General features: G+C 40.8%; 7 protein-coding genes across 20 annotated transcripts in view; 5 read left to right on the top strand and 2 right to left on the bottom strand.

Moving 5' to 3' along the window:
- Nucleotides 1-5616: 5616 nt before the first annotated feature.
- LOC124267719 (zinc finger protein GLIS3-like) lies at nucleotides 5617-18820 on the top strand. The gene is made up of 5 exons (XM_046702707.1): nucleotides 5617-5772; nucleotides 9950-10082; nucleotides 15601-15758; nucleotides 16967-17158; nucleotides 17418-18820. Exons 1-5 carry the CDS (start codon nucleotides 5631-5633, stop codon nucleotides 17567-17569), a joined length of 777 nt encoding a protein of 258 aa, XP_046558663.1. The 5' UTR covers nucleotides 5617-5630; the 3' UTR covers nucleotides 17570-18820.
- Nucleotides 18821-26138: 7318 nt separating this feature from the next.
- On the bottom strand, nucleotides 26139-34485 carry LOC124267711 (tax1-binding protein 3 homolog). The gene is made up of 4 exons (XM_046702697.1): nucleotides 34372-34485; nucleotides 34074-34226; nucleotides 32494-32571; nucleotides 26139-31937 (listed from the first exon to the last, which is right to left on the bottom strand). The coding sequence occupies exons 1-4, from the start codon at nucleotides 34468-34470 to the stop codon at nucleotides 31719-31721; spliced, it is 549 nt and encodes a 182-aa protein (XP_046558653.1). The 5' UTR covers nucleotides 34471-34485; the 3' UTR covers nucleotides 26139-31718.
- Nucleotides 34486-36168: 1683 nt separating this feature from the next.
- On the top strand, nucleotides 36169-60207 carry LOC124267701 (nucleoporin NDC1-like). The gene is made up of 17 exons (XM_046702686.1): nucleotides 36169-36248; nucleotides 37157-37277; nucleotides 37830-37931; nucleotides 38604-38776; nucleotides 39569-39692; nucleotides 39868-39976; nucleotides 41262-41310; nucleotides 42754-42889; nucleotides 44159-44251; nucleotides 45442-45523; nucleotides 45679-45816; nucleotides 46549-46605; nucleotides 47360-47427; nucleotides 48447-48561; nucleotides 49008-49108; nucleotides 57050-57204; nucleotides 58815-60207. The coding sequence occupies exons 3-17, from the start codon at nucleotides 37893-37895 to the stop codon at nucleotides 58876-58878; spliced, it is 1503 nt and encodes a 500-aa protein (XP_046558642.1). The 5' UTR covers nucleotides 36169-36248; nucleotides 37157-37277; nucleotides 37830-37892; the 3' UTR covers nucleotides 58879-60207.
- A 7138-nt stretch (nucleotides 60208-67345) lies between these two features.
- LOC124267645 (DNA-binding protein RFX2-like) lies at nucleotides 67346-90085 on the top strand. 10 transcript variants are annotated; one of them, XM_046702663.1, is made up of 18 exons: nucleotides 67346-67472; nucleotides 70656-70733; nucleotides 72438-72467; nucleotides 73881-74007; nucleotides 74711-74786; nucleotides 75561-75642; nucleotides 76139-76291; nucleotides 77242-77262; nucleotides 77817-77998; nucleotides 78104-78220; nucleotides 78420-78654; nucleotides 82964-83055; nucleotides 83908-84062; nucleotides 84230-84327; nucleotides 85452-85601; nucleotides 86731-86939; nucleotides 87615-87777; nucleotides 87963-90085. In XM_046702663.1, exons 2-18 carry the CDS (start codon nucleotides 70668-70670, stop codon nucleotides 88428-88430), a joined length of 2424 nt encoding a protein of 807 aa, XP_046558619.1. In that variant the 5' UTR covers nucleotides 67346-67472; nucleotides 70656-70667; the 3' UTR covers nucleotides 88431-90085. The 10 variants fall into 10 exon arrangements, with proteins under 10 accessions (XP_046558619.1, XP_046558582.1, XP_046558609.1 ...); XM_046702626.1 differs by having other exon boundaries at nucleotides 74711-74837; XM_046702653.1 differs by having other exon boundaries at nucleotides 74705-74786.
- A 4448-nt stretch (nucleotides 90086-94533) lies between these two features.
- On the top strand, nucleotides 94534-105746 carry LOC124267618 (high affinity copper uptake protein 1-like). Of its 4 annotated transcripts, XM_046702602.1 has the most exons (6): nucleotides 97975-98060; nucleotides 98233-98462; nucleotides 98493-98591; nucleotides 99718-99784; nucleotides 101522-101627; nucleotides 102558-105746. In XM_046702602.1, exons 2-6 carry the CDS (start codon nucleotides 98292-98294, stop codon nucleotides 102904-102906), a joined length of 792 nt encoding a protein of 263 aa, XP_046558558.1. In that variant the 5' UTR covers nucleotides 97975-98060; nucleotides 98233-98291; the 3' UTR covers nucleotides 102907-105746. The 4 variants fall into 4 exon arrangements, with proteins under 4 accessions (XP_046558539.1, XP_046558554.1, XP_046558558.1 ...); XM_046702583.1 differs by lacking the exon at nucleotides 97975-98060 and adding an exon at nucleotides 94534-94631 and having other exon boundaries at nucleotides 98233-98591; XM_046702598.1 differs by lacking the exon at nucleotides 97975-98060 and adding an exon at nucleotides 96675-96757 and having other exon boundaries at nucleotides 98233-98591.
- Nucleotides 105747-110860: 5114 nt separating this feature from the next.
- On the top strand, nucleotides 110861-114564 carry LOC124267606 (copper transporter 3-like). The gene is made up of 5 exons (XM_046702574.1): nucleotides 110861-111062; nucleotides 112408-112539; nucleotides 113257-113323; nucleotides 114005-114101; nucleotides 114225-114564. Exons 2-5 carry the CDS (start codon nucleotides 112462-112464, stop codon nucleotides 114547-114549), a joined length of 567 nt encoding a protein of 188 aa, XP_046558530.1. The 5' UTR covers nucleotides 110861-111062; nucleotides 112408-112461; the 3' UTR covers nucleotides 114550-114564.
- A 5832-nt stretch (nucleotides 114565-120396) lies between these two features.
- LOC124267594 overlaps nucleotides 120397-126920 on the bottom strand; it is a 9231-nt gene continuing 2707 nt past the window's right edge. For both annotated transcript variants that reach the window (XM_046702555.1, XM_046702564.1), the window contains exons 3-5: nucleotides 123396-123462; nucleotides 122577-122685; nucleotides 120397-121705 (exon numbers count right to left, since the gene is read on the bottom strand). In XM_046702555.1, coding sequence (XP_046558511.1) covers nucleotides 121327-121705; nucleotides 122577-122685; nucleotides 123396-123462 — 555 coding nt within the window. In that variant the 3' untranslated portion in view covers nucleotides 120397-121326. The remainder of the gene's footprint in view (nucleotides 121706-122576; nucleotides 122686-123395; nucleotides 123463-126920) is intronic.

Below are 126920 nucleotides of genomic sequence, written 5' to 3'. Positions count from 1 at the left end.
CCAAAGCAGGCATGAATGGAAAATTCAGTAATTGTTTAATGAGGAAGCGAGCAAATTGTTTCACTAAGTGAGAGTGTATGCTGCTTCGTTTGCTTGAATGTCATGATGGATGCCTGTGTGGGAGTTCAGTAATACACGCAGCAGACAACCAGCATTGGTGATACATAGGAGGGGTTGGATCAGGTTCATGCTTGTACCCTGAATCAAAGACTGCAATATTCAATAGGAGAGAATTATAGAATTAATGAAGTTGTTTTGGGTAACCTTAGTGCCACCTACCCACCATGGAGCCTTTCTCCATGTTTTCTACACTTATACATGTTTCACCTGTACAGGGTGTTTTCTCATCAAACAATGAATAGATACTGAATGAAAGGTCTAACAGGCTGGTAGCTGCGTAACATTATTCAAAGTGGCTTTGATGTTAAATCATCAATTTTATTGTGGTATGTGTTCTTAATACTTCAGTTTTTATTTATGTCCTTTTCTACCATTATATACCTTTGTAATATTGATAAATTCAGTGTTTGCATTGAATTTTTTCTTCAGAATCTAATTGTTATGTTGGAATGTTTTCAGTACTGTTGCACTGGATGACTTATAAAGTGTGTATATAGCATGATATTCTTTCTAGGGCATGACATAACTTATATATGTAACTGATCAGATAAACAATGACTAAGAACCAGTAATGACATATGACTAAAAGTTAAGATTGGATCAGAAAATTTACAAATTGGTAAACGTAAGTCGCAATATTCTTTGGCAAATCTCACTGAAAACTGTCTTCAGTTTGTACCTGCAGATTGGATGAGTCATGCCAATAATTTGGATTGTTTCTGAAATATGACATCATCTCAGATTATTGCAAATAACTGAAAATGCCCTATTACAGAAGATTTATGCGACTTTAATCCAACTATTGATGGACTAAGTAATGTGTAATTGTCTAATGACAATACCAGTCTCAAGGGTTTCACAAGTACATTGTGGATTGCATGGTGTCTATGAACAATAATATTTATACAGTATCACAGAAATACACTGTAGATGTAAAGAATGCAAAAGTAATGGAGTCTCTTGAATAGGTCCAAACTAACCCATTTTTCAGTGGTGGAGTGAGTGAGTTTGGTTTTCAAGACTTTAACATGATTGAAGCCACCATTTCATGTTGTGGAAAACAGATGAATGGGATTATTTGGAAAAATTAAGAGTTGGGATACAAACAGGTAAAATGACACTTGATCTACTTTCAACAATGTTAAGGGAACTCACTAATCCACAACAGAGATTCCAATAACAATCCAGTGTGTCACAGGTCACGAACATCATTTTCTAGAAGTAATTGGACATTGGCATTTACATTCTAAGTTATTGTATGTAATGAGTATTACGCTGATATTAATATCTGTACCTTGTTTGGAGAAAGAGAATTTACTTTCCATGATGCTTGTGAGATCTTCACCATAATATTGAGGAAAGGAATTCCCATTACAGATTTAAATATACATTCAGTAGTCTCTTGACAGAGCTAAGATTTCCAAGTCACGGTCTTGGAAGTTGGGGTTGAATGGGTTCTTCTGGCTGCATAGCCATAAATGGTACATTTGACCCTGTGAGCATGGCTGGAAAAACTGACACTTGGTTGACATTTGTTGGCAGACTTTGTTGAAAATGTTTAAGAGGCATTTGGGGGCTTAGACCAACAGCATTGATATGGTAAGGCTTGGCTTAAAGAGGTGAGTATGTGTTTATGTATATTAAGGTAATGTTGTAGATAATACTCGTACCAAAGTTGTGTAATAATATCTGACATCAACTGCCCCATCAATCTAAATGAGGTCAGCCCAGTTTGCTTTCAGTGTGTGATCACAAAGCCTTGGGTTCAAAAGAATTAGGGTTAATAAGTGTGGATTCAAAATGTCAATCCCCACCGACCATTTATTGTAGGGGAGTGAGTGGAATCGGAGTCAATGCACTAATACACACAGAAAACAATGACCCATTTCAGCTTCTTTAATCTCCTCTGGATTTTTGATGGACACAACACACACACACATGCCTTGTAGCCTTGTATACACACACACACACACAGACAGAGTCTTTATACAGTTGTTTATGAAGCTCACCAAAATATATTATCTTTATTAACTCTCCTCTTGAGACTCAGGCGACTCTCCCAATTTCCTCCAAACTACTTACCCTATCCTCCTATCAAACTAGGGTGGTGGGGTAGCCAAAAAATTAGTCATGTACCTTAGCTCATTATGCCACCAAGACTTAGGTTGATTCCCCCACCAGAAGGGTGAATGTGTAGAAGCCCATTTCTGGAGTGTCCCCGGCTGTGATATTGCTGAAATATTCTGAAAGTAGTTTATGGAATTGTCACACTAATAGTTAGAGTTCACTTTTTGAAAATGTTAGGCAAAAGCGAATAATATGTGATTTTTGTTCTGCATGTGATTCACAGTTAGCAGCACCATAATAGTTGTTGGCTGTGTCATAAATGTTAAAACTTTAAAAAACCAGAAGCTAAAATCTGTGCTTGTCCATAGGAGTATAACGATCTTTGTCAAAAGTAGGTTTCCTCCCAACTGTTGCTACTCATTGACTTAAAGCACACAGTAGTTGGCTGTCAGTGTAACTGAATCTCAACAAGTTATTAGCACCATCCTGTTTTATTCAAATACTTGGAATATCCATCACATCAGAACAGACTGAATGCCATAAGGCAGTTAGGTTGTAGCCGAAATGGGCGAACACATCCATGTCTCTCCCCATTTCAGCTGTCAGGAGTTATTTGTACAAAGCCAAACCCTGGCGTTTATTTCTCTACTAGCTTGACAGGGCCTCCTTAACAAGATCAGCAGGTTGAAATTAGCATACATGATAGAAGGTAACCCAACCTGATGCTCTTTCTGGAACCTTACTGGCATTATTACATGAGTTGTTCATTTTTTACCTGAAGAGGTATATTTTTAGATTCTCTAAGTTAAAGATTTGTCTTGGGTTCTTTCCAGACCAGAAATCACTGTTAATTAGTTTGATGCTGTGGTTTGCTTGATCTTAATAGTTAAACTGTCACTTGAATTGTTTTAGGGAAAATGGGTGTAAGGAAATGCTGAGAGGATTATGTGTTGTTGTACCTCTCTAGCCTGTAGTTACTAATACACAGGTTGTGTCTGAGAATGTTGGAAATATGTTAAAGGGTTTAACTGACAGGTTTTATGGGTGTGAATAAAAACAAGATAATTTACTTTGGGAATGATGATTAATATTTCTGCCAGTATGATTATTTTCCCCATCTCTTTTGAGAATATCACAGTTTGTTGTAGGGAAATGTTAAAGCAGGTATTTTCCGAGATTTCTGTTTGTTTTTAACAGAGTTTTGCTTGGCAGGATCCATCGAAGGCGAGAATGAATATGAAATAAATGTGTCAATCTCAATGGCTTGTTGGTCTGCTGCCTGTCCCAAAGATTGCCTGCTTGATGGATTGGTCAATTAAAGAATGAGGTCTTACCTTCTTGTACACAGGAGTGCTAAGGAGGTGCCAAATGAGAGTTTATGATAAGAGTATTCATTAAAAGCAAAGTCAGGCTTGTCTGTTTTTATTGCCTTAGATATACAGCTTCTTTGTGGCAATGTCTCTGTACAATATATTCATGATAGTGTTCTTGTTCACATATCAAAGTATCAATAACTGAAAATAACTATTATTTGATTCTGTGGACCATATTGTTTGAAGAAATGTCCAATCCCTTTAAGATTTGAGTACAGAAGTAGGTATTTGTCAAGATTAGGTGCTAACGATTGGAGGCTTTATATGCAAGACAACAACCTTACAGCTTTGTGTGTGTGTAGATGCGTGCGTCGCGTGCGTCGTGCGTGCGTGTCGCGTGCGATGCGTGCGCGTCGCGTGCGTCGCGTCGCGTCGCGTCGCGTGCATCGCGTCGCGTCGCGTCGCGTCGCGTCGTATCGTCGCGTCGTCGCGTAAAATGTTGTGAGTGGAATTGTTACCAAAGCATTACAAGATTGTAAAATTATAAAAACCAATATTGTAGCAACTTTGGTCATTACCCATTCTAGCCTTTTCTACTTGCATTCCTAATTTTTTCTTTGCAAAAGTTTTTTTGACTGAAGGCAAGCCTCAAATTACTCTTTGTTTATTCCTACGCAGCGCCCGGTGCACTAATAACAAACAAACCGTTGCTCAGCAACCCGGTTGGCTTCGCACAGATATCTGCCAATGGTAATGCCAATCCGCAAATCATTATCATTTATGTATTATTTTGATATTATTGACAAGTTTCTCAATAATTCTGTTCAATGGTCCGTTGATCTTTTGGTCTTCAGCGAAGGCTGGGGTCGTAATGGTTGGATGCATGTCCTCATGCCATTGGTTTATGTTATTATCTCCGCGTTTAAGCGGCGGGGATATGAAATATTAGGCTCCGTCCGTGCGTGCGGTGAAATATCTTGGGGGCAGGTCGCCAAGATTCTTTTCATATTTGGTACCTAGGTTAATTACGGTATAAGAAAGGTCTCAGTCAGGTTTGGTGACCTTGGCGGCCTTCATTTCAAGGTCACAAGAGAGGACTTTAGCGTGTTAGCTGCCCTTGTCAGCCAGATATCTCAAGAACTGTTCGGATGGATTTTCTTCATATTCAGCACCAAGCTTTACTCTAGGGAAGGCGAGGCCCAGTTGATTTTGGTGACCTTCACTTAATTTTCAAGGTCGCCTTGGCACACTTTGAAAATTTCAGCATGTTAGCCTGCGTAATCCAGAAGCGGCGAGAGATGATACCTCAAGAACCGTTCACTGAATTTTCTTCTCATATTTGACATCAAGCTTCATCTGGGGATGCTGCAAGGTCCAGTCTATTTTGGTGACCTTCACTTAATTTTCAAGGTCACAGCGACACTTTGAAGATTTCAGCATGTTAACCTGCATTTAAAGATTGTCAGCCAGATATCTCAAGAAGAGTTCGCTGGATTTTCTCCATGAACTTCCAAGATTTCACTTCAGATGTTTTTTCAATAGAAAGCGAATTATTACTATTTTTACTTAATTTCATACACTATTTGTCGTTTGAACAACTACAGGGGGCGGTGGAGTAGCCTAGTGGTTAAAGCGTTGGCTCGTCACACCGAAAACCCGGGTTCGAATCCCCACATGGGTATAATGTGTGAAGCCCATTTCTGGTGTCCCCGCCGTGATGTTGCTGGAATATTGCTAAAAGCGGCGTAAAACCAAACTCAGTCAGTTAGTCAGTTGAACAACTACAGAACAAGATATCAAGAGAGGTTGATTGGTCATGTTTTGTTGACATTTAACTTCATCTTAAATTACAACATTCACTTTCATTACTTTTTAAGTTTGATTTCATAATTTACGGCAGGGGATTATGTCACCTTAGTGACAATGCTTGTTGTTGATGCTTTTAGTCACTGGTTTGCCTCATACAGATAGAATTACTCATGGCCACATATGAATAGTTGATTGCATCACTCACTCACTCACTCACTCACCCAATAACATACCCCCCGACCAACCCGACAACCAACCCACTCACTCAATCACTCACTCATATGCATTTTTGTTCCTCTTCAGCTGAAGAAGGAGGCGGAGATGCCACCACCTGACCTCCTCAATGACTGCCTCTCGATCCAGCCACTGAGACCCGAGGGTTCTCCCATGGAGCACACAGACAGTGGACTTGGACGCTCCCCCCACGCATCCATGCCAGGCACCGCATCTGACATGTACCCGAGTAAGTAACTCATGTACACCCTAATAAATCACACATGTAGCCAAATAAGTCGAGTGAGTAGCACATGTACCCAAGTAAGTCACATATATGTACCCAAGTACGTCACACATGTACCCAAGTAAGTAACAAATGTACCCAAGGTCACACATGTACCCAAGGTCACACATATACCCAAGAATGTCACACATGTACCCAAGAATGTCACACATGTACCCAAGAAAGTCACACATGTACCCAAGAAAGTCACACATGTACCCAAGAAAGTCACACATGTACCCAAGAAAGTCACACATGTACCCAAGAAAGTCACACATGTACCCAAGAAAACATGTCAGACATGTACCCAAGAATGTCACACTTGTACCCAATAAAGTCACACATGTACCCAAGAAAGTCGCACATGTACCCAAGAAAGTCACACATGTACCCAAGAAAGTCACACATGTACCCAAGAATGTCACACATGTACCCAAGAATGTCACACATGTACCCAAGAAAGTCACACATGTACCCAAGAATGTCACACATGTACCCAAGAATGTCACACATGTACCCAAGAAAGTCACACATGTACCCAAGAATGTCACACATGTACCCAAGAAAGTCACACATGTACCCAAGAAAGTCACACGATATGTGTCAGTTATGTTAGTCGGAATGTCAGCTGTTAAACAGATGCACCGCATAGGGTAACACAAGAATAGATTAATATCAGGAATATATTGTATATTTCTTTCAATACGAAAGACATAACAGTCTTTAGCAACACACACAGGCAAGTGCTAGTCTTAATGTGAAGATATATATTATCTGTATCTATCTATATGTAACAGGCTGCGGTCTGTAACAACACACACATGTAAGGCTTGAGTGTTAATGTCAGTATATATATTGCCTGTATCTACCTATATGATATTTGTTGTGAAGTGCATTCATGTCTGTTTTCAGTGATTGTATATATATCAGTTGTGTTCAGGATATGTTTGTGAGTTGTAGGTTGATAATACAATTCTGAAAAGTTGTTACTAATGTTGTTAAAATTGTCTTATGTTGTCAGGGAAACCTTAGTATATTAAAAGAGATATGAAAACATGTTTGTTATTTTCTGTCCAGTGAGTGGCAGTTGTAGATTGTTTTAGCAATAATGAAGCAGCTATTAGTAAGTCCATGTGTCCTGATATCGCAAAGACCAGCCAGTAATATATCAAAGAATGTATGGACAAACATGACAATCGCCTCCCTCACATTCCAACCTCAAGATCTTCCAGTGTTGACTCAAACACCGAAAGCTTTGCTAGTTAAGTCAGTCACCCTAAAACCATCTAGCTTGTAATCTAATGTACAAACAACAGTTGGCCGTAGCTAGGATATGCCTGTATTTGGTCGGAGCTGTAGTCCCGGTCTCAATGAGAACAATTGTCGGGTAATGGAGAGGCAGGTACATAATGACCCGCTAAACACCAGCTGAAGTTGGAGCTGTATGCATAGTGTAAGGTCGATGCCATTTGTCGTCAATGTAATATGGCAAATAGACAACTACCTGTCATATGTTAAACCGTTTCTTATCTTTCATAGCTAACGACTCTTCACTTTCCTACCCTCTAAGCTGGAGATTTAGATAATACCCATGTCAGCTTTTGATAATTTGAAAACATTATTATATTTTTGGAAATCTGGTATGAGAATAGCATGCTTAAAAGCAACATTTTATTAGTGAATATTGATTGAAGGCAAAATATTGCATGTTGGGTACAGTTGTTTGACTAAATTGTATTGTTATTGAATGAAGGGTGGCCCAAACTTGATTGATCATGGAATACTATCTCTGCTTCAACAGACATATTGCTATATATTATAGTGTATAGTTGACATTAGTCAGGCCAGGTTTGGTGCTATCTTCCTCACAACCAGTTGTCGATCTTGCCGTTTGTCTGCAGTGTTACAAATTCATACTAGTATGCTAGCCAAAGATTACCAATATTTGCCGAGGATATGTAAGAATTCAGTAATCTAGTCCTCAATGACTAGTTTAATCTGAGTTCTGTTATAATGCTCTAGTTTTGTGACAATCAGTCCAGGACAAGTGAAATAAGCATTCTTATATATCTTCTGTCAACAATTAGTCTAAAAACCTTGACGACTGTATCTGAGTAATTGAAGGCAATTAGTAAGTTAATTTAAAGGTCACATGCAACCAAAATATCAAACATAATTAAAACACAATTATCACTTCTTCATGACATATAATATGCATAGCTGATTATGAAAAAACAAATAAACAAAATTATAAGCGTATAATCGCAAATCAAAAGTGCAATATTTTGTACTTGGGTTTACCTCCCTCGAAACGAAGCAGCCGGGATACCGAACCCAGTCAGAGCGGGTGGGTGTGCACTCAAGTGTAACGGCTGGTTCATTAGCAGATGCCGCCTTCACGGGTCAATGTGTGTGTGTATATATAGAAAGTGCGGTTTTGTAAATACATGCTCATTTTTTGTGTATAACATTTTGCAATCAACAGACATCATAACATGTCATGTGTTCAAGTATCACACCTGCCTGTCATGTGTAATTACATAATGTGACAGAGACCGAACTTCGGGCCATAAATCAATGCGCGTTTTGTTTATGGTGTATAGCCTGATTGAGTGTTAAGATCAAATTGCATGTGGTCAGTGATTGCAGTTGTGTATTGAATATTTTCATTAGCAGACAGGCAGGCAGACACACAGGTGTCAATAAAACAAGACATTGAGTTTTGTCTGTGACAACGACATATCTATATCACAGTTAGAAACTGAGTCAGCTAAATAATGACATTGCTTTTAAGTATCGAACTGAGAAAGCGTCTCGGTAAGAAAGAACATGTGGTGAAATAGACAAATGAAATTATATAAACAGTTAATTTACTGTCATAACATATAAAAGTTCGGCCTGTGAGATATCAACAAAACATTAGAAAATATAGCTCACACCAAGGCCTTCACCGAGGTATTCACCCGACAACCCGGCTTCCAAGCTGCGTGAACCTATTTACTTGCGCACGTGCTATGGGCGCAGCCCAGCTGTTGAAACCCGTTTCCCCAGAAATCTCTGGGGAAAATTAGTGAAACGTTTGAACTCCGATTTCGCGCGTTTTTTTTCATCGCGTTATTTTTCAACTTTATAAGTTGAATTTGCATTTTTGACTATTTGTTTCGGTATGTCCATACCGAAAGGTATCAGAATCTGCAAAGTTGTGTTTTACGTTGCATGTGACCTTTAAGTAAGATAACTGTGAGTGAAACAACTAGTATAATATAACAACCTAGCCCTCAACATGACACAGGGGATGTCACAATACAACTATCCCCTGATACTTTGTCCATGATGCATGCCGATACTATTTCATGGCAGTTTTAAAAATTAACATGTGCCATTACAATCCATCATTTGTTTTGGAGGAAACTGGAGTTAGAAAAAGAACAGAAGCTATTGGTCAGTTTGAAGTTTAGAAATCATGACAGTGTTTAAGTTAAAATATGAATTTTGTTTGCATTAATTACAAAATAACAACCTGATCTTCCTTAAGAAATTTTCACTTTCAACATATTCAGTTCCCTTTTATTGGCCATAGGTCAATTGTTATTGGGGTCACTGCATCATGGCGTTTTGACCTTGACCTTGGTGAGGACACAGTTAAGAAAAGATTCGTGCATTACTGCATGTGGTATTCTCTTGTTTTTCTTGGCATAGAATGATCTCATAAATGATCCTTAGTGTCTTTTCGCTTTTTTATCATTCATTGTTCATGTGATTTATTCAAATTAATATAACTTGCAGAGTTATGCCCCTTTAACAGGTGACTCATAAACACTCTATATAGGGATGCACAGTATAATGACACCAAATTTGTTACATGACAACCAGTGTGTAACATGCGTATTGACATACTGATGTGTTGTGAAGTATTCTGACATACAGCTGTGTCATGAAGTATTTTGAGATACGTTTGTGTTGTGAAGTATTTTGAGACACAGCTACATTGTAAAGTACTTTTAGATAAGCCTGTGTTTTAAAGCATTCTGGGACACACCTGTGTTATGAAGTATTCGTAGACACACCTGTGTTATGAAGTATTCGGAGACACACCTGTGTTACGAAGCATTAGGAGTCACATGTGTGTTTGTTTCTGCAGGTATCAGCTTCTCCAGCACACATTCCAGTCGCTGCGGTACTGCCACAGGTGTCAGCAGCCACCAGTCTCCAGTCAGCATGCAGGGCAGTCCCATGAACACCGGCACTCTCAGTGTGGTCAATGAGGAGGACAGGTGAGGAGAGCCTAAACATGTACCATTGAAGTCTTTCATCACCTCACTCACTACACTCTCAGGTGCTTGCTGGGGCTATTAGTGCAGGTGGTTGTTATGGGTAGTATTACAGGTGGCTGTTGTGGGTAGTATTACAGGTAGTTGTAATAGATACTATTACATGTTGTTGTTATGGGCAGTATTACAGGTGGTTGATATGGGTAGTATTACAGGTGGTTGATGTGGGTAGTATTAAAGGTGGCTGTTGTGGGTAGTATTACAGGTGGTTGTTGTGGGAAGTATTACAGGTGGCTGTTGTGGGTAGTATTAAAGGGGCTGTTGTGGGTAGTATTACAGGTCGTTTGTTATGGGTGGTATTATAGGTGGTTGTTATAGGTGGTTGTTATGGGTGGTATTATAGGTGGTTATGGGTGGCATTATAGGTGGTTGTTATGGGTGGTATTAAAGGGGCTGTTGTGGGTAGTATTACAGGTGGTTTGTAATGGGTTGTATTATAGGTGGTTGTTATGGGTGGTATTATAGGTGCTTGTTATGGGTGGTATTATAGGTGGTTATGGGTGGTATTATAGGTGGTTCTTATGGGTGGTATTATAGGTGGTTCTTATGGGTGGTATTATAGGTGGTTGTTATGGGTGGTATTATAGGTGGTTGTTATGGTTGGTATTATAGGTGGCTGTTGTGGGTAGTATTAAAGGTGGCTGTTATGGGTAGTATTACAGGTTGCTGTTGTGGGTAGTATTACAGGTTGTTGTTGTGGGTAGTATTACAGGTTGTTATGGGTAGTATTACATGTGGTTGATATGGGTAGTATTAAAGGTGGCTGTTGTGGGTAGTATTACAGGTGGCTGTTGTGGGTAGTATTACAGGTGATTTGTTATGGGTTGTATTACAGGTGGTTGTTATGGGTGGTATTATGGGTGGTTGTTACGGATGGTACTATAGGTGGTTGTTATGGGTGGTATTATAGGTGGTTGTTATGGGTGGTATTACAGGTGGTTTGTTATGGGTGGTATTATAGGTGGCTGTTGTGGGTAGTATTACAGGTGGCTGTTGTGGGTAGTATTACAGGTGGTTTGTTATGGGTTGTATTATAGGTGGTTGTTATGGGTGGTATTATAGGTGGTTGTTATGGATGGTACTATAGGTGGTTGTTATGGGAGGTATTATTGGTGGTTGTTATGGGTGGTATTACAGGTGGTTTGTTATGGGTGGTATTATAGGTGGCTGTTGTGGGTAGTATTACAGGTGGCTGTTGTGGGTAGTATTACAGGTGGTTTGTTATGGGTTGTATTATAGGTGGTTGTTATTGGTGGTATTATAGGTGGTTGTTATCGATGGTACTATAGGTGGTTGTTATGGGTGGTATTATAGGTGGTTGTTATGGGTGGTATTGCAGGTGGTTGTTGTGGGTAGTATTACAGGTGGCTGTTGTGGGTAGTATTAAAGGCGGCTGTTGTGGGTAGTATTACAGGTGGTTGTTATGGGTTGTATTATAGGTGTTTGTTATAGGTAGTATTACAGGTGGTTGTCATAGGTGGCTGTTATGGGTAGTATTACAGGTGGTTGTTATAGGTGGCTGTTATGGGTAGTATTACACATCGTTGTTATAGGTGGCTGTTATGGGTAGTATTACAGGTGGTTGTTGTGGGTAGTTTTACAGGTGGCTGTTATGGGTAGTATTACAGGTGGTTGTTGTGGGTAGTATTACAGGTGGTTGTTGTGGGTAGTATTATAGGTGGCTGTTATGGGTAGTATTACAAGTGGTTGTTATAGGTGGCTGTTATGGGTAGTATCACAGGTGGTTGTTATAGGTGGCTGTGATGGGTAGTATTACAGGTGGTTGTTATAGGTGGCTGTTATGGGTAGTGTTGCATGTGGTTGTTATGGGTAGTATTACAGGTGGTTGTTATAGGTGGCTGTTATGGGTAGTGTTGCATGTGGTTGTTATATTAGGTTGTTATGGGTAGTATTACAGGTGGTTGTTAGAGGTGGCTGTTATGGGTAGTATTACAGGTGGTTGTTATAGGTGGCTGTGATGGGTAGTATTACAGGTGGTTGTTATAGGTGGCTGTTATGAGTAGTATTACAGGTTGTTATGGGTGGCTGTCATGAGTAGTATTACAGGTGGTTGTTATAGGTGGCTGTGATGGGTAGTATTACAGGTTGTTGTTATAGGTGGCTGTTATGGGTAGTATTGCATGTGGTTGTTATGGGTAGTATTACAGGTGGTTGTTATAGGTGGCTGTTATTGGTAGTATTGCATGTGGTTGTTATTGGTAGTATTACAGTTGGTTGTTATGGGTGGTATTATAGGTGGCTGTTATGGGTAGTATTGCAGGTGGTTGTTATTGGTGGCTGTTATGGATACTATTGCATGTGGTTGTTATAGGTAGTATTACAGGTGGTTGTTATGGGTAGTATTACAGGTGGCTGTTGTGGGTAGTATTACAGGTGGTTGTTATAGGTGGCTGTTATGGGTGGTAATGCAGGTGGTTGTTATAGGTAGTATTACAGGTGGTTGTTATAGGTGGCTGTTATGGGTAGTATTGCATGTGGTTGTTATTGGTAGTATTACAGGTGGTTGTTATGGGTGGTATTATAGGTGGCTGTTATGGGTAGTATTGCAGGTGGTTGTTATTGGTGGCTGTTATGGGTAGTATTACAGGTGGTTGTTATAGGTGGCTGTTATGGGTAGTATTACAGATCGTTGTTATAGGTGGCTGTTATGGGTAGTATTACAGGTTGTTGTTGTGGGTAGTTTTACAGGTGGCTGTTATGGGTAGTATTACAGGTGGTTGTTGTGGGTAGTATTACAGGTGGTTGTTATAGGTGGCTGTTATGGGTAGTATTACAGGTGGTTGTTGTGGGTAGTATTACAGGTGGTTGTTATAGTTGGCTGTTATGGGTAGTATTACAGGTGGCTGTGATTGGTAGTTTTACAGGTGGTTGTTATAGGTGGCTGTTATGGGTAGTGTTGCATGTGGTTGTTATGGGTAGTATTACAGGTGGTTGTTATAGGTGGCTGTTATGGGTAGTATTACAGGTGGTTGTTATAGGTGGCTGTGATGGGTAGTATTACAGGTGGTTGTTATAGGTGGCTGTTATGGGTAGTATTGCATGTGGTTGTTATGGGTAGTATTACAGGTGGTTGTTATAGTTGGCTGTCATGAGTAGTATTACAGGTGGTTGTTATAGGTGGCTGTGATGGGTAGTATTACAGGTGGTTGTTATAGGTGGCTGTTATGGGTAGTATTGCATGTGGTTGTTATGGGTAGTATTACAGGTGGTTGTTATAGGTGGCTGTGATGGGTAGTATTACAGGTGGTTTGTTATAGGTGGCTGTTATTATAGTAGTAATGCATGTGGTTGTTTATGGGTAGTATTACAGGTGGTTGTTATAGTTGGCTGTCATGAGTAGTATTACAGGTGGTTGTTATAGGTGGCTGTGATGGGTAGTATTACAGGTGGTTGTTATAGGTGGCTGTTATGGGTAGTATTGCATGTGGTTGTTATGGGTAGTATTACAGGTGGTTGTTATAGTTGGCTGTTATGGGTAGTATTGCATGTGGTTGTTATGGGTGGCTGTCATGAGTAGTATTACAGGTGGTTGTTATAGGTGGCTGTGATGGGTAGTATCACAGGTGGTTGTTATAGGTGGCTGTCATGGGTAGTATTGCATGTGGTTGTTATGGGTAGTATTACAGGTGGTTGTTATAGGTGGCTGTTATGGATAGTATTGCATGTGGTTGTTATGGGTAGTATTACAGGTGGTTGTTATGGGTGGTATTATAGGTGGCTGTTATGGGTAGTATTGCAGGTTGTTGTTATTGGTGGCTGTTACGGATACTATTGCATGTGGTTGTTATAATTGGTAGTATTACAGGTGGTTGTTATGGGTAGTATTACAGGTGGCTGTTGTGGGTAGTATTACAGGTGGTTGTTATAGGTGGCTGTTATGGGTGGTATTGCATGTGGTTGTTATGGGTAGTATTACAGGTAGTTGTTATGGATAGTATTACAAGTGGCTGTTGTAGGTAGGATTACAGGTGGTTGTTATGGGTAGTATTATAGGTGGCTGTTGTGGGTGGTATTACATCAGGTTGATATGGATGGTATTACAGGTGGTTGTTATGGGTGGTATTACACATGGATGGTGGGGATGGTTGTTATAGGTAGTATTATACGTAGATACCAGCAGGTGGTTACACAGGTAGTATAACAGGTTTGCTTGGATGAGACAGGTGTGACATGACCCAGGTGAGTGGGATGAGTTTCCCAGTGTGAGGGGGGGAGTGCATCCCTCTGTCAGCAAACGGGAGGACCTTCTCCCTACTTTGAGACAGAAATAGCTTATCAATGGAGACATTGCTTGTGTCAGTGACTGTGGTGTGAAATAGCTAGATCCCCTAGGAAACATGGAGACAGGATGAGCATGTATACGTAGTGTATGTCAATCTACTTGTCCTCCTTGTGCACAAAGATAAAATAATATTCTCTTTCTAGCTTTGAAGTATAAATAGTCAGCATGGCCTTGGGTTTCTATATATAATTTGCTCAGAGAATCAAAGCAAAAAACATGTTTTTGCAAAAAGATTTCATAGCAGCTAATGACTGTTTAGGTATGCGCAGGTACATTGTGACTCAATCAGACTACTGACTCCGGAAGTTTTGTATTGGTGTATTGGGGCCTTGAAAAATCTGGGTCAGAACAGGTACCAGCACTGCGTGATTGTGAAGAAAGTTGACTTAACAAGGACTGAGAAGTCATAATATCTGACCTGGCTGTGCATTATTGAATTATGCAGAGTGAATTGTTGGTGATTGTTTGCCTTTCAGTGTTGTATTATTTACAGGATGTTGTGATACGACTGTCATATTGTTGTTTGCAGCATTAACAGGGGAGGATACAGGGTCATAGTTCAATGATACAAATATGTATCTTTTTGTAGAAGAATGTGTATATATACTACCCATCAAAGTTTAGACTCACTAGTGTAAATGTAGGCACTTACTTCAATCAACTGTTCTAATCTAGATTTTGCCAAATATTCCATACTGTTCAAAGGTACTGTTTACACATGAACTGATGTATTGTAAAACAAATTCGTAATGTTGAAAAGATTATTGTCATGAGTTCAAGAAATGATGAAACTCAGTAAAAATTGGCGAATTCTTAACAAAACTTTACACCAAAATGCAGCTGTTCACATGCGCGATATTTGCACATGCTTTCCAGGATTTGATGCATGATCCTCATGCAATTCATCAGCTAAAGGTTTGCAGTTGTTTTCGCCCTAGTTAGTGGAGAAACATATCTTCGATGTAACTCTATATGCATAACATATAGTGAGTGCTTTAAGTGAGTCTAAACCTTTGATGGGTAGTATATGTATGAACCATTACCATGCACCTGCCTTTGTTGCACATGGGTGGAAACTGTTTGCCGGGTACAGTGTAATGATTATACTCTATATAGTGTGTTTGGAAGATATCTAATCATCTCTGTCTATCATTTCAGCATGGGTGGCTACTCTCCTGGACCCTCCCAGGGCATGTTGAGTCCCCGGCCACTCCCACCCATCAGCCGACATGCCCCCAACATGCTGAACAATATGCAACCCAACCCATACCCTGCCACATCCTACCAGGGCTACCCACCATCCGGGAGCATGCAGGGTAAGTTTGTCATGCCCTACCAGGTGTACCGTGCAGGGAATGCATGCAGGGTAAGTTTGCCATACCCTACCAGGTGTACCATGCAGGGTAAGTTTGTCATGCCCTACCAGGTGTACCATGCAGGGTAAGTTTTCATGCCCTACCAGGTGTACCATGCAGGGTAAGTTTGCCATACCCTACCAGGTGTACCATGCAGGGTAAGTTTGTCATGCCCTACCAGGTGTACCGTGCAGGGAGCATGCAGGGTAAGTTTGTCATGTCCTACCAGGTGTACCATGCAGGGTAAGTTTGCCATGCCCTACCAGGTGTGCCATGCAGGGTAAGTTTGCCATGCCCCACCAGGTGTACCATGCAGGGTAAGTTTGTCATGCCCTACCAGGTGTACCATGCAGGGTAAGTTTGCCATGCCCTACCAGGTGTGCCATGCAGGGTAAGTTTGTCATGTCCTACCAGGTGTACCATGCAGGGTAAGTTTGCCATGCCCTACCAGGTGTACCATGCAGAGAGCATGCAGGGTAAGTTTGTCATGTCCTACCAGGTGTACCATGCAGGGTAAGTTTGTCATGTCCTACCAGGTGTACCATGCAGGGAGCATGTAGGATAAGTTTGCCATGTCCTACCAGGTGTACCGTGCAGGGAACATGCAGGGTAAGTTTGTCATACCCTACCAGGTGTACCGTGCAGGGAACATGCAGGATAAGTTTGTCATACCCTACCAGGTGTACCGTGCAGGGAACATGCAGGGTAAGTTTGTCATACCCTACCAGGTGTACCGTACAGGGTAAGTTTGTCATACCCTACCAGGTGTACCATGCAGGGAGCATGTAGGATAAGTTTGTCATACCCTACCAGGTGTACCATGCAGGGAGCATGTAGGATAAGTTTGTCATACCCTACGAGGTGTACCATGCAGGGAGCATTGTAGGATAAGTTTGTCATACCCTACCAGGTGTACCATGCAGGGAGCATGTAGAACAAGTGAGCTGTCCCCAGTTAGGCTGGGACATCATATCAGAGATGCTCCCCACAGTGGAAGTGAAAATAGGAGCTTGCATGTTTGTAAGTACCATCTTCAGTTCTCAGGAAGTCATCCTTAGAAAGTTTGTTTCTGAAAAGCAGGTTTCATGGTTAGAAAGTGGATTCTTCAAAGGAGAATGTGTGGCTGACATATATACTTAGTGGTATATCTTTGGTTTTCTCATCTGCAGACATGCCAAACCAGGGTGGGTACCCTCAGTACACTCAGCGGTTGCCGTTTGCCGGTTCCAACGCCTTCACCAACATCAACAGCTGTCGTATGGGAGCCATGCAGTCGCAGCGTGTGTCGTTCCAGAACTTTACTGAGGAGCAGTTCGCCAATATGCCTGTGGATATGCAGAAGGCATTTGTCAGCCAACAGGGTGAGTGTCTGGATGCTTTAGTGTGAAGTGTTATATGAAGTGATGGCCTCTAGAAAGAATATCTCCTGTTCCATCTCCTCTTACAGGGGTGGGAATGTTGAGTTTGCTTGTCAAAATGAAGATATGAGTATGATGTATATCACATATTACTGAGTTTCTATGTATGTCACATGTAATATACCCAATGCATTATGTAATGTTTGTATGTGTATTCAACCTTGTCAGGTCATGTGTTGAGATGTTTCATATTGTGTGACAGGATATGGTGACCAACCGATGTCAGCGGGGTTTGAACAGTTCAGCATGACAGGGCAAGACGAGGCCAATATGCAACAGTTCCTGCAGCTATCAGCTGTAGACCGCTGTAACAGTCGACTCTCCGCAGTATATGCAGCAGATGGATCCACCTAGCCTTCTCCTTTTCGTCACCATGACGACATGCAGCATCATTACCTGCTCTACCATTGGTTGGCATGTGACAAGTGGACAGTCTTTTTCGTACTGGATTGAATGGGCAGGGACGTATTGTCATTTTCATGGTGATACGTGTGATGGTCTTTCATGGTGGATGTTTCTAAATGTCCGGTCTCCAGGAGAAGGACGCTGTATTTACATGTCAGATAAATATGGTACTACGCACTAAGGTGCCGTGACTGCCACACTATCAGATTCATACCATGCTGGGAATATGACACGTCTGTCAGCATTTAGAAAACGAACACTACAGAATTGTGATATTCAATGACAGAACGTAGCCGTCCATTTTAATGAAGTCCCAAGATGGCAGCATAGTTTGTGGACATTCTGCTTTATGGCATCCTTTTTTTATCATGAGTTACTGGGAATATAGCGCCCATCATGTATTGTATATATGTGTATATTCCTTGTGTTGTGTTATGGCGTATCACATATCATCAACCCTGTCATGCTGAAAGGGCAGACTGCTCAGTGCAGATGTCATCAGATGTATCCTTTGCTGAAAATGAAGCCAAAATAGGATGTATCTGGTAAGAATCAAAGTGAGACTGTGATGCTATATTCTTACCACTTGTTATGTTTGACTTGGTGAGGACTTAGTCAGGTGATCCCATCACCTTGCTATCCTGACACCATTCTTGTAGAGGCAAGAGCTTGGTCAACTGCCTCGCAGCTGTTACCTTGTATCTTACAATCTTGCATATATATTGGTCAGGAGTTTAATGTTAATAATTCAGGTTTTCAGTTTCCATTTTTTGTTTCATGTCTTTATTCTTTACACACACTTTGAAATGTGTGTTGCTTTTGAAGGGTTATTTGAACATTTGTTATTTCAAGTCTGTGTCAGTTATGATTGTAGGATCTCCGTCCAAAGCCGTCCATATTTTAATAACATATTGTCAGTTTTAGATGTGTTGCATTTTCAAAAGGTCCCAGGTTTTAATCAAATGACAGCTAGGTCTAAAGCTGCATCTTCATATCATCATGTTGATCTCTGAGGAGGCATACATGTCTTGTAACTGCTTTAACTGATTGGTTTGCAAATCAGAATATTTCATCCCTGTTTTCTTTTAACATTTACTTTGTCTTTCAACATGACTGTCAAATATCTTCACCTGTTTCATGAACAACCTGTTTGCTAATAGTGGTAATAGATATAGCATTAATGAGGGTATTAGAAAATGTGTTCTGAGAATTTGGTATCAACAGTAAACCTTTACGAGGGAGGAACTCCGAGTAGATGTCAGATGTTAGTACAAACTGTTAACGCATAGTTGCTAGGGGAGAAGTTGCTGTCAGATGTTAGTACAAACTGTTAATGCATAGTTGCTAGGGGAGAAGTTGTTGTCCGATGTTGATACAAACTGATAACACAGTTTGGGAGAAATAGCAGTCAAGTGTTGGGGCCATGTATCTTGGGAGGTGTCCGAGGGGAATTCTTTGTACCAACTCTCGACATGTTGCTAGAGAAGAAATCTGTGCACCAACTGTTAACATGTTGCTGGGGGAAGCATAAGGGGATAATTCTTTGTACCAGCTGTTAACATGGTGCTAGGGAAGCATTAGGGTAGAAACCGTTGTACCAACTGTTGACATGTTGATAGGGAAATATTTAAGGATAATTCTTTGTACCAGCTGTTAATGTGTTGTTATGGAAGCATTAGAGGAGAAATCTTTGTACAAACTGTTAACGTGTAGCTGGGGAAATGTTTCAGAAGCCTTTGTACCAACTGTTAATATAAAGCTGGGGAAATATTTGAGGATAAGTCTTTGTACTAACTGTTAACATGTAGCTGGGGAAATATTTGAGAAGTTTTTGTACCAAATGTGAACATGTTGCTGGGGAAATATTTGAGAAGTTTTTGTACCAACTGTGAACATGTTGTTCGGGAAATATTTGAGGATAAGTTTTCATTCTAACTGTTAACATGTTGCTGGGGAAATATTTGAGAAGTTTTTGTACCAACTGTGAACATGTTGCTGGGGAAATATTTTTAGAAGTTTTTGTACCAACTGTGAACATGTTGTTCGGGAAATATTTGAGGATAAGTTTTCATACTAACTGTTAACATGTTGCTCGGGAAGTATTTGAGAAGTTTTTGTACCAACTGTTAACATGTTGTTCGGGAAATATTTGAGGATAAGTTTTCATACTAATTGTTAACATGATGCTGGGGAAATATTTGAGAAGTTTTTGTACCAACTGTTAACATGTTGCTGGGGAAATATTTGAGGATAAGATTTTGTACCAACTGTTAACATGTTGCTGGGGAAATATTTAAGGATAAGCTTTTGTACCAACTGTTAACATGTTGCTGGGGAATGATGGTTCAAATTATTATTGTTTTGGGGAAGTAGTATTAGTGATTTGTTCTGAATATGTGGATGACTGCCATGTTTGAGACAATCTGGAAACATTCTTTGTTATGCATGAAAAGGTTAGCTTGTTGGATAAGTGTACAATGTGAGAGTTATCTCTTGACTATACCAAGTAACTAACTCTGGCAGGTTCAGCTGCTAACACCGAACAGATGTAGCATGTTTCCTCACTGTAGTCATGTCCCCAGTGCTCTGTTTGACTGCAAAACAGTTTTCAGGTGCATGGAGATATATTGCTCAGCATTTTGTTAAATTTTAATTTTCAAAGATCGGATATCATTATATCAAAGAGAAAGTCACCTACGCATAATTATGTATGGTATTCAAAGCTTTTTCACATTTTTAATCTGGTGAATAGTGTTTAATTCTGAATTTAATCATCTTTGAAACATTATCAAACCTACGTGGAGGGTACGTGAAGAAGAGACAGTGTTTTCTGCAGTGTCTTCACCCAGCGAATGTCTAGACAGTGTGCTCTGTCCCAACACAAGAAGGGCACCTGCAACAATCAGTTTATTCCTACAGTTTGTGGATGAGAAAAGTGTTGTGAGGGTATAAGTTGAACAACACTCCTTTATGTTACAATATTTGGCTGTGATCTTCTCTAGCATACACTTGCTCAGACTAATATGTACAGATTGTCTCTAGATTGCTTTTAATGCATATCATAGTCATTTTAATTTTTTGCTAACATTTGTTGAAAATGCCACAATATGAATGGTGATACAGATTTTGGTGGCGAAGCCTGTCCTCATTCTGCTGTTGAATTCTGCAGGTCAGAGAAGCATCCTCATCCCTCCAGTGTTAAACCTCCCCCGCTCCCTGCCCCCATCACATATTTGTTAACCCCCACCCTACCCCATGCCAACCCCTCATTCCTTCTTTGGTAAACTTCTCCGTCCTTGTCTGTAAATAAGTGAGAAAAATAAACATATGAGGAATATTATAATTAATTTATAAGCAATTACATAAAAAATGTGCCATAATTCATCCGTTAAAACATTGTTCCAATTCATTGGGTGATTTCGTCATTTGAGAAATCTTCACGGACATGGTGTAGGAGTGTTTCAGTTGTAGAAATGTCATCATTTCATCACAAAGTAACTTGTGTGATTCTGACACTTCTCATTTAATATTGTTTTGTGCGAAAAATAGAAACACTTTTATTACATAGACAGAGTGGGGGTTTATGTTCTCGTAACCAGAAAGCATTATAGAATGACCAGATGGCAATTCCGTCCTCTCACTATGTTATTTTGTTGGCAGGTACATAATATATGCAAATTTATGCATGCTGAAGAGATATTTTTTGGATTTGTTTATTATGTTTTGAGCATAGTATTTTATATCCATGTTATTCATGCTATGTTGTGAGCAACAACAGTAAGCTGAGTACTTGAGCTTGTTTCACTGAAGTCCCATTAGCAGAAAGCATGTAGGCAGTATTGCAAGTCATTTCATGCCAGTGTATATATGGTTGTGATATATATAGAGTGTTTCCCTTGTACCCTTTGTTTTATATTGATTGCAAGTGGTATCCCTCCATCCATGTAACATTTTGCATAGTACATAGATCCAGTGTCACATGGACAGTGTATTCACTTTGTTAACATCTCCAGATATTTCATGGGGATGTATTCACATTGTTGACATATCCATCTATTGCATTGGGTGTATTCACATTTTTAATACATCCATGTATTGTATTGAGGTCTTTTCACATTGTTTATATGCCCTCATATTGCATGGGGTATATTCACATTGTTGGTATGTGTATGTTTAGCATGAGGTATATTCACATTGTTGACAGGTGTATGTTTTGCATGGGGGTGTATTCACATTGTTGACAGGTGTATGTTTTGCATGGGGGTGTATTCACATTGTTGATGTCCATGTATTGCATGGGGGTGTATTCACATTGTTGACATGTCCACGCATTGCATTCGGATGTATTCACATTGTTGACATGGACATCACGTTGTTGACATGTCAACGTATTGCATTGGATGCATTCACATTGTTGACATGTCAGTGTGTTGCATGGGGGTGCATTAACATTGCGTGTATACAACCACATGTTACACATGATATCCACTCATATTCCCATGCCTACATTCATAATCCCATATGTACATGTATCATTCCTAATGCATTGTGTCAATGTTTCAGAAATATATTCATTTGTGAAGAATCAGAGAAATGATGGGTTGAAACTGAGCAATTTGTTTTCAATATTTACAAAGCATTTTATTAGGGATCCCGGTTATTAGAATTTTGAGATTCTTCCATTGTCTTTCTTTAAGGGAAATACTTGAACATTTTGCCTTTCATATTAAGGCACTGCTGAATTATCCATACTTGTAAACATCATTTCTTTGGTTGCTGATGCCGTCCAAGAGTTTTGCAATATTAACCCCGTGATGTTCGTCCTCATAGTCAATGTCCTGTTCCATGTCTTGAGTTTTAGTATTGAATATGAGTGTCCACTTATATATGCTTAACAGTCCACTACTGCAAGAATAATTAACTGTTCATTTTGGTGAATGCAATTTGCAAAATTCTGTTAACAAAAGTTGTTTTGTTAATTACTTTTTTTATAGAATATATGGGTTCTTAGTACTCCTTTATTGACATTTTTAGATTTTTGTCAAGGATCAATTTGTTCATGTTGTCATTTCCATCCTTTTAATCATATTTAGGTATTGAGGTACTTTCTTGTTTCTGTTGCAAATGCTAATGTAATTGGTAGATGAGCAATGTTACTACACAGATGTGAGATGAGGGTAGTGGTTTGTGTGTATCTCCCTAGTAACACACTCATCCCACAATGCAACACACAGGCCGGTCACACATGGGGAGCAGCTCTATACCATATAAAATATATAGAATACACACATTTACTTCAATTGATTTTCTTTTTGAAACAAAGACAGTGAAAGATAAAAGTAATTAGGAGAAATATATTCCATTTTTTATAATGCCCTTGATGTTCCAATAACAAAGCATTCAAATATGAATTATATTATACAAGATTTCCTGGGAGGAAGTTAAAACATTGGCTGTTGTGTGATATAGAAGAGAAAATTGTTGTCAATGGATACGGTCGCTATGGAAGCAGTTACTCAGCATTGCAGATTTCATCTCATGTGTTTTAATCTACGTGCAAGCCTAGATATCATCTTTTACAGAAATATACCCATCAGCTGATGGTCATTGCTTATGTATGTGCTACGGTGTGGTTATACACCATGTAGTATGGGATATATAGCTCTTTGCAGTGAATACGACTCAGTCAAGAACTCCTACCCTTGGATGCCATATCAGGTCTAGCATTGTACTGGCTATTCCCCACCCACAGCGGAAAGTGCTCCTCTGTAACTTCATTACAGTGCTATGTTTAGTATTTCATTTTGTTGTCAGATTTGTTTATTTTATGCTGTACATTCCAAAAGTTAGACATTTTCTTTTTAGAGATTTTTTAGACTTTGGCTATTTGTTTCTAACAGTTGTTTTAGAAACTGGATCTTGTACTGCTGTAAATTTACTTGATTTTAAGACAAAGCATTATTGTACTGTGTCTGTCTAACAGATGGATGCTGTTGTTCCATCGTTTCTTCACTCATATGTTAAGATATGTTGTACATAATAGCCTTGTGAGCTCATCAACATTTGTATACAACTATGCCTATTCCCAAAGTAAGTCATGTTGCTATGGATACCAGATCCCCTCAAAAACAAAACTATTCGGACATACTGATAACTACTTAACAATGCTTTATAGTGTTATAAGACAAGAACCTTACAATGATTTATCCAGTTGATAGAGGCAAGAAATTTGCATGTACCATATCATATGGTATGACATAGGTCATTCATATTTGGGCTGAAGATAATTGGAATGCCCGAAGATTGAAATGTACTTCAACATCAAACAATTATAATACCAAACATCAATGAGTGTTCTCAATAAAATAAACATTGTGATGACTTCGTAGAAAGGATGTGTAGGTAATGAAATAGGTGAGGTAATGATCACAGAATTTGGGCTGATGGAACATGTTGTGCATTTTATGTTCCCCTACAATTTAAGCTAAGGTGAACGTTGCTATTCTAGAGGGAGAAGGCATGGAGTATTTGTTATGCAGTTATACATTCAGTAGTTGTATTCAAGTAGAGCTCTTCAAATGCTGTGATCACTGTTGGAAATCAAAAATAATTCAAGTGATAAATTGTTCCAAAATGTTTATTGTTATGTTTGTTGTTCCAAGATATTTTGAAGTATAGTGCTCAGAAAGTTTCATTACATGTAATCAAAAATAAGATGTGAAAAATAATCCTCAAATGTTTTGTGCTATTACAAATTGTTGTGATTATTTCTGCTCACTGACTGTCCTTGTCTGGGTCATATTGGTGATATTTTTGTACAAATGACTTGTAAATTTAATACGCAAAGTGTAAACTGGTTTTCTGCTGTTGCCATGGTTACGGTGTGTCAAAGGTGATAATTTGGTAGCACAGGACAGACTGGCAGAAAGATGGATGGAGAGAAGGCGAAGCTTGCTTAAAGAAGTGCCTTATTTTCAGACTGGGGTAACCATGGGCACAGCCACCCTAACTAATGGTCACTCTGGGTTTTGCCATGCCTAACACCAAACATAATATTCTTGTGGCATAATACGGCATGGTCAACTCTAGAGTTGGTCCATACAGTGCTTCTAGCATTACAGGGCAACTGTATAGGGCCCTGTTGTGCTTCTAGCATTACAGGGCATGGCTGGTGTTAGGCCCTGTTGTGCTTCTAGCATTACAGGGCATAGCTGGTGTTTGGCCCTGTTGTGCTTCTAGCATTACAGGGCATGATTGACAACTGACTTGGTCTCTGTAGTGCTTGTAGCATTTCAGGGCATTGCTAGTGTTAGGCCCTATTGTGCTTCTAGCATTACAGGGCATGGCTGACACTAGTGTTAGGCCCTGTTATGCTTTTAGCATTACAGGACATGATTTACAACTGTCTTGGTCTCTATAGTGCATGTAGCATTACAGGGAATGGCTGATACTAGAGATAGACCCTATTATGCTTCTAGCATTAGATGGCATGAGTGACACTGGTATTGGGCCCTGTTTTGCTTCTAGCATTACAGGACATGATAGACAATTGTACTGGGCCATAAAGTGCTTCTAGCATTACAAGGCATTGTTAACACTGGTGTTGGGCCCTATGATATGGCCACCAGCAGAGTAGTCCCTTTGGCATCATTGGGCAAGGCCACCATCAACGTTGGTCCCTATTGCATTGTTGGTCATTAAATGTCTGTGATTCAGGTATAAATGTCTTGTTATTTGTCTTCATCTGAAAGTGAATGAACTTTGAAAGGTAATTCAGCTATACCACAGCAAGTGATTGGGAGATTGCCAAAAATACTGTAGACTTGGAAACCAGTGAATTGGGTCTGATGCTGATATAACCAGGGTGAATCTGGACCCTTCATCAGGGAATCTTCAGAGTTCCAGAAACTATGGAGACACCCTTTAGCCTCCAATAAAGTCTCCACATCAGCCTCCAAGTTAAAATGTAAGAAATCATATTTGGCACTACTGATATTGGTCGACTGATAGAGATTATCCATCTGTCAGAGTGAGTTTGTTGTTACATGCCACAATCTGTAAATGATCGAGTCTGGAGCAAACAAAAGAGTGATTGACATCATAAGCACTAATTTTCAGAAATGCTCTGACATGCATCTCCACAGGTCTGTGAGCCTAACCCCCCAATCCAGTTGGTTGCCTCTTACAAGTAGTAACAGTTGCCTCTAACTTGCATCTCCACAGGTCTGTGAGTGAGATGGACTTAGTGAACAACCTCTGTCTCGTCGGGATGCAAGGGGCCCACTGATTAGGGCGTTCGCTCATTGTGCCGGGGACCTGGATTCGATTCTCCACATGGGCGCAGTGTCTATCCACCTGCATAAACGCTGCACTATGCGATTGTCCCTCTAAATATCCGTCTAATTCCTTTTCGAATGTTTAAGTCTGTTGTACATAATCCATATTCATTCTTTGTTGTAAATCTTCATTAATGGAGGAAATAAAGAAGTATATATATACACAGTACAGGAAACAAAGGTCTGTGGTCATGTAAACATATTTATTGCTTAAAAGCAGATTTCAGCAGGCTACATAGCAAGACAATACAATAACACTGTCAGCAAGTCACAACACAGGCACTACAATCACATAGCTAAGAGGCACTTTGTTCTGGGCTCTGACTAGCTAGATATCAATGTACACAAAACGTGTCAAAAAGAAATATTATTTCTCTAATAATAGCACTTTTATCAAGTGTTGACACTCGTACAACATCTGTCACTTATGTTAAGGCCTACCCACAGCACTGCAGATTCACCAGCTACAGTGTTCTTTGCACAGAGGATGTAGACAGCTACAACACAAACTGACAATCCTGTTCTGTGATTGGACAAGTACTGCAGTGTATGCATACAGTACTTCAAGATAAGGCCACAATACACAATTATTAGATTTTCATCCAAATGTCTCAATTGAGATGGTAATTTTGACTGTTTTTTTAATTTACAACACCTGATCAAGCCATCCTTGTAACCAGTTGGATGGATGCGAGTCCTACATAGTCTGATGTGGTTTTATTTTGTAATTCGTCACAAAAACATGACGCTACCTTTCCTTTGTATCTAATATAGACTGACGTGAGATGGGGTGTTTGGTAGGAAGGTGGGTAGGGATGAAAATCTAATAACATGGCCTTTGGAACCATTATTTATCAACAATGGTAGGCTTGAGATAACCATGGCATCAACCAACATGATGGAATCCCCGGTGTTTGCAATCATCCACAATGTCATGGAAGGCTTTAAAAAAGATAATGAAAAGATGTAATGTTAACATATTCACATTACCTGTACAACCTGACAGGCTGCTGCTTTTTTACATGTGGACTTGGAACTCATTATTAGAGTGATGTGTTTCACCTTTCCACGTGATGGTACTATCAACAGCCTACCCATTGTTCCAAGTAACTGGTCACCAAAAACATTCTTAGAAAATAGACATTTAATTATTTCAATATAGTATAACTACCCAATCTAGCTGGGCAATATATTTTCATGTCCACCTAAAACATTTCAGCTGGTTCTACCAAAACAGATTCCTAAGTTGCAGCCTTAGAGTCGAAGATAACCTGACCTCTCTGACCTACAATGCAGAATGTAAAGTGAGTGAGTGAGTGAGCTGGGTTTTATGCCATTTTCAGCAATATCACGGCAGGGGACACCAGATCTGGGCTTCATGTAAATGAGAGCTGAAAATACAGTTTGAATGACTTCATCAATACTGTGAGAATGATCATTTAATATCATAGATACTGATAAGTATGAAGTACCATTTACACATCCAGTAACCGACTGTAGGGGACTACAAGCTAGGATGTCAGTATTTAACCTCTTGCAAGCTTGTTTGTATTTTAAAAAACAAATTTAGGATTAAAAAAAAACTTGAAGCTTTTATATTTAGGTTAACTGAAGTGGTTATTGTTCTTGATATTTTCTGCGTTTGTTGGCGTGAAGATGGTCTTGCCATAAAAGAATCACACAACACAAAAGAGTTTTTGCCATTGTGACCCAAAAGTTTCACTGACCGTTAAACTGACAGAAGTATGATGAGACGTTCCATCAAACCCACACTGTTCAGAGATCTGAGTCAGCTTATAGAACTAACTACACAAATCAGCCATTTTGACCAGCCAATCACCATGTTAGTCATATACCATGATATGGGACACTGGGACCTAACGGCTTGTCCAACATGGTAAAAAAACACATACAGTCTCCGGTATGAGGCCAAAGGCTTATACAATGAGGTATATTTGTAAGATCAAGAAGCACTAGACAATGATGCACATCAATAAATATTGGGAATAATCACAATAATCACAATCTAAATTACAATATGAACATTTACAAACAAAGCTAGAAAGTAAAAAATAGAGCAATAAGATGTAAACTGAAATAGTTTTACAAAAATCATGGACACAGAATTGGTGTGGATAATTAACTCCCACCTTCCCTGAATACTGGCCGAACTTCTAAGCCAAGATCTGCAACGCTGGAGCAGCTTCGTCACTTCTCCATTTTTAAAATTCGGGTTGGAGATCTTCACAGTCCAACATTATGGGTTGTAGCATGACAATCATTCCTAAACTCTTACTTTTGTCAGTTCATTAAAATATTTGGAATGATATTAATACATAAACATATTTGGTCAGCTTTGAAATAAAATTATTCACTCAGACCACTGAAGTAGGAATTCATCTATTCAGACAATTTAGTCTGAACTCCTACAGTAATGCAGGGGCAGACCATTTGACCTTCAACCAAAGGGAGACAACTCTGTGTTATCGTGGCTGTAAGCATGGCACTCAGACTAACAAACAAGCATGTGTGAGATTCAGGTTGAGCTAATCAACCATGAAATGCAACAATCCTATAGCAAAATATGTAAATATATATTTGAGATATACAGTAATAAACGCTAGTCAATCACTCAGCAAGGAAAATAAACATACTCTTCATTATTGTAACTCATAAATATGTCTTTCTGTGTTCCGAGTATGAAGCAGATGACAAGTTTCCTGACAACTAATTGTGTCTATGACCGTTGTTGATCCGTCATGGCAAGACAGATTAACTACAGTAATACAAAAGTTTTGAATGTTCTTTTACTACTTTTGAGTAGTATATATGACTCAAAGTTTGCTTGAGATATATCTGCGAGCAAGATGCGGGTGCAGCTGTGTGTCTGTACTTTGGAATGGTACTTACAGACAATGACAGATATTATCTTCAAACTTTAGGAAATTAGATATTTTATCTTATTTAGACATTGAATGTGTTGCGTTCAAACTTAGAAGCCTTTGTGGCCATCATGGTTAGCCCAGCTCCACTCAGCATACTGCCTCTCGCTACACACTACAACTGTCAGAACATCGCCTGTCTCAGGTGAGCATTACTTGCACCAAAGACATGGAGACCAATATTCCTTGTCAACTGAATAATTTCTAAGCAAACAATGAGCAGTATAGAAAAGCACTGGATACAACTTCCCTACAAACTATTTCCAATACTGAATATCTGATTTTAACAGACAACATGTGCCTCTGGGGAAAGTTAAGTAAATTCAAATACTAGAAATCATATCATGCATTTAAATCCCCAAAGGATATTTTTCTATAAACAGAATAATGGTTATAACATCAATGGGAAGAGGCAGGTCATCAGTAACAGACTACAGCCAGTGCTGTCTATCACATTTATATGCCAGCCCTTTCATTCATAAACAGTTTGATCAATGCCGTATCTCCCACACTGATGACACATGTGATGACACTAGGGACAAGACAGGGTATAATATCCCCTATATCACACCAGAATGGTTCACGCAAGGTGTAATAAGAAAGCTATATTGGTGAACCTGTAAATTTATCAACATGTTATAGAGTGCCCTGTAACAAATTTTAACTCATTATAACAAAGAAGTCATAAAAAGTACATCAAATCTACATACTGTATCGAGTTTTTGTCATATAAGTATATATACTGTAATCACTAAACAGGTGTGGGTGAGCGAAGGTTAAACAATGCTATCAACAGTATTTCAGTTCAGTCACACTGTGACAGTTATGTGATAGAAAAGCCCCAAGTGACCCATAAATGTGTTCGTAGATGGAACCCAAAACACGGCAGATCAAGAATTCTAGGATAAATTTGGTAATTAGAACAACAAGGTATTAATTCTAGTCATATACCATGGTGTTAAACTACCGTTCTACCATAATGTTATAGCAGTTATACCATGTTGTAACACTGTATTTCCAGTACTGACATCACATGTACAATCAGTTCACCTCAGATTAGCACCATATCCTCCTGGATTCCAGACTCTTATGTCTGAAAGCAGTTATGACATCGATGACATTGGTTGAGTATTGCCCATAATCACACAGATCATTCATCCTTCCTGGTGAACATTTCATAACATCAGTATCAAAAAAATTATTATTAATTATCATCTCTTCATTTCAAATAGGAATCATTAATCATCCATTTATTTCATCAATTCTATCTTACTTAACTCTGTTACCTGGATACAAAATACTTTAAATAAGCGATAGAAGCCCTATTAATTCTCAATATTATGACAAAAACACATAGTGCCTGTAAATAAATTGATTCACACACATCTAACTAAAGTCTGTAACACATAACTGTGCATACCAGTATTGCTGCAAGGAATGTTTGTACCAAAATACACCAGGATATTACTGGGTAATGATTAGCAAGTTAAAACTAGAAAATTCTACATTCCACAGATCTATTGAAATCCATTTGACTAAATTTCTAATATTTAGACCGTAAAACCTGTCAAATAGGAAGACATGACATATTATGAATATTGACAAGGCTATCACATTGTGGTGAGCATAAAATTGGTATAGAAGTAAAATATACAAAAACATCCAACAAATCTTTCATATGTGATGTGTAGATTACACCAGTTCATTTAAGTGTCAACAAGGTTTCACAAAGTCACCCTAGGGTAGGGTAATAGAGAAAATATGCACAATTTGAATTATTCTTTATCCCCGTAAATGATATCCCAAAGTAGGTTTCCATGATCAATACCACATACTGCTACACCATGTACTACCTCCCCAACAACTATTCACAAGCACATGGTAGTATTGTTAACAAGAACACCCAAAATTAGGTTATCTAATGAACTCATGTAAGAGCTGAAAAACTTTCACGGACCCATATAATCCCAAACAAATTTGTTTTAAAACAAAGTGGATAGGATAAATTAAAATATGCTTCAATATTTAAACAGATGATATGTTGATGAAATCCTGATATGGAGCACACACTGTGGATCAGATATAGTCCATACATACTGAACCTTAACATCCTTAACACAATCCCTAATTCTCAGCTACTGATGCACAAACTCTACAGAAAAGGTAAGAGTGAATGAATGAGTTTGGTTTTACGCCGTTTTTAGCAATATTCCAGCAATATCACAGCGGGGGACACCAGAAATGGGCTTCACACATTGTACCCATGTGGGGAATCGAACCCGGGTCTTCGGCGTGACAAACGAACGCTTTAACCACTAGGCTACCCCACCCACCCCCAGAGAAGGTAAGATACCAAACAAGCACTTTGTATCACTTGTGCAGATGGCTTGTGTTAGATACAATAATTTATTGGGAAAAAAAGAAAATATTAAGCATGTAGAATTTGATGCATCAGGAAAATAGTATCCACCATGACATTGAGTGTTCGGGCCTTCCAGACCAATACTATAAAATGGTAACATTATAGAAGAATGGATCCCACTTATAAACATGTAAACCATACCATGCTAAACAGAAAGGAAATAGCAGTGTTATATGCATACACTGATACAAACAGTGGAAGGAAACATATTTATCATATTTGCCCGTCATAAAAGGGCCAAAGTAATTAAGAGAAACTTATGTTTCATGGTTTAGTGTAATGGACATGTTAGAGAGTGAAAAGACTGGTGACAAAAGTAATTTAGGACAATAGTATGGACTTGCCATCTTGGATGGTTTCATGAAGTTTGATTACCTCCCCTGTTACCATGGCTACAACTAGTACTGATACTGTGGTTGACCTTGGAACTGTGGCTGCTGCTGCTGTTGTTGTTGCTGTTGTTGTTGATAGGCATGGAACTGAGGTTGTACATGTCCAGGGGACTTCTGTAGGGGTGGGACTCCTTTACGGTACACAAGCATTTTGAGGAAGGCTTTTTTGCGAATACACTCCACGGCTTCCTTGTGTGTGACAACCGTGAAATCCTTGCCATTCACCTACATAAGACAATAATGGACACTAGGGTGGTTATCAAAGGCAAAAGAAAAACAAATATATTTGATTAATTAAGCATCTGTTCACTTGAACGATATATATTAACCAATTAGACAACTCATAAGTTATTACGTAACTGTAGTCAACAAGAAGCAAAGATCTACTCGTATACTCTCACCTGCAGAAATGAAGATCCACTATCATGCTATAATCTACTATCGTACAATTAAACACCTGTGGTTATTCACTCACCTGTACAACTGAAGGTCAAATATTATTCACTCACCTGCACAACTGAAGATCTACTGTTATACACTCACCTGTACAACTGAAGATCTACTGTTATACACTCACCTGTACAACTGAAGATCTACTGTTATACACTCACCTGTACAACTGAAGATCTACTGTTATACACTCACCTGTACAACTGAAGATCTACTGTTATACACTCACCTGTACAACTGAAGATCTACTGTTATACACTCACCTGTACAACTGAAGATCTACTGTTATAAACTCACCTGCATAACCGAAGAATTACTGTTATAAACTCACCTGTAAAAGTTTATCATGGAGCTGTAGCCCACATCGGGAAGCTGGACTACTGTCATGGATATACGTCACATACACGCCCTGAAACAACACATAGTTTTACACTCACAAACACAGGTATATATGGTAGACAACAAAAGGTGTTCAGCATGTGTTCAGTTACTAGCAGGGCTGGTACCACCACATACATTAATGTTCATAAGACAACAAATAACTTCAGTATGTTTAGTGTTTAACATGTGTTCTAAACTATATTGATTTGAACAAAAACAATGTACTTATACTTTCCTTGACATCTTGAAGGTCACATTCACTTATCATGGTATCTTATCAGTAGCATTTACAGTCTACATCTCAGATATCCCTAAAGTAACATTCTCTTTATAAGGCTGTCTCAGAAATACCTTAGGTAACACTCAATTTATTATAGTATCTCAGAACTACCTTGGGTAACACTCACTTTATTAGCGTTTCTCAGAGATACCTTGGGTAACACTCAATTTATTACAGTATCTCAGAGATACCTTGGGTAACACTCAATTTATTACAGTATCTCAGAACTACCTTGGGTAACACTCAATTTATTACAGTATCTCAGAACTAACTTGGGTAACACTCAATTTATTACAGTATCTCAGAACTACCTTGGGTAACACTCACTTTATTAGAGTTTCTCAGAGATACCTTGGGTAACACTCAATTTATTACAGTATCTCAGAACTAACTTGGGTAACACTCAATTTATTACAGTATCTCAGAACTACCTTGGGTAACACTCACTTTATTAGCGTTTATCTCAGAGATACCTTGGGTAACACTCAATTTATTACAGTATCTCAGAACTACCTTGGGAAACACTCACTTTATTAGCGTTTCTCAGAGATACCTTGGGTAACACTCAATTTATTATAGTGTCTCAGAACTACCTTGGGTAACACTCAATTTATTACAGTATCTCAGAACTACCTTGGGTAACACTCACTTTATTAGCGTTTCTCAGAGATACCTTGGGTAACACTCAATTTATTACAGTATCTCAGAACTACCTTGGGTAACACTCACTTTATTAGCGTTTCTCAGAGATACCTTGGGTAACACTCAATTTATTACAGTATCTCAGAACTACCTTGGGAAACACTCACTTTATTAGCGTTTCTCAGAGATACCTTGGGTAACACTCAATTTATTATAGTGTCTCAGAACTACCTTGGGTAACACTCAATTTATTACAGTATCTCAGAACTACCTTGGGTAACACTCACTTTATTAGCGTTTCTCAGAGATACCTTGGGTAACACTCAATTTATTACAGTATCTCAGAACTACCTTGGGTAACACTCACTTTATTAGCGTTTCTCAGAGATACCTTGGGTAACACTCAATTTATTACAGTATCTCAGAACTAACTTAGGTAACACTCCATTTCTTACAGTATCTCAGAACTACCTTGGGTAACACTCAATTTATTACAGTATCTCAGAACTACCTTGGGTAACACTCACTTTATTAGCGTTTCTCAGAGATACCTTGGGTAACACTCAATTTATCAGGGTATCCCTGAGGACTCTGATGGTAACACTCACTTTATCAGGGTATCCCTGAGGACTCTGATGGTGGTCCTGGTCGATACCACCTCCAATGCGGAAGCCACAACGAAACCTGGGTTTGCCATCTGAGTCTAAGACAGAATTGCCCTGCTGATCAAGCTCAGCTTCCTTTTCCAATACAATGGGGATCTGGTAAGCAAAATATAAAACAATTGATAATAAATATATCTCTGCAAAAAAATGTGACCAGTGTATGAAGCTAAAAATATTGTGCCCAAAAGGGCATAGCATTCAAAGATAGAACTAAGTTATTTTGTTAACTCAAACAACTTACTGGAATACAATTTTCTAACTTCTTTCCTTTCCATGGGTGATTCAAGGATACTGCCACATGGAACAGTAGTTCATTTATATCAAGGCCTATCAGCTTCATGTGGTGAGGAAAGAATAAAACCAGGCCATGCAAATGACTAAGGTCCTCAACGAATTAAGATTTCAGACTTGAAACAAATGATCACTTATAGTGCAGATCACAGATTAAGCACTGACTTATGAAGGATCATATATGAGAATTCAACCCCATAAGCAGATACTGGCATGACTAAGCTGGACCTCTATGTACAGTACCAGATCACCCAGATAATAACCAGAGAGAAAAAGGCTCCGAAGTTCACCTGAATTATGAAAACATTATGGTGGCTACATTCAAAATCTTATCTGAATTCTGTGCACAACACCCTGGCACTGGGTTAATTGATACAAACTTTCAAGTTTATCTGATTGTAGTATGAAGGATGTCATACATGAAATAACACTGGAAAACAGTCCTACATAAAGTCCAAATGTTGTAGTTACATAAATAATCGAAATATTTCAGAACCAATTATTCAACATACCACATACCTCTGCATGTGGGATTCAATACGGTCACCACATGACACTTTCAATATGACAGCTGTGGTGGTCATGCTTAAAGTATGTTTAGAATACACTGTGCAACTGAGGAGACGCAATAGCAAGGATCGTTCATTCAAGTCTCAGCATCATAGGTGTTGCAAAATATACAAATGCAATGCACCAAGACCTGCTTTTGCTGATTGGCGAACACACAATCTTTATAAATTCCTATCTTGATTGATTTTGGGACTGAATACAACCTTTTCTAGAGTAACCTACTGTGGAGGTATTATAATGCATTATAACTCACTTGATCTATCGATATGATTAGAAATTTCCCCTGAAATCCACAAACTATTTCAGGGTAGACTTGAATTCAAACGGGAAGTTTGCTTTTTAAATATTGTTAAAAGGACAACTAAATATCCATGCAATAAATGGTTAATATAAACGCCCAGTCAAGTGTGCCTTCAAAACGTAACTGTTGCATCCCTATCAATACCAGACTGTCATTGTGTCCACCTTATCAACATTTTTGTCACTTGTAATAATTATTGAAGAATGACAACTGACAATGGCATTTATATTTTTTTTAGCGTTGTAGCCACACCCACATCATTGATATTATTTCTGCTGTGCACATTTAAGAAAATCGCATCGGTCCGTTGCATTTCTAAATGTTTGGAGGAAATGCTGACATATTTTGATTTTGACAACTGATCGTGCCGGTTGCTATAACCTCACTTACACTCAGGCACTCGAGGGGATCGCCTGCTGTGTGGCCGGCCATCTTGGTATTTTCACCGGAAGAGGAAGAGAGTCAGAGAAAAATAAGGTCGTACTCTAACAGATTGTATTTGTAAAACAAAATATTTCCAAATCCTTAATTTTGCGACTTCTATTAGGTGCATCAAGTTTCTTTAACAGATGCCCCGAAACAACAATAGCGTGACAGGTGCTTGTTTTCACGAGTTCACTAAAAAAGTCTGTCTTCAATTCCTTGAAACGAATTATGAAAACTAAAATTAGAACAAATTGGTCGTTACATGTGATGTCATGGTTAATTAGTAGTACCAACAAACTTTAAAATTTTGTCATGAATAGTGCTGAACAGTATGGCACATACTATGCGCGTCTTAAAATCTTTGTCCGTTTTCTTGCGGCTTTGAATTGTTTTTAAAACTCCCGATGGCGCTCCCTTCAAAACGAAAAACGTGACAGTCACAGATGGTGATCAGTACCTTCAAGATATATTTAACTCGTTGTCATTAACTACACACTATGGACTCTATTGACATCTGGTATTTGAAGGAGGTATTATCATTTTATAACCAATGAGACATTGCATCGTAATCACGATAATTATGATCGTTTCTCATTGTGCTATATTCGATCACCCTAACACAACACCGACACGGATAATATTGTAATGCTATCTCTACCCAGATGGCTAGTATTGAATCCGACTTTACTGATTGTTGTGAGGGATTCCAGTATAGACTATACCCTTAGCAATCGAGTCTGGTAATAACAGACAACTGAAAGAACTGAATGGTTCCTATCCCTGAATCTGTGGATCAGTGTGCTTAATATCAATCACTAGATTGCAGGGGCGGATCTAGTTCAGCAAGCTAAACGTCGTGTTCGTCGGTGTATGCCTTGACAGGAACACGACGTTTAGCTTGCTGAACTAGGGCGGATCAAGAGGAATCTTTCCCCACCTTCTCCTCCGAAAAAATCCCCTGATGAGCATTTCCCCCTAACCTTTGGATTTCATGATTTATGTGCACTCCCCCTTCTCCAAGATGCTTGATCCACCCCTGGATTGTCTGGTCACCGTATTATGGGTGGTATATTGTAGAGTGGGGCATTAAACCACAAACAAGGTTGTTCTATCACTGGAATGTGCAGCTTTTCAGTGTTTACAATCCCAGTCTACTTTGTCAAGAGTTAAACATTTTTTTATTATATTTTAGTACAGCTGAGAATTCCTGTGGCCTGTTTTTTTAATATATATTTTTTGGGAAACCTAAACTATGTGGTTTTAGTCTTTTATGACAAGTTTTACAAATTTCTACACACAGAATACTAATGAAAGTTCCATCATCTGCATACCATGGTGAGGGTGTCAAAAATACCTACTAGTAACTGAAATACATGAAATTCTTGAAAGGCATTTTGAAATCTAGACACTATGTTTAAACGGTTCCTCCTTTTTCTAGGTGTATGTATGGAGGACAGCAGCCAGCATGACGTGGTATCTCCTATCGCTACCAGTACTCACTGTTGTGTATGCCCTCATTGCACAGCTCAATCCACTACACCCACTCACATGGATAACAGGTAGGTTAAGACAGGACCCCTATATCCACTCACATGGATGACAGGTAGGTTAAGACATGACCCCCTAAATCCACTCATGAAGATGACTGAGTGAGTAAGTTCAGTTTTACGCCGCTTTTAGCAATATTCCAGCAATATCACAGCGGGGAACACCAGAAATGGGCTTCACACATTGTACCCATTTGGGAATCGAACCCGGGCCTTCGTCGTGCAGAGTGAACTGGACGCTTTAACCACTAGGCTACCCCACCGCCCCAGGTGAGTTGAGACACCATCACATACACTCACATGGACAGCAGGTAAGTTGAGCCAAGATTACATGCACATGTATATCAGGTGAGTTGAGACACTGTACCTGCATGGATAACAGGTATGTTGGACCTCTACCAATTAACAAAATATGGTAAAGAGATTGTCCAGTGCTTTAGATCATACATTCAACAGGCAGCACAAAATTTCCAATTGACCAAAGAGAGCATAGAAAACATTTCTCACTGAACCTCTCAAAGCTGACAAACTCACTTGATATTGAACCTGATCCTCTACTTTCAGACACATTCTCTGCCATGCTGTCTGTTTACTTCATTTCTACTGCGGGCATCATAATGGCAGCTGATGGAGGCCTCGCTTTGCTGTCAGCATCGGCCTACTCAGGTATTGATAGTTACTCCCGCACCTTCAAATATTATCAGCCAGAGTGGTTAATTTTGTCTTGTTTTTGTTTGTTATTAACAATTGAAATGTGGGTGGTCTGTGTAAGACGTGTTTGATAGGCATGTGTTCAGATAATGTGAGGTGATTGTTCCTCTGCTTGTCTGTAGTTGTGGAACTGATGGACAAGGGAGGTAACTTGAACTCGAAACTCATTTGCACACCATTCATCCAATGCAAATTCATCTCAATAAGATGTTGGTCAGAACTGATCTTCAGAAACCCATAACTGTCAAAAGAGGTCATTATGGTATCACTATCAGAGGGTCAAACTCGGACTTGAATAATTCATGTCATCGTATCCCATTTGCAGAGATGAATGTTCAAGTTATCAATCACTGGATTGGTCCACCCAAACATATTTAAGTATTTCTGAAATATTGCTGAGTTTAGAATTAAACATGGGAGTGCAGATTTAACACAGGTTGTATTTAGTCCTCCATGGCTGTTTCACTTGTATCAAGTGTTACCAATATCCAAATGTTACGATGTCGGACTGAGGACAAATGCATGTAGTCCTTCGGGGCTGTTTTAGTTTTATCTAGTGTTGCCAATATCTGAGTGGTACAATGTCTGCTTCAGGATGCTTGTCTGTAGTCCTCCATTTCTTTTCAGTTGTTCCCGAATGTTACCGACATCCGACTGAGGAAGGTGGCATGGCTGCTGAGACCGGGGTGTCTGGTGCACATATCAGTGTACATGGCCGCTGGCTTTGTCATTTCATGTTGCTCCTCCATATATGCAGGCGACAGATTCTCGGGATTCGTCAAGTACACAGAATACGAAGGGTGGGTAAACCGCTAATCAGTGTTTGGCTTTGAACATTTTGAAATGAAAGAGTCATTGCACATTATGTGGTTCAACATCAGGAAATATTTGGATAAATACAATGGAACTTTAGGGGCATGACAGCGTAGCAGGATGAAATTGAGTAATTTGAATAGCACTAACTGTGACAGTTATGGAATATGATTCAGTGATTATCTTTCTAGTTCAAAGTGAACCATACTATGTTCATGAGTTCAACAAGTGATACTATAGTTGTCTCAGGCGATCCTGCCTCATTAAACTGATATGAACACTTGATCACAACATTGTTAAACTCCTGGGCCCTAATTCTCGAAACGTTTGTAGCCCTAAGAATTCTTAACTTTGATCGTAGCCAATGTGTTAAGAATGGGCTTAAGAAGTTCGTAGGTTCGAGAATAGCTAGCCTGGCCTCTACAGAGAAACAACAGTGATGGCACGGCATCTGTACCACCCTAATGCTGAATCCCAATAGGAATCGGTCCTCAGAAAACTGTGTAGGACATAGAACGAATCAGGCCAGTCTGCATAACCCATTGGTTTTTCACCAACTTGACTTCCTTGTCCCAACTTGCATAGTTACAGGTTGTTGTCATACAGCTTTCAGTTAGTACCACGGTACAAGAGATGATAGGCCATCTCGTGTACACATTACGTTTCTCACTGTTTATTGAGGAAAAGTGAAAGCAGATGAAAGAGCAGGGATTTGATGTAACCTGACATGTAGCTACTTAGTTTTTGTATGTTCTGACATGTTTTTTGTTTATTTTCAGTGACATTGTCTACCTGAACGAATGCCATGTGATGTTTGTTATGTATGGGTTGTACACAGGGCTGTACTTCTGCTGCCAATTCCACCTGTATCAACTCAACTACCTACAGTTTCCCATCATCCAGGTGAGAGTTGTCTCCCCTTCTCCATGTGTAACTACCAACAAAGCAGATCATCTTCACCATGTAACAAACTGTTTGTGCGGGTACTCTGTATTCTCATGTGTAACCTAGAGATTAATAGACAATGTACATGACATTCTCATCCTCATTCATCTTGTGAAATGATATATATTTTCAGAGGGAGAAGTTTTTTCAAGTCCGCAGTGAGGTGGCGTCTATGTTTATCAGATGTGTCACGGAGACTCTCCACCAAATGAAATACTTTTACCTGCTATACTTTTTACTAGGTGAGTATATAAGTAATTTTAAGCTTATCCTTACTCTCTTGTTCTTTTGACGGTGGATTGAAAACGACCTGAAATAAAGTTATCCTATCTCATATTATGTACTCTCTTGTTCTTTGGACCATGGGGTGGAAACGACCTGAAACAAAGTTTTGAGCCTCTTCTAATACCTCGCCCAACATACCTCTTGTTGATATAGACGGTCACAGAGAGTGCCATCTGCTGAGGATGATCACGTGACTGGAGTCATTCTTTCTTGTAGCCCTTGGGTGCAGACAACCTATCTAATATATATTATATCTCTATTATCTCATATTGGTATTTCGTTTCATCTGTAAGGAAAGTGAGTGAGTGAGTTAAGTTTTATGCCGCACTCTGCAATATTCCAGCTATACGACTGTGGTCTGTAAATAATCGAGTCTAGACCAGACAATCCAGTGATAAACGGCATGAGCCCACAATTGGGATACGATGGCATGTGTCAACCAAGTCAGCCAGCCTGACCACCCGATCAAGTTTGTTGCCTCTTACGACAAGCACTGTAAAGTAGGAATATATATAAGAACTAGTAGAAAGAATAAAGAAAGATAACTAGAAGGTTTAATAAAGATATATATAATGAGGTGGATGGGTTAGGACCAGCAACTCATGCAAAACTCAAGCAACTCATTGCACAATCCTTATTCATCTTGCATAGATTGTATGAGAATTTGCAGTTCGTAAAAACATTGCCATGTCCGTAATTGTCTTGACAATAGTCAGTTATAGGAAGGCCAGGTCTCCTGTCAAATATTGAGTCTTTCCAGTACAAACAGGTGTGTGAAGGCAGTTGAAATGCATACCAATCACCAGTGTGAAAAATAGTTTCCAAATTTTGCTAGCCAGTCGGGCTAACTATGCCTGAGAGTTACTAGCCCACAAAATAATTCACTAGCCCAAAATTTGAATGTAGACACGGGTTTCACAATTAAGCTGCTAATAAGATGAACAGTTTTATCAGGCCATAATTTTGCATGGCTTAAAAGTGTATTTTAACTTAACAAGTCGGAGAGAGTGATATAATTACAAAATGACCTCATTAAAATTCACTAGCCAATCGGGTGACTGTGGAGATTTACTGGCCCGACTGGATTTTTACTATCCACAGGCTAGTGGGCCAGTGGCTATTTCGCACACTGCCAATCACTCATGCACTTACATTGTAGACTGTGCTCGGTAGTAGTGGCCTATTGGTGTTATTATCTCTTGGCATCATCCATGTTTGATCCATGTGTACCGTTGTTTCCAGGCCACATACCCAGAGGATGGATTCTACACAGTTTGAACCTCATGCTGAGGTAGGAACAGTCTCAGATCAACCAGTCAGTTTTCTGGTGGGGTCTTGGAGTTTTGTTTGCCTTTTTTGTGGGAAAATCTGAGGATAAATTACTGTAGCCAAGTCCGCTGACAAGTGAAGGTTGTATGATGCTGTGTTGTAGGGCTGTGCCATTTTGCAAAAGTTTTATTTGTTTTCTTCTACAATTATTATAATGTTTCATTGAAATGTTTCCATGAGGACTGACTGACTGACATGACTGAGTTTGGTTTTACGCCGCTTTTAGCAATATTCCAGCAACATCACGGCGGGGGACACCAGAAATGGGCTTCACTCATTGTACCAATGTGGGGATTCGAACCCGGGTCTTCGGCGTGACGAGCCAACGCTTTAACCATTAGGCTACCCCACCGCCCCGTTTCCATGAGAACAAGACAGGAGGAAAATAATTGATGACGAGGGAATACCTAGAAGGATATATCACATGTGCGCACACACAAACAACAATGAAACACACACACAAACTACAAACAGTTTTATGCACATGCGTGCATGTGCATGCACATACTCACATACACTCAGACACAAACAACTGACACACTTACTGACCCCTGCCATTATGACACGAATTCAGTTCATTTTCAGATCTATCTTTTAATCCATCTGTTCAAATATCTACAAGGTTGGGCTGAAAGGGTCCCCCATCAATACATTTTACGGGTCTTTGCTAGTTATCTGAGGGTTCTGCAAAGTATTGAAATGGTGTGGTGTAAAGTATGTTCAGAGAATGACTGATGACTCATGACACGACAACGATCATGACTGATTGGTAAAATAATCGGTTAGTGTCATTAATGAAATTTGTTAATGCACTTAAAAATAAGGAAAAAAACATGTAGTTCTTTTGGGGCTTTTTGGCAAAATTTTACATCTTTGAAGGATGACTAGTATGTTAGGAACATAAATTTCTTGGAGCTTTAAGATAAATTCAATCATGACTTGAAACGAGCTTGTAGTGCTTACAAAATGTAACAGACAAAACCAACCATGTGAAAAATATTGTTAATGAAAACAAGTGTTCCAAAATTGGTTGTGTTCGATTATGAGAAATTATGATCGATTGCTTGGTCGTTTAGTCACTACGACCAATCTTCAATTATTTCAATTAATCGGACCACCACTAATAACTACTCTAATGCGCTGTGGGTACGGCTTGGTATGTTTGTCCATCTACAGTATTTGGGGTTTTCTGTGTCCATTCTCTATATTTGTGTATACTATCTGTTTATTCTCGCCTGTGGGTCGGGCTGAAGATCACTAGGAAAACAATAATGACCATCATGGCACCACATGAACCAACAAACCTACATTACTCCTCATGGCTAGTTTCTCATGAACTCTGTTGATCACAACTTGATGAGATGTTACCTGACGACATGTACAGATGTATTTACTGGTGCTTCAGCCCAGATGCTCAGCCTCTGGACACTGTGTGGGGTCTCCTGGATGTGGGCGTCGCCATCCAGCTGTTGCTGCTTGGGTGCTTCCTTAACTACACCTGGAGTCTCTCCGTTCTCCTCTACCGAGTCTACCACACTGAGGTTAGGAGTTCTTATAAGCCCAGTCCAGCTTGTCCTCTCTTTGTGCCTAGTGTCACTTCTACACACTTTTTTTCTTTTTAGATATCTGTTCATTAAGCTGGTTTGAAGAGTACAGATGAACTGGTTGGCTGTTTCCTTATCATGGAAAACTCACTGTTCAGAATATGTCATATTCATCATTTGCATTGCTGTAGTATATGACTGGTCATATGTCTTTGTGGCATGTATCAGCCAGCTTTTAGAAATATCATGGGGTGGGGGGACATGGTGGATCTGCTCTCGTCAGATGCCACAATTTGCTGTGCCTGTGTCCATTAGGCAGCCAGAAACCTTTGGGTGTGTATGTGAATCCCAGTTATTTTGTGTGTGTGCATGCACATTTATTGTTATGGGTATAGTATATAGTATATTTCTGAAGGTAAATCATATGACAAAGATACTGTGTACATAGACATTACCAGCATCTATTTGGTATCAACCTAAGTAGTATAGGGAATGGTGGTCCGATGTACACCATACCTAGGAGCCTCCAAAAAACCAATTCGACTCCTACAGCCACAGACCATTTTGCCGTCTTCTATGAATTGGCGAAAGCACGGCAAGTGTCGAGAAACTTCAAGAAACTGTCGAGGGATCTGGTATCGCTCGTGGAAGGTGTATCCCGATCGCTCAAGGATTTGTTTCTCTCGGTGTCGGAAAGCAAGACATGGGAACAATTCTCTAGCAGGGTCTCAAAGACTTTCGCCATGTCGGAAGTTGTCTTTGTTTGTGCCTCTGTTTGTGTCTCGGAGCCGCCCGGATTTGTGTATATCTGGCTTGCGATATGTGGTACTTCCTCTTCACTTCCCGAAGGAACAAACGACCAGATCATATCTCAGCATAGACATCACGCGATCGCTTGGTTCCTGGCATTGTTCTATATCCATACACACAGCATATCTCTAATTGGAGTGCACTTCCTCCAGTGAAATGTGTAGGGACACTTCCGGACTAGTTTGGTGTACCCATGTGTCATCGGACCACCGTTCCCTATTCTACTACCTAACTGTATCATCAGTCCTCCAACAATGTCTGTGCTATGTATGTTTGTGAGATAGAGTGTATATGCTTATAACAGAGCCATGTAATAGGACCTTCATTCACTCTCCGTTGTCATCTTACAGCTTCAAATTTCTGTCAAGAAATGAAGTTTTCTCCAATGTTCAGTCGTGCCTGCATCTCTGCAGAATGTATTGTATGATTATTACTGACCCCATGTCTTGGTTTCAGAGGCTGGAGTTCCCAGTGGACAGTGCCTTTGACAGCTACAAGAACAAGAGCCTGCTGTCAGCCATTTCCTGTCAGAACAAGGCCTTGCTTCAGGTACATTAGTAAACAAGAGGAGATAACTCCCAGGGCATTACTGCAGGTACATACTGAACAAGGGGAAATACCTCCCAGGGGGCCTTATCGCGAGTACACAGCAAGCAAGGGGAGGCAACTTCCAAGGCCATGCTGTTGGTACATTAGTAAACAAGTCGAGGTAAACTGGTAACTCCAAAGGCACTGCTGTGGGTACTTTAGTAAACAAGGAGGGGTAACTCCCTGGCTAGCTATTCTCGAAACGTTTGTAGCCCTACGAAATTCTTAAGCCCATTCTTAACACATTGGCTATGATCAAAGTTAAGAATTCTTAGGGCTACAAACGTTTCGAGAATAATGCCCCAGGTTCTTAATACCACAAGTACATAGTAAACAAGGGGAGGTAACTCCCAAGGCCATGCTGTAGGTACATTAGTAAACAAGGGGAGGTAACTCCCAAGGCCATGCTGCAGGTACGTTAGTAAACAAGGGAAGATGCCTTGCTGCAAGTACACAGTAAACAAGGAGAGGAAACTCCCAGGGCCCTGGGCCCACATTGCGATAATATTTTACCTGAAATACCCTCTCATCACGTACCATAATCCTTACCTGTAACACAATCCAAACACACACAATCAGAGCTACAGATAACCTTTTGGGTCATTGAGTTATGTTCTCGCTTGTGTTCATCTCAACTGGGTATCCTTTTTTCCTTTTAGTATCCAAATAAATTGTACTCACCTCCCTCAAACTCATTTGGGTATTTTGCCATTTTCCATTAATTTTAAAAATATAATAAAGTTTAAATGTTAGTGTTTGTTATTTATATTTGATCTGTAATATGAGAAACAATAAGAAAGACTGCAAGTTGTCAAGTTCATGTCCTGAAATAGAACCTCTCAATACACCTCAGTTATTTTATCTATCCACCGGTACGCAAGCTAAGGTTTTACATTTCCGTGTGTGCGAATGTAAGATCACATTTATTGAGTATTTACCAAAATTCAAGCGTACTTGTACGCAATAAACTTAATAGGAATTGAGTTTTCACATAAATATTTGCGTAGTTTACGCAGATACGCAACTTATCTGTACCTGTGCACAATAATCCCCATTGTAACACAATCTCAACAGACCATTGTCACACCCTGAGCATCATCCCCTTCTATCTTCCAAACAACTAAACATGTTTCATGTGATGTTTGTTACAGCACCTGGGTTACCTGGATCTGCTACACCTGGCCAGATTTTCACCTGTACGACGCAGACAGGTACTCACTCTCAGTCAGCCAGGTAACACATTCTTGTTGTAAATGTATGTTCTTCTGACTGAACAGTAAATTCAGATCTTTCTAAATTAATTTGAAGAAGGAAATTGTTAACCTTCCTACTTATTTTCTCAATTTGGTGCAATGGTAATTTGACATAGTGACGACCTTTACCTGCAGGTGGCCACCCACACACCTGGAACAAGTTGTCTGCAGCCTGCCTTGGGGACATTGACCTTCTCACAACACAGGTTCAGGAGTCCAACTGGAGTGCTATGGCAGGGGTCGCCCACAAGCCCCAATGTGTGTCGGATGCAGGTAAGACGACAAATCCCCCCTATGGTGGTTGCAGGTTGACCACAAACATCCTCTGTGTATCACCCCAGTATGACCACAAATCCCCTGAATCAGACAATAGCAGCAAGGTCGGAGACAAAGATGGGACCACATCTTGTGAGCAATCTCCCAAATTGTTTGGGTACAATACCACAATCAACCCAGAGTCTCTAAGGCTGATCGCAATCAGTGAAGTCACAGAGCCTTAACGCATGATCCAGATGTAGATGAGAGCCTCTCATGGTCAGATGAAAATGTACAGTTACCTTTTACAACCTGGACAGATTCAGCTGGCTGTTTTTTAGATTTTGAATTATGGTAACAGGTTTGTTTGCATTTTGGGATGAAAGCTCTTGTCATCATCTGACCAGTACTCTGAGATTACCCTTGTATGTTAAATGATGCATGGTGAATGTTTTTTGGTTACCCAGCTGGTACTGGTGGCCAACCTGGCTCAGATGGTATAGTTCTGGGTGCAGAGTTGTGTCCATTGGGCAGTCCAGAACCTTATGATTGTGGGTTTACAGGTTTGTCAGCAGCATACCTTTATTGGTTTCTCCGAAATGGTAAACATCTCACACCGGCATCACTTGGATCTTTCCTCTGACGTGATGCTGGTGTGATTTAATATAACTGGAATACTGTTAAGTATGGCGTTAAACACATCTCACTCACTCCTGGTTACTCATGTTTGACATTGTCTGTCTGTTCCAGGTGAGGGGTCCACCTTGCGGTACCGCAGTAGTGCAGGGGTTAACACAATATTCACAGGTATGTACACACAACAGGGGTTAACACAATATTCACAGGTATGTACACACAACGGGTTAACACAATATTCACAGGTATGTACACACAACACGGGTTAACACAATATTCACAGGTATGTACACTCAACGGGTTAACACAATATTCACAGGTATGTACACACAACAGGGGTTAACACAATATTCACAGGTATGTACACTCAACGGGTTAACACAATATTCACAGGTATGTACACACAACAGGTACACACAACAGGGGTTAACACAATATTCACAGGTATGTACACTCAACGGGTTAACACAATATTCACAGGTATGTACACACAACAGGGGTTAACACAATATTCACAGGTATGTACACTCAACGGGTTAACACAATATTCACAGGTATGTACACACAACACGGGTTAACACAACATTCGTAGATAGGTTCACACAACTCATGTGGGTAGTGTTGTCAAAGTAGCCTTCCCCTATGGAAGTATGCAGACACCAGGGTTAACACTCCCATTATTTGGTGTTTACAATATATTCCTGCCTTTAAACATGTGAGGAGTACCTGCTTTGAATATATGTTACATTTTTTATCATTCCATTATCATCAATTAAGATGTTATCTCAAAATATTTTATGTGCAGTTATTCCTTAAAATGGATTGATTGGCACTATGTTGAACAGAGAAAAATATGGTCATTTTAATAGAAGTGGTTTACAAGAAAAACAATGCCAGCAGTACCAGTATGGTTATGTTTCCCCAGGGACAAAAGAAGGGGAGAGCAAATCAAGTACAACGGCAGCAGCTCCATCCACTCCATGGACAGACAAGGTAGAGTACAAACACCACCATCAGGATCACAACACATGGAGAACTTGATTTGCCAAGGATATAAAATACCTTCAGGTCAAGCCTAGTCAACAATGTTTCTGAGACATTAGATTTCTTCTCTTGAGGAGGTTCTTCTCCAAGCCAGTCATCTTAGACTAAAATGCAAGAGATGTCACATATGCCATGATGTAGGTAGCCAAAGAAGGTCCATATCTGGAACAAATTAATGTGAATAATATTTGATGTCAGCTCTCTCATTACTTTAATTATCTTCCAACATCAGGTATATTGTTAATTTATCAACCCAATTAATATTAATACTAACCAGCATTTGTGACTGAAACATCGGCACATGGGTGCAAGGATAATATGTTAGTGATATTTGAGTCATGAAGTTGTGTCAGATTTATATGGGAGGATACTTGAAGAGAAGTAGGCTTCTGTGGCCACTCATGCTGTATGCTGTTATGAGTAAGTGAGTGCCATTAGTTTTACGCCGCACTCAGCAATATTCCAGCTATATGGGGGTGGTCTGTAAATAATCGAGTCTGGACCAGACAATCCAGTGATCAACAGCATGAGCATCGACTTGTGTCAACCAAGCCAGCATGCCTGACCACCCTATGCTGTAATGAAGATTTCTCTGGTGATATTTGTGTAGGGATGTAGATGGATCTGAGTAATAAGGCAGGGAAATAATTTGTCAACAAGCACATTCTGCATTTTTACACTACAGGACTGAAGACAGCAGCAACCTATGCTCATGGGTGATTCTATATGGTACTGGACACCAGCAACCTATATTTGCGATACAACTTACCTGGTCAGGTTTCCACATGACTTTGTTGATTGCTTGTCATTGCTCCCTGATAGTATTCATAATATCAATCACTGGTTTGTCTAGTCCAGGATCAGTTACTTACAGGCTGTGGTCATTTAGCAAATTTGTTGTTTCCCCATGAGTTACACAACTCTTGACTGAAAGACTTCTAATGCCATCTTGCTGTTTTGCCCTGCAGGTGACTTCCTTCCTGGCACAGAAACCCCTCATCGGCTTCTTCTTCCGTCAGCTGCCAGATGCTAAAAGCAGGCAGTTGTTTGCTAACTCCCAGAAACAGATCTGGGCAATTGATGGTAAGTCAACTTGACCATCTTGTCAGCAAACCTGAAGTATTTCCAGAAACAATACACTTGTAGAGATCTAATGTATCACTAACATGTCTCTGGGATTCATGGACCAGTGGGTCTGAATCCAGTCTGTCCATTGCAGGCTCCATTGTATCATTCTTCGAGGGCTTTTGTATTCCACTCATAACTGAATAAGACAAATATGTATTTGCTAATTTAAGAAATCCTGTGTCATATCAACACATTTAAAATATTTGTCTTGCCTGCTTGATTTTATCGACAGTGATGAACAGTTTAATCCATTTACTTTCTCAAAGGTCTCACAGTGTCAACCACAGAGCAAAGTGACATGTTATACCTCCCACAGGATTCAAAAGATGGAAGCCAACTGATGAATTCCTTGTTTCTTTATCCAAATGTTTCTGTATTTCACTACTACCATGTGTTTACAGCGCTGTCATATCTGGTGGCAGCATCCTTCACAGAAGACAAGTTTGGCATCGTCCAGCGTTCACTTCCCTCCATCCTTGCCAGCCTGCTTAACCTTCATGAGGTAAAATGTCCCAGTACTTTATCTCCTTATGTCCCATGACTCCGTCTCTCTCATTTCTATGTCTCCCTATTATCCAAGTACTGCACCTTCCAATCTCTCAGTACTGTGTCTCCCCATCTCCCTGTACCGTGTCTCCTAATCGCCCAGTACTGTGTCTCCCCATCACCCAGTACTGTGTCTCCCAATCACCCAGTACTGTGTCTCCCCATCTCCCAGTACTGTGTCTCCCCATCGCCCAGTGCTGTGTCTCCCAATCACCCAGTACTGTGTCTCCCCATCTCCCTGTACTGTGTCTCCCCATCTCCCAGTACTGTGTCTTCCCCATCAGCCCAGTACTGTGTCTCCCAATCATCCAGTACTGTGTCTCCCCATCACCCAGTACCATGTCTCCCGATCTCCAAGTACTGTGTCTCCCCATCTCCCAGTACTGTACAGTGTTTCCCCATCACTCAGTACTGTGTCTCCCCATCTCCCAGTACTGTACCGTGTCTCCCCATCGCCCAGTACTGTGTCTCCCCATCACCCAGTACTGTGTCTCCCCATCTCCCAGTACTGTACAGTGTCTCCCCATCGCCCAGTACTGTGTCTCGCCATCTCCCAGTACTGTGTCTCCCCATCTCCCAGTACTGTACTGTGTCTCCCCATCACTCAGTACTGTGTCTCCCCATCTCCCAGTACTGTACCGTGTCTCCCCATCGCCCAGTACTGTGTCTCCCCATCTCCGAGTACTGTGTCTCCCCATCTCCCAGTACTGTGTCTCCCCATCGCCCAGTACTGTGTCTCCCCATCACCCAGTACTGTGTCTCCCCATCTCCCAGTACTGTACAGTGTCTCCCCATCGCCCAGTACTGTGTCTCCCCATCTCCCAGTACTGTGTCTCCCCATCTCCCAGTACTGTACTGTGTCTCCCCATCACTCAGTACTGTGTCTCCCCATCTCCCAGTACTGTACCGTGTCTCCCAATCGCCCAGTACTGTGTCTCCCCATCTCCCAGTACTGTGTGTCCCCATCTCCCAGTACTGTACTGTGTCTCCCCATCTCCCAGTACTGTGTCTCCCCATCTCCCTGTACCGTGTCTCCCCATCACCCAGTACTGTGTCTTCCCATCACCCAGTACTGTGTCTCCCCATCACCCGGTACTGTGTCTCCGCATCGCCCAGTACTGTATCTCCCGTTACTGTAGCTCTTCATCAACCAATACTGTACTGTGTCTCCCCATCACCCAGTACTGTATCTCCCTGAGTACTGTGTTCCCCATCACCCAGTACTGTATGTCACCCCTTCACCTTAGTACTGTATTGTTCCCCATCACCCAGTACTTGTATCTCCCATTGTAGTTTCCATCACCCAGTACTTGTATCTCCCCATCACCCAGTACTGTGTCTCCCTCATCGCCCCAGTACTGTATCTCCCCATCCTCAGTACTGTGTCTCCCCCATCACCCAGTAGTGTGTCTCCCATCGCCTGTACTGTGTCTCCCCATCTCCCAGTACCTGTGTCTCCCATCACCCAGTACTGTGTCTCCCCATCTCCTAGTACTGTGTTCTCCCTCATCGCCCCAGTACTGTGTCTCCCCATCAAGTCCCTGTACCGTGTCTCCCCATCGCCCAGTACTGTGTCTCCCTATCTCCCAGTACTGTGTCTCCCCATCTCCCAGTAGTGTACTGTGTCTCCCCATCACCCAGTACTGTGTCTCCCTATCTCCTAGTACTGTACTGTCTTCTCCCCTATCGCCAAGTACTGTGTCTCCTCATCTCCCAGTACTGTACTGTGTCTCCCCCATCTCCCAGTACTGTGTCTCCCCATCTCCCTGTACTGTGTGTCTCCCATCTCCTCAGTACTGTGTGTCTCCCCATCTCCCTGTACTGTGTCTCCCCTTTCTCCCCCATCTCTACTGTACTGTGTCTCCCATCACCCAGTACTGTGTCTCCCCATCACCCAGTACTGTGTCTCCCCATCTCCAGTACTGTGTCTCCCCTTATCGCTCCCTGTACTGTATCTCCCCATCTCCCAGTTCCCATCTCCAATCTCTGTACTGTGTCTCCCCATCACCCAGTACTGTGTCTCCATCTTACTGTGTGTCTCCCCATCACCCAGTACTTTGTCTCCCCTTCACCCAGTACTGTATTGTGTCTCCCCATCACCCAGTACTGTATCTCCCGTTACTGTAGCTCTCCATCACCCAGTACTGTATCTCCCCATCACCAAGTACTGTGTCTCCCCATCGCCCAGTACTGTGTCTCCCCATCACCCAGTAGTGTGTCTCCCCATCACCCAGTACTGTGTCTCCCCATCTCCCAGTACTGTGTCTCCCCATCACCCAGTACTGTGTCTCCCTTATCTCCCTGTACTGTGTCTCCCTCACCCAAGTATTGTGTCTCCCTTATCAAGTCCCTGTACTGTGTCTCCCCATCACCCAGTACTGTGTCTCCCCATCTCTCCAGTAGTGTACTGTGTCTCCCATCATCCCTAGTACTGTGTCTCCCCATCTCCCAGTACTGTACTGTGTCTCCCCATCGCCCAGTACTGTGTCTCCCCATCTCCCAGTACTGTACTGTGTCTCCCCATCTCCCAGTACTGTGTCTCCCCATCTCCCTGTACCGTGTCTCCCCATCGCCCAGTACCGTGTCTCCCCATCTCCCTGTACCGTGTCTCCCCATCGCCCAGTACTGTGTCTCCCCATCTCCCTGTACTGTGTCTCCCTTTCTCCCAGTACTGTACTGTCTCCCCATCGCCCAGTACTTTTTCTCCCCATCACCCAGTACTGTGTCTTCCCATCACCCAGTACTGTGTCTCCCATCTCCATCTCCTGTGTCTCCCACCTTTGTATTCACTGTGTCTCCAGCTACTGTAGTTTCCCCATCTCCTGTACTGTGTCTCCCCATCACCCAGTACTGTATCTCCTGTTACTGTAGCTCTCCATCACCCAGTCCTATGTCTCCCCATCACCCAGTACTGTGTCTCCCCATCACCCCATACTGTATTGTGTCTCCCCATCACCCAGTACTGTATCTCCCGTTACTGTAGCTCTCCATCACCCAGTCCTATGTCTCCTCATCTCCCAGTACTGTGTGTCTCCCATCATCTCCCAGTACTGTATCTCCCCATCACCCAGTAGTGTGTCTCCCCATCTCCCTGTACCGTGTCTCCCCATCGCCCAGTACTGTGTCTCCCCATCTCCGTGTACCGTGTCTCTCCATCACCCAGTACTGTACTGTCTCCCCATCATCCAGTACTGTGTCTCCCCATCACCCAGTACTGTGTCTCCCCATCACCCAGTACTATGTCTCCCCATCTCCCAGTATTGTACTGTGTCTCCCCATCACCCAGTACTGTGTCTCCCCATCACCCAGTACTTTGTCTCCCCATCTCCCAGTACTGTGTCTCTCCATCACCCAGTACTTTACTGTGTCTCCCCATCACCCAGTTCTGTGTCTCCCCATCACCCAGTACTGTGTCTCCCCATCTCCCTGTACTATGTCTCCCCATCTCCCAGTACTGTGTCTCCCCATCTCCCTGTACTGTACTTGTACTGTGTCTCCCCCATCACCCAGTGTCTCTGTCTCCCCCATCACCCAGTACTGTGTCTCCCATCACCCTGTACTGTGTTCCCCATCTCCCAGTAGTGTGTCTCCCCATCTGTGTCCCCAGTACTGTGTCTCCCCATCTCCCAGTACTGTGTCTCCCCCTGTGTCTCCCTGTACTGTGTCTCCTCACCTATCTCACTCAGTACTGTGTCTCCCCATCTCCCAGTACTGTACTGTGTGTCTCCCCATCACCCTAGTGTCTGTGTCTCCTCATCACCCAGTACTGTGTCTCCCCATCTCCCAGTACTGTGTGTCTCTCCCCATCTCCCTGTACTGTGTCTCATCTCCTCAGTACTGTCCCCAGTACTGTGTCTCCCCATCTCCCAGTACTGTACTGTGTCTCCCCATCACTCCCTGTACTGTGTCTCCCCATCTCCCAGTACTGTACTGTGTCTCCCCATCTCCCAGTACTGTGTCTCCCCATCTCCTGTACTGTGTCTCCCCATCTCCCAGTACTGTGTCTCCCCATCTCCCAGTACTGTACTGTGTCTCCCCATCACCCAGTACTGTGTCTCCCCATCTCCCAGTACTGTGTCTCCCCATCTCCCAGTACTGTGTCTCCCCATCTCCCAGTACTGTGTCTCCCCATCTCCCAGTACTGTACTGTCTCCCATCTCCCAGTACTGTGTCTCTCATCTCCCAGTACTGTACTGTCTCCCATCTCCCTTGTACTGTGTCTCCCCATCTCCCAGTACTGTGTCTCCCCATCTCCCAGTACTGTACTGTGTCTCCCCATCTCCCAGTACTGTGTCTCCCCATCTCCCAGTACCACTGTGTCTCCCCATCTCCCTGTACTGTGTCTCCCCATCTCCCAGTACTGTGTCTCCCCATCACCCAGTACTGTGTCTGTGTCTCCCCATCTCAACTGTGTCTCATCTCCCAGTACTGTGTCTCCCCATCTCCCTGTAGCTTGTCTCCCCATCTCCCACTGTACTGTGTCTCCCCATCACCCAGTACTGTGTCTCCCCATCTCCCAGTACTGTGTCTCCCCATCTCCCAGTACTGTGTCTCCCCATCTCCCAGTACTGTGTCTCCCCATCTCCCAGTACTGTGTCTCTCCAGTATCTAGCTCTCCATCACCCAGTACTGTGTCTCCCCATCTCCCAGTACTGTGTCTCCCCATCTCCCAGTACTGTATCTCCCCATCACCCAGTACTGTGTCTCCCCATCTCCCAGTACTGTGTCTCCCCATCTCCCAGTACCATGTGTCCCCCATCTCCCAGTACTGTCTCCCCCAGTACTGTGTCTCCCCATCTCCCAGTACTGTGTCTCCCATCTCCCAGTACTGTGTTCCCCCATCTCCCTAGTGTGTGATGTGTCTCCCCCTCCCACTGCCCAGTCTCCACTGTGTCCCCATCTCCCAGTACTGTGTCTCCCCATCTCCCAGTAGTGTACTGTGTCCCCCATCTCCCAGTACTGTGTCTCCCCATCTCCCAGTACTGTACCTGTGTCTCCCCATCTCCCAGTACTGTGTCTCCCCATCTCCCAGTACTGTACTGTGTCTCCCCATCTCCCAGTACTGTGTGTCTCCCCATCTCCCAGTACTGTGTCTCCCCATCAGTACCAGTCTCTGTGTCTCCCAGTACCATCTCCCATGTACTGTGTGTCTCCCATCTCCCAGTACTGTGTGTCCCCCATCACCCAGTACTGTGTCTCCCATCACCCAGTACTGTGTCTCTCCCCATCACCCAGTACTGTGTGTCTCTCTCCATCACCCAGTACTGTGTGTCCTCCCCATCTCCAAGTACTGTATCTCCCGTGCTCTGTCTCCCAGTACCCATCAACCCCCATACTGTACTGTGTCTCCCCATCTCCCAGTACTGTCTCTCCTCTTACTGTGTCTCCCCATCACCCAGTACTTTGTCTCCCCATCTCACCCAGTACTGTATTGTGTCTCCCCATCTCCCAGTACTGTCTCCCCATCTCCCCAGTACTGTGTGTTCCCCATCTCCCAGTACTGTGTCTCCCCATCACCCAAGTACTGTGTCTCCCCATCTCCCAGTACTGTGTCTCCCCATCTCCCCAGTACTGTGTCTCTCACTGTGTCTCCCCATCTCCCAGTACTGTGTCTCCCCATCTCCCAGTACTGTGTCTCCCCATCTCCCAGTACTGTGTCTCCCCATCTCCCAGTACTGTGTCTCCCCATCTCCCTGTACTGTGTCTCCCCATCTCCCTGTACTGTGTCTCCCCATCTCCCAGTACTGTGTCTCCCCATCTCCCAGTACTGTGTCTCCCCATCTCCCAGTAGTGTACTGTGTCTCCCCATCTCCCAGTACTGTGTCTCCCCATCTCCCAGTACTGTACTGTGTCTCCCCATCTCCAAGTACTGTGTCTCCCCATCTCCCAGTACTGTACTGTGTCTCCCCATCTCCCAGTACCATGTCTCCCCATCTCCCAGTACTGTGTCTCCCCATCTCCCAGTACTGTACTGTGTCTCCCCATCACCCGTACTGTGTCTCTCCCCATCTCCCAGTACCATGTGTTCCCCATCTCCCAGTACCATCTGTACTGTGTCCTCCCCATCTCCCAGTACTGTACTGTCTCCCCATCTCCCAGTACTGTTGTCTCCCCATCACCCAGTACTGTGTCTTCCCATCACCCAGTACTGTGTCTCCCCATCTCCCAGTACTGTGTCTCCCCATCGCCCAGTACTGTATCTCCCGTTACTGTAGCTCTCCATCAACCAATACTGTACTGTGTCTCCCCATCACCCAGTACTGTATCTCCTGTTACTGTAGCTCTCCATCACCCAGTCCTATGTCTCCCCATCACCCAGTACTGTGTCTCCCCATCACCCAATACTGTATTGTGTCTCCCCATCACCCAGTACTGTACTCCCAGTGTTCCCCATCTCCCCATCACCCAGTACTGTGTCTCCCCATCTCCCAGTACTGTGTCTCCCCATCTCCCAGTACTGTGTCTCCCCATCACCCAGTACTGTGTCTCCCCATCTCCCCTGTACTGTGTGTCTCCATCTCATCTCCCAGTACTGTGTCTCCCCATCTCCCAGTACTGTGTCTCTCTCCATCACCCAGTACTGTACTGTGTCTCCATCATCCAGTACTGTGTCTCCCCATCACCCAGTACTGTGTCTCCCCATCACCCAGTACTCCCATGTCTCCCTCATCTCCCAGTATTGTACTGTGTCTCCCCATCACCCAGTACTGTGTCTCCCCATCTCCTGTACCATGTGTCTCTGTCTCCCAATGTGTCCCCAGTACTGTATGTTCTCCATCACCCAGTACTGTGTCTCTGTGTCTCCCATCTCCCAGTACTGTATGTCTCCCCATCACCCAGTACTGTGTCTCCCCCATCTCCCAGTACTGTGTCTCCCCATCTCCCAGTACTGTACTGTGTCCCCCGTCACCTCAGTACTGTGTCTCCCTCATCACCCAGTACTGTGTCTCCCCATTCCCCTGTGTAATTGTCTCCCCATCTCCCCAGTGTGTGTCTCCTCCATCTCCCAGTACTGTGTCTCCCCATCTCCCAGTGCTGTGTCTCCCTCATCACCCAGTACTGTGTCTCCTCCATCTCCCAGTACTGTGTCTCAGTCCCCATCTCCAAGTACTGTGTCTCCACCCATCTCCCAGTGTCTGTGTCTCCCCATCTCCCAGTACTGTGTCTCCATCTCCCAGTCATTTCTGTACTGTGTCTCCCCATCTCCCCAGTACTGTATCTCCATGTCCCAGTACTGTGTCTCCCCATCACCCAGTACTGTGTCTCCCCATCACCCAGTAGTACTGTGTCTCCCCATCACCCAGTACTGTACTGTGTCTCCCCATCTCCCAGTACTGTGTCTCCCATCTCCCATAGTGTCTCCCATCTCCCAGTCCTCTGTCTCCCATCACCCAGTACTGTGTCTCCCCATCTCCCAGTACTGTGTCTCCCCATCACCCAGTAGTGTGTCTCCCCATCTCCCAGTACTGTGTCTCCCCATCTCCCAGTACCATGTCTCCCCATCACCCAGTACTGTGTCTCCCCATCTCCCAGTACTGTGTCTCCCCATCTCCCAGTACTGTGTCTCCCCATCTCCCAGTACTGTGTCTCCCCATCACCCAGTACCATGTCTCCCCATCACCCAGTACTGTGTCTCCCCATCTCCCAGTACTGTACTGTGTCTCCCCATCTCCCAGTACTGTACTGTGTCTCCCCATCAAGTCCCAGTACCGTGTCTCCCCATCACCCAGTACTGTGTCTCCCCATCACCCAGTACTGTGTCTCCCCATCTCCCAGTACTGTACCGTGTCTCACCATCTCCCAGTACTGTGTCTCCCTATATCCAAGTACTGTGGAAGACTGCAACCACTGCTCATGTGATATGGATGGATATTTTCAACTTTTGGTTTATTTTTAGAATGTTGAGAAGCACTTCAAGTTGAGTTCTAGTTCAAGTCGCCGCACACAGAAGGTGTCACCATATCCCAGCGACGCCCCTCTCCGCCACCAACTACACTCGGCCCTTAAAACATCCATATACAGAATTGTCAATGTGTTTGGGACCCATCTGATGTAAGTTTACTCTGCTGGATTGAAGAAAGGATAAATAGTGTCATGTCACAATTGCCATATTGCCTGTAAACAAGTATTCAGGGGAAGTAACTCTGATTAGACAAACTACAACCGACTAAAACCATATTGTTTCTAATTGAACAAGAATGTTGCCAGTGAGGGTGTCACTGATTTGAAATTTTGATAATGATATATATCAAAAGTATCTCAATATATCAATATATCGATAAATGATAAAGTTATATTTTAGTACATGCTGTATGTGCCCAGATAGATATATAAAGCTATAAACACCTGCAGTTGATAAATTTAATGGTCAATATACACTTTCCTCCTCCATAAGATTGAGTTCCAGGACTTTTCTTTGTTCATTTTAATCATAATTATCTAAATAAATGTAAATGTGCAGCAGTGACTTCTTGATATATTTTCAACATTCATAAATTTGAATTGATACAGCATCAGCATCACACAAAGTACAATGACATCGTAATTACCTGGAGAATACAACTGCAACTTGCTTGTTGTAACTGAACCTTATTCCATAGTGTAGTTGACATCCACTTGTAGATTCATCTGAACATGAAGGATAAAGCAAAATCAATACCCTAGTGCCCTACAGTGCTTTTCCTCACAGTAGATCAGTGAAGATTACTTTTGACTGCTTTTTACTGTAATCTCTGCTGTTGTGTAATGTTTCTATTGTACTCTAGCAGAGTGTTCTATTGTAATTATGCGATCTGTTCACTGCTGCTGTGGTCTACTGTATGCTGGTGTAGTGTTCTACATAAATTGTGTGGTGTTCTAATGTACTCATACATGTCGTTCTACCTTACTGTAGTGTGGTGTTCTACCGTACTCTTGTGTGATGTGTGGGATGGTCTACTGTACTGGAGGGTGTTCTACTGTACTCTAGTGGGGTGTTCTATCGTGCACTTTTGTGTAAATGGGGTGTTCTACCGTGGGGTGTTCTACTGTACTTATTCTGAGTGGGATATTCTCTGCTGTACTTGTCCCCAGTGGGGTGTTCTACCCATTTGGCAGTACTATTCAAAAAGGTTATAATCATTATATATATGTGGGATTGTTCTAGATGTACTTTTAGTGGGGTATTCTACCATACTTGAGTGGGGTGTTCTATCATACTTACGTTGGTGTTCTATCATGCTTGAGTGGGGTGCTCTATCATGTTTGAGTGGGGTGGTCTACCGTGTTTGAGTGGGGTGTCTACCATGACTTGGAGTGGGGTGTTCTATTGTACTTTAGTGGGGTGTTCTATCATACTTTGAGTGGGGTGTTCTATCATACTTAAATGGGGTGTTCTATCGTGCTTGAGTGGGATGGTCTATCATGTTTGAGTGGGGTGGTTCTACCGTGTTTTAGTGGGGTGCTCTATCATGTTTGAGTGGGGTGGTCTATCATACTTGAGTGGGGTGGTCTATCGTGTTTTAGTGGGGTGGTCTATTGTGTTTGAGTGGGGTGGTCTTTCGTGTTTGAGTGGAGTGGTCTACCATACTTGGGTGGAGTGTTCTACTCTAGTCATGTGTTCTGCTCAGCTCGAGCCTTGTTTAAGTGTTTTGTTACACTTTGATATGTTCCTTTGTTTCCAGGGATGTGCCTCTGAGTGCAGAGTGCAGGAAAAAATTGTCTCCATTCATTGATTTCCGAGAATGATTATAAAGGATACCAGATACAGTCGTTGTCAAGAATTCAGGATTTGAAGAGTTTCAAGACAAACTGCCGGCAGTACACCACCAACATTCATCAGGAGATTTCCCTGCATAAATACACTTTGGGGGAATCAATGATTGCCTTTGCCCCTTCTAATCACACTGCCACAGTGTATGTGGCATATGTTTCCTTGGTATATAGTGGCTTCTGTTTGTATATAAACTGCATTTGAAGGCATTCTCTCAGGATCATGTGCTGAATTCGTGCAGCACTTCCATGCACAATTCCTGAGAAAAGTGTTCACAAGGTTCATTATGGGTAAAGTACATCTATTCCTAATGAGGTTTGCCTCTTTTGTTTCTTTACACAAGGAAAGAACACAAGAACGTCTTTCACACTGGAAGTGTCTCAGTAACAGCAAGAAGCTCCTGAAGAGGCTGGATATCTAGTGCTACTCTTGAAGTGTGCCAAGAATCATGGTTGTCATGTCATGTAAACATTTGTACTTGTTTAGACCACATGGTCACATTGTATTTATCATCTTGCAGAGATGTTTGCATTAATGTATGTGCTAACATTGGTATTGTCAGGTATGAGATGGCGTTGACATTATGTGGTCCTTTACTTGGTTGACATTGAGCAAATTATGTCAACATCAGCCAAATCAATGAAGAAATAATGTCAGTTACTTAGCTAATGTCGACATGTTCTCAGTTTCTGAGATATCATTGACTTAACACCATAAGTGACTAATCTGACATAAACATTTTGCCATCAACAACTAGACAGACACTGAAATAATGTCATCACTGAGTAATCTGACATTAACAATATGTCATCAATGACTGATCTCATGTTGACATTATTTCAACAATTACTTAGCTCACACTGACATCATCATCATCATCAGTGACCTTGATGCCACTGACATAAGGTCACGAATAATTTTCTAGCTGACGTTGACGTGATACAAGCCGATTGTGACATAATGTCAGTGTGAACTAAGTTGACTAAACTGGATGTACTGCCTCAAACATCTGAAACTATACATTTACATTATGTCAACCATGGCTTATCTCATATTGACATGTGATCAAGGACTTAACTGATAATAACATTATCCTGTCAACAACTTACACAATAAAAAATCACATTAGTATTATGACTTTGCTGACTTCAGCATCATTAATGACTGTTAGAAGAAGGAAATTTTCATTCTCAATCATGAATAAACACATTTGTGGCCTGGCTAAATGATGTGTTTTATTGTCAGACCACCCATGGATACATTCAAATGCGTTCACCAATAAAAGTGTATCACCCTACCTGTCACACACCTGTCCATTTTGTATTGTGAGGGGGGGTTCTCTTGAGAGAGACAGCTGTACACACCGCCAGACAAACCATGTGACAGATCCTCTCAGATATTGATGCTAAAGGCAGCCATGGTGGCTACCACACATGGAGAGAGAGACACACACAACTGCACAAATGGCCACACAAACCACATGACTGGTTCCTCTCTGATATTGATGTATCACCTGGAGGTGGGGTTCAGAGCAGGTTCCAGGCAGTGTTTGCAATACTTTATATTTGCCAGTTGGCCATCAGGGCCTGCTGTCGTCTGCAGGCTTTAAAATCTACAGACCCTGAATGAAATCTGCAGCTCCAGTTTGTTAAAAGTCAAACCAATAAAACAAAATAGACTACACTGTACACAGTTTCACACTGTTTCTACAAAATCAGTTAGCGAAGCCTGTGGCACAGAGAAAAGTTTTTATTTGTTAAAGAATGATGTTGATATTTCTATGCTCAAAGCGCTGAAATACCAGGAGTTGAGTTGAGTTTTACACCGCACTCGGCAATATTCCAGCTATATGCCGGTGAAATACAAGGAAGTGAAACTGTAAGTTATCGTGATGGATCGATGATGGATCATGGCTGATTCCCGAACGTTAATAAGGAAAAAAAACATGGGAAAGATTTCATTTGAAAAAAAAAAATCGACAGATAATTTACTGAAGGCCACGAGGGCTTGCAAATATTTAAAACTGCCGGCCCGATACAATAACAACCGGCGCTGGGCCTCCGGGCCGGCGATTGTTTCGAACGCTGGTTCCAGGGAACCTAAGCTTGGCGTTAGAGGAGACAACTTGGTTCCATTATGTGTCATATCCTGACGATATAGGTCTTTGCTCATAACATCAACCACTTGTAAATGCTGTCCATTCTTGATGATTACAGGCCGCTGTGATATAGCTCAGATATCACTGCCTGTTGCATTGCACAACTAATATGATAAATTGTCACATTCTTTCTGGACGTGAATGAAACTGCATCTGACTGTGATAGCATTTTACTGCAACCATGAGGGAGACGTAGAGAGACGTTTATGGTGATGTCAAACAGGATCATAATCTGGACAAATCTGGGATTCGAACCCGTGGTCAGCTGATCCTGTAGTAGGGTTTGCAACAGCACAGTGAATTGCGGTCACATGGGACACCCTTAATCCCCACAACTTTATAAAGTAACTTTAACATCCGAAAGAAAACTGCATATATTTCAAATTTTCCGATACCATATTCAGAGTTGATTTCAAAGTTCATCTCTTGCTCTAAGGCCACCAGGATTTGTGTCTAGTTACTGTTACTGTAACTGTTCTACTCCAGCACATTTTGGCCAGTATTTTTCAGTTGTGCGCAAAACATCTTTCCCTCAGTAAACTAATGTACAATAACAATAACAGTCAAACACTGTTGTGTCGAAGGTTAAGGAACTTCAACAAAGATAAGGAATCAAGCTTTCACGTCGAGACAACGGTTAGTTCGACACATCAAAGTTCGATACACACGGTGCTTGCAAGAGTAAACTATTATAGAAACGTGATTTCACAATGCCATTATAAACGTCTTGAAAAATTATTGGAAGCCTGATTCAAACACTATATAAAGACTTGACATAGACAGGAAGGGCCCCGTTTCACAAAGCGATCGTAGCGCTAAGGTGATCTTTAACATAGACTTACGACAGTCGCAGCGCTGCGATCGTATGGGGAAACGGGCCCCAGGGAAGTGTTTATTTCCTGTATGTATTTGTGGGTAATGTGTATTGATGTTATCTCTATATACGTCTGGAACAACGGTTAGTTGACAGTCCCTGAACCACGTTATCCTTCCGTTCAGCCCACGCTGTGTTATACTGGAGTTCTAAATTAAGTAACTTTATATTTTCGACATGCATACAGATTCCGAAACTCGAGTCTCACTGGGACTTCTTTCTTACGCAGGACCCATGAAGATCCGGGTTAGAATTGGTCTTCAGTAACCCATGCTTGTCGTAAGAGCCGACTAATCAATGGGATCGGGTGGTCAGGCTCGCTGGTTTGGTTGACACATTTCTTCGTAACCCAGTTGCGTAGATCGATGTTCATGCTGTTGATCAGTGGATTGTCCAGACTCGATTGTTAACAGACCGCATATAGCTGGAATATTGCTGAGTGCGGCGTTAAACAACAAACAAAACAGAAACTTAGTTGTACTTGCTTGTTTCTATCAGAATTATTTATTTTCAAAGATTAATCGTTAGTCTAAGCACGGAGGAGTGTAACGCTAAAAACTGCCTCAAAGGTATATAATGTATATACTGTCACTGACGGGATCTTAGCACTATACAATAGAACTACCCTGTATACAAGCCCCTGTGAGTCTAAGGTTAAAGACAACAATGCAAGTGACGGTGTCAGCTAATTTCCACATCACTGTGTATATAGCTAATTTCAGTCGGATACCACCACTCATGTATATTAATTAATAAAACAATTAAACTAATACAGCAGATACATTTTCCGAAAAGGTAATACGAATGTCTAGATTTCAAGCTCTGGTGCAGGTACATCTTTGAATAATGAAGTGAATTTTAGTGTGAAAGTTGAGTGCACTTCGCGACTCTGAACCCTCCTATTTAAACACCACGACCACAGCGCTATATGTGTCACCCGCCGACAGACAATGAAAACTGTAAGCAAACAGTGAAGAGGGATTCCCCAATCTGGTTGCTGGGCAACAAATCACTGGTGTCCCCGTTGCTAGAGAGTCGGAGAAATGCGGCGACGTGGGCACGGAGTTCATGCGTCCACAGCCAGCGATTAAACCCCACGACATAAGTCCCTTTATAAAGCCGACACAACTGCTGTTTGCTAGAACAGGTACATAAACTAATATATTTGATTTACGTATTACTAACTCCGAAAGCCGGAGGAAACAACACGCTTTGTGTGGGCTAAATGTACTGGAGGTTATGATTATTTACTAAGGATATGTTTATTTACTGAGAGATTTGCAGCCTTGTTGAAGTCTCGATATTTGTTTGAAATGTCATTGCTCTACAACTTATGGTGTAAAAGTAACAAAATATAGTCAATATACGGGGTGTCCTCAATATACTCAAAACGAAATTGATTCGGTTAAGAAATAGATTCGTCTATAATACTGATTGGCTCTCGCATCCGCCCACCCTAATTTGTAAAACAATTTTAGAAGTTCATACCCACAGCAAATAGTTGACTCTACATTAGAATACAAAACCTTGAGTTGGAGGTTGATTTGTTGCTTAACGCCGCACTTAGCAATATTCCAGAGTTTGGACCAGACACTCCAGTGATCAACAGCATGAGCATCGATCTACGCCTGTTAAAACATTGAGTACGACCTTATTTTAATAATATACATTTGTACACCAAGGAACATATGTGAAAATATTCAATTATTTGTACGTAGAAATTTCTCTTGTAAATAATATAATCCATAATTACATTCTTGTGCAAAACTAATGACAACATATATGCAGGGAGTGCCTGCAGTCACATGCCACAACGTGGTATAATAGGCTGTGGGGACATTGTGACATGTAGCGGACACTCGCAAGTAGACTATACCACGTACTGCAGACACATTGCAATAAGAAAAACATCTAATATGGGGTTAATAAGACAAGTTGTTAAAATGAGTTTACGATAGGTTGGAAAATTTACGTCTCTGCGATATGAGGACTTTCAACCTGAGACGTGGATATAATTTTCATTATACTTGCTAAAATATCTTTCTGTGTAAAGAAATTTTTGTCGTCGAGATTTATTTGATAGTAAGTATTTAACGTCCCATCGGCAATGTGATTTTCGATAAATGAATATGAAATTAGTAGGGTGAAAAGGTATACCGCGGTATTAGTAGAACCGCGGTATTTTGCCTTCGGTTCGGTATACCGTAATGCAATCCAAAAATTCGGTATTTTCGGTTTTCGTACTGTCATTTTCTTAACCTTTTTAAACCATTCCAAAATCTCTAGAGATCAAATCATTTTGTTAAAATCTATGCATTTCTTTGCTAGACGGCTGCTATTTTCCCGGAAGTAAGTTCTCATATACCGAACTAGACTAACAACTATTCTCTGAAATGAACATATTTTACTGAAAAAAGTTCATAGTAAAAAAAATATAATATAACGAAAAGGAGCCCTGAGACTTTCTTCATTTTCAGAAGCTGAGGAAATCTAGACTTGCCACATTTTCTAGACTTGTGTGGGCTTTCTTGGATATATTTGCTTCAGGGTCTGTACGACAGACTAATACCGAACCGAAACGGACCGAACCGAAGATCCTGTACCGCAATACGTACTGTACCGTGGTATGAGCGTACCGTTTCACCCCTAGAAATTAGACACAAATCCCAGACCTTTTCTGACGAAAACAAACATTAGAATACACATTGATCAAATCATATACATCGGAAATCACCGCCCACGCATGGTGTTTGCGCGTTATCATAAATTCGAAACATGCCGTTGAATGAAATAGGTGGGGGGCCGTTAATAATTCATTGCGAACAGCCTTTCTCTTATCGCTCATGTTAACTTTAGTGGAACGTTTATCCCATGCCGCGACAAAGTTTATTGCTTATTGCGTCACAAATCGCTTTCGTCGTTTACGATATAATCGCTCATCATGTTCGTACTGAATATAATAGACTGAATGATTTAAATGGAAAGTACATGCAGTATCTATGGCTTGACGAGACAATTCGTTGCGACAGGGTAGCCTTGTGGTCAAAGCGTTTGCTCGCCAGTCGGAATGAATGCTGGGTTCGATAGCTCACATGGATAGATATGTGGAACCCACTTTTGTGTCCACCAACGTGATTTTGCTAAGTGCGGCACAAAATCTTACTCAATGGTTCAATCCAATAAAACAAACACAAGTACAGAATATAGTCACTAACAGCTGATTTATCAAGGCATTATCTAGGCATCATAGATTTTGGGATTGAGGCATAGATTAACATTTGGTCATTGAAATAGAGTTATTTAACAATATATAACTACAAAATGAAAACAAAATCAAATAAACATGGCGCCCAGATCAATGCAGAATTTCAGACTAGAGCTGTAGCAATCTAGACTTGCCACATTATTCAAGACAGAAGTTGGAGTCATTTTATGTTATTCTCCAGGACCTGGGACAGAAACAAAACAGAAGCCTCTTTAAAGATTTATGTAAACGTATTTCTAGCTACTTTTACTACTATTAACTAGCTAAATTTGTTGTTTGTATCTAATTATGTACCACTTGTTATTCAATGACATGCTGTTTTTGCCGTTAATCTGCGGTTTGTCAAAACATACCATGTCTATATACTTCTCACCATTTGGCTGTAATCACTTTTACCTTGATAACGATGTGAGAATCTACATGGAAACGTCGCTCTGTGCAATGAACAAGAAGTTGTGATCCATAAAGTTGTATGTTTCACCACCTTCTAGAATGCCGATCAAAGAATTAATTTCTTCTATTTTTTTAAAGAAGAAAAATCGATTTGTATGTCCAGTGCTTTTGTTACATACCAATGTAATTTATATTTCATACGATTCTATGGACATTTGCTACCATTCAATACCAAATTTCTATAAAACTCGTACAGTTTGGATAACAACCAGTGGCCTGGAAAATTAAAAGAGTTATTGTCTTATAAATCCGTATGAAGCCTCTCCTTTCACTTGCGTTGGGATGAGTGTACTATGTATTATGCTAATCATGAAATTTATAAGTTCATTGTCAGCGCTTCATTCTTTACATATATTATAAATTCAGATCACTGGTATCTCTTAAATTTCAATGCCTAGAGGTCTGGTTCAAGTTGAAATTCATTCCTTTGTTTGAAAGCCGCCATATAACTGGAATATTGCCGAGTGCTGCCTAAAACTAAACTCATTCATTGTTTGAAAGCTACAGAAAATCCTTGTCAAATTGAAGACTATAGTTCGGTTTATCATTGTTAATGTACTTCAATATCAAATTTATACTCCCATGTTTTTACAGTGACGCCCTCTTGTCCTGTCCACGCCCTTCACAAAAGCTATAGAAAACTACAAATATATTTATCACATTGTGCTGTGCGAGAAATCAAAACTGTAGTCTGAATGTTCAGATAATTGGGTCTTTGACAGTAAGTTGTGAAAATGTGCCTTTCAAAAATATGTTTCTGACATTCATGATTTTTCACCCTTGAGCAATGTTTCAAGTGTAACAAATAAGCGTAAAATATCTGTTAATTCACGCAGACTATTTATGACTTAGTTCTACTCTAGATATACATGTACACGTATAAAACTTCGTTGTAACTGGCTTGTTATTATTTCAAAACAAGACAGTAACAATAGCACTAACAAGATCATCATACAATTTAATTAAGAAATATTGTTTTATTACAAATCACGGACTGTTTGAAATTATCATAAGATAATATTATTAACTCTGGGCATTCAAACTACTAAAGCAGTGTAAACAGAGGGTACTTCATTTAGACCGAGATTAGCTTTTTGTTAGGCAAATATTATCCAGATTTAACACGCCGATATATATTTACTGCAAGTGCTTAGACAGAGTATGAATAGCATTGCATATAAGGATGTATAATCACAATTGTTTGATTTGGCGCCATTATATTATGTTCCTCGGACACATAGACAATGAACCCAGCTGCGTAGTGGCATGTACCATGGGGTTTTGTCTATTTCAACGCTACACCTTGGTTGTCATTTGTTACTTCCTGTTAGCTTATGGGGTTATCAGAGAAAATATACGCGTTCTAGTGTATGACATCTATTTGTTCGCGTTAAAGGAAAGAGATTAGCAAGCCCGATCATGCTTTAATGCCTCAGTTGTCAAGAACGCCATCTTTTCTCCACCCTCGTGGCCGCCATATTGAATATCTTTAACGGATAGGACCGAACTACTTCGCCTGTCAACGCGCATTCCACTAGACGAAATAGTCCACATACACGTTGTTTAGTTTCCAGATATTATGACTCTATTGTGCATACGCGTCAGGTAATATAATGTGTAGATAAATATATTGTCTGTGTATATCCTCTTTTCGTGAGTAAACTTGTTTTTATCGTAGATGTTTGCATTCAGACCCGGCGAAGTGGCGTATGAAGATGGTTTGTGCTGACGCGAAGAGGCTGGCAACAGTTGCCGTAGGAATAAACGCCATAGCCACCGTAGCTGTGACGACTGTTACCCACCAACACGACCAACTAAGGTGATTTTTCTTTTCCTTTAGACACTTGTGTATAGTCAAGATGTAGACTTGTTATTGCAGCGTTTGAAAACAGTTATTTAGATAAATTTCGGTGTAAATGTGATCATAACTGAGAGTAATATTTTCACGTATGTTCATCGCTGTTGTTGTGTAAAAATGGCGAAGGATATGCGGCGTTTTTCATCTCTATCGGTAAATGCGGTCGATCTGAGGCGGCATTTTCAAATTTCCGAAGTGATACCATGCCCGTCTCAGATGGGTAGGAGTAACAACTGTGATGTGTGCAGATCGGGTATATTTCTTCGGAAAATATATTACAGCGTTCCTGTGGCATAGAGTTGTTGGAAGTGGGTCATAAAACGCCCTATTTCACCATGTGCTTAGATACCACACTGAGTAGCAACTATGCCACTATGGACTGCTTCTAAGGCACCATTCAAGTTGCTTGGTAACCATGAAGTGTGACCCCTGCCAAAAGTGTTTAAGGTGCTTGTATTTACTCTACACACGTAGTGATAGCATTGTTTACATAAGAATAGATCAGGAGACTTCAGTTAGTTGAAGTGACATTGTCTGAAAATGTTTTTATAGTGTGTCAACCAATGGCAGTTTTGAGAACCAACATTTCTGAATACTTTGATAAATTTTAATTACTTTAATGTGATAATGGCACAAATTTCCCCTAATTCTAGGTAATGAACCGAACATGTTATTTGGATTTCTTTTGTGTGTGTGTGTATGTTAATAAATTACACACGATGTCAAAATGGGCAGATAGAATTAATAGGGTAACATTATTTTTCAATGCCTTATTACTTCTAGAGACTGAATGTCTGCCATTAATTGCCAAACAGACCATTGAATTATATGTTACGGATGGAATTCATCTTCAGCATGAGATCCATTACACAACCAAATAACATACAAATTCAACAACATAGAGAAGTCATGCAGACAAAACTGATATCAGTGTGACACAAGAATAAAAACAATTGGCAAGGGGATTATGTCACTGTAAATCATGCGATGTCATTCAACATTGGACTTCTGCCAAAGCTGGAGTAAAGCAATTTTGTGAGTTATTTCACTGTTAATTTTCGAAGTTTGATGTAACCAATATTAATATAGTTTGAATGTGTAAAGCATGGTGCTGACACGTTGAGCAGGAAAGGTTAAGAAAATTGTGTAAACATTGAACTTCATGTATGTATATATATATATACCTACAGGGCTCCAGATAAGGGCCGTATCGGCGTATGTACGGATACAAAATATGCACGATACGGTAGCAAATAATTTAGAAAACGTAGCAGGTACGCACCACAGCAATGGTGTACGGTCTTAAAATCATTTACAGACGTATTTATCTGAAAAAAATATTGGCCTATTGACCTGTTTACACAAGACAATCAATGTTGTGGTGCATATATGAAACGAAACACAAGATTACTGATACGCCATTAAATTCCACTCAGTACTCTTTAAGGTTTTCCAGTACTCCTGTAGCGAAAAAATATGGAGTATGTACTCCTGATGTTGAAAAATTATCTGGAACCCTGCCTATTACCTTACTCAACTGATCTAATATTGTGCTGTGTCAATGCTGTCAGACACAATGTTTGTCAAAATAGTATATAAATGAATGAAGTCATGTGACACTTGATTGAGAATAACAATAATAGGAATCTATTTATATGGGGCCTTTTCCATCTGCTCTTGCATTTTATTCTCTGCTGCCTCTGGAGTTTATCCATCTCATACCCATTCACTACAGGGTGAACGATGGCATATTTTCAACAAAGTCACTTGTTAAAGGAGACATTATATGTGCTTCAATGTGTGCAGGATCAAGGCCTTATGAGCTTAGAAATGATCAAGCAGTCATCGGAAAAAGTGGAGTTTAAACCCAAAAACATGATTGTGAATGTTTGAATAATAATTAGTGGTGATCCGATTAATTGAAATAATCGAAGATTGGTCGCAATGACTAAACAACCAAGCAAATCGATCATGCAATTTGGGAACGATCATGTTTTTTGTCTCATTTCAAAGCACTCAAGCTCGTTCCTTGTCAACACAAACAATTTTGGAACACTTGTTTTTTTCGCATTAACAATATTTTAGTGCGCAATGACTAAACGACCAAGCAATCGATCATGTTTTCTCATGATCGAACACAAACAATTTTGGAACACTTGTTTGCATTAACAATATTTTTCACAAGGTTGGTTTTGCCTGTTACATTTCACAAGCACTACAAGCTCGTTCCTTGTCATGATTGAATTATCCATGAAATTTAGGTTCATACCATGCTAATCATCCTTTATGATGTGAAATTTGTAAATGCATTTTGTGCAATTTGCAAAAGAACCCGAAAGAACTACACAGGTTTTTTCGATTTTCTGTGCATTAACAAACATAACCAGGAGAATTTGATAAATGACGCTAACCAATTAATTTCGATGATTGATCAATTATCAATTGTGAGATTTTAACCAATTCCCAACACTAATAATAATGTATGCATCTATTTGGTTTCAACATGTCCAACTTATTAAAGCATGACTATAAGTTTACTATGACAGCTGCTATAATGGATTTATTGGTCCTCAAAATGCAGGGCTCTTCTGTTTTTGCAAGATACAAGTAAGGGGAATAACCTTGGGATGTGATACTTAGTGGTTAGATGCCATAAGCATCAAAATTATTTCAAAATATTAGAAGCCAATTGTTTGCGGTATTTTGTTTTACTTAAGCTTAAAAATGAAGAAACTATAAATCATTATATTGTGTAGTGGTAGTGGTGTTAATTCACTAATTTGTCTTCTGTTTTTAATGTGCAATTAATATAATCAATGATAGGTTGAGACTTAAAAGTAAACAAGAAGCATGAATAGTTAATGTCCCTGTTAGTAATTGTTAGCTGTACACAATACACACTAATGAAAGGTGCCGCAGTTCTACATAGTGTTCTTTTCAATCTTTTCGTCCAGTAATGTACAGTCATCATAGTAATTAATTGTAAGCTTAGACAATTGCTGGTAAAGCCCTTTCATCATTGTGATTTTTGGTTATCCTAATTAGAGTTTCTTGTCAGTTGGAGTTAACTTAGTCTTTATGTGCTTTGTTTAATTGTTGTCTTAATTGGCATTAATTAAAATGACTGGCATGTTTTGATTGCAGAGTGGTGTGCCAATGGCCACCCAAACCTATGTAACAGATCTACAGGCTATGAACCCAGCCACATTGCAAGTACAGCAAGTAAGTCACCACCATAGATTCTCCTGCCTTCAATAATAGATGTTGACTTTATTGATTTCTTCTGATTGAAGAAGTCTGTTGATTCCTTGTAGTTGTGTGTTCAATAGATCTGTACCTAGTAACCTTCATGATTATGCTGGCAGTTGGTCGATATTTGAGGAATTCAGCTTTATGATCACTTTCTAAAATGCTGTCAGTTTCCTTTCCATATAGCAGTATTTAATGTTGAATGGTACCTACTAGTACTAGGTTACTCATACTAGGTATTGTCATTTTCAAACTGAATGCTTAACTATGAAATTAAGTAATCACATAATATACTAAAACCAGCGATGCTCATACAGGGTTGCATAATTTTAGAGCAGATATAAATGAAAAACCATGTAAAACATTTTCCTGAAACTTCTTTGTCTACTATAATACTGTATCTATCCCATCACCTATTCTTCATTTGGAATGAGTTTTTCTCTGTAAATATTGGAAATCGTGGATTGTTTTCTGCTTCTGTACTCTGTGAGAGTTACAGCACATTCGTTTCTACATCCTTGATCATTACACAGCATAAAGTATTTTTGAAATATCTATATGCATCTCTCCCTTAATCAGTTACTTATGCTTTACTTTATCAGAAGTGAATTTTAGCATAGTTCAATAAGGATTTCATACTGACAACCAAAAAGTGTGATATTTTTCAAGGGTGGCATTGTCTTGTTTTCCAAGACCTGTTTCATGTTCTTTGTTCAATCTATTATCCTTGTTCTAAGTCAAACATTTGATAAAGTAAAACACACTTACCCTGAGGATAGTGTGATGAAGAAACAGACTGGTGTGCAGATCTTAAAAATATCATATGATTTGTAGCCAGTTGGAGATGTAGAAGTGTGTTGTAAAACCCACAGTGCACAGTGGCAACCCATAGATTTCATTTAAAAAATGATATTAAATAGTAAAACAAGTAATGTAACTAACCACAGCTGAAAACTGATGTACCCAAATAATGGTGTTGAAATCAGAAAAATGTGATGAAAAAAGTGAAATTGTCTATATCTTCTCATCCCGAGTGTAAGGTTGAAAGTCCACAGTTGAATCACTTTGTATTGGAAGGCTTGTCAGTGTGAAAACAGTTCATTTCTGTTTGTCTTGTTTTGTCTTTGGCAATTTAATACTTCTCTAACTTCATTTTCTATATGATGTAATGATGTATACACATTTTTCATTATTCGTATAATTAAAACCATATGACCTTCTTTGATTTTCTAGAGCAGATATTGTGTATAGTTTGTGCAGGAAGTTCCTCTCCGGTGATGCAACAATTAGGGCTGCGACGATTTGGTTTGATTCATCAAAAATTGAATCTGACACCTTAGTTTCAATTTTCGATAACCATTATCAATATTTCATTTCAATATTTGAGTGCTGTTCTGTTCATATTTTATGTGTTTGAAAAAGGTCACATCATTGACATTCCTGATTTCCAGGTCAAATCTTGAAAACGTTTTCAGCGTGATATGTTTTGTTTAATAAACTCTGAGAGTTAAATGAAGTCTGATGGAGAATCAAATCGAAAATGATCGAATCGAGGGTCAAAATATCGAAAATTTAAACAAGGTCTGGGTGAATCGTTGCAGCCCTAGCAACAATCCATTATACAATATGTGCATGTTATAAGTGCTGTGATCAATGCATGCATGTACTTTCACACAGGCATTTGGCTTAAATCTTTCCACTGATGGGGTAAGTGGGATGCCATGTTTGCCGTGTACATTTCTTTTTATAACTGCTGCACATAGCTAGATCGTTCAAAAGTGAATTGGATGGGAGATAAACTCAGTTCTGTAGTAGAGTAATGGATACTGATCACGTTTCATTGAGATGTTTGCTTTCTAGCCCCTACATATCTATTGCTTTGGTGTCATCTTTCTTCTGTCAAGTGTGCCCTCCAACCAACATGAACACGATACTAACAGTAACTTCTTGTCTGGTTATTAGTGATTATATAGGCACACAGCTTTTTGTATATGATACTTTAATATTAACATGGGCACATTGTGTGAAGCCCATTTCTGGTGTCCTCCGCCTTGATATTGCTGGAATATTGCTAAAAGCGGCGTAAAACCATACTCACTCACTCACTCACTGTAATAATACGTTTTCAGCTGTTGTTGTCATTTCCAAATCACTGTTTGCCAGAATATCATTGATCTACGTTAAGCTTTGATATTGTGTTTTATACATCTCTGCAACAGAATTTAAGATGAAAACTTGTAACTATTTATAAGATGTTTTTTTATTACACAACTAGATAATTGTTTTTAGGCATGTTGAACATATTTAGTAGAACTTTTAAATCATGGGTAGAACTTTTTTCTTTTCTTTTTTTATTTGATACAGCAGTGTATTTAATAATGTGAATAAAAACAAAACAAATTTCATGTACAAGAACCTCCTGCTAACCCCTAAGGATAATCTCACCAACAGAATACTATCCTAAGGTAAAAGCAAACTAATACCTAGTTCTATCATCTTATGGATTTTGTTTAATACTGTAACTATTAAGGATATAGATACCATTGAGTCTCACTATGACTATAAAAAAGAAACAGGTAGGAGGGGTCGTCTCAAAAGCAAAACGGGTGTTGCCGGCAGTAGTTTGGGTGAAAAAGCACAAAAGATATTTGAGATGACCCCTTGTGTCTGTGGGCAGCACATGCATTTCATGCCAAGTGAGTTGTCGGTCCGTTGTCATATCTGGCTGAGCGACCTAATTGCCATCTATAGTCTGATCTATTGTTTTCAGCAGCTATTCATATTTTTTCTAAGTTTTGCCCGATTTTACGAGTAAACATGCTTTTCTGGATATCCTATTATGCATCCCACTGAATGCCCAGTTAGGCCGATGTGGGTTATTTCGACATATGCTATTTGCAATTGTGTAAATTTTAGGGATACAGAGTAACAGCCTAAAAACAGTTTTTTTCTATTTCCGACAGTACTTTAGTTCGTACTTTACATTTTTAATATGTGAAGAAAAAAGTCCTACCTACCTACCCTTAATTTTAAAGAGGTGTAATCGGAACCACAACATTTTTTTATTTGGCCTTTGTTTATGTCTTGAATATTTATGAGATTGGATGTTAACTGTTTCAGGCAGCAGTAGTGAAAGCAACAACAGCCTCCGGTAGCAGTGTGCAGACAGCATCCAACAAAGTGGCGCCCACAACAACCATCATCCAGCCTGCTCAGGCCCACTCCGGCCAGCAGTTCATTGTCACCAGTGAGTTTAAGGCTTGGTTGTTCAGTGACATGATAATGAAGAACTACATTCCATTCATGTTCATAACTGTTCAAAACACTGTCCTTACACTAGATCTGAGCCTGTGATTAGCAGTCACAGTTATTTGGATATAAATCATTCATGGAGATGTTCACTCAGTAAGAACCTGTTACTGTGATGAATATTTAAAAACAAGCTATGTTTTCAGGTTCTTTAAATATTTGATGGGCATTAATTGGTGTAAATGCAGTTCTGAACCTAATCCTTGAATTGTTAAGATACTTCAAAAGAAAAGTTCGCAATATGAGGAGGGTAGATTTATACTTGATGTGGATCTGTTTCAGAATATCCACTCACAAATTATGGCTTTAATAATTTATTGGTGTATTTGATTCTACCTTTAAATACTCTGAAAATAGTATTAGATACTGGTTACCTGTGGAGACAGGATTCAATCATTTGTGGCTTGGCTGTCGTTGCTGTTGCCTGTAGATATTGTCTTGCTGGGTTAAATATTCTGAAGGCAGTCGTCATGCATTGTCACAGTCGAAGGCCATACTATTGGTGGAGAGCATATAATGGTACCCATGTCAATCATTTGTTTTGGATATTATTTACAGCTATGTTACATAATTATGTTGAGAAAGTTTTGAGAAGTTCTTTCTTTAAAGTCCTGATGTTACTATTTATGTTCCAGCAACAGTGGGTGAGCAGGTGGAGCAAGGGCAGGAGACTGTCACTTTGCAGGGAGGACAGACTGTATATCAGTCACAAGTACAGTACGTAGATGGATCTGATCCAAGTATCTACGCAACTACAAATGGCCAAATGTACGAATAAGTGTGCAGAGTTAAATGAAACCTAGATGTGGAGTGGCGATGTTGAGCTGCTGTTGATGGCGTTCCGCATGATATGTTTAACCAGCACCGTCTGTCTGCCTGTCTGTCGCCTGTCCTCCTGATGTTCAGGCACATGACAGCAAGCAAGCGTGTTTCTCAGCACTTTGTTGATACTGACCTACCTACTACCTACCTACAGACAGGAGCATGTGCCTTGTCGCCAACTGCCGTGTTGATGATTTGATTCTCTGTTGTGTTCTCTCACCTACATCTCTTGTCACCTCATTCTGGAGTGTGCTGTGTCCTACACTGTCTATTCTAGCCTTTGCTGCTTTTCATATACTGTGACATCAGAGAAATCATACAGGATGAAACCTCCACTCCCTTATCGAAGGCCATGGAATCTGTTCTTCCACTTGCTGAATACTTACGAGCATTTGCCATTTATCACATACTGCATTATTTCTCTGACAGTTGAATTATGTCTTGTTACAATGGTTATCATATTGCTGACTTTATGCAAATTTCATTTTGACAGATTAAGATTTATTTGTGTTTAATTTATTCATTTTTGAACAAAAGTTGTACAATATTTCTCCTTTTTTTCCTTATTTTACTATAATTTTAACAAATATGTTTGTGACAGTAAATTGACGTTGTGATCCTGTCACTTCTAGGATATGAAAGTTTACATCATTCTTAATATCGTTTTAGGCAAAACTATCAGGACTATGGACAGAATGCAATGTACACCCCAGTGTCTGGAACCTATTATCAAACAGCCCAAGGAACCCAGGTAGGTAACTTTGGCTTCATGGGTTTAAATGACATACTCACACTGATTATGATCCTTGATTTTGTCAGTGGTGGGTTTCACCAAGAGGGTAATGTGACCTGCATCATGTTGGGCTTTCCTACCACATTAAGTGCCTGTACCCTACTAGCTATAACTTTTCTCTCTTAATCATGTACATGAGGTTATACATCTCATGTAAAGTGTATTTATGTCAGTAATAAAGCATTCAAATAGATATGCTTAATAGTCTAGACATTGATGATTTATGTTTTTGACAGTATGGAAACAAGTGCACCATAAACATGTATGCCAAATGATGGGTCTACTGTTTGAGTAGAAATGAAGTAGATTTTATTGTAAGGATATATACTAGTATTCATTGATCTTAGTTGGCTTGTCAGATCAACATGATCAAAAGATCATGGGTTGTATACATCATGACCATACCTATTCCTATGTGCAAGCCTTGCACTACTGATGTCTAGTATATGTTCAGGTTGCCACTGGGATCGTTCCGATGGGATCTGCTGTGCAGGCAGTACAGGGTCAACTCATTCAACAGCAGGGAGGTACATATCTCATCCAGGGGGGCACAATGGATGGGGAGGGCACCCCTCTAACCCACACAACCAGAGCATCACCTGCCACGGTGAGTTGGTTCATGTCAGTTTTGTGTTGTTGTTGTGAGTCTCTATCTCAGATTTACAAACCCATGCTCACTGACCTAACTATCTGGCCTAACCTCACAAACTCTTGGTCTGGGTCACTGCTTACCAATAGTTAGTTTTATATTATGCTTGCATATTGTTCCACCTCAGTCTTCTTATTTCTCTGTCTTGAAGTTATGGTAGGTTCTCTGTAAAATAGTTGGAAAAATGTCTTTCCAGGTTACTTACATGCTTTCAGTGATTTCCTTACTAATGTAGACAGAAGGTTAGACAAGAATCACACTTGGTCCAGATCAAGTGGAAGTCAGACTCAAGCCTCGACTACAGCCACTTGATTTTTGCTGTCATTTTTGTCAGCCAGTTATTTCAGGTTTTTTAAAAGCTATATTTGTCTATTTACAGATGTTTCAAGTAATCAGGGCTTAAATGTGTTCTAAATGTAGCTGTGTAATCATGCATAACTACCCAATGTGTAACCCATGTTTGCTGTGTGCAACTAACACAAATCCTGTTGTATTCACTTACCAGGATAGCACTCTACTTGATTGATGCCAAAATTCTTCATGTGCACTATGTTCTAAAGATAGTGAGAAAGTGTGTACCATTTAACCTGTAACATTGGTAACAAAGATCATAATTAGACTACTGCTGTTGTGAGGGTGTTCTTTGGAACTCTGTGCATGTATGTAAACAGATACAGAAATTCTTTACCCACACTTAGTTCCATTTGAAATGCATCTAAACCGTGTCTCAGATTCTGTGTATTGTAGACTTAGAATGTGTCGTCAACTTTTGCATGCTGATTTTGTGCAGATACCTTGTAAAGTGCTACTTATGGTAGCCCTAGATATTGAAAACTGTGCATGGTGATGGCTGTATCTCATTTGGATTAACCATTGTCTCAGATTTCTTATTTGTTTTTTTATTACAGAAATATCACGGAGTTTATGAAGTACGTACCTCATTTTTGTATTTTAATCAGTCTTTTGTAAGCCGCACACAGTGTTACAGCAGTACAAATCTGAGACACGGTTTTCAGTGCGTTTATTTTTCTTTCATTTAATTATTTATGTACATTTGTTTTCATTTGTCACCCATTCATTTCATTTTTTGTAGAATAAATTGTGAAGATGAACCAGTTACATATGTACATAATATGGCACATTGAATGGTGTCATGTCATTTTAGGTTTGATGTAACGCTGTTGTGAGAATGTAGTTTTCAACCATTTTGACAGTAATTGTTCACTTGCATGCAGTTTGGAATATCTTTCATCGATAATCTTTGTATTACCATCTGAAGAAACCTGTACATGATGAATATTAAGACTATATGCTAAAACTTAACATGTCAGCACTTGACATTTGTATGTTCAATTACACAGAAATAAGTAATATTGTGATAACATCTCTTAGACTTGTCTTTATACGTTACCATTACCATAACCATGATACATGATTGATGAGTATATATTGACAAGTTGAAAAAGTAACGATTGGTTGCCAGGTTCAATGGCTGCTAGACAACTACGAGACTGCTGAGGGCGTGAGTCTGCCTCGGAGTACACTGTACTATCACTACTTGCGGCACTGTCAAGAGCAGAATCTTGACCCCATGAACCCAGCATCGTTTGGAAAACTTATCAGATCTGTATTTTTGGGACTTCGCACACGAAGATTGGGAACCAGGTAATATCTGACTGTTGTAACAAGCCTTTAAATCCCCTAATGATTATAACAGATTTTGAATCATAATTTTCTGTGTGTAACATATTATGATTGGTTTTCTTTCAGGGGGAACTCAAAGTATCATTATTATGGTATTAGAATCAAGGCCAATTCTCCTCTCAACCAGTTCACTGATGACCAGACCATGGCCATGCGTCAGCAGCCAATGTATCAAAGCAAAAAGTAAGTACAATACATATCTGGGAGAAGACTTGACTGAAGTGGGTTCCCAGATACAATTTCTGACAATTGCTGTACAGGTGATGAATTTAGATAACAAATGAATTATTGGTACTGGTAACACAATTATTCATCCTAGATTTGAACACCCAAGGTCAGAACTGATTACCTGGATCAGTAATAACCACATCTTACACTCCAGGCCTAGCAACAGTAAGATGGATGGATCTGAAGGTGATACCAGCAGCCAGGGAAGTCACACACCTGGGTCACAGGAGACAAATTCATCTCAGCAGCAGCACCAGCAGTTCCTTGGTGATGCATCAACAGCCATCCCAAACTTTGAGGACATAGATACAAGCAGTGACCCCCTTCCTGATGGAGTCACCCCTGCAGAGATCAGAACCTTTCAAAAGATGTACAGAGAGCATGCAGAGGTCAGCCATTGCATTCACTCTCTGTATTATATGTCAGCTTTTATAAGATAGTTGTGAAGGTTAGGTTCAGTAAAACTGGTAAACTGTTCTAATTGTTTCTGCTCAAACTTCAGGATAAAAGAAAACTATGCTTATCTCCCTTTTCCTTGCGAATGGTAGTGGAACACTTGAATCCCTTGAATTTCCGAAGCGGATGTAAAAATACACTCACCCACGAGTTACCTCCCTTTTCCCGCGTCAACAGTCATGTAACCAGCCTTACTTGTCACTCTCTCCCTTTTCGCCCAAGTGGATGGTTGGGCGAGTCCCGTATACAGCATTATATCCTTTTTATTTAGGTCCTATTCTTAAAAATTACGCTGTGTATGGATTTGGCAATAACTACTATGTATTATATGTAAACATTTTGTAAAAATTATTTGTATTTGTGTCATAATTTCATCGTTATGTAACTTTGTTTACATTTCATGAAATCTTGCAGTGTTTGCAGGCACAGGTTATCCGTGGCTGATCCTCACCCCCCAATGCCTTCTGTGCATAAAACCATGTTCTTCCAGCTTGCGTTGTACTTATTGTGTTGATTTATCAAATCTACAATTTAATCAATATTTGTCTTATATCTATAGAAGTGCCATGGATCGGGTGAGGAAGTCATTTCAAGTCATGGCTGATGAAACAGGAGATCAGCCTGCAAACCGTATGTTGATTTCCACTGCGGAGATTCATAATACTGGTGCTATGTTGAGTACGTTGCAGGGGCAGTCTGCTGGCACGGGGGCCAAGAAGAGATCGGCTACAACGCAGTTGACTCCGACTCAAGCTAAGAAAAAGAGGTCTTCTTCTACGTCGCAGAAGAAAGCATCTGTTACCAGATCGGAGGGTAAATCTACACAACCTAGTTAGTCAACGCATCAGAAATCCTTCAACGAAGAGATATTACCTCCGCATCAAGTAGACGTTTTGATGATCCCCGATTACTTCTACCCAAAGTACCTATGAGATCGGCGACTCAATCGACTACTAGATTGTCTCCTGCAACGGTCACAGCAGGCCAGCTGTTTGACGAACTACCACCAACTTCTCAATGGAGTGAAGTTGAGGCACACAACTCATCAGCCTTTGCGAACGCTTTTTCTACACCGCAGCAGCTTCAATCAACGCAGAACTTGATCTGGGTGAAATTATGAGACAATTCACCGACCAGATGATGTCTATGATGGAACGGAGGTTCGAGGAAGAAGCAAAGGCTCGGCGAAGCCTCTCATCTACTGACACCGTGCGCAAACCTACAGGAAGATTACAACTAAGGCCGCTGCAACGGTTCCTGACAAAACATCTGGACAGCGTCGACCCTATCTTGCTGCCAGACAATCTTAAGAGGTACCTACTTTAGTGGACCCACAGGTCAAATGGCTGCGGAGGGACCTATTTACAAGAGCCGTCCTTCAACACACATCTCTACGTAGACGCATCGATACAAGGTTGGGGTGCACATCTCAACAATCAAGTTGCATCAAGGAAGTGGTCCAAACAGAGCAGCATTTCACATCAATCTGCTGGAGATGAAAGCTGTGATCAACGCCTTACAACTATGGTCGAGCTCGCTGATCAACAGAATGCTGATGGTCCACACGGACAACTCTACAATGGCATTCTCCATAAATCGGCAAAGATCTACAAGATCACCAAGCCTACTACAGCTCACATTCCACTTGTTTGACATCATGGAGGAGGCAAACATCTGGATAATGGCGTGTCACATAACCGGAGCCAAGAACGTGCTTGCAGACGCTCTCTCCCGACCACTGCACCCGTCACCTACGAGGCTCAACAAACAACTACAGACATTTGTCTCACCAGTTCCAGATCCTCAAGCCTGGGCAACAGATGCACTGAACATATCATGGGAAGGACCAAACGCTTATGCGTTTCCACCACTGATATTACTACGGAAAGTACTGTTGAAGATCAAACAGACACAGGCGCTACAACTGACCTTTGTCGCGCCATACTGGCCAGCAAGAGTATGGTTCCTAGACCTAATAGAAGATCTCGGAGGTCCAACAATCAAGTTACCAGATTGGCCGAACCTACTCATACATCCGGACACCAAGCATGTCCACAGGAACCCAACACTGTTCCAGCTACATGTGTGGACCGTATCAAAACATGTTTGAAGAAAAGAGGATACTCCGCCAGGGCAGCCAAGGCAGTAACGCTAGCGTTACGCAGATCTACTCGTAACATGTATGATGACAAGTGGCTGAAGTTTGAGACTTAGGCAAGGCGGAAAGACTTCATTACAATGAAAGCTACTCATCCTCAAGTGGTGGAATACCTGTGTCATCTTAGACAGACCAGACATCGTTCGACATTATCTACATACCTCGCCGCCGCCATCAGTACAGTGATTACCATGAAAATAGGCATCAAGTTGACAAGAGTACCAGAATTACTTGCTCTGCTGAGATCTTTGAAACTGGAGGACCAGCAAAGAAGTTCATAGCTCCGGCCTGGGATCTGAATGTAATTCTACGTCATCTTACCAGTGATGCCTACGAACCTGTAGACCAGACTACACTCGAGCTGCTGACACAGAAGACTCTGTTCCTGCTTGCGCTAGCCACGGCAGCTCGAATATCAGAGATGCATGCGCTGGACTTTGGTCGAACCAGATTCGACACGGGGCAACATGCTGCAGTTCATCTAGGACTTAGATGGGACTTCATTGCCAAGAACCAACTACCTGGTTAGCCAGATAGACATTTCTACGTACCAGCGCTATCTACAATCCTCAGACCAGAGGATATAGAGGACCTATCCTTGTGTCCGGTCAGAGCCCTGAAGATATATCTTCAAAGACTAAGACAAGGAGACAAAACTTCAAGCGCGCCTATTCATCCCATTATCCACAGAGACATTAGCAGAAGTCTCAAGAACGATATCGTTCTAGATGAGAGCCGTCATATTGAGAGCCTATAAAGCAACAGGACTAGAACCTCCAAGAGCTTCCAACCCACACGAAGTCAGAGCATTGGTGTCAACACTAGCTCTGCATGGAAATTGCTCTATATCAGCAATTATGGAGGGCTGCTTCTAGAAGTCGGACACAGTGTTTGCCAACCACTACCTCCGAGACATAGCCACTGAAGACGTCTCAGGCATTCACCAGTTAGGGCCTCTGGTTGTAGCACAGCTACTAACGGCTCCACAAAGGCGCTGAGTTGGAAAATGTCACCATTTATCACGTTGACTTGTTGATAACTTTTACTGAAGAAAAGTATTAGTTTGAAAGTCCATGCGCACAGTCTAGGACAGGCTAGCATGAGTGATTAAAGATCCTGTAAGGGTAAAGATCTTACCTGTACATGAAGAGGTCGCAACTCATGTATGATAAAGATCTTATCATAATCTATGGGTTGTTATAAGATATCTAGTAATAAGAAGATACTAGTTTATCTGAAGCCACATGAATCAAGATGATTCAACTTGTCTGAGATGGAAGTAAGACAAGAAGTGGTCCCCCCGAGTTATAATGGAAGTTGGAAGAATAGGATCTCGGAAATGCCGCTACACAGTTCCCATGGGGGAGATACAGGACGTATCTAAGGACAGCTGATGAATCCAGGAAGTGGCCTGACCCACCACCAATCCATTGGATTCTATAAGCAAAAGATCATGAGGTCACACACACACACACACACACACACACACACACACACACACCGGGGAAACACTTCGGATTTCACAGCAGATCCAAGTGGTCAGGAGAGAGTGACAAGTAAGGCTGGTCACATGACTGGTGACGCCGGAAAAGGGAGGTAACTCATGGGTGAGTGTATTTTTACCTCCGCTTCGGGAACTTCAAGGGATTCAAGTGTTCCACTACCATTCGCGGAAAAGGGAGATAAGCCAAAGATCATGAGTCAGGATAAGTATAAAAATATCAATTTTACTTGAAAAATTACATTTTGTGAGGTATAGTCAGGGGTGGAAATAACTTTAAAATTGCTAGTGTACTCCAGTACAGTGGCACATGTAAAATCACTTGCCCTGATAATTTTTCCACTATACCGGCCGTTTTCTTGTTGATTTTTAAATAAACAACTTAATTAATATTGAAGTCAACTGGACACTGGTACAGTGTGATATACAAATTTGCTTGCCCGACAGAAAAAAACACTGGACTCTGGCGTCGGGCAATGGGTTATTTCCACCCCTGATAGTACAGGAATATGTTTTCATTTGTATTCTGTATGTAGCTAGATATGTTCAGCACTTCATAATGTACTCTTTTTGTTCCAAACAGGCTGTAGTCGATGTTGTTGTCAATCTACAGTTCTCTCTCATCGAAGCACTCTGGCAAGGTTTTTGGAGGAATCAGCAATCTGAACAAAATAGGTAGGTCACCACTACATAATATTGTTTTGTTGAAGTATAGCTTATTTGGTTCTCTGCTTGTGATGTGGATCGTATGAGTGCCTTTATGTTTTTTGTGCAGGTTGAGCTGTTGTGTATTCAGACTTCTTCAGCAACACATTTTACATCAGTCTGTTGCCTTTATCAAGCCATGAATTTCAGACATCAGATCAATTCATGAAATATTCAGCAAATATTACATGTAAGAATGTTGACTTGGTCCCATTTTTAACAGGTCATGTTGTTTCTGGCAAGAGTGAACGAGAGTTGTGCTGGAACATTCTTAGAGCTATAACATCATTGCATTGTAACCATGTGTCATTATAGCATGGTATGACAACAGATTGAATGTCAATGCATGTTAGAAATTCAGGGAAATATGTGAAATTTTGAATCCATTAGAATCATGAGGAACTGACTCTGATGACAACATAGTCAGTGAATGAATGACTGTTAGTGAAATTTATGGAAGTAAATAAAATGGTTTTATTAGACCCAGAACAAAAATTGTTTTATGTTCCTAACCATCAATACCAAAACTCAATCATTGTGTATAATTTTATATTTAGAAGGTGCAACCTGTGTTTGTATGGTTATTACCTAAGGTTGCTATTGCTGGCCCAATCTGCTACCCACTCAAGTGTTTAACATTCAGTTAGCTCTTCTTTTCCTTGATAAAAGTGATCTGGGCTATTTCATACTCCTAAATTTATGTACTGACTTGAAGAACTATTTGATTATCAGTTGAAATTTTTCCAGTTCTATTCATGTTGTGTTTTTAGGTTCAGGAATTTTCAGAAGGAATTAACTGGATGTTGTTATTATTTTTTTCAGTGCAGAAAATGAATTTGAGAAAAGACTGCCAAAAGAGAAGCTGTTCGCTTTGTGTAAATATGAACCTGTACAGAAATATGTGCGCAGATCTGATTATGCTTTCTATCAAGCATTAGTGGAAGTATTGATTCCTGATGTTCTCAGGCCTATTCCCAGTAAGTACAACTGTCATCAGCATCACATATAGTATGTAATCTTTCTGGATCATGACTATTGTAGTTGAAAAAACATATGACACATATCTGGTAAGAAATTATGCACTATGTAATGGTTCAATGTCAGGGTTATTACAGATACTCAATTTTTTCTTCATTAAATTCAGGTTCTCTGACTCAGGCCATACGAAACTTTGCCAAGAGTTTAGAAAATTGGCTCAAGAGTGCCATGGTAGATGTGCCAGAAGAAATGGTCAAAACAAAGGTTAGTATTCCAGCAGTGTAGCTGAATTCCTGGATAGAAATTAGAATCAGTCTTCAGTGACATATTTCTCTTAAACATGGACTGGGGCAGTTGGGTAGCCTAGTGGTTAAAGTGTTTGCTGGTCATGTTGAAGACCTGTGTGTGAAGCCCATTTCTGGTGTCCCCAACCATGATATTGCTGGAATATTGCTTGAAGTGGCGTAAAACTAAACTCACTCACTCACACTTAAAGGAGACTGGAGAGATATGTTGGGTGTTCTATGTTACTTGACAGTGTGATTGTTTCCTGATGGTCCAGATCGATGCCCTTGCTGTTGATCAGTGGATTGTCTGGTCCAAACTAGAATATTTACAGACCTCCGCCCAGTGTTTGCAATACTTCATATTTGCCAGTTAGCCATCAGGGCCTGCTGCCACCTGGAGGCTTTAAAATCTACAGGCCCTGAATTAAATCTGCAGGTCCAGTTTGTTAAAGTAAAACCAATAAAAACAAAATAGACTACACCACACATAGTTATATACTGTCCTTATAACCAGTACAACACTGGAAATGTGGAATGACATCAAATTCCTGTTGAACAAAAATTGACAGATAATTTACTGAAGGCCACAAGTGCCTGCAAATATTTGAAACTGCTGGCCCGATACAATAACCGGTGCTGGGCCTGCGGGCCGGCGGTTATTTTGAACGCTGCCTCCGCCATATATCTGGAATATTGCTTAGTGCAGCATTAAATTTAAACACTAGACAAATGATGTCTCAGTGATGTTATTATTTCAACCAGTGGCTTTACTTGTCCACACTTGTTTGTTTATTTGATGATATTGCTGACTGATTGAAAACATTTACACATGCACTTCATCGCTTCATCAATAGAAGAAAGAGAACCAGTTCATGCAGAGCTCAGATAATATTGTGTTGTTTTTATTTACTCATCTTTTATAGCCACAGTTCATGTCCAGTTGTTAGCTTATGGTTTCCATCATGGGAGGATGCAGGCATGTATATTGGAAACCACTATGTGTTTTGAAATGGGTTGTGAAAAATATTATCAAAAGTGTCTCCAATGTTTTCTGATGTAAGGAAATATTGATGAGCAACATTGACTATTGTATTTTGTCAGGTTGGTGCTGTGAGTGCCTTTGCTCAGACGCTGCGACGCTACACATCTCTCAACCATCTGGCTCAGGCGTCGAGGGCTGTGCTACAGAACACGTCACAGATCAACCAGATGCTAACTGATCTCAACAGAGTAGACTTTGCTAATGTCCAGGTATTGAATATGAGCCAAAACAAACAAATGTGATTAGAATGAAGGATATCTCATATAGAGCAAATGTTCATTTCTATTTGTAAGTAATTTCTAGATCCTGAATTATCTGCTCAAACACCTTGTCACTGTATAATGCCCATGAAGTTCTTTGTCATAGTAGCTCAAGGGAGATAACTCTGCAATCACTTCAATATTTGTCGATGTTTTCTGAATATTAAATATTGTAATTTTTGGTCAACCAGTTCTTAAAATCACAAAAATGTAGATGTTCAGTGTTTATAAGAACGTTTTCCACTAAAGTGTGGGAGACTGATAATTGGCATTCATTCAGTTCTCGGCCTCCTTTCACACAGCACTAAGGTGATCGTAAGTCACTAAGGTAACCTTAGTGCAATGTTAAAGAATGGGAGTTAAGGTTGACCTTAGTAAAGGTTGCTTTGTGAAAGGATCCCCCGGTCAGAAGAGGCTGCTGTGCCCATTTACAGTGGATAATCATATTCAGTTTATGTGGGAGCAATTTGCACAGTATTAAAAGACATGCTGTAATATGTAAAACAGAATAAACAGAAACAAATATTGTGCTGATTGTATTGAAAGTGCCTTTGTTGATTAAAAAAGTTGTTTTTCAGAATGTATTGTATATTGAATTTATAACCTGCTTGTACCTCTCATCACAGTTTTCTTCTGCTAAATGTTTGTGATGTGAACAATTGCATACATTAAACATCGACCATTAACTGGTTGTGTTATGTTTTGGATAAAGATCTTGAGAGGCATTTAGAAGTTGGACAAACATGAATACATGACATGTTTTATGGAGAACTTCTTTTTGTTCTTTATGCTGCGTTTCAGAGCTAATTCTTGCTCCTTCATTAGGTGAACGCCTGAAATTGTTATCCATAAAACGTTTCATGTATTCATCTGATTTGATAGTTGTGTAGGTCAAGGTAAAATCCTGGGTTTGAATTGAATTCGATAGGCCATGAGTTTTAGATGAAAGAAGGACATCAACATTTTTATTTCAATTAACTTGAATATTTTACTGTTTTGTCTACTGGTAGTACTGTACCAGTATATGTAACATGTTCAGAGAGGTCATACTTTTAGGTTTAAACTTTGTCAACTCTAGGAGCAGGCCTCCTGGGTATGCCAGTGTGAAGATGGCGTGGTGCAACAGCTCCAAGAGGACTTCAAGAAAACACTGAAACAACAGAATTCACTGGAGCAGTGGGCTGTTTGGTTGGAGGGAGTAGTCAACCAGGTGCTCAAGCCACATGAGGGGAGCCCAAACTTCCCTAAAGCAGCCAGACAGTTCCTTCTAAAATGGTCATTTTATAGGTTAGTTCTACCACAAGTCTACAAAGGTTTTCACAGTAAAAGTGGAACTGGCCAAAGGACTCTGACATGGCTGATATATGTTTTCAGTTTGTACACTATAACACATTAGACCCTGTGATTATGTTAATACTTTAAGAGTAAACTTAAACCGTCAGTGTATATTCCATAAGTCGTTGTTCATCTGCCAATTGTTGGGGTGAACTAGCAGGAAGTGATAGTTGAGGTGCCCCAGTACATCAGGCACATCTCCCTCAGGGCCCCAGATGATATTTTATTAGCCAGTGAGTGTTTTTAGTCTGGATCATACCTCTACATGTTTCCTAAACTTACACATACAGCAAAACACCTGTATAGTATATAGTAAGTGATACTTAGTGCTTTGTTTATGTGTTATTAATGGCAGCGGAATAGAGCTTATGTATGTTTGATGCTTGCATTTGATCAGGAATATGTGGGGTTTTTTAAAACACATTGGTAAGCAAGTTAGAAAAAGTTACAATTGGGTTATTACGAACAGTGTTGTATTATTGGCATTGTCAGAATTTTTCTAATGTTTAAAATTTTTCTAATTTTTTTATAATTGGCTATTAGTAATTATCTGTATTTTATGCAGATTTGCTGGATTTCTGCCAGTAGAGATTGAACAAGGTGTTTATAAGGTTTACTTCATTTCAGCTCGATGGTGATCCGAGATCTAACATTGCGCAGTGCAGCCAGCTTTGGTTCATTTCATCTGATCCGATTGTTATATGACGAGTACATGTTCTATCTAGTCGAGCACAAGGTTGCCAGGGCAACAGGAGAAACACCCATTGCTGTTATGGGCGAGGTGCGACAGGTAATCCTATCATTGGGTAAATTTAGTTAAGAAGGGAATAACTGTTAAATAGCTGTCAAAAGGGGATTGTTTTTTTGCTAAATTTAATATGTTACAATGCAAGTCAGTCTGTCATATTTTGTGTTTATATATACATAGCCAAGTTAGTATGCATGAACTTATTTTCTTTGAACTTCATTTTTCAGTTCATAGATCTTAGCAGCGCCATTGCCTTGAGCACACTGGAATCTGATAAACCTGCTGTGCCATCCCCTATGCGACACAGTGCAAACAATGTGTCTACATCATCCAACTCCAACACGACTACTGTGATGCTTGTAACATCCAATGCAGGCTCAGCAAATAACAGTAGTAGTGTTGCTCCTACAGTTACAGTCAGACCCACAGCCAATGGCCTTCCTGCAACAGGGACATCCACAAGCAGTTCGAATGCAAACACAGTGGTTGTGTTGTCGTCAACTGTAGCTGGAGGTGCCCCAGGAACCAATACTATTACTGGAGCTTCAGCGTCACTACCCACTGCTGTTACAGTGCGAGCTGCAGCAGCTGCCACTGCCCCAAACACAAAAACTCATACCATTCTTGTTATGCCTGTAGCTTCAACAGCAACCTCAGGGGATGTTACAGCTGCCAAACGTCTTAAAACAGAATGAAGTCACTGTCAGATTCTTTATATATTTTTTCCATGGTAACCCATTGTGATCAACTTTCTTTGAACTTGTGATTTAGACATGTGACAACCCCAGTTCCTCTAGATTTTATTTATTGTCACAAGGGATGAAGGTTCTATTGATGCATTCATCCTGTGTGATGTATTGATAGCTTTAAGTATTTTTTATGCTGACGGTTAACACCAAGTTTAGAAATTTGTGTTCATTAGCTGTCAACAGTTGACAAAGTCACTAGGTATTCTTAGTACTGTAGTGATAGCTCCAAGAGAGGCCATATACTTTTTAACTTGAAGCTAGTGGCTTTGTTTTATTTTGCTTTGTTCAGTCTTTTTTATATTAGTTTGTTACTTGCCTGAAGTTGAAGAGACATTCCTTGCTTTTAGATTACAGGTTTTGTCAGCTGATTCGTCTGATACATGCTTGTTATTAGTGGCATAGACTGCCCACACCTACCCTACCCAATCAGCTTCGTACAGTGTTTTAGATGTGTACAGTGCTCCCTTCAGTCTTAATGTACATACTACATTTAAGTATTTTCTATGTGTACAAAAGATGATTTATATTTTATGTTGTTGAGGTTTGTGTGAAGCCCTGTGTGGCCAACTCCAGTATTCCTCTAGGATTGTACATACATGTTGTTATTTATATGATGATTATCTGCTGCTGCTGGGTTTAGCTGCAACACACCTATGGCAGCTACCCTCCCATTCACACGCACACACACACACAATTACAATCAGAATCATACATATACATTCAATTCAGTAATAAAAACACACACAGTCACTGGTTTGTGAGAGTTCATTGTAGGAATGGGTCCTGAAATGTCTGGATGTCCCTACATTAGGATCAAATGCATTTGTTAACTGCCATATGAAGTCATTTCAGAAAGACAATGGTCCTGCAGCTGCTTACATGCAGCAGGGGTGTCTAACCTGACTTCACTGCACATTATGTCAATAACTCTCAGATATTTCTGTTGATCTTCATGTTACCCACTCCCTTTTAGATCATTTTTAAGCAGCCAGATACAAATCACTTTGCTAAAGAAATGGCATTTTGTGCTGACTAGTCATGTAAGTCAGGAACTACTGGGCTATTTTTCTGTCAAACGTTCATCAATTTGGAATTGGTTTGTGCATTAATATAATGGTAAAGTAACTTTGTTAAGAATTTTGTAAGGTAGACATTGATAAAATCTCTGCCACATTATGCACCTTCATTATACAGAGGAAATGGGATGCTCAAGAAGTCATTGAATGGGAGTTTTCCATTTTGAAATTTGCCAAATTCCTGTGTTGTATCAGTCTTTCCTCAGCAGATGGGGCACATGTTTCCATGACATTTGTGTCTGTTGCTTGTGACATTTGTTACAATTATCAATATTTATGCTGTTTTGTATATAGATAAATTGATGCAAACCTTGCTGCCAGTGTTGCTGAGTTGCTCCCCACTCGCTGCCCGCCAGCCGCCTGTTTCATGTGTTCAAACTTACACCTAGGTGATTGGTAACTGTACTGCTGTCATACTCAAATTGAATTTGATCTATAATATATTGAAGAATGCAACAAAGTATTTTTGTGAATCAAAACAATAATTGTGTAAAATGGCTAGAAATAAATGAAATATAGATCTGACTTAAATGGTCTTTCTTTTGTTTGCAATACTTTGGGTTTAAGGGGAACATACATGCTTGAAGAGATGGGCCTTAAAAGTGGTCAACTCAAATCACTATTTTCATTGAATCTTTTGTGTATTTGTTGTATGGTGTTTGCATGTTTGTGAAGTAAGTTGAACTAGTTTTGTTATGAGCAAGAATATTTCCATTATCAGGACAGATTATATCTAGAAGACCTTGGAGATCCTATGTATCCTGAACGAATCTATCAATAGTCATTATCATTCACATGGCCAACAAGTAGTACAAACAACTGAGTATGTTAAGGTAATATTCTGGTAAAAAAAACTTTGACTTTTGACATGTGTCAGGACATATAGGATAATCGTGAATTTTCACATTGGCACAGGAACATTTCTGATTGTATTTGTGGTTCAATTTAAAAAAGAGAGAGCTCTATATTTAAAACATGTTTAAAAACCGACATATTTCCAGTGATGTACAGACCTGAAGTTGTTTGCAAGGCACATTGATATTGTAATATGTTTATTACTTCTGTAATTTGTTCTCATTCCCATGACATTTAGAACAAACCTCATTTAATGTCGCAGACCCCACACTCTCTTGATGTCTGACATAGCAAACACATTTCAACACTTAAATACTTAATGATTGTCAATTGACGGTAATTTTGTGAAAGGGGGTTGGGTAAACACTTGCGAAAAGGTATTGGGTTCAGTTCTTAACCGGGGCCACAATGGAACAACAAATTTTACCAATGTAATATATCAGAAAACTCTCTAAATTTATGTGATTGATAATTGATACCTTTTAATGGTACTTTTGTTTAAAAAATGTTTTGTTACTGAATAATCTGATGGAAGCAAAGACAATATAAGTGGGTATGCTTTAAACTTTTGTGGGTATTTGCTGCACTTAGTCCTTGGACTTTAGTCCGGGATTTCATGTATCACTGGGAATTTGTTTAGCATTTACCCTATGTAAGAAAACCTTAGAACTTTGTACTTGTTATTTATCTTTGACCAAAATCTGAAAAGGTCTTGAGTGACGGTCATTGAAGGTAATTTGTAATGTGACCCCGACTTTCCCACTAAAATTCCTTTATCTGAAGGAAGTGTTTAAAGTTTTGAGGTGGATATAAAAGGTCAAATTTGCTGGAATGTTTTTTTTAGGTACATCAGGTAGTTCTGCCTCTCTGTATTTATGTGAAGTGATGTTACTCATATCAGATATAAATGATAAATAATGAAACATGGCTTGATGAAGATCAAGAGCAATAAACTATTCATAGTTGTACTGTATATGACTAATTTTCCCATTCGGGAAGCCACAGTGTGTGTGAGACTGTTATGGTATTTAGCATTTCGGTTTAAACTGTCTTGCATCAGACTGGCCATTCATGATGACGTCCTTGTTAATGTTTTTGGCATGTGACTTCTTTTTTGAAAGACCCATGAAATAAGAAGCCTAATGGTTAAAGCGTTGGCTCATCACGCCGAAGACCCGGGTTCGATTCCCCACATGGGTACAATGTGTGAAGCCCATTTCTGGTGTCCCCCCGCCGTGATGTTGCTGGTATATTGCTAAAAGTGGCGTAAAACCAAACTCAGTCAGTCAGTGTTATTTTATGGAATATGTCACTTCTACCTCTAAGCGCACGTACAATCACAACAAATGTGCGTTGATCAGCGACACTGAATAACCGCTTCAGATGCAGTAAACTCGCTGAGCGATCGGTTCTTGTATATCCCACAATGCAAAGCGCCGGGCATGATTAAAAAGTACTGCATTTTGGTGTTACTGTTAGGCGGCCGGTGATGGTTGGTTGGTGGTTAACGCCGCACTCAGCAATATTCGAGCTGTATGGTGGTCTGTAAATGATCGTGTCTGAACCAGACAATCCAGTGATTAACAGCACGAACATCGATCTACGCAATTGGGTTGCGAGGACGCATCAATCAAGTCAGCGAGCCTGACCACCCGATCCCGTTATTTGCCTTTTACGATAAAACATGGCTCACTGAAGACTAATTCTAACCCGGATCTTCACGGGTTGAATGAGATGAACCCGGCAGCCGCATACGGTGACAACGAACGTGACGTCAATGGAGAGGATCGTCTCACTTACTTACCGTGTTTTACTACACAAATGTACATGAATATAATGGATAATAGACCGTGTAGTGGTTAGAGCGTCCGCCCGGAGAGCGGAAGGTCGCGGATTCGATCCCCGACCGCGTCATACCAAAAGATGTTAAAATATGGTATTTGTTGTAGTGGTGGTCCGATTAATTGAAATGATCGAAAATTGGTCGCAGTGACTAAACGACCAAGCAATTGATCATGTTTCATCATAATCGAACACAAACAATTCTGGAACACTTGTTTTCATTAACAATATTTTTCACAAGGTTGGTTTTGTCTGTTACATTTCATAAGCACTACAAGCTCGTTTCAAGTCATGATTGAATTTATCTTAAAGACTCCAAGAAATTTATGTTCCTAACATACTAGTCATCCTTTAAAGATGTGAAATTTTGCCCCAAAAATCCAGAAGAACTACATGTTTTTTCATTATTTTTATGTGCATTAACAAATTTCATTAATGACGCTAACCAATTTTTTTCGATAATTTATCGGTTGTAATGAACCAATCATCAATTATGAGATTTTAACCAATTCCCAACACTAACTTGTTGGTCCCTGCCTGGCGCTCGGCATTAATGGGTACAACAAGGACTGGTTGGCTCGGAGTCAGTATAATGTGTCTGAGTGGGGTATTCATGCTTCACTGCGGCATGGTATCTCAGTGGGCTAGCACTACCTTAATTCTGGGCTAGTACAAGCAGCCGCACATACACATACACACGCATGCACGTCGTCATATGAGCGAAATATTCTCAAGCAGGACGTTAACCCCAATTTCACCTCACCTCTAATGGATAATGAAGTAATTAGTACGCTCGAGAAAGTTGTCACATATGACTTAAACGAAACTCGTGTAAAAGTTCACACTCGTTTCGTGTAAGTTGTATGACACACTTGCTCGTGTAATAATCTCTATATATCCTTTCATGCAGCGTTCGAAATAACCGGTAGCCTGATGCTAGGTAAAACTTCCCCAGGCTTGTGAAAATAGAATGACGGTATCCCGGTTTGCTAGTGTAAATTTTCAGTCTGAAAATTTCTCTTCATGGCATTATTTCATTGAAAAATTTCTAATTCTTTTAGTATTTTTTGTTTTGTTTTCAAGCCGACAATTCTGAGCTTAGTGAAACTACACACGAAGCTGAAATGCTAACCCGTTTCTAAGACGCGTTATGATTGGTCAGTATTAAGAAATAAACACCATAATCATAATGAAAATATAAACATAATCAAAATAGCCGACGCATCCTTGATCATTTGCAAATGGCGCCATATAAACAAACATGCCGAAACGACAGGCAGATATTAAGGCCTTGTTTCAAGGCAAACTTCCTGTTATTGCTAAACAAAGACGCTCAGTTGAAGAAAAAAGAGAATCTGAAAGATCGAAGCGTGAAAGAAATTTTTTATCGCAATGGTCTGCCGAGTTCAACTGGCTGATTTCAGACAAATCAAAGATGTTCTGTAATGTGATGATGATCTCATTAACCTTGGTCAGTCAGACCTTGACTCATAGAAAATAAAGAGTGCTTAACTGGACTGTCACTGTTTGAATAAATTTGAGCTGAATCATCTGGTGCTGACAATTTGTAACGTTGATGTTTAACTTTGAACTTTATGAAAGAAATAATAAATAACTACTTTTGAGAGTTTTGTATCTTTATTTAGTTTGGCACGTAAATTTTCATTCGGGCTAGTAACTTTTAAAACCTCCTAGCCCGGTTTGCTAGTGATCCTGAAATATTATTTCATACCCTGCTTTCATGAAATGATATCTGTTTTGGAACAGAATAATGACCCGCTGCTAAAGGCTCCCTGCATGTCACACTCTGGACAGTGTGAATGTGACACCTTTCAAACCACACACACACACACACACACCCGTGGCGGCTCCAGGGGGGGTGTTTCAGGGGGTTTGAACCCCCCTTTTGAAAATGACTTAAGACCACATTGTGAAAAAAAAGAATTGCGTTTGCGGAATTTCAAAATTCCTGGATCCGCCCATTCCTAGGGTGCACACACACACACACACACGTTTTGTCCCGAAAGTTTATTAAATTACCATTGAAACTCTCGTGAAGATGAAGTGTGCACCCTCCTTTCTCAATAGTGTGCAACCCCCCTTTCTCAAAAGCTGTATCCGGCCCTGTACACCATGGGTGATAGTGACCCTCTGATTTTCTGTTAAATCAATCGATACTGTTTTACGGAGTTATCACCACCCCTGTGCTAACAACACATTATCCAGAACGGTTCATTCATTGGTCATGTGACGTATCACGTGACTACCAGAAGCGACTTACAAACCGAACGTGACAGGAAGAGCATGATGTGAATCAGACGGCTATCGGTTCGGAGGAAGATGTCGGAGGGTCATCTGAGTGTATGAACAAGTGGTGAGTACTTGTACATCTGTATAAAGACCCAAACACATCTCTCACACCCAGAATCGGCGAGCCGGATTGTACATAATATAAACTTGAGTCGATCTTCGCATTGATTTGGGCGAGTCTATTCAATATCAAAGGGGACCAAGGCGGTCCTCCGTGTGAAGTAATGGTGATTATTTCAGGTTAGGTTGACCTTGACAGCTGAGTCATTCACAGAAGTCAGTTACGACATAACATGGAACACGGATGTGACAAAAGACCGGTAATATATGAACAGGTAGTGGATGGTGTTTTAGATCACGCTCCATTATCTTTTAACAGTTCACATTACATGTAACACAACGTTTAGGCCTATCTGCATAAATACGGGAATATACTTAACGTAAGTTGTTTATTTGATCTTATATCGATGAAGTGAAACTTTTTTGTCAGAGAAGACAGTTTTTGTGTAATCAGTGTGTAAGTTTCACGTGAGTCTCACTGTGTAAACAACACACTTTAAAAGTAAACACGGCCCATTGGTCGGAATGCTGGCGATCCTCACCTCCCTACACCACCTTACACAGCTGTAAGTGGGAGATGGGCTGAGACACAGGTGGACATTTTATGACTATTCGGCCTGATTCCGTGGTTGACAATGTACCGGATTCCGAAAACTGTAGTACATATCATCCTCTGCAATCCGGTATCATTCACCTCATTATATCAGCACAGCAGCTACATTAAGTACCAGTAATAATACAGGCGGATCAAAACATTGTTCATAAAAGATTAAAATAATATAAAACAATATTTACTTTTTGCTGGTATGATCTTATCCATTAACAATATTACCGATTTGTAGTATATATTTATTTTTTCTGTCATGTATTGACTATTTAGATAGGTTATGGTTCAGATGCCCTCTCTTGCACGTGCGGATAAAACAACTTTTGTTTGTGAGGGTGACAATAATGGTATTGCTGTAAATACGTGAACGTTGTCAATATATTTCATACAGGGATGTACTTTTAATGTCGGTAAACAAGCCGCTCCTTAACGCCTTGGGGTACGTCTTGGATGACACGGTGTTTCGTAATCTTCTTTATACCCCAGCTACCACACCCCTCCCACCAAGCCGTGTATTGTTGGTTGTAATGGCAACTGCTGCTACCGCCCCTGGTGTAGAGCCTCATCGATATATAACGTCACGGTAGGCGTGAAGTGACAGATAGTCAAATATATTTTGTCCCCGAAACGATAGTACATGGTTGTCGTATAACAGAAATATACCATTAAAAAAAAGTAGGGGATATTGGATTAACAAGACTGATAAAATGCAAATGATGAAGCCAAGGAGGAAACAGATGATGAAGAGAAATTAAGGGAAAATGCGACGATTTATTCCATTCCTTTGGAAATGTTTCATCTGTATGGATATATATTACCTTTTCTCATTGCATTGGCATTGGCTAGTGGTATGCTCGCAAATATATCCCCTACATTTTTTAATGATATATCTTTTCCTCCTTCCTCTTTGAGACAGGAATGGGAGATTGTTTAGGAAAGCTTATGCACCAGGTTATGAATATTGTTGTGGGACAAATACCTTCATGTGTAATAATTACTCGTGACAACCCGCCTGTACTAAACTAGGAAAGGTTATTTAACTTGTATTCTGTTCCACAAAACACCATTTCAGCTTTACATTGACGTTTTTAAGATGATGAATGACAGTGGATGAAACAATCGTTACCATCTGTTCATGCAGGCAAAAAGCTCAACAAAAAGTGGATCAATCGGCTGCTGATACTGGTATAAAAACTAGGGATGTACTTCACGCTAAACTTAAGGCACCAGTGCAGTATATTGATATTAATTATCACCTGTGGTAACACGTCGCAGGGTAATATTTCTATGTTTCAGTTCAATATGGGGGTGAGGTATATGCACTATTGTATTAACCAATACGGACTGCCGTAACTGTCAGTAAATATCTATACTATGTTGCCGCGACGTCTCGCTGCATTGTCCGTATCAGTATCGTGTATCATGTATATACAGGATGTACGCAACGAATAGGTAGATATTAGCCTGTATGAAATGCGTTGAATAGGATGTGTGCAGTTGAAAGGATGTGTACAGATAACTAGGTAAGCATTATCCTATATGTAGGATGTGTACACATCAATAGATATGGGTGCGATTGTGTGTGTGTGTGTGGTGTGTGTGTGTGGTTTAGCCTAGTGGTTAGAGCGTCCACTCGTCACGCTGAAAAGACCCGGGTTCGATTCCCCACATGGGTACTGTGTGTGAAGCCCATTTATGGTGAACACCGCTGAATATTGCTGGAATATTGCTAGAGGCGGCGTAAAACCATACTCACTCACTCAATAGGTATGTGTGATCCTCCATGCATCATATATTTAGAAGATTAGGTTGGATGTGTGCAGGATATATTTAATGATAGAAATGTATTAGCCTGTATGTAGGGTGTGTACAAACGAAAAGACGAGATTTGTACAAATAAATAGGTATGCATTATATATGCAGGGTGTATCTATGCCTAGACATGTACTAGCTTGTACGTAAGATATGTGCAAATGCATAAGTGGAAAATGTAAAAATAAATATCTCTGTATAATCGTGTATGAAGGCTTTTACAGATGAATAGGTATGATAAGATACTTTAAGCAGGATGCGTAAAGATGAATAGGTGTGTAATATCCCGTAAACAAGATGCGTACAAATGAATAGGTGTGACAGGATGCGTACGAATGAATAGCTGTGTAATATCCTGTAAACTGGATGCGTACGGATGAATAGGTGTTTAATATCCTGTAAACAAGATGCGTATAATTTAATGAGTGAGTTTGGTTTTACGCCGCTTTTAGCAATATTCCAGCAATATCACGGCGGGGGGACACCATAAATGAGCTTCACACATTGTACCCATGTTATAATTAAATGAATTGTGTCATATCCTGCAAACAACATGTGTATGTATACACATGAATAGGTGTGTATAGGTACAACCTGTGTGTGATATGTGCAGATTGATATATGTACCTATAGTTGCATATTTCGCCTGATTTGAAAATGTGATGAAAATACTGATAATGTAAATATAGACAGTAATGTCGATTACATGTGTATTGATAAATTACAAGTTACAAACTTACGAAGTTAACAATTTACGACCGCAGTTCATTCTGTTCGACGGACGCGACGAACATCGACGGCTGTTGAGGCAGCTCATTTGCCTCAGCTATATGTTTAAATCAATAGAACAGGGCCAATCTGTGGGATCAGCACATGCAGTCGATACCGTAATGGTATTTACTTTGTATGTTTCAAACAATGACGAATTGTAAAGCCGGCCAGGTGGTCGTGTCCGACACTGGCAGACTGTACGCATCGACGGTTGGCTGTTTCCTGTTGACAACTGAATTCCAGGTATAGAAGACATTTTCGTGATGTTTGGGACCGATTATATAGAAAACCATGGCGAAATTATCTGTGTGCACTTTAAGAAATGACTTGACGATCAGTAACGACCAGGAACAAGTGGAGTGTTACGAGCAGATATAATAGATGTGTTCATGTGTCCAGTTCTCATATTTTTCAGATTCATTGCGCGGGACTGAGCGAGATTTTGACCACTTGACGAAAATCTCCGGTATCATCATGGAGAACCACGACATGCACAAACATCACATGCACATGCATGACAATCACAACATGACTACGCCAGAACCTAACCATGACATGCACGCGCACCACAAGGACATGGCGGGGCACAGCATGGACCCACCAAGCGGCTACGACATCGCCAGTGACGACCACCATGACCATCACATGCAGAACCACAGCATGCATGACCATCACATGCAGAACCACAGCATGCATGACCAGCAGATGCGTGACCACGCGTCGCACGTGCATCACCATGACAACAGCGGCGGTCATCATCAGCATGGTCACCCGGTAAGATCTACAAGACAGATTAGCTAATATGTGTTATTATTGTCCGTGGATTTGGTGTGGTTTGTTTGTTGTTTAACGCTGCACTCAGCAATATTCCAGCTATATGGCGGCGGTCTGTAAATAATCGAGTCTGGACCAGACTATCCAGTGACCAACGGCATGAGCATCAATCTACGCAATTGGGATACGATGACATGTGTCAACCAAGTCAGCGAGCCTGGCCACCCGATCCGGTTAGTCGCCTCTTACGACAAACATGAGTTGCTGAAGACCAGTTCTATCCCGGATCTTCACGGGTGCCTGGAAATTAATTCTTTCCACCTGTCCCGTGGAAGAAGGTGTCCCATTATTCCATTGCTGGTCTTGGGGGCGGTGGGGTAGCCTAGTGGTTAAAGCGTTCGCTCGTCGTGTCGAAGATCCGGGTTCGATTCCCCACATGGGTACAATGTGTGAAGCCCATTTCTGGTGTCCCCCACCGTGATATTGCTGGAATATTGCTAAAAGCGGCGTATAACCCAACCCACTCACTCACTCATTGCTGGTCTAAGAGGTAACTTCACAGGAAACACGGGGCCATCCCAGAATAACTAGGTTCCCGCCAGCAAACGTCGCTTCTTAGTGGCAACGTTACGCCGAAGACCCGGGTTCGAATCCCCACATGGGTACAATGTGTGAAGCCTTTTTCTGGTGTTCCCCGCCGTGATGTTGCTGGAATATTGCTAAAAGCGGCGTAAAACCAAACTCAGTCAGTCAGTCAGTCTTAGTGGCAACGTATTAGAGGAGGTGGTCAGATCTATGGACTAGGTTGACGGCGTGGACCGTTGTTCATGATATCAATCACTATATTTCTGGTTCAGACTCTATGCCGTCCCATGGATGAAAAATGCTGATTAGGGCGTTAGGCCACTCACGCACACACAGTGTAAACAGACACACGTCCGCACAAGGACACAATCACACTTTCATACCAGTTTCCGTTGATCAATAATCGTAATTGTGAAACATATAGTCATAAACACGATTTGTATTAAAGTTCATTACCATGTTAACCATATCAGCAAAGGTCATGGTTTATTTATTCCCATAGTAACTGCATGTACATATATACTCAATGTGATATCTGCAGATGACGTTCCACGCACGGAATGACGACTTCATTCTGTTCCGGGAGTGGCAGCTATCTCCAGGGAAAGGTACGTCACGATGATTGATAGTTCGTCAGTGTGACGCTGTGTTGATGGATTACATGCAGAACCAAGGAAGTGAACACATGGCCGTGACTCATGCAGTCGAACATGTCGGTTTGACGGCAGGTTTAAACAAAATATCTGTAATTACATGTTTCAGAATTCAAATGTTATACAAAATTATGCGTCGACTCCCCAGTTCTGTTGACCTAGTTGACCTCTTCGTTAGTATGCAGTAGATTTATTTATTTATTTATTTTGCGCTATGGTGTAATTGGATTATATGGTCAAGACTGACGTGTGTACAGACTGACCTATGGTCAGAAAACTGCTTTTGTCGCTAGGCAACACACACTTAATTCAGAGGGCAAAATGTGGGAGTGCCGGGTTGTACCGGTACATCAGGGCGTCATTACAATTTTAGCGAAAAATAGGTGACATCTCAGTCCGTTCACAGTGATCCATATTTATTGTATTCACGAGTATTTAGCTTTTTACGGCAGAGGGCAACGCGAGGTATACATAGAGGCGGGTTGTCCCTGTACAGCAGGACGTGACATGTTTTTCGAGAACAAATGGTGACATCACTGTTTATAGTGATCCATACGAATATTTTGGCAGATAATCTCTGGCGTTCACGAATGATATTTTTTCAATCTGTCGGCACTTCCAGACATACAGAACGACCGATGGAGGATTCACTGTAACTGAAAACCTCTTTAGTTAAGTTTATAGTGTGGAGACGTTTTTAGGTTATCAGCGTATTTCTGGTGTCTATAAACTGGGTGGAGATTCGGGGGGCGTGTCATGGTACTCCCGACTCATTGAACACTCTTCGTGAGATTTGATTATATACCGGTATATACTACTATAACGATAAGAACACCAGAATGGCTTAATATGACGTCAGTTATAATATCTATAATAACATTATATGCTTGTATTGCGCTTAAACTCTGCATACCATTAACTGTAGACGTGGAAAAACTGACTGACTGAATTTGGTTTTACGCCGCTTTTAGCAATATTCCAGTAACATCACGGCGGGGACACCAGAAATGGGCTTCACACATTGTACCCATGTGGGGATTCGAACCCGGGTCTTCGGCGTGACAAGCCAACGCTTTAACCACTAGGCTACCCCACCGCCCTGTAGACGTGGAAAAACCCAATTGTTCCTATATAAACAAAGAGGAGAGTTATACAACTTCTTTAATATAATATATAGCGACGTTTCGGTGTAGCTACTAACACCGTTATCAAGCAAGTGGTGTGTTAGTAGCTACACCGAAACGTCGCTCATATTATATTAAAGAAGTTGTATATCCATAGAACTCTCCTCGTTCATCACACCAACTTCTAAAGTCCACTCAAATAAGTTGTTTCTATATAGCAGTACAGCTGAAATATTGACCGCAGCATTAAACTACAAATCTACATTCACATTACACGGAGTTGTAAATAGACAATATGTTATGTGTTTCCGTCAGGGTACGGGTGATACAGTAGGGTGTGGGCTGTAACTCCACCGTGCAGAGTTTTGTCCCTTTGTTTTTCCACAAAGAAGGCTTGCAGATTATAATGCCAAGTCGGTGGTAAGAGTATCCGTTCGCGGGTCTCTAAGAAGTGGCAAACGCTTCCAACCCGAATGTCAATTCCTCACCCATTTCACTGGAAGCTATGATTTAACTGAAACACTGCCGATTACGATGTTGATGCATATTTTTCTATTTCCGTTGACAGTGACGTTCTTTGTGTGTCTGACCCTGGTGGTAGTCGCCGTCCTGTACCAGGTCATCAAGATGGTCAGAGCGAGGCTTGGCCGGAAGTGCCGGAACACAAACTGCAAGTAAGTACTCCAGGGCCCTTATTCTCGAAACGTTCTTAACCCTAAGAATTCTTAACTTTGATCGTAGCCAATGTCTTAAGAAGTTCTTAGGACTACGAACGTTTCGAGAATAGCTAGCCAGGGTCCCTTTTCACAAACCTCTCGTAAGCCTAAGATCTCGTAACTTTTCTCAGAGCATTCGTATTTCCTATGCTGCAACACTGACTTGCGATAGTCGTAGCGCTACGAGAGCTTTGTGAAACGGGGCCCAGAAACTTACTTCCATCACTTTACCTGTAACAGATTTAAAGGGTGTTAGTGACAAAATACCTGCAAGAGTTGTTAAGTTCAACATGTTTGAGAAGAAAACCCCGTTTATCCGAAGTGTACCAGAAATTAACCTGGGATCCGGTTCCTCAAGATATTGGGACTAGGACTACAGTGGGAATATGTGTAATGTTTAAGTGTGGCAATTATGGTAATCTTTGCACAAAGATATGTTGAACTTGGCTTGCAATGTTCAGGCTTTGCGAACAGATTTGTCTACAAATCCCAATAGGTATCCGGACAGTAAGCGTCTGATGAGTAGGGTTTCTGGATTGCCGGGTCCCAGACTGGCCAGGTCCATTCGCAGTAGTAGGGTAGGGCAGGGTAGGGCAGGGCAGGGCAGGGCAGGGTAGGGCAGGGTTTGTTGATCTGCAACGAATAAGCAGATCATTTCATTTAACGTCGCCCTTTTGTGGAAGGTTCATGAAGTATTGACCTCAAACCGTATCACAGTTATATTGAAAACAGACACCCTCAAGACCTTCAACCACACCCTATAATCTATTAATTCAGTATTATACCTGTTACCCTACGCTGACTGTCTCAGGGACGCCCACCCAACGACATGACTTCTCTTTGGGAATGTCGTGTGGTATTTTTACATTTTATTTGTCACTGTTTCAGACGGTACATGCTGAGCAAACGTCACGTGATCCAGACGGCGTTGTACTTGGTTCAGTTTCTCATTGGGTACGTGTTGATGTTGGTTGTGATGACGTACAACGTCTGGATCATGGTAGCCACCGTCGTTGGAATCGGACTGGGATACTTCTTTTGCGGCTGGGCGGAGTATGAGGAGATCGTGCGCCTGCGCCCCATTTCTATGAAGTCCAGTCACAGATCCGTCTCGTTCGACTGTGGTCGCAAAGGGGACCAAGAGTTAGTTCCCTTGAGCAAGGACACAACAGCCACGGATATAACCATTCTAACATCCAATGTCGGCTGCGCATGCGACCACGACGAAACGTTGTGATGGTGACGTAGGTTACCGATACTATGGAAACTATCACGAGAGATTTGCATCATATATATATATTTTTTTAATTTTTTTTTGTGGCTCCACACTCATTAAAGCTGCAGCCTGCACTTATTTTCGTGGCCAACACACGGTAAGATGCAAGCATCTGGGAACCAGAGGTAATACTTATAGAAGTGCTCCATTTTGCAGGTGATCCAACTCTTCGCTGTACTTGTGGCCTTTAACACCCGAAGTCATTCACCATAGAAGTGATCGCAAATCCGAAGTCTAACTGCGGTTGTTGTCGTTTGGTTTTTTGGGGGTTTGTTTTTGCATTCTAATACTAACCCGTATGTGTGCACCTCTTCACTCCACCATCCATGAATACACAGAGCCTTTCTGCAGTGTAGCCGGCAGCTTTGTGGGACAGTTCATGCCCTGGATCCAGCCACTGTGTTTCCATCCACATTTGCTACACAAATCTCTCCAAAACACAAGAAAATGCATTGAAAAGGACAGCCAACTCAAATCTAGATTGCCAGAGCTTTGCAATTTAGCATTGGTCTGGACTCAAATCGGATATTAGTTTTTCTTTAGTTACATATTTTTGTATAAGATAACTTATTGATGGGAATCAATGTCCGTCTTATGCTTCAGCCTTGGAGTCATCTACTCTCCATATCGCTGACATACACGGCCACGGTAGGGTTCGCACAAGGCCCCCCCTGCGGAGTAGTGATCTTTAACCTTACACCGCATTTTAGTCTGTCGTACAGACCCTGAAGCAAATATATCCAAGAAAGGCCACGCAAGTCTAGAAAATGTGGCCATTCTAGATTTACTCAGCTTCAGGGCTCCGTTTCATTATTATTATTTTTTTTACTATGAACTTTTTTTCAGTAAAATATGTTCATTTCAGAGACTAGTTGTAAGTCTAACCGCATTTCTGCCGTATGTATTTTCGCGGATGGTGTTGGAACTTGTCTGTGCAGGAGTTGTAGATGGTTATCATTAACAACATGTTCGGCTATGATATGGTCATTGTAGCCAGATGAACTGTTTTATGAAAGTGAGGGTAGTAGTTTTCGTTAAGTATTTACGGGGTTGTACAGGCCCCACACCATAGATCTGACGTTATTTGAAGCCTCGGTAGATCTGCCTGAGAAGTGGAATCTCAGAATCTTATCTTGATATTGGTGGCATTTTAGAGTTGTCGAACCCTGTACGTTCTGCGCTGAAATAGCTGCTTCGTTTTACATCTAAAGTATATTTTCTAGTGGGAAGTTTATGGTGGCCACTTGAATTACGAAGTTACCATCACGAAAAAACACAATGTAAGGATTTTGACAGCCGAATGTCTGTTTGTGTTTAGGTGAGCAATATTAAGTCTGAACTGGTCAACACATTTTCCATTTTGCGTTTTTTCTCTCGTATGTACATACCACACAGAAGAGACATATTTTTCAGATTAAGTATTACATATTTGATTTTTCTTATCGTGAAAAAGTCAGTATTCATCAAGAAATCCTTTTTTGCATATGCATGTAAAGTTTCGCCTAAACATGTCTGTAGTACACACGGGAGGTATTGCAATAAAAATATTCTCGTAATAGGATTCTAAAAAAGATAGAAGTAGCAAAATACTACTACTAGTGTTTTAAATTGTAAAGATGTAATTGTTTTTAAAAATGCAATATGCGAATCATTGAACTCAATATGAACACCCCCGCACCCACCACTCATTTGACGTTTTGTTTCTTAGATATTAAGACATTTATTAAGATTTGTTAAACGCCAATAGTTTAACCTCTTCTGAAAAGGATGGCCTGTAAGAACTTATTTCTATTCATTTCTAATTTCTAATAAAACACCTTCGTGATACGTGAGTCGAGATGATAACAATGGCTTCTTGGCGCTGGTGGTTCGTAGACGCTTCTTGAACGTAGACTTGTAGTACGGAGACTTATCGTAGTACCATGGTACGTAACATGACGTCGCAGTTCGCTGTTAGGAGTTGCGTCCCGTGGATTCTCGGTTCGCCCCGATTGTGTTTCAAAGTTTGTCAGACTCTTTTCACCGAAGTGCGAAACGTCTGAGACTTGCATCACTTCGTGCTTTCCGCCCACATTAAACTGACACTGCATGAATTAACTGTGACGTTAAACTCAACTCACTCACTCACTCACTCACTCACTCACTCACTCACTCACTCACTGAAGTTTTTAATGAAAATAGCATTCACACATACACTCAAATCGATTTATCACTGTTTCATTTCGGGTGATTTTCAAACATGGATGTTAAGGGATCGTCATTCATGTTTGTAGCTTTCTAGTTTTACGAAACGCTAGTCATACGCCTTTTCCCTTAAATTATTACATTTACAAACTCATTTAGTGAAAACAGCTGTCATAGTCAACATGACGTCATTCTTATGTGACGTCATAAACATTACCTCATCAAAATATGGATAATAAAGACTATATGTCGACTGTTGACTCCTTCGTTGGACTGTTGTGTAACCTGCTAGCTCCGGTTGTAAAGTGTGTGATGTGAAGCATTTGACCCGTCAGATTCCCATGTCACAGTCCATAAGGGTCAAAATAAACAAGTATTCTACATATTAAATAATGTTTGCATTAGTATATTGTTCCACGTGCATGTTGATCCATAGACCAAATTTTGTCATGTCGAAACGGAACAAGGGTTTATTTACATAGGCCAACACTATGTTGTATGCATTCTAAATAACTTCTATTTTGGTGTTATTTTTTCTATGTGCAGTTATACTTTGTGGCATTTCTTTTGAACTGCCTAATGTACATGTGCAAGATAAATAAAATGTTCGACAAGTACATGTTTTGGTGTTGATTACGCAGCCACGTATATGTATATCAAGGATCATGAGGTTTAAGGATGGATTTGCCCTTTGGCTTGTTTGTTTGTTTGTTCGTTGTGAATGGTGACGTCAGCCGGTGCTGTATGTATTTTCCTGACTGGAGTGTCAGCATTGCAAAATTTTTAGTTACTCGCCGTCTCGGGCAATAAGAAATAAACGACGAAGTAATTTGGAAATACTGATCCAAATTGATGAATTACACTTGGAATCAATTGCGCAATGTAGGCATCTTTGGGATTTGTCTCTGTTGAGATAGCTGTTTGCTGGCCATTGTCCCAGTTTTGTGTACACTAATTATTTTGTTGTGTGGGGTTTGGTTATCACATCATTCAGGCGGCTATAAATCAGAAATCTGGTGAAAACAGTGACTTGATGTTGAGTGTCTGGTGTGGAAGAAATCGCCAAAGATAGCAAATAGGAACTAGAATGATGTGGTTCTGCATGACAAAAATAATAATTGATAAATATATAGAGGATATCATATGAGTGCCCATGTCATACTATGTTTTCGACACGAGTGCCTAAATGTTGGTATTTCCCTAGCGAGAGCGAGGGATATACCGGTATTTAGGCACGAGTGTCGTAAACATAGTATGATATGGGCACGAATATAATATTCTGTCTATTACCGAAGTATTCAAATTGAGGAAAATAAAACCAAATCTACTTTCAAAAGCAGGCTGTCTACCCGCCGTCGCCGCATATAGAACGCAACGACACAGAAGAAACGTGCGTCATAGCCTTGTTCATGACGTCACATCACCATAACAAAGTGATATTTTGCCCTAGTGCATCGTATGAAAAAATATGAAACCCGATATGTTCGCCCTCGTAGGTAATAATTAAGAAATCAAGCGTACGAGTGCTTTAACGTTATAATAGTTCAGGGCGAAAGTGTGCTTTATTACACTATACATGGTGGTAGAGCGAACTGTATTTCTTTTCTAAGATGCCAATTTAATACTTTCTAAGGATAATTAAGAATACTCGCACAGGGCTAACTGGCGCGCTGTTCTATTGATGTGTCTGCCCCCTACGTTAAGACGAACGTTATCAGAAGAAAATTGAAAAACAGTTTGATGACGGTTTACGTTCGGTTTAAATATCTTCTCTAAATTATTTTAATTACATCTGTGATTAACGTAAACCATATGGGGCAATATGAACGTGGCATTTCTTCTACCAACGTAAGTTTAGATCAGTACATCCAGATGAAGCTGAGTAGTCAAGCGACATTCCACGATTGCATTGTGGGAATGTAAACATTGCGAACGTTACCGTGTCGTGGAAAACTTGTAAGTCGAATTGAGACGCCAGAAAACATAAACGTAATGTTTCCACCAGTGACGTTAGCTGCGTGAAGCAACTGCAAACCAAGAAACGGGATGCAATGGAGTAGTTTACAGTAGGAGGCTGAACGAGGCGATGACAACGGACATACATCGTGACGTCGCTTACATTGTGACGTATTGCAAAATTGTTCGTAATACGTAACTTGCAATACATTCACAGCAGCACACGTAGTTCATCTAAATATTAGATTATACAATTTCCACAGACACGAGGAAAGAAGCCATGTTTTGATGTCAAATGCGGTATATAACAACCATGTTTGTTGTCACGTATTCCTATAACAAATGTATCTAATTTCTGCTATAAACAACGTATCACTTGGAGGTGTCATCAACAAGTCAACAGCTGGCATTTTAGCATACGTCAGTGACACAGTGTTGCAGATCGTAACAGATGCTGTCGGTGGAACCCTGTATCTGTTAATGAATCTGAATGAAATGTGATTCATTTTAGGAGCGCCATTCCAACCCGAACGGATTGTATGTGTACTTTTGAATGTGGTGTCCCAAACCTCGTGGTAGTGGATTGAAGGATGTTAATAATAATCTCAGCATGCATGGGTCATAATCAGACGGCTCGAGTGCAACGTGCTTAGTCAGCAGAACTCTTGGAAACATACACGATTTCTTAGAGGAATACGATACATTCACGCAGCTTTGTGTACTGTACTGGTGTGGTCGGTGACAGAATACGGTACTGGCATGTAGGGAACGTCCACCACGATGTTTGACTGTGGTGTGGTCGGTGACAGAATACGGTACTGGCATGTAGGGAACGTCCACCACGATGTTTGACTGTGGAGTGGTCGGTGACAGAATACGGTACTGGCATATAGGAACGTCCACCACGATGTTTGACTGTGGTGTGGTCGGTGACAGAATACGGTACTGGGCATGTAGGGAACGTCCACCACGATGTTTGACTGTGGTGTGGTCGGTGACAGAATACGATACAGGCATGTAGGTAACGTCCACCACGATGTTTGACTGTGGTGGGTCGGTGACTGGCATATGAATCCACCACGATGTTTGACTGGGTGTGGTCGGTGACAAAATACGGTACTGGCATATGGGAACGTCCACCACGATGTTTGACTGTGGTGTGGTCGGTGACAGAATACGGTACTGGCATATAGGGAACGTCCACCACGATGTTTGACTGTGGTGTGGTCGGTGACAGAATACGGTACTGACATATGAGGAACGTCCACCACGATGTTTGACTGTGGTGTGGTCGGTGACAGAATACGGTACTGGCATATAGGGAACGTCCACCACGATGTTTGACTGTGGTGTGGTCGGTGACAGAATACGGTACTGACATATGGGGAACGTCCACCACGATGTTTGACTGTGGTGTGGTCGGTGACAGAATACGATACTGACATATTGGGAACATCCACCACGATGTTTGACTGTGGTGTGGTTGTTGTTACTTCTCTTTATTTGCCACCGTAACTTGCACCAAGGGTATTGGCCCGCCAGGTGTTCACGCGAAGTCACCACCAGAGGAAAATGTAATACAAAACGTAGGACACACCGGAAATTAGATACACTTGGTTCTGGTGCACATTGTGACCATATACAACACCGTGGCGACGAGGGTTTGAAGAATTTATCGAAGACGGGAGGACTTACAGCCATGGGAAGGCCGAACAGTAAACGGGGAACACGTGGCCATAAACATGCTTTGTCTTGATTGACAGGTCTGACACAACAATATTACCATAGATACCTTAGATCACGTTGTCCTGGGTTGACGTATTGGGTAATTTGAACCGTCATGGCGACAGATCCGTATGTGTTCTTTATTACAGTATATGATCTGTCTTTAAGCGGATGTTATGGATGTTTATACCTAGGCCACAACCAATGGTTAATTGCTTCAGATGTATTTCTAATCTAAGTGCATGGGTCACGATTTATGAATTAGAACAAATAATTTCTTGCATTTTATAATGCATTTTATAACCTGATGGAATATGGATGATATGAACTAATAAAATGTTAGATCATTTTGATTTTGGCAGTTCGGTGAGTAAAATCCTTTCCCTCATCATCCTGAAGACACTAATGCACCACAAGCGGCACAGAGCCTCTTTCTGGTGTCACCGCCAACACATTGCTTGATGTTTGGTGAAACAGGTGCCAGACTCTCAATACTACTTGTTAGCCCATGCTGATCCTTACGGTAGTCCTTGGCATGTTTTTCTTCCACTCGTCTAATGCGCTGCAGTTCGATGTGCGTAGTAGCCTCCCCTCGTCGTGCCAGGATCGCAGGATAAAATTCATCTTTATTTATGCATTGGTCTGTGAGGCGACCCAAGGTCTCGACTCGAGCGAATCCCTGAAGCTAAAGCATCACCTCTGGCTTTTCAGAGCCGAAATATTGCTCAGGCGATGTTAGATCCAGTGAGTAGTTCCTTATGTGACGGCACGTGACACGTTTATTATCAGGCAAATACGTCAGTCAGTGAGGAAAAGAGCAACAAATAATTAATTTGTTGTGTGAGTATCTAAACAGAAGCTGATGGAGTAGATAACACAGTAGACTGTACGTCTATCGTTCATATGTAAGACTGACATGACACAGAGTATTTCTAGTTTATCGTGAACATCTTCCACTCAGTGTATAGAACAGTGACCCAAGGTCGTGTCATTGTCCGTTGTTGATGATCTGGTCAGAACGTCGGATAGATAGCAATATCAAGGCATGCGCTCATAATAATATAACATAGAATTTATAACAGAGAAAAGCCATATCAATTGCCACACCTCAAATACATATAGGCAAAATGTGACACACGAAAACGAACTGAACCAGTTAAACTGTTCCCATGAATAAAATGTTATTACGTGGAAAGTAAGAAAAGCACCTGACAGATGCAAATGCAAGTTCACAAGGTCAGCTGCGAGTGTGTCCACCTAGAGGTCACGAAAGTCCTCGGAAAGATCACTCAATATCCATAGAATGATTTGGCGGAGTTCCTGCAGCGTTGTTAGAGGATTCGGATGACGTCGTAAACGTTGATCCATTTCATTCCCGGCGTGTTAATGGGTATCAAATCAGGGGATTTTGTTGGCCAGGGTAACGTAACTCGTCGGTGAGTGAGTGTGGTAGGTTTTACGCCGCTTTTAGCAATATTTTCAGCAATATCACGGCGGAGGACACCAGAAATGGGCTTCACACAATGTGCCCATGTGGGGAATCGAACCCGGGTCTTCAGCGTGATGAGCAAACGCTTTAATAACTAGGCTACCCTACCGCACCGTAACTCTCGGTGAAGAGAACTCTTCTCCACTCACCTGCTTCCCATCGCAAGTATTGTCTGCTCTACCGGGGTCGTCGACGTCGATGTTCTGGCGTAGACTTCGTAAAAATGTTCTCGCAGATACAATTCTGTTGGTGTGGTATGGTATGGTATGGTATGGTATGGTATGGTATGGTATGGTATGGTATGGTATGGTATATGGTATGGTATGGTATATGGTATGGTATATGGTATGGTATGGTATGGCATGGGAGCTGAAGACGAATTCCAACCCGGATCTTTAAGTGTATTGTTTTGCGTGTTTTTGGCAAATGTAAGCTTACAATCGGCGTCGCTTTGTGCTAGCCGATCCAAGACGTATAAACAGAGAGACATGTTCATCGGAATGTGATTGCTGACAACAATACTGATATGTGGCTGTCACATTGGACGTAGGTTGAGCAACAGTTGAACCCACAGTCGCTGGGGAAGTGCTGTACTTGTGTTGAGAGATAATCCCACGTCGAGGTCACACTAGGTGGGTCAGAGGTCTCCACAGACAACCCTGTCTGGCATCAGTATGGAGTTTCTCACGGTCGTCCTTATCATACTGAACAATAGGCTCAGCCGACACGGATACGGGGTAGACTAGGGATTCATTACAGGAAGGTAAGGCTGATGGTCCAAGACTTCTCGTAAGTGTAATGGATGATATTGGCGGGTTGTACAGACCCTCCCACGAATACCGTTTGTTGCTATACTCTTCTACAACACCTACAACACAGACTGGAAGATATACTGTAGAACGTCATACGGTGTGGTCCACACGTACATGATCCCACCTGCTTTAGTCTGTATCACAGTCCCTGAACCATATTTTACCCACTGCCTAGCCCTCCCTGTAATGCTAAAGCCCAAAATGTAGCCAGTCCAGATTTCCCCAGGTTCAGGGTCCGTTAACATCTGCAAGAAAACTAACACACTTTGGGGGTCGGGTTACAAAGTAATCATATCTAACTGCCATGGCTGGACGGACCAACATCCTCACCAGTGGTCTGGAATTAGACTAATGCTTAGTCTCTGAATATATATAATTTTGATAGTAACAAACAAGCCCATTTAAATTGAAAAGGAGCCCCAGGGAGTCCAGAACCTGAGGAAATCTAGACTTGCTTTATCTAGGGCTTTAGCACTGCAGAGAGGGCTTGGCAGTAGGGAAAGTAATTTGGTTCAGGGACTGTGAGGCAGACTAGTCTGGAATCTATGGTGTCCCTGGGGCTCCTTTTCAGTCTAAATGGGTTAATTGTTACTATTCAAAATTATATAGATTCAGGGACTTAGTGTTAGTCTATACCAGCTTATTCATGTTCGTGTATCAGAGTGAGTGAATATTGTATAATGCCGCAGTCATCAATAGTTCAGCTATATCACTGCGGCCTGTAAATAACCCAGACTGGAACAAACAGAACAGTGACTGTAAGAAACGATCCACAGCATCGAGACCCGATGACGCTCTACAGATGACCCGTAAAGTAAAAGTTGATAAGATACATGATAGAATTACTTATGATAACAACACGTCAAATAGACAATACAGTGTGTATCTCTTAAAGGAAGAAAGTGTAGTCCAAGATATTTTGTTCGCTTGCCGTTTAACGCCGCACTCTTCCAGCTATATGACGGTGGTCTGTAAATAATCGAGTCTAGACCAGACAATCCAGTGACTGACATCGTGAGCATCAATCTACGTAACTGGGATACGATGACATGTTACATCTTACAAGGGAATGAAAAACATTCTGAGAAACGTATCTGGTGCGACACAAGTTTTAGCACATTGGGATCGAAAGCCTCTGACTTCATCATCTCTAATTTTAGTGGCATCGCCATGGCGGAGATAATTGGTACGGTAGCTATGGCTAGGGAAGACTTGATTCAGATCTTTTCAATATTTATTGTAGTAAATCGACAAAGTTTCTCCGATTGTTCAACTGCGCCACATTTCGCCCTTCAGATCACAGCCACCAAAGCAGCATCCGCACAGCGTTGTCGTGACGTCCACGGGTGAATGGTCACAGACATTCACTTAGTCGATGATCTAACTCATAACGATGCTAGATCACACGACCACATCACTCATCACAAGGTGAGGTTAGATAGTAGGGTGGAGATTTGATTTGACGTCTCTCTTATCAGTACTTCTGTTGTAGCGCGACGTACACCAAATACTAGGAACATGGACACACATTCTCTCTCAAACATGAGATGATGATATTTCCGTTATATTTAGTCCACTGAGTCCACTAAAGAATAACTGCTATGCCACGAGCATGGGTTTATGAATTACTTTCAAACAGTGGTTTCTGGGAAAGGTGAGCGTATTCTGCTCCCCCGGTGGCACCCGTCACAGAGGAAGGCAAGTATATATACGAAAACATACGGGAACGTAATAAGGTAAGTTAAAGATGTCACTTTGGCCCCTGATAACGGAAGTCCTGAAGTGTCCTCTAAATGTCTACCATAAAACCCTAATTTAACAACTTTCAGTCGTTTGGCGCTCTTTCAAATATTCTGTTCCTGTATAGTTTTCCCAGTTATATTCAGAAGATCTTTGCCTTTTTAGACAAATCAGTTTTTCCTGAAACTTCTAAGACATGGATGTAAGAGTACTCACTCCGAGTGCCAAATGCCTCGTGATCATAATGAGGTCTTCCCTGAAGTTTAACGTGTCGGATAGTGATTACAGAGTGGTGAAATCAGGGGTTGTGAGAATAAGAGTTGAGTCTTTTGCGATTGCATAATATTCAAGCAGAGCGTTAGAGGCTTTCGTAGAGCATACTTCACATTACTCCATGTATTTCAGATGTATCTCGCTGGCTCCACAACCCTGCCTTTCTTCGGTCAGACATGGGATCCAGACTCCGTACAGGGTATGTAAGATTCATCAGTCACAGCAAGACAAACACAGGTTTCATTTCAATCACTGTTTTATTTAATACATTTACATCACAATGTCTCAAATATAGATTTGTCAATGATTTGTGTTACCTAAATCTAGAAACAACCTCGGACGGTTAACAGCTGTAGCTTAATATGAAACATCGAGAAAACTTGGAAACATCTTTGTAATTTCACCCTACGGAACACAAGGGAGGCAAGTCTAGTAGCGAGGCCTCCTCTGTAGTGTGTGTTGAGAGTCCTAAAGGCGGATACAGGTCGTCTTCATAAATCATGGTTGATGTTTGACAGCAATTAATACCTATAAGTGCAATATGTCAAGTAATCATTTAAAGAGCGCCATATGATCTGCCTGAAAACCACTGTGATTGGTTTTAATAGGAAAGAAATTAAGATAAAAAATGAGTGATATAGTTTACTGCAGTGTCGATACAAACACAATCAGTATGTGCTCAATTCATTGTCGAATATTTTGTTGCCCGTAGTTGATGTCCGTCGTGAGAGGAATCTGCCACTGATTTGCTTGGTCCAGACTCAATAATTATCAGTTACAGGCAGTTTTGATAAAGTTGGAATATTGCTGACTTGCGCGTAAAACAAACAAATATCAGCAAATGTCTTTGTCTGATCATACTTGCGTCTGTGTGGTCCAGCCCTGGTAGCAGTGTCACTGGTGTCTGCCGTTGTCACTGTGTTCTTCGAGGTCATCAGTGGCTATTTCTTCTACCAGGAACTGACAGTGTCCTTCAGGTTAGAATAATATTTACTCTTACACATCTATATTCCCTTATAATAGTGAAATAACCATTTGTATTATTATATTCTGACAACGGACTTTATACCCCGCTGTTAACGTTATGTCTTCCATTTCAGCTCCACACAGCGACAGCGACGGAACCTCCATGTGTGCCTCACGTGTCTCTATGTTGTGCGAGTCGTTGTGAGCTATCTCCTGATGTTAGCTGTGATGTCTTTCAATGTATGGATATTCGTATGTGTGATTCTCGGCTCCGCCATTGGCTACTTTACTGTGCAGCCAGTGCTTCGATACTACAACTTCCGGCGGATGTTACAGAGAGGTCATGTGACTGGGACGAATGATCGCAACAGGCAAATGATGGAAACAGACCCGCTTAGGCCACACCACGAGTCTGATGAGACACCAATGGTTACCAGACAAAATGAATGTGTAAAATAGACAGTGTTGGAAACATACCCGCTTAGGTCACACCACGAGTCTGATGAGACACCAATGGTTACCAGACAAAATGAATGTGTAAAATAGACAGTGTTGGAAACAGACCCGCTTAGGTCACACCACGAGTCTGATGAGACACCAATGGTTACCAGACAAAATGAATGTGTAAAATAGACAGTGTTGGAAACAGACCCGCTTAGGCCACACCACGAGTCTGATGAGACACCAATGGTTACCAGACAAAATGAATGTGTAAAATAGACAGTGTTGGAAACAGACCCGCTTAGGTCACACCACGAGTCTGATGAGACACCAATGGTTACCAGACAAAATGAATGTGTTAAATAGACAGTGTTGGAAACATACCCGCTTAGGCCACACCACGAGTCTGATGAGACATCAATGGTTACCAGACAAAATGAATGTGTAAAATAGACAGTGTTGGAAACAGACCCGCTTAGGTCACACCACGAGTCTGATGAGACACCAATGGTTACCAGACAAAATGAATGTGTAAAATAGACAGTGTTGGAAACAGACCCGCTTAGGCCACACCACGAGTCTGATGAGACACCAATGGTTACCAGACAAAATGAATGTGTAAAATAGACATTGTTGGAAACAGACCCGCTTAGGTCACACCACGAGTCTGATGAGACACCAATGGTTACCAGACAAAATGAATGTGTTAAATAGACAGTGTTGGAAACATACCCGCTTAGGCCACACCACGAGTCTGATGAGACACCAATGGTTACCAGACAAAATGAATGTGTAAAATAGACAGTGTTGGAAACAGACCCGCTTAGGTCACACCACGAGTCTGATGAGACACCAATGGTTACCAGACAAACTGAATGTGTAAAATAGACAGTGTTGGAAACAGACCCGCTTAGGCCACACCACGAGTCTGATGAGACACCAATGGTTACCAGACAAAATGAATGTGTAAAATAGACATTGTTGGAAACAGACCCGCTGAGGTCACACCACGAGTCTGATGAGACACCAATGGTTACCAGACAAAATGAATGTGTAAAATAGACAGTGTTGGAAACAGACCCGCTTAGGTCACACCACGAGTCTGATGAGACACCAATGGTTACCAGACAAAATGAATGTGTGTAAAATAGACAGTGTTGGAAACAGACCCGCTTAGGCCACACCACGAGTCTGATGAGACACCAATGGTTACCAGACAAAATGAATGTGTAAAATAGACATTGTTGGAAACAGACCCGCTTAGGTCACACCACGAGTCTGATGAGGCACCAATGGTTACCAGACAAAATGAATGTGTTAAATAGACAGTGTTGGAAACATACCCGCTTAGGGAGTCCACACCACGAGTCTGGTGAGACACCAATGGTTACCAGACAAAATGAATGTGTAAAATAGACAGTGTTGGAAACAGACCCGCTTAGGCTCACACCACGAGTCTGATGAGACACCAATGGTTACCAGACAAACTGAATGTGTAAAATAGACAGTGTTGGAAACAGACCCGCTTAGGCCACACCACGAGTCTGATGAGACACCAATGGTTACCAGACAAAATGAATGTGTAAAATAGACAGTGTTGGAAACAGACCCGCTTAGGTCACACCACGAGTCTGATGAGACACCAATGGTTACCAGACAAAATGAATGTGTAAAATAGACAGTGTTGGAAACAGACCCGCTTAGGCCACACCACGAGTCTGATGACACGCCAATGGTTACCAGACAAAATGAATGTGTAAAATAGACAGTGTTGGAAACAGACACACTGGACAGAAGTACAACACAGATGATATGTGAATGGTTTGACGTTCACTTGTTCTCTCTGGAAGTGAGAGCTGAGTTACGTTTACGCACAGCTCCAAACTTTTACTTTTGCTGGTCGGAAACTTTCAGTTAACAGTTTGGTGAAGTGAATGGGCGTGGTGCTGACGGATGAGTGAAGCTAAACTGGTGGAACTGCATGACGACATGAGCTTCACACATTGTTAATGGACACCAAGTTACGACCAGACTAAGTCAGTCGTATAAAACCTGTCCTTGAGTGAGTGAGTGAGTGAGTTTCGCTGCTTTTAGCAATGTTCCAGAAGTATCACACCAGAAATGGGCTTCACACATTGTACACATGTGGGGAATCAAACCCGGATCTTCCCGCGTGACGAGCGGACGCTTTAACCATTAGGCTACCCCACCGCCCCCGTCCTTGAGAGTATGCTCAATCGATGATCTATGGTCACGATGTAAATCACTTGATTGTCTGGTCCAGAGTCGAGTATTTACACATCTCATATAGTTGGAAAAACTGCTGAGTGTAGCGATACGCTAATAACCAACACGCAACCATTATCTTCCATACAGCCCAGTATGTCTCCATGATGTTTCATGACAGTAAAGCAGTGAAAATATCAGACTTATTCACGAAACTGCTGTCGTCTAAATCGCAACTGTCCGAATTTCTTATGTACATCCTCGTCCCCCTATGAGAAGCTGTGCAGCAGGAACAGATACAATGCTACATCCATTGCACTCTTCAAAAAGGAAAAGAATTGCATAAGCCATTTTAGAGGAACTTATTGCGTCAGTTTATTAGCAATTTTTTCATGTAATTTCAATGTGAAAAAGGTGAAAATTCTACAGACAAAGAGTTTTACTTGAGTCTACAAGATGGCGTCAAAGTCAGTACTTTGTATGGCCACCATTGGCAGCAATTACTGCCCAGCAACGTCTCGGCACAGACAGGATAAATCGGTCGCTCTTGTGGAATTCTTCCCCACTCCTCCTGCAATGATGGCCAGTAGTGAAAGTGTCTGAGGCATCGCTTCCAGGTTCTAAGGTTCCAGTTCCGGACTCCACGACACCACCGCAAGCGATTGCGCCGATGGAAGTCTCTCAAAACAAGGGCGATAACTGGCCTTCTTGGTCGAATACACACTTCACGCAATCGATTTCTGACAGTTTGGTCGGAAATTCCTCTCAAACAGGGATGTGTTGTGCAGCCTCCACGGCTGATGCAAGACGATGGCGCAAGTGACCAACCCGGATGTAGCGGTCCTGGCCTCTGTTCGATAGCTCTTAGACGGCCGCTTCTCGGGGGATCATGGGCGGATTTGTTCTGCAGGAAACGATCCCAAAGGCGAGATATGGTGCTCTGATGAACGTTGAAATGCACCGCAACTGCAGACTGCGACCCCCCAGCTTCAGGGCGGCGTGTGGTGATGTTTCGATTGGCGGGATGATTTCCCCTTTTAAAGGCAAGAACGAAGGACAAAGCAGATAAACTTTCAAGTCCTATGAACGCCCAAGTCATGTAAATGATTTAGCATTAAATTCTGCATAGTGAGGATATTTCAGCAAAATTAGAACAATATTCTAAATCAGCTGATGCGCAGTCTACTTCAGTGCAAGTGTACGTACGGATATAGAACAGCACATTAAGCACTCCTTTGCTCATTGGGACTTCCTACCTGTTTATCAGACGGATGTTCAGCTGTGGGAGTACTTTCAGTGGACAAGTGCAATCAATGACAGTTTCAGTGATATATCTTATCACATCCAGCAGAGACATCCTACCTACAAGGTGATGTTGACGAAACTAAGATGAAGTACACGAACGGATAGGCAGGTAAGGCAGCGTGATGGTGGATTGCTGGCATTTCCATATTACAAGCTGAGAGGTGTCTCGCCGTGCACACATTACAAGCTGAGAGGTGTCTCGCCGTGCACATGTTAGACGATTAACGTCTGGGAGTGTCTGGATCTCAAACGTCTTCTGATAATTTCATGAATAAAAAGTGAACAATCTAATATACAATACAGGGCCTACTGATAGAGTCTGTAGACGTATGTGAACCTACCCAACAGCAGGCGATGCGTTACTTTAGATTAGATAAACTAGTTAATGTTCATAGGTACTGAATGTTAAATCACCATATTTTGTTCAAGATTAGAAAGTGTATAGAGCAGAACTTGCATGAATACTGTTACAATGGTTTTAAAACTTCCTGATTACCTGGACCCGGTTGTATCAAACTTTAATGAAGCATTAACGCGCCATTAAACGTTCATTAACTAATGTATCATTAAATTCTGTTGTACTAACGTTTTCATGATGCTATGTTGTCATTAGTGCGTCATTAACTTAATGAAGGTTCTGGGGTATCATTAGGGTTTAATGTTGACATTAGTTAATGAAGCAATGATACAACCGGATCCTTGTCTCATATTATAATATACACTGTATGCCTTATTAAAAAAATTTTATTCACATTTAAGATACATTTGAGAGTGTAAAACATTGGTTACAAAATGTCTAAAATTTAAGTCTTAAACCTCTACACCAGTCCTTTCATGGTACCCAGGTTGCCATAGTGTGTACACCAACATACCCTTGCTCTGCTCGTGGATTACACATCAAAATGGAACACACGGTGTGCAGCAATTAAGGTTACACAATCAAGAGAGCATTCACCTTGCAAGCGATCACATAGTTGAATAATAGTTCAGTTGATAGTCATAACAAAGTGTAATGTCCCTTTAAATATTTCCTCGTAGACATACAAGTCCAAATTGACATTTATAACTTTAGAAGATTATTCCGCATTTACCCTGTTGAAAGCAGGAAACAACCGTGTACATATATTTGAATTCATAACGAAATCAATACCTTACGCAAACAAGACCACAGGGGCGTGTCACGCTTAGAAACAGCGTTAGAAAGCGTGACACGCCCCTGTGAACAAGACCTTACCTGAACCGTTACAAAACAAAATAAAACGAAGTTCACAAACATTGCACAATAGTATATTTTGTTATGCTTACTTGGTCTCTGGTAGACCTAGTGTGAACACTGTCGTTGATACGTTGCCTCATATTGTTGGTTTGTTGCATTGGTTCTGGAGTGTATCTGGGTTTGATCAGACTCGACTACACTGCCCATGAGTTATTTCCAGAACGTGGTCGAGATATAGTTGTGACGTTTCTTTCTGAATAGTGTCGGAGCTGTGTGTGTTTGGTCTGTGCTTGATAAACGTTTTAAATGTTTTGAAAAAACATGCACTGCAACATATGTGCTTTCATTGCAATTTCCCCTCGCTGTACCGCGGGTATACACCTTCATTTTTACTTCAGGGCTAATGCACAATACCCCACTGACGCGGGTGTTTTACGTAAACAAACTATTTATAACGACGGAAAAGTGGTATTCGCATTTAATAGTTTGTCCGTGTTGTGCATAAGATATGCTATTAAACGAGACCACACAAATATCGCAAGTGATAGGGTCCATAAACACTCCCGGTAGCACAGCAGGCTCCTCAGTGCGCATGTGCATTATGACAGAATGGCACAATATCCCGCTGAATATTATCTGTCTTACAAAGAATCTACTTCATGTCACTGTTTGAATTGCATACCTTCGGCCTAATGTGCTTGCTGTCTATGTTGCGTGACAGTCGTTCCTTTGTTCGACATATTTATGTGTTAGTTTCTTGAGTACCTTGGTCTACAATAGTTTTGCCTTGCCCGGTCACCTCCTCAGTACTTGACTACGTGATGGAATCTGTGTGTGTTTGTTTATCTGTATGTTGTTTAACGCCGCAGTGAATATATCAAGCTGTGTGACGGCGGGCTGTAAATAACAACTTTCTTGAATGACCCAGACTAGACTGACACCATTAGCATTCATTGATCTACGTATGGGCTACGATGACAAGCATCAGCCAAATCAGCGAGCCTGACTACCCGGTCCCGTTAGTCGTAAGTCTATGTTAAAGTATGGGAGTTACGATCACCTTAGCGCTACGATCGCTTTGAGGAACGGGGCCCTGAACGTCTAAGGGTTTTGTCATATGTTCACTGCTATGTCAGACCCAATTGGGACCTGGGTGCTGGTGTACAAAACAACTTTAGCACTAAGACTATCTTAAGTCTATGTTAAGGTATGGGAGGTAGGCCAATCTAGCGCTAAGACTATCTTAAGTCTATGTTAAGGTATGGGAGGTAGGCCAATCTAGCGCTAAGATCGTTTTGTATAACGGCACACAGGTCTGGAAAAGGTCCGGAACACTTTCCTTGAGAGGAGATTGAACTGGATATTGCCAATTGTGATTACATTTGCTATCTTATTCCAACACCTTACACCTCCACCCAACACCTTACCACCCGCTCCACAACACCTTCCCCCAACCAGTTTGGAACTTTGAGCAAAATATCAACCACTAAATACAATGGTCGTAGTAGTAGTAGTAGAAGATATTTTTCACCAAACACTTAACCTGAATACCAAATGAAACAAGGACACACACATTATAGAACCACAAAACATATCACATGAAAATGAAATGTGAACATCCGTTCCATGAAGTGAGCATAAATGTACGTTGAAAGGTCTCCAGTGTACTTCTTGCAAACAGATCACAGCAAAGACTGTAAGTTATTGAAGAGGAGTCCATATTTGACATTCTAATTCAAACGTATCCACTTGTACGACGTCTTGTTGAGCGCTTTCCGTATTGCTAATATGGAAATCAGTCGTTTGCGTAAAACAGCTGTCACTCACTCACTCCACTGTGAGGAACTAGTGCATCTCGTCCATCGGTACACTGTCCCTGGTCACGTGGTAAGTGGCACCAAACATCCAAGAAACCGCGGTTCCCTGCAACTGTCATAGCCCTGTTCCATATAACCATGTTTTACTGTAGGGGTAATTTGATTGACTTTCCATACATTAGAATGCATAACATGCGTAGGACAAGTGGCACACGTTGCAAGTTATTACTTTCACAACTCTGTTTCTCGAACAACCGAGATCTGTTCTAGGAGAGAGTCATTCTCGTTGTTCCGAGCTCGACGGATGCTGTCCGTTTCGGATGAGTCTGCACTGTCGGACTTGTCGGAGTCCCTATTGCACCTCGTAACTGGAGTCGTGTTGGCGCGAACTGCGCGAATTTCTTCGTCCGTGACTTTGTTCAGCACGTGCACGATGAGAGGAAGAAGAAAGAAGTGGCCAATCCCTGCTCCGAGGCAGACGGCAAGCACCAACCACACGTTATAGGTCATAGTGCACAGCATGAGGATGTAGCCAATCAGAAAGTGGGTTGTATAGGCCAAGGCTTTCCACATCCGGGACACATAGTGAGCCACGAGTGTGCCCTGCCACCTGCGATAGAAACGTATTTAATGTACACAACAGGGCCGTAGGTAGCTGACACCTAGAAATGTTTTACACATAATTTTAGTACATGAAAGTATTGATATAACGCTCTTTTGAGTGTCATATACCCTCACCGCAGCCTTGAAATTCGCACCTTCAGTTAATGACGCCAAGATTGCGGGCAGCCCATCTGACAGATGATCGGTACAAGTACGATACACCTAATTACATATAATAACAACAACCACTAATACATACAATAAGGAATCCAGGCCAATGACACAGACTAAACCCTGTAAACTGAAGGCATATAGTGCAATACCTATAAAAATGCTCAAAAACGGACCGATCGATGAATTGCGATCTAACTCGAAAACTAATAAACATAACATACTCAATGAAACGCTGATCATAATCAAAATATCATACCCACTCTGTGAAGTTTGTGCAGAATTTTTGTCCTAAAATTAAAAAAAGTTGTTTAACAATCTATCATTAAAATATTGACACAGTTCACTGTATGTTACGAGGGAGTAGTGCAGAGAAAGGGACAGCCAGGTGTTCGAGGACGGATGGTGACGGCACAGCACAGGTTAATGAATAAATAACTTTGTGAACGTGTTTCTCGAACACCTGGCTGTCCCTTTCTCTGCACTCCTCCCTCGTAACAAACAGTGAACTGTGTCAATATTTTAATGATAGTTTGTTAAACAACTTTTTTAATCGGGGTTTTAATCGTGCTGTGATCATGTTTTTTGACTAACAGTATCTCTATAATACAGGACAAGGAAGCTGACATTGAAGTATATATCTTATTTCCCTGAACTGTAGTTATCACCACCCCCATCCCAACCGGACATCCGTGTATAAGTTGTACCTGTTGGTGGACTTCCTGGAGTGAAGGATCTTGCCGATGTGGTAGTAGAACTTGGAGCCCTCGTAGACGACAGAAAGGACGGAGCAAAACATGATAGCTGGCACCAACCCTGGTACACAAAACACCATTCATTGTAGGACTAAATTAATACACATTACAAACAAAAACGTCATACTTCCTGAATCGTGATCAGTGGGATTCCCGGGTGTATGTATAGTGGGTGCTGGACAAGATGGCGCGAGGGATCTATTGAAGGGGTTTGTGTTACGTGGTGTGTCGTGGATGAGGTGAGTGTTGTATTAAAGTGTTTGTGACAGATGATGCTCTAACGCAAAGGCATGGTAGTGGATAGTAGGGTAAGGTAGTAAATTGTGCACTTAGGCAGTGCTTAGTATGGTGTGGTTTTGAATGGATAGGTAAGATAGTGAGCGGTTGAGAAAGGTAATGGTTTGGGGTAGGGGTTGTGGAGGAGGTCGGGATAGGGGGTGTAGGGTGAATAAGATGGTGTTGCAATATGGTGGTAGCGTAAGTGTTTGTTTCCAAAAAAGGTTGGACGTTTAGAAGGAGAGTGACGTATTTTAAGGTGTAAGCTTGTACACTAAAATCCCTTGTATGGACCTTTGCCTGAGGACACGGTCAAGCGTCTTCCCCGAGGGACAAGCATACAACGAATTTCACTCCCCTCCATGGGCATCATTTACTACAGTTTGAAAACAAAGGAAGATTGAGATGGGTGGGGAAGCTTATGGGAGGTTGGATAATGTGGCACATGGTGACGTAAGGGTGATTTATTGGGGGTGTGGAGACCGTGCCACTAACCGTGCAGGGTGTCGAGACGCCACGCCTGGACCAGGAGACTGGACGCTGTCCACAGCTGAAACGTCATCTGAAACGTAACAATAGACACTATAGAACTTCATGATAATAAAATGTCGCAAACTGACACGAGGTAATCACAGACCCCTCCTGCATATCAACGGTCGACCAGTCGATCACGGTGTAGAAAACCTTTGACTGAAGAAGAATTTAGAAAATATTGCGAAAGAAACAACTATCAGCTTTGATTTAGGTTTTGGAGAAGCACAAGAAGAGAAGGTGACATTGAGAAGATCATTTAGAACCTTTAAAGTGGTCAGTTCACTACACTGTTGATCGTAAAAATATTTGGTGGGTAGCCAAATGGAGAGTCTGTTTGACAGTCTCGCTTGAAGGCTCGCTTTCGATTCCCACGTGGGTACAATGCCTGTGTGAATTCGAACATACTACAATCGGATCCTGACAATGAAGAGGGACGCAACTGTCCATTGTGGTGATCAGATCTTTAGGCAGTGCTCAGTGTCACCTGCATCCTGTTCGAGTGGCATCTGTGTATATGTGTTTCAGGGCAAAGCTCATGTCATCATCCGTTTCTACATAAAATATATTCCAGCGACGAACACTAGATCAGGGGAACGGGTGGTCCAGCGGTCTAATCGACATTTGACAGGAACCAATGGCAGCAGGTTCGAATCCCAGTTTCATGTTTTTTCACCAAACACACTGGTGTGATCGTAGTTATGGGGTAATTGTAGGTTCGATTCCGAAATCCTCTCAAGTGAGTGACTACTTTCACCTCAAAGCATACTATCAGGGCTAAACTGTTTTGGTTTTTGGGTTTGTTTAAATGTCATAACCAAGCTACAAATTAGATACTTCCTTACAAGACAAACTTAAGTTGTTACACAAATTTCAAACCGAGTTTGACCATTTGAAATAGCTGAATTTCTAACTCAACTGCATACAGGTGTATCATGGGATACAGTGTTACCAATGATACTATTTATTAAAAAGACATTAAAAACAGTTGGTTTTCTGATAGATTCGGTGAATGGTATACTTCAGAGGGAAAGGTCAAAATGGCCACACGAAAAATGGCAACACTGACCCTAGTCGAAATGGCCATACCAAAAAGTTAAAATGGCCATAGAAAAAATCAAAATGGCGATACATTATTTTTCCGCCCATATAAATGAGTATTGTTCTTGACGTCGTTGATTTCGATGAGAGATCAACGGAGCTGTCCATTGAGGAAGACGAAGACGACACTCCTGAAATGGAAGAGCAGTTCACCCTTCTCCAGACCGGCTCACAGAAGGGAAAACCTCTACTGATGGATACACATATGTCCAACAGGTATTTCTTCCCCTGTTCTCAAATATATGAAATGATAATATCTATTATTATAGTAAATAATAGTAATACATTGTTTTTCATTACTGTAATCCGGGACCATGACACCTTTACTAAGGGCTCTTCGCCACACTCCCATCTCATAGAGCCTGCTTAACTTCAGGAGGCACAAGTGAAGATGAAGGTAAGACGCATAGGTACTAAAATATAACCACCTTTCCTTTAATTGGCTCGTTAATTACATACATTGTGTAACCTTAATTAAGATGTGAATCCAGAAGTGCCTCGTTAACTAATTAAGCGGTAATAGATAATTTATTGTCATTCTCTGTGTTTATTGTAATTGTTCTTATACTTTTCAGGTGAAGGAAGCAGCCATGGTTTGTGTGTCCAGCTGACTGGACCAGCGGAATGAACTGTTTCTGACTTGATCTACACGGATGTCATACAGTAGTAAATAGGACTGATCCACATGGATGTCATATAGTAGTAAATAGTACTGATCTACATGGATGTCATATAGTAGTAAATAGTACTGATCTACATGGATGTCATATAGTAGTAAATAGTACTGATCTACATGGATGTCATATAGTAGTAAATAGTACTGATCTACATGGATGTCATATAGTAGTAAATAGTACTGATCTACATGGATGTCATACAGTAGTAAATAGTACTGATCTACATGGATGTCATATAGTAGTAAATAGTACTGATCTACATGGATGTCATACAGTAGTAAATAGTACTGATCTACATGGATGTCATACAGTAGTAAATAGTACTGATCTACATGGATGTCATATAGTAGTAAATAGTACTGATCTACATGGATGTCATATAGTAGTAAATAGTACTGATCTACATGGATGTCATATAGTAGTAAATAGTACTGATCTACATGGATGTCACATAGTAGTAACTAGTCCTGATGTACATGGATGTCATATAGCAGTAAATAGTATTGATCAACATGGATGTCATAAAGTAGTAAAATAGTACTGATCTAAATGGATGTCATATAGTAGTAAATAGTACTGATCAACATGGATGTCATATAGTAGTAAATAGTACTGATCCACATGGATGTCATATAGTAGTAAATAGTACTGATCCACATGGATGTCATATAGCAGTAAATAGTACTGATCTACATGGATGTCATATAGTAGTAAATAGTACTGATCTACATGGATGTCATATAGTAGTAAATAGTACTGATCTACATGGATGTCATATAGTAGTAAATAGTACTGATCAACATGGATGTCATATAGTAGTAAATAGTACTGATGTACATGGATGTCATACAGTAGTAAATAGTACTGATCTACATGGATGTCATATAGTAGTAAATAGTACTGATCTACATGGATGTCATACAGTAGTAAATAGTACTGATCTACATGGATGTCATATAGTAGTAAATAGTACTGATCTACATTGATGTCATATTAGTAGTAAATAGTACTGATCTACATGGATGTCATATAGTAGTAAATAATACTGATCTACATTGATGTCATACAGTAGTAAATGGTACTGATCTACATGGATGTCATATAGCAGTAAATAGTACTGATCTACATGGATGTCATATAGTAGTAAATAGTACTGATGTACATGGATGTCATACAGTAGTAAAATGGTACTGATCTACATGGTTGTCATATAGTAGTAAATAGTACTGATCAACATGGATGTCATATAGCAGTAAATGGTACTGATCTACATGGATGTCATATAGTAGTAAATAGTACTGATCTACATGGATGTCATATAGTAGTAAATAGTACTGATCTACATGGATGTCATACAGTAGTAAATAGTACTGATCTACATGGATGTCATACAGTAGTAAATAGTACTGATGTACATGGATGTCATATAGTAGTAAATGGTACTGATCTACATGGATGTCATATAGTAGTAAATAAATAGTACTGATGTACATGGATGTCATATAGTAGTAAATAGTACTGATCTACATGGATGTCATATAGTAGTAAATAGTACTGATCTACATGGATGTCATATAGTAGTAAATAGTACTGATCAACATGGATGTCATATAGTAGTAAATAGTACTGATGTACATGGATGTCATATAGTAGTAAATAGTACTGATCTACATGGATGTCATATAGTAGTAAATAGTACTGATCTACATGG

This window comes from Haliotis rubra, unplaced genomic scaffold (assembly GCF_003918875.1).
Source record: "Haliotis rubra isolate DU_JTF1 unplaced genomic scaffold, ASM391887v1 Scf1005, whole genome shotgun sequence".
Classification (NCBI taxonomy): Eukaryota; Metazoa; Mollusca; class Gastropoda; order Lepetellida; family Haliotidae; genus Haliotis; species Haliotis rubra.
This window is presented reverse-complemented; position numbering and strand designations above follow the sequence as displayed.

Excerpts from the sequence above, each read along its gene's own strand:
- LOC124267711 (XM_046702697.1), bottom strand. The coding sequence starts at position 34,470 with ATGAAGCTGATAGGCCTTGATATAAATGAACTACTGTTCCATGTGGCA. Across the intron at positions 34,227-34,371 it reads AGTTAGAAAATTGTATTCCA|ATCCCCATTGTATTGGAAAA; the intron begins GTAAGTTGTTTG and ends TTTGCTTACCAG. Across the intron at positions 32,572-34,073 it reads CTCAGGGATACCCTGATAAA|GGCGTGTATGTGACGTATAT; the intron begins GTGAGTGTTACC and ends GTGTTGTTTCAG.
- LOC124267719 (XM_046702707.1), top strand. The coding sequence starts at position 5,631 with ATGCCACCACCTGACCTCCTCAATGACTGCCTCTCGATCCAGCCACTG. Across the intron at positions 5,773-9,949 it reads CGCATCTGACATGTACCCGA|GTATCAGCTTCTCCAGCACA; the intron begins GTAAGTAACTCA and ends TTGTTTCTGCAG. Across the intron at positions 15,759-16,966 it reads ACCATCCGGGAGCATGCAGG|ACATGCCAAACCAGGGTGGG; the intron begins GTAAGTTTGTCA and ends TCTCATCTGCAG.
- LOC124267645 (XM_046702614.1), top strand. The coding sequence starts at position 70,668 with ATGGCCACCCAAACCTATGTAACAGATCTACAGGCTATGAACCCAGCC. Across the intron at positions 70,734-72,437 it reads CCACATTGCAAGTACAGCAA|GCATTTGGCTTAAATCTTTC; the intron begins GTAAGTCACCAC and ends ACTTTCACACAG. Across the intron at positions 77,263-77,816 it reads AATATCACGGAGTTTATGAA|GTTCAATGGCTGCTAGACAA; the intron begins GTACGTACCTCA and ends ATTGGTTGCCAG.
- LOC124267606 (XM_046702574.1), top strand. The coding sequence starts at position 112,462 with ATGGTCACAGACATTCACTTAGTCGATGATCTAACTCATAACGATGCT. Across the intron at positions 113,324-114,004 it reads GGATCCAGACTCCGTACAGG|CCCTGGTAGCAGTGTCACTG; the intron begins GTATGTAAGATT and ends TGTGTGGTCCAG. Across the intron at positions 114,102-114,224 it reads GAACTGACAGTGTCCTTCAG|CTCCACACAGCGACAGCGAC; the intron begins GTTAGAATAATA and ends CTTCCATTTCAG.
- LOC124267618 (XM_046702583.1), top strand. The coding sequence starts at position 98,292 with ATGGAGAACCACGACATGCACAAACATCACATGCACATGCATGACAAT. Across the intron at positions 98,592-99,717 it reads ATCATCAGCATGGTCACCCG|ATGACGTTCCACGCACGGAA; the intron begins GTAAGATCTACA and ends TGATATCTGCAG. Across the intron at positions 101,628-102,557 it reads TGCCGGAACACAAACTGCAA|ACGGTACATGCTGAGCAAAC; the intron begins GTAAGTACTCCA and ends TCACTGTTTCAG.
- LOC124267701 (XM_046702686.1), top strand. The coding sequence starts at position 37,893 with ATGGAGGCCTCGCTTTGCTGTCAGCATCGGCCTACTCAG. Across the intron at positions 39,693-39,867 it reads TACAGTTTCCCATCATCCAG|AGGGAGAAGTTTTTTCAAGT; the intron begins GTGAGAGTTGTC and ends ATATATTTTCAG. Across the intron at positions 41,311-42,753 it reads AGTTTGAACCTCATGCTGAG|CCCAGATGCTCAGCCTCTGG; the intron begins GTAGGAACAGTC and ends CTGGTGCTTCAG.